Source organism: Camarhynchus parvulus, chromosome 3 (genome assembly GCF_901933205.1).
Source record: "Camarhynchus parvulus chromosome 3, STF_HiC, whole genome shotgun sequence".
NCBI lineage: Eukaryota > Metazoa > Chordata > Aves > Passeriformes > Thraupidae > Camarhynchus > Camarhynchus parvulus.
Window position 1 is genome coordinate 29,382,983 of NC_044573.1, and position 126,091 is coordinate 29,509,073.

The window sequence follows — 126,091 nt, forward strand, 5'->3', positions numbered from 1 at the left end:
TGAAGCTTTCTGACCACAACAAATTCCCAGAGGGAAGATTTTTTAAACATAGCAACCACAAAATGACAGAAAGTAGGGATTTTCTAGTCTGCATTTTAAAGAACTCTCCAGAAGTTAATGGTCACATTTAAAACTAATGTTATTGGAAATGACTAAATATTGTATGCATGAGCTTGGATGAATGTAAAGACTTGTTTGGAAGATGTTGAAGAAAAATGGATGTTCCGTGGTGTGAAGTTGGGTTAATACCGGAGAATTACTTCAATGTATCTATCAAATGACAGGTTATTTGTTCATTTGTTTTTACTTTTATTGGAATTTTGTGATGCTCTAGTGAGAGGTACGTGGACTGCTACAAGATCTTCTAAAAAATTCTGATGTTCACCTGATGGAGGTGGGCTAGGATGCTGCGAGAATTATGCAGCATCTGCAATTAAGCTGTGATCTAAAATCTTTCTCTTGTGGCTGTCTTGTCATTCCCCCATTCTGCAAAATGAAAGCAATTTTATATAATTCCCCATTTTGTAAGGGACTTTGATTCAGGGAAATCACCACATAGGACTTGCCTTTCCTTAACAGCAATTTTAGAATTGCTTTGCCCACTGTGATAAATTATGTGTCTCTGCAGAGATATGAAGGCACAGGAGTGTGGAGTGAAACAGCTGTACAAAGTCACTCCAACAAGCCTGGCTTCCTTTTCTGTGTGGTAACAATTCTGCATATATCACAAACCTAAACATATTTTAAACAACCTGTAGATCCCATAGGCTGCAGGTGAAATATCTTTGGGTCAGTGGTGAATTAATTTTTTAATTTTATTTTTATGGTCCTCTGGGGTTTCTCTACTTTTCAGGGAGGCTTTGGTGTTGCTTGTTGTTGCTGTTGTTCCTATTTGGCTTTTTTTTTTTTTTGTCTTTATCCCCCTCCTCCATAGTACCTCTCCTTCCTTAACAGAAAAAACAAGACTGTTTACTAAATGCACTGATTTCTCCTCATGACAACTCTTATTATTCTTTTAAATCACTTGGAACATTCTCAAACTAGATCAGACAATATATTAGACAAAATTCAGGATAGGTAGCGCTCTTGCACTTTTCCAAAAGAAAATAACTAGATGGAATTGAGGTACTTTGTGAAGCTTGATAAAAGTGGTGTGTATACATACCAAATGCATCCCAGTAGGGTTGCAAAGTAGTAAAAAGGAGGCTGAAGGCAGCTGCTTCAGAAGGGTATGCATGCATTTTTAAAAGAGACAAACTGGACTTCTGTTCTGCCAGAAAAATCAGCAGCTGAAATTATTTTCGTCTCTTGTCCTGAACTTTTCAGCTGTATTCTGAGTCTTTTCACTGTCTCTTTCTTGAGCATGGCATTTTTTGTTCCTGCTTTCTTTCTATTCAAGTCCAAGCAATCTGTACTCCAGGCCACATCTGTATTAGCAACTTTCATGAGGACTCACATTTAATGAGAAATGACCCAATGCAGGGTAGAAGTGGTAAAAATGTTTTAATTCCCTGATTCTTATACGGTGCTATTCCTGGAGCTCTGGCTAATGGATGGTATGGAAACACCTCGTATTTGTAGACTACTATTCTTAGCTGACTTTTGGAATATGAGTTTATTTTAAAATAAACTTTCAGCTAAGCACATGTGCCTATTACAACAGGACAGAGCAAGATAACCTTGCATGGAGTTGCTATGTCACCCTGCTCTTAAGCTGTAAATTCTTTTGATATGATCAGTTATTTCTCCCAGTCATCATGAGGACTTATTTATTAATGGTATTTCCTAATAGGAGTTATTTATGTGTGATACTGTGGATTGAGAATAAATAATTGCATCTTTTCCAAATATCTCAATTTATTTCTGGTGTGAGATTAACAATTTCAAGGCACATTCAAAGGTTACAGAGCAGTTCTTGGCTTTACAAGAACAAAATGTCATGGAAATGCCACCGCTCAGCTCCCTCTCCATCAGCAGTAGCAAATATTTGATCAGTGTGTACTTTCCATTCAGCTCAGCATCCTTGGGCTGGTTTGGCACATCTGCTCTTTTGGAGAAGTCTTACATTTGTGATAACATGATCACAGAAGGGTCAAGGGGACCCTCCCTTCGTATTTCAGTGAGATTGGTTTAGATAACAAACCAAGGGGAAGACATGGGTAGACTTTAATGGAGCACATAAAGACAAGAGGCCATTGTTATTTAATAGAAGTTAAAATAAGTATTTTTAAAGAAGTTTTTTACAGTGAGAGTGGGAAAACATTGGAACAGGTTGCCCAGAGAGGTGGTGGATGCCCCATCCCTGGACACATCCAAGGCCAGGCCTTGAAGATGTCCCTGGTCACTGCAGGGAGGCTGAACAAGATGACCTTCAAGTGTCCTGTCAAACTCTATAGTTGTCTTGACTCACCCCGCCCTAAGGTGGGGGAAGTCATCCTTGCTTTCTGTGATTTCTTCTGGATTTGTATAAAAATACAAAATGAGTCCTGATCCTCATTTTCCCCCATGTTTTTAAATCACTTTATCTTTGGAGCAGCCAAGCCACAGCTCTTTAGTAATGTTGGTGCTGTCCTCACGTCGGTGCTCTGGCATCTGACCAGCCAAGAGGTGCCAGAGGGCTGCAGAGGGCTGTAGGCTCTGCAGGTCCTCAGCTGTGAGGTATGGCTCAGCAAGAACCACTGGACCTGAATTTGCCCATTTGCTCTTGCACACAGCTGTTCAAGACCCACCAGGAAACCCCATCACCTTCTGCCTCTGAACTACCCTGAGCTCCCTTCCACCAGCTCCCAAAGATACAGGGCATGCATCTAATGGCTCCCCACTCAAACCTGCACAGAAGAAAAAGAGAAGAAAAAATACTTTGTGGGAGGCCTTCTGTAAGAGTTCTGCAGACTCTTCTTGCACGAAAGCCAAAGGAAACCAAAGAATAAGCGAAAATTAAGCCAGTTGCTGTTCACCCCAAATATGGGCAAAAAGTAGGAGCAGCTATATTACATGCTACTGCCGTGAAGGAAGAGAAAAAGACTTATTCTTTTAAATCTGTGCAGAGAAACTGAATTCCAGGGGGAAAGCACTGATAACAATCTGCTACAAATCCAAGATTAGAGTCCAGACAAAGTAGACTTGTTCTGTAACAAGAAATTTATTATCTCACACAGCCCATTCAAAAGAGCTTCTGACCAGGTAATTAGAGTCCAAAATTCCACTTTCAAGGTTTTGTCATATATTACTCCCTGTTTGTTTTTTATCGTGCAAGCTCAGACACTCCAGTGATAAACTGTTTGCTCTGTGGCCTTGCTGTGGTACATGGAAAACTTTCCATGACTGTATTGCTGTGGAACAGAAATAGCTAGGCATGTCTCAAGCAGCTTTTGAAACCCAGTTTGGATCCTGATGAAAAGAGGGATTGTTCAGAGGCTCATCACTGTCCCATACAACTTATTTGTTTCTCTTCAAATGTGTTATGTGAAAGAGCATGAAACACTGGGAAACGATTTTATTTTGTGTTCTCTCCATAGCTTTTAGAGGTGCAGAAAGCTGTGCATTTCTTGAAAAACATTCCTTTCAGAATTTTTCTTTTTTTTTTCCCAATGCAGTACTGTACTGGGCAGAGATATCTTCCTCATTTTTCAGGAATTATATTAATATTTCTCCATTAATTTTACCCTTATGTAGTAAGAAATTGAGTGTTTAACTGGTTTTCCTTCTGGAGTTTCCTACAGGCAAAACTTTCTGCTGGTCCATAGTGAGTCTGGGTGCTGGTATTTCAGATACAGACAGATGAGAGGAGAAATCACTATTTCTGCCTCAGTTGCTAGTGTCGTAATGATCTGACTTTATTCTTTCCCTTCTGTTCAAAATTTCTCACTGCTTCATGCTTCTTTTCCTTCTTTGAAGGACTCCTTCAATTTCCACCATATGCCCTTTTTTTTCACTGGGACATGACCTGTAGTGCTAAAAAAATAACAAGTGGCTACAGCTAATGGATAGCTGACTCTATGAGACTTGTTTGAGATTGTATAAGGTTATGTTAGGTTGCCTTGTTCTCCAGGCAACTAAAATTGGCACTAAAATAGTTATTCTTGTGGGTTTTATCTTTAAGAAATAATCCTTTGTGTTTTATATGGGAGGGCAAGAACAATCATTACTTAAATTGTCTTCTTCCAGATCATGTTGAAATTTCTCAGGCCTTTCTTGTCATTTTAAAAGGCTTAATAATCTTTCTTATTGGGCTGATTAATCCTAGCTGGGCCACTAAGCCATACAGGAAATTCTGCTTAGCTTTGGAAGATTTTTCTAAAGGGTTTTGTTTGATTGATTATTAAAGTTAGCAACTTAATTTTTTTCCCCCCCTACAGATGCATCTTAGTGAGTTTAAAGAAAATATTCATTTTAGAAATGAACTGTAGTCACTAAAAGGGCTTGGGGGAAAAACTGAACCATTCTGTGGTTGGTGAGAAAATATGGAAATTTGCACCTTCAAGGAGTGGTCACAAAAATCCTGCTGGATTTGGGTTTCCACATGAGCTAGATGCTACTTTTGTAGTAAATCTACTAATAGAAATATGGTCCCCACCAGCAGCCTCAGTAGGTACAAGACTGTTTAGACAACAGATGCCAGACAGTAGAAACTTCCTTCCCTGCAGATGACTTCACACAGAAGCATTTGCAGAAATTGTCTGCATTGTGGTTCAAGATTACTGTCAGATAAATTTGAAGGCTTGAAATTTGAATCCTTAGGTCTATCCAGATCACTTCAGCATTATTCTTCTACCACTCCTGTTGTCTGTAACATCATAGAGATGTAAGAACATTGAATTCCATTGGTCAAACAGAAAAAAGCTGAACATAGGATATTCCTTTATAAGGGACCTCTTCCATGCATTCATGCGTATGGCTGTGTCCTCTGCTGTGATGGACATCTTTTTCACATAGATTGTCTTCTCTTATTCTGCTGTGCATGCACAAGTAATGCCTTTATCTATTCCCTTACTTAGGCCTGGATGTATCTCTCATCCAATTTGGGCTATTTACCTGTATTTCATACAGTTCTGAAGCTCGTAGGCACCTCACAGCAATGTAACCTGCCTTCAGGGCTGGCAGGACTCTACCTCAGCTTCTGGCTCTGTGCTTTTCCAACACAGTGCTCTCACAGTCAGAATTTCCAGAGATACCCTATCAATAGCTCAGTACCAAATCCTACTCACAATGAACCATGGAAAGCCGTCCTCAGCTAATACCCTTAGGGGGAAAAATACTTGAGTTCTCCAGAGCTTTTGAATTGGAAACTTGAAGGTCTTGTTATGATGGATTCAAGGTTTCCAGCTGTGACACTGTGACCCGCTCTTTCATTTTAGTGATGTCACTTCATAGGATATAAGCAACTTAAAAAGTTTCCCAGGACATCATTACGCTGTTTAATAAACAAATGAACTCTGTCTTAAGATTGTGGCTCTGAAGTCAGAACAGTTAAAATTATTTTAACTGTGTACATATCCTGGTTCTGTGAGCCCCTCAGTCAAATCTGAGAAAACATGAGGATACTGGTCAGGTATCTTCCTCACTAGCTCCTGTGGGCTTTACCAGATGGTTAGAGAAGACAAATCTGGGTATTCAAAGAAAGCATTGAAGTTTGTCAGTAGTTGAAGCAGATTTGGGGACATCAGAGAGAAAAATGTACTGGAGGATACAAGGCCTCTGCAAGGATGAGGAGAAAATCTTGCCAGACAGATTCCAATAGAACTTCGGAGTTCTGCTTTTGGCAAACACTTTCCCTGCATAGGAGTTGCAGACACAAGTCTCCCTTTGAATCTGGTTGTACCCAATATAGATAAATGAAGTAAAGCAGGAAATGGAGTGGATTTGAGATTGAAATAAGCTTTATGTACAGCTCTTGCCCTTGTCCAGAGGACATGTTGCTTTTTGGAAGGTGGAGGGATTCCTAGGAAACCCAGGCAGGTGTGTCTCTGCACAGGGTTCAGTCAATGGCATTGGTGCTCCCTCAGGAGCTACTGGCTATTGTTGTGCAGGTGTTTGGAATTAATGTAAACAGTACAGGTAGATGGCAATGATACCCAAGGTCATCTGTATACCCACAAATCTTTGCTGTTAGGACAGTAGTTAGGCTTGTTTTGAGTTTGTTTCATCCACCTGTGCCCATGGTCATGCAGCTGATAGTAACATTCCATGGTCCAGCAGAGAAGCTGTGCTGAAGGAGAGAGGAAAGTGGGGCTGGCAAGAGATAGTGGTGTACGGATTGGATGGGAAGAAAGACCTGAAATGGGGTGGGTTTGCTTTGCTTTCTTAAGAGCAAGTTGCATTTTCTAGAGCATGCTAAAGGCTGGTGGGGGAAGAGAAAGGCAAGGATGGGGAGGACAAGGCTGCATGGTGAGAGCCTCTGTCAACAATTGCCTTTCACTTATTTCACCATGTTTTATAAAATATTTTTCTTTTGCTCCCTACATGCAATCAAAGGCAGTGATTTTTGAGAAGAATTCAGCTGAATATGAAAAAATACTAGTGGGGGAAAGAGTGCTATTTTAATAACTTATTAATAACTAGCTTCCTTGAAACAAATGAAGCAAACAGGTAGGGTTTATTTTCAGACATGACTTCCTCTGAGGAGGGCAGAGTTTTAAGCATGGTGCATCATGGAGAAATGGATTGTCTGCTTAGAAAATCCTGATCCATGTAGCCAAGACACCTGACAACCATCAGAGACTGTGTAGCACAGAGAGTGGAAAATCACCAGCGTGTTCCAGAGCAAGACCAGGTTTGGGGTGAGGAGGGGTGAGGGATGTTAGTTAACCTTGGATGAAATTATAACTGAATGTGCTGGAGACTTTCTGCAACAGAAACTGATTGTATCTTGTGTATAGATAAAGGGGGATGGTCAGAAATGTTTCTCTTCTGCTGAAGTTTTTGCCTGGAGCTGTAATTTACTGCAAATCAGGGGAGTAGTTTTTTTTTCTTTCCTTGCTAAAAATGTAAGAAGAAATACAGAGACGTTTTTATTGTAGGACAAATTTCCAGGGCTAACCATGGAGTCGTGTGCTCTGGTGCTGTCATGATTACAATTTTCACTGCTGTCAGAAAGCACATTGTACTCTGGCAATGTATTTCTCCTGACACTATTCCCTCTTTTAGGGATTTCTGCTTTGGTTCTCTGGCACATTCATATGCTGAAAACCAGCTGGAGCATCCTGCAGGAAAATGTTCTGTATAAGGGTTTTTTTAAGGCCTGCTGTGACCACAGCTCATTGTGGAAAGAAAAAGTGATACCAGAAGAGACATCATAAATAATATGAACAAAAATTTGGAGAGGTAATACACTTCATACTGCAGGATTTATACCAATCCCTAGAAGCTAGAGATTGGATTATGATTTAAAGTATGTGGGATAAGAGGTGAAGTTCTCTCATACTTGCATACTGTCAGTTTTATTTTTTTTTTTTTTTTAATTTATTAATCCATAAAATGAATTCCTAAAGGAGGAGGATTTTCTTTTCCAACACTTTAAAATGCCTTTTGATTCTCTGCTCTGTTCTTAAAGATTCTCTGCTGTGAGATCCAGACAATGCTTTTGTTGATCCAGTTTGACGTTTAATTTTGTTTTTAAATTCAGTGAAACAATAGATATGACCCAGATACAGGCCTGTCTAAATGTGAACAAAACTTGGCCCATAAACTGCAAAATCTGCTACATTTATTTTCAGCTGCCTGTATTCTGAGGTACCCTGTATGCAAGCCTGTAGATGTATCAGCAAGCAAATGTGTCCTTTTCTGAGAAAGTGAATGTCTCTCAGTGAATGGATTCACATTCTTGCTTACAAAGCTCCTTTGCTGGAGTTGCTGTGAAAGGGTTGCTGAACTGAAAAAAACATAATTGCCCAGACTTTTATTTACTGATTGTCAGCTGATAGAATGCAGCTCATTCAATCCCAGGCTAATCAAGTCCTGAAGAAACACTGCTATGAACAAGTTCTGACCCAAGTGTTTTCTCATTTCATTTAAGCTTTTATAAAATCCTGTTCAAAGGACATTCTAATGGAAATAAAGCTTAATCCCTAGTGGAAGTTACCCAAACAAAACATTTAGTAGAAGCAGACATTTCAAACTGCTTTCACTGACGGGCCAAGATCAGAGAATTTTTCAGTATTTCAGTTTCTCTTCACCCTGGGAATAACATTTTCTGATATTTAAAACAAAATGTACTATAATAAAAGCACAACAACTAGAAACACTCTGCAAATAGAAGGAAATGCTTTTTCCTCCCTAATACTATTTCAGGGTAAATTCACCTGTGTTTTCCTTCCTGGCTTTCATGTAGAGTGAAAGGGCTTCTTCCAATCATCATGTTTTGTAATTCCTAATGAGGCAGCAATCACTGTTATGCTGGCAGAGGCCTGCAGGGTGGATGAGAGCCCCTTTTGGCTCTCCATGACCATTTTGTAAGACGCAGTCAGTAAATTCAATTAAAAGTAGCACTGGAATTGCAGAAGCGTCCAGTTACTGAAAATACTATAACATCTCCTGACTGCAGATCAAGTTTTCTGTTTGTAAGCACATTTTACTGTGGTGATTCGTTCAGACAAACAGCTGAGTTTTTATTTCCATGTAACATTTTTGCATTTGTCGGAGGTTGTGGGGCTTCTTTTGGTATTTATGGGTTTGGAAGAGCCTGGCCTCTTCTCCTGGTACTTGGCAGTACTGCCAAGGTTTACACTCAGTCTCATTCCTTATGCCTCGTCCTGAGTGAAGAAGGATTGTGGCTGAAGTGGGTGATGCTGATGTGTTTGTTCTTTCAGAAAATACCAGCTTGCACCATCAAAACCTCAAATTACATTTAGGCTCTCCTAACATTGGCCATTGCCCTTTGTTATACCTTACTGATCTAACTGCAGACTGTAAAAAGCTTTCAGCTGGAGCAACCTTGGCTTTAAAGAAGAAGATCTGTGAGTCCACAGCTGACGCATACAGCTTGGTCTGGAAGGTTCCTAAGAAAGATTTTCTCTTTTTGCATTTTTTCTTTTGTGATGTTTAGTGGTAATGAAAGTAACAATACAAGATGCTGTGATAGTCTAGGGTTTTAGCTGCATATTTTAGGGTTTCTTGAATAGATTTAATTTCTAGAAGTTTCTCTCTAAAAAACTGGGTTGGTTTCTTTTAGTCCTGAAGTCTTCAGGACATTATGAAGAGATATTTCTTATTTAAACTTTTACATAGAAATTGTTTATATATAAAAGTTAGTCTTTTTATATTGCTGGAGTTCAAACCTAATTTGTGTGTCCATCAATCATTCTATTCCAAAAAATAACTGTGCTTTTCATTTGATCTGAATTTCTGGGTGACTGGGTTTTTTCTGAGGCTGACTCTCTGAGTACAGGATGCTATCATCTCACAGTGTATTATTCCACAGAAAGCTTGGGATGGAATTAAATGTTATGTTGGTCACTGAATTAACCAAGCTTTTCCCAACAATTATTTTCTTCCCCTGGTAATCACTAGTGACTTTAAAAAAACAAACTATGTTTGGATTCAAAAGACCAGCTCTCAGAGGAGTTAATGTAATGGCTGTGTTGTAGAAGGCCAAGTGTTCTTTCCTAGTTTAGTCCTTGCTTAAATGCTTTCTTCAAAGCTGAGTATGCTTGGACGTATTCTTTGGTATTTGAATGTTAGGAAATGGAAAATTAAAAATAATAATAGAGGAAATTCCCATCTGGGAAATCTGCTGTGTACTCAAAGCACCTTTAGTTGCAAGCTTGCACTTTGTGGCCTTGACACATATTGTACCTAAAGATCAAGCTTGGATTTGAGCTTTCCCAAGGTTTTTAGTGAGGGGGTGGGAGGCCTGGGAGAGGATTAATTCAGCTTTGCCTAATTCCATTGCTCTCAGCATTCCTGGTGCCTGGTGCATGGCCCTTTTCAAAAGATGTTCCCTTTTCAAAGGAACACAGAGCTTGTCTTGGCTCTAGATTCAGGCCCAAGACCACGACTGTCCCTTTGACTCCTGTGCAGAAATTAACATAGCACTGAGCAAAGGTGCAAAAGGGGTGGTCCTCTGCCTTTTCTCCAAGAGCATCGGAAATGCTCAGTGTCTGGGCCAGGGAATGTGCAGTCTGTGGAAAAAGCAGCGGTAGAAGAGTTTGGTGAAACTTTCACAACAAGTGTAAGAAAGTTATTTGTTTCTCTTCTGGCACAGATAAAATAATAATCTTCATTGTTTAAAGTGCAAGTCTTACAGAAATCTCGATGTTGTGAGCTGTGTAGGCAGGATTTATGAGTAGCCAAACAAAACCCAAAGATCATGATGATCTTCCTGTGGAAGTGTGGGTCTGGGAGAGCAGCAGCCAAGGGAAGTTTGCAGAAACATCACACAGATTTATTTTGAAGCATGAGGCTAAGAGGGAGAAGGAGCTCTCAGGGCTCAGCTACTGGCTGGAGGGAGACTTGGCATCATGCGCAAAGGAAGTGCTTCCTTGAACACTCAGTAGCGCTTTGCTTATGTATTCTGTAAATAAATGCAAATGTCAGAAAGAGAGGAAATCAGTAGTTGATATAAAGTTTGTAAACTTGTACTTTTCCCTGAGACCGCTGTGAGCGTGTGCATGCGTTTGAAGCTAATTAACTAATTAAAATGTTGTACAGAAAACATGTAATTTCAATCTCATGTGTATGAAACTTAAAAAGCAAATGGTGCAATTGGTCTTGTTCTTGCACCTGTAGTGTTGATAATGGCTATGAAATGATAGATTCACAGTTTCTTTCTGGTGGCATTCAGCAGCCACAAAAGGGCAGTGCAGCTGGAAGGCCAATTTGCAATACAAGTGCTTTGCTCTTTATTGCTCATTCACTTGTGCTGCATTTGGCACTTGTAAACATCTTTTTTGGAAAATGCTCCTAGAGTTTTGCTTTCACATTTCTGTAAATTCCTGTGACACTTGGTGTTACGGATTCTCCTGCTTTTCAAGTGCTCAATTGCTCTGAGAATTGACTCAGTGCAGCATATCTCTGCCATGCCGAGAGCTCCGGAGCTGGACTCAGCACTCCAGGTGGGGGCTCATTTATCTGTATGCAAAAGTTACACCCTGCGGGCTATTCTGCATTAAAAACTACATGATTTTTTTTCCTTCTCAGTTTATATGTAACCAGAAGTATCTGTTAATGTAGGAATATTGAGAAAGTTAATTCCTTATTGCAGAGGAGAACTCTATTTCTGCAATACCTAAATCTTGCAAAATAATCCATATGCCTTGTGTGCTAATCCTGCCACTGATTTAAGTGGCCCAGAATACAACATGTATTCCACAAACCCTGTGGCAGGGCAGAAGCAGCACAGCAGCCACCTCTGAAGTGAACTGTCTTCATTGTTCTTGCTGCTGGGTCTTTGAAACAAATAGAAGGAAAAAAAAACTAGAAGAATATGATAGTTAATAGAATTTGTGGGTGTCTATGAGCAACCAGTGTGAAGCAGAAGTAAAAACCATAATGTACTTTTTGGGCACGCTAAGCAGGGTGGTTTTGTAGAGATACCTATGCCATTGTAAGTGCCCATGATAAAGTTTTTTGTACAGCTGAGATCACCTAGCTTTAACAAAGCCTAATTTGAATTTAGACAGGTAGCAACAAGGATTAGTAGGTTGGTTAGAAGAATGGGATGGATTAAACATTTCCCTGTTATTCTTTACAAAGAGATAAAAATATCTTGATTTCTATAGCCTGGTTGGCAAATGGTTATAAGGGGATAAGACAACTATTGTAAATGGATTGAAGGGTTATGTACCAGGGAGAAAAAAAAAAATATATAAAAGGCTAATATTAATCCCAGATTGAGTGTTTATTATGTAGTTAATTTAGGTCAGACACTGGAAAGTTCCTGAGCACTCATAGAGTGAAGCTCTAAATAGGACTGGAAGGAAAGAGGAGTTTAAATTGTTGGGAGATGGAGCATGATAAGCCCAGTGGAAGGGATCGTGTAACTAATTTGGAGAATTCCTGATGATAAGAATCCATGTGTAACAGCTATGTTCAAAAGGAAACCAGATCAGTACTTGCACTGTATTTATTTTTTGGTAATCCTGTGCTAAGACTTCTGCCCCTTTCTTGTAGGGATCAGCAGAGATTTGTCCCCCTAAACTATGTAACAAGCTTTGTTAAAAAGTTTTCCTGCTTATTGGAGGGATCTAGGACAGCAGCAGTGCCTTCAGTCTTTCTTTTGCTGCCTTTTGTCTAAGGCTGTTTTGTCTACAGCTGTTTCTTAGCTCCTTATTTGGTTATCAATATTGGGTGGGTATTGTGTGGAAAGTGGGCACCTGGGCATCTGCTGTGTGATCTCCTGGGGCTGCAGGAAGCCTTGCTGCAGGATCTGTATCCCAGTTCTCCGTTCCTGCCAAAGAGAGAGTTGCTGATTTCTTTTTCTATCAAAAGGTGTTGGTACTCGAGCAGTGTTCCCCCATCCTCTGTTTATACAGACACTTGGTGTCTTTAAAGGCTATTTATTTTTTTGTTTTGAACATTTCACAGGCACATTGCTGTTTACTCAAGCAAAGGCCTGGAGTACAACTGAGTACTTGTAATGCTGTACTGATTGAATCCAAGTTTGTTTTCTCCCTGTTATTCCTTTTCTGGTGCATAAAAAATGTCATGGGAGACACATGCACTTTCTGGATTCCTTGAATATTCCTTGGCTGCTGTGTTATGGCAGAGCTCTGTATGCAAGAGACATGACAGCAGGAGAGATCCTCCTGCTTAGGTTGTCTAGAAGTGCTATTTACTTTTTGCCCTGATGGCTTTGGCACAGGTAAAACAGCAATGAAATTTCAGAGGGTAGCAGTCATACATTTATCTATCAGTTTACCTTGCTCAACAGTGCATAGCTAATTCCTTTTTTTTCCTGTAGATTGCTGTTTGAAAGCACTCACTGTGTAGCCAGCTACTGTTTGTGCTTTAAGCTGAGAAATAAAAACATGCTGCCAGCTACAAGGTCTTGTTGCTGTACTTTTCCTTGTGACCTTTAACAAATTCAAACCATTCTTATTGTGCACAGAATCCAGCAAGGCTATAATCACCATTAAAGAGGGTGGTTGGTTTATGTTTACTTTGGGTTTCACTATTTTTGGGCAGAAGGGAAAAATATTTATGGTGGGGGGTTTTTTTGGATTTTTTGTTGTTTTTGTTTTTGGTTTGGTTTTTTTTTAGGACAGAAATAATCTTTTCTGTTTACATTTGTGGAGTGAGCACAGCCAGGTCCATGCAGCAACTGGGACCTCCTGTGCCACAGTACATGACTATTGTGTACTTTCTCATCCCACATCCAATTGACCAGTGGATCAGTGGATAAACAGGTTCCATCTGATTGAGTGAGATGTCTAAACAGTTGGTAACTATTGCCATAGAAAAAAAATAATTTTTCTTCTGAACTGCAGAAAGACTTCTAGTTCACTCACATCTCGCACACTACATCCCAACTTTCTGCTAGTAAAAATAAATATATAAAATAAATTTTAAAAAACCTCTCCAGATTTAACACTTGCATCTTTTCTGAGGCCTCCACCAGTAGTTCCCCCGCTTTTTGCTGTTTCCTGCCTTTATTTGCCCAGCATACACTGTCATCTTCCTGCAAACTTGTGCATGGGCAAAAGGCATTGTGTGGGATGCCCAGTTCTGAGCACTGTGTCCTCCAAGACCCAACTCAGCAAAGAGTTCCTGAATCCCTGTCACAGCCTTTGCCTTCACAGGGAAATTTCCTGGTGTCTTCTATTACCATGCAAATCTTGCTCTGTAGGAATTTCAAACCCCAACCCATCTGTCAAATGTGGCCAAAACTGCTCATTGTGTTTGCAAACCGTGAGGAAATGCAAAACTGGACAGACCTACAGCACAACTGCATAAAGCCCATTTAATTAGCAAAGTAGCCTAAGAAGACTGAATTTTCAATTGTAATGCATACAGGCAGGTATGTATTCATACGCAGCTCATAGAACATTAGCTCTGAAGATGTGCTGTTACATGCATTCTGCAAATAGATAATTGGAGGGGAAGAGGGAAGAAGGAGAGGGATGTTTGTATCATTGTAACCATGTCATTCATACCACACCTGGGTGTTTCTGACTGTGTTTCTCACACAAGTGCTAATGAAATATTTTGTGGTTTTAAAAAAAAGAAAAAAGAAAAAAGAAAAAAAGAGCTTGGAAACCCAGTATCCAAAGGGTTTCAAAACTTTATTGTATGTGCCAAATATTTCCAGCTGTTATTGCCTTCCACTTATTTCCCACAGCATCTTGGCCTGGGTCTGCTAGTGATCTTTCTTCGCTGATGGCATGAGATGTTAGCTGAGCCAATGTTTATGCTGCTCAGAAAGATATTCCTCAAGCCTTACTTCATTAATGATTTTAAAGCTTGTTAACCTGTTTATCTTCAAAGGATAGAAGCTTTTAATGCTAAATAAAGTGGAAGGCATTTATATGGATTTTGATAATGAGTACAATTGGATATCAGACTCCAGTCTGTGTTATAGACTAGAAGCCATCACACATTCTTCAGTTGCTTCTCCCTGAGAGGAGGGAGATTAGACTACAAACATGGGTGTCTGAAGCAGCATTACATCTGCTCACTCCAACCCATTGAGAATTTTTAATGTACAGCTCCTTCAAAAGAAAACAGTTGCCAAGATATTCAGTAGTGGAGAATTTAGTGATGGCTTGCTATATCTTCTATGATCATTCATGGATTTCCTTGTGGCATAGCATAATTTTGTGAGTGGCTTAATTTAATTAAATCTAGATCAGCAAGGGATATCTTGGATATTGTGGAATCAGCTGCTTTCTATCATGAGATTTTAGAAAGTCTTATAGGTAAAGCAGTTGCAAAATCTGTTTAAATTTTCTTATATATCAGCCTACTGTGCTTTCTGAAAGACTTGATGTCAAGTTACTTAGATTACTCAAAACCACTGCCTGGTTGATTGACTGCTCTTTGTTGTTTTGGCTTTGAATCATTCATTAGAATGGAAGGAAGTTTTTCCACCATTCACATTGATGCTGCTTGCATTTTATATTTCTTTCTGTTTTGGTGATGAAAGCATCCTGCTGGTTAATTGTTGTAAACATTTACCTAGCACTTTGCAGTCGCTAATGAATTAATCTCTGTAATGCTGGGTAAGTGTTATGTGTATTTTAGAGCTCAAGAGTGTTGATGAGACATACCTAAGGTCCTAAAATGTGTCAGTAGTGTAGATGAGGATTTAATTTGAGAACATTACTGTGACTCACTGTAGTTAATGTGCATAGAAGTGTCAGTCTGTGGGTTTGTGTATGAGCCAGGATTTGCAGTATTACAGAGATTACATCGTTCTTATTGTTCTAAAGCAGCTCTTTCAGGTTGTGTTCATTTTCATTTGAGAAAGGAATATTTTTAAAATTCTTGCTTCTATATCACAGAAATGTTAAGTTTAATTGAAAGAAAGTTTGATTTGCAGCTAAAGCAAACCATTAACTGTTTCAGTATCAATCCTAGAAGTTAGACTCCAAAAGGTGAAAATCCTCTCTCCTCCCAACGATGGGACACAGAGAGACAACCTGTTCTCTTTCTCACTTCCCTGTCTGCAGGGACCTCCAGAACCAATATGTGCTGCTGAGCCTCAGAGGGACTCCCCAGTCTCACACAGCAGAGCTACCAGAGCTATGGGTAGCACTGCCAGGAGGAATCCCACATCCCATCCTGTGTGTGATAAAGAGAGTGAATGGACCAGGGGCTGAGCAGCATAGGCAGATTCTGCCCTAAAGGCCTCTTTGCACTCTAACTCACAAAGGTATCACCCCACTTTTTCTGGAAAGATGAGAAAAACATCCTTGTTTTATTCCATGACTGACAGATCACCATGCAGAAAAGCTGGCACTTGCTTTGTTAGCAGCAGCTCAGAGCACAAGGCACCGCCAAAAGCTCTGGTGTAGCAGAAAGAGCAGCTCATGGGATATAAAGTTCTTTCATTTCATGCTTGCATTCAACAGTGGTGTTTCTGTTATTTAAGCTTCCTGACCCAGGGATACTACTGGGTCTACACTCACAGCCTGGACTGTACCAGCTTAGTGTGCATGACTATATGGCTGTGGTTGGGTTTGGGTATTTTTCCCTCCACAGATACACTTTATATTGCTTCACTCTTTCAGAATTTAAGGTAGAACTAAACATTTGCTGAAAGAGAAACACAGGGTGGGGAAGGGGAAATAATTTTCCAATCACATATTACTTGTTCCTTCCCTTTTCCCTCATCACCATGTCCAGATGTTGCAAAATGAAACTTAGAGCTCAAAAATGTGGACGTCAGGGTTTGTAGCTCAACACCTCGTTTAAAGGCTATTTATTTGAGTGAAGTAACAATGCCAACTAGTGGTCAGATCCCTCACTGAGAAGAGATTTGGTACTCTAGCAAAGAAAAAAATAGTAAAAATGCATGTAAATCACAACAGCTTTTGTGACAATCGCACTACTCAGCTAAGGAAAAGACTGCAAGTATTGATTTTTGTTTAATAGGACATTTCAATTAGTAACATAACAAGTGTATAATTAGGTTAATGACATGCTGTCCTTGGACAATGTGCTAATACACTGTTATGCTTTTCATTTTTTCAAAACTAAATTCTTCCCACTCATAATTTGATCATCTGTGCAAATGACACCAAAACCAAAGACAGGAGTATGTATTCTCTCTGTCTTGTTTCACAATAGTATCTGGGTTCTTCTTTTCTAAAACATAAATGTGCATTTGGGCTTGAATAACCCACTCTGGGTTTGAAAGTCCTTCTAATAACAAGGGATAACCTTCCAACATCACTGAAGGCTTTTTTCTTTCTCTTCTTCAGTCTTAAGTGTATATCAACATATCAACGTTGACGAGGCGCTCTGCCAGAGCTGCTGCTTATTTTTGTTGTTTCTTAAGGGCTCCTTTTGCATCAAGATAATTAGGTTTTGGGATACATATGTAAATGTCACTAACTGTAATCTGGATGCCAATATTTAAAGTAAGTTATCATCTTTATATATTAAAGACATAAAACAGTAAAGCAGCTATTTGGAATTTTCATTTCTTTTAGGTTTTTGGGGTGGTTGTTTGCCTGGGTTTTTTTCTCCTTTTAAAATTATGTCCTTCCTATAGTGTTCACTTAGCCCTCAATTGTTTTAGAAAACTCATGTGGGAATTGACAGGACTTCAGTAGATGATGCAGGGAAAGGCACCAATTAGGAAGGCAGATCTCTGGGTTCTACACAGTGGTTAAAATGACAGTACATTTTTACTCTGCCTTAGATAGATATTTTCAGAGTCTGCAGTATGCAGGTGCTGTGTCTTCAGAATCTCCATCCTGCACATCTCTTGATGTGTCTGATGTTGAGTTGCACTATTCTTTCAATGTGCAGTGTTCTTTTTGACATTCCCTGGAGTTTCTCCTAGAAATTGGCATGACTACCTACCTACCTGACTTTTGAAAAGCTGGATTTGCATGTGTTTTCAGGTACTTATAATTATTAATTTTGCATTCACAACATTTTTGAGCATACTTATGCCATTCATCCTGTTTCATGGTTTCTTCAGATAGTAGTTACCTTGTATGTTCAGTGAAGTCAGCCAGTTTTTGCATAGTTCTTAATCTCTTTAATACAACACCTGTATTTCATTTTATCCAAAGGCAAGCCAGGTTCATTTCTCTGATGCTTAGTGAACTTTGGATGGATTCCTTGATCTCATGTGTCTCACTGCAATGCTGAGATTAGGAGCTCTGATTCAATTTGAGCTGCAGAAAAGTGTGGGTCACACTTAAAGGAAATATTTGGGGGGCTAGTTTTGGTTTGTGCTAGAGCTCCAAATCTTTCTTCCCCTTCTGGCAGGCTTGTGTATGCACTGTCCCCTTTCACCATGGAATAAGCCAGGCAGAAAGCTTCCTTCTCCTTCCTGCAGCATCAGGAGTTGAAGCCTGCTGCCTTTGTCTGTGACATTGTCCAGTGCCTGTTTATGGCACTGCTGAGTGTCAGATTTGTATGAGCATCCTTATCCAACATGGTACTTCACCTCTGCTTTCACCTTTGATCTTCAGAGCACCATATACTCCAAGGCAATTCCAAAGTTTCCCATTTTTTTTGGAGGAGTGTGAGGATAAATCCCATTTTCTGGCTCCTCTGTATCCCTACAGGGGTTTTGAGTTTCTCAGTCACTGTTCTGGCTCCAGACCCTGGGGTCTTGATTTTTCTCCTCCTACCTTGCTTGCTCAGTGCTGGCAAACCCAGAGGGCACACATATAAGCCAAAGTTTGTTCATTTATTTTTTCATCTGGGACTGCTTCGAAGATCATTTACTAACAAGCTTTGCAGAAACAGCTTTCTAGCACTACTGCTGAATTTGGAAGTCCTTCATGTTACTCAGTTATCTCAGACCTGTTTTTTTGCTTTTTCTCCATTTGACTCCAAGCTCCATGGTTTGCATATTGCTTTTATTTGCCACTTCAATTTTATTTAATTTCAGCTCAGAGACATCAAACACTGGCTGCATTTCTAGATATATGTATTTCCTGCTTTCTTGCCCTTTGTAGCCTGAAGGCAGCCTAAGTTCATAATTGAACTACAGGCGAGATGGGAAAAGAGAACTGTTTGTTCCATGAACTCAGCAGCATTAACCATTAACTATGCCTCTGTTTATTTTTAATGAAGGAAGAAGTGGAAAAAGTAATAGCGTCTGTCTCTCACCTGTATTGATACGTGGCTTTTAAGGAGGTGGGAAGCTTGAGAAGAGAGACAGAAAGAGGCAAGCATTGCTTTATGTGATCTTTTCCACTTCTACTCCTGGAGAAAGGATTTCAAAATCTATTTCCCCCACCCCAGTTTTTGTCTCTTTCTTTCTTCCCTTTCCCATTACCTTGAATTACTAGCAAGTTTTAAAAGAAGAGGAGGGAATAGAAAGATGAAGCAGTGTTCAATCCACCATTCTGCTCCCCGCTGCAGCCTTTCCTCTTCCCTTCCTGGCAGAAGAATGCTGCTTTCTTGCTTTTGGGGTTTTTCAGTTGCTAGGAATTCAAAATATTTGTGGCTTTTTTGAAAAATAATTTTGGAAATTGCGTCAGTGCTGAGGCCCTGGGGCTGGAAATGCCAAGTGTTACCTAAGTGGAATAGTTGGCAGCCCAGCGTGGCACTGTGTGATAGGAGATGAACCTGGGGCAAGAGGAGCCAAGCACCGAGGGTAGAAGGCCCCCAGCTGTTTCTGAGTCACAGTCGGGCAGAGGAGCAGTGCCCTGATTGCAGAGGGCAGCTGGCTGAGCATGAGAAGCAGCCCACACACAGATCTTGGTGGCAGAGGGAAACCAGGCACTAAATGGAGAGGTAAGCAGAGGAGGACCAGAAACATTTGACTGGCAGGAAGCAATGGGTTTTCTGAAGAGGGACCAAAATTCAAGGAGACCCAACCAGCCTTAACCTGTCATGCTTCCTCCTTCCAAATCTGCTGCTTGCCACAGGAGTCTGGGCAAATGGAATTACTTTTTTCCCCCCACCCTGTACAAAACTGTCTTACCTGGTGGATTCAAAAATGAATGATGAGCAAAGTCAGGAAACAAGAGGACTTGTCACAGGAATCTGGAGAAAAAGAGCTCCTCAGGGTGAAGTTAGTGGAAAAAACCAGAGCAGACACCCCTCCCTCCCGCTGGCATAACATGCAGTTCTGTGGAGTAACACACAAACCAAGGGAATCCTGCCATCTCTAGGGAAGGCTTTAAGATGTTAAAATTCCCGTTTTCCTTGGCATGTGAGGAAATGTTGTTTGTTGTTTTAAAATGAATATTTCAGTAGTTCCAGCAGAAGAATTTAAAAATCTCATGTACAATAATGAGGAGGGTAATGTCTATGCAAGTGACATCTATGAAAAAGAATCTGGAGCATTCAAATATGTCCAGTTTGCTGGAAAAAGTTGAGTTTGATAGTGTAGTGCTCTTTACAATATCTTTATGTATTTAAATATACAAAATATTTTATATATGTAAATATGTAATATATAATTTATAATATATTTGGCTGGTTTTTTTCTTATTCAAAATTTGGAAGCCTATTATCAGTAGAAATGACCCTTCTTCCTTGAAAAGGCCCTCTGTTCTCTAAGAAAATAACTTTATATTGTCAAGAAATTTTACTCAAGCAGAAGAGAAACTGGGTTTTTAAATCTTTTTCTCCTGTGCCAGGTGTCCTTGCTAACAGCTTCACTGCAGTTCGTGCGATGGTCTGGTTGCTTTGCTCTTTGGCACTGCCTGACATTCATAAACTTTTGGTAAATCTGCACATGATTAGTCAATTCCAGGGTGAAAATATGTTCAAGAGTATACTCATAAATATTGCTCAGTGCCATTTTGCAACAATATATATAAAGGAATTCTCCAGTTGCCATTATAATGTCCTACAACAAGCACTAGGCTACTGCAGTGCAGTTGTTCATGCTTACCTCTGGGGAAATTTTTATGGCCTGTGCTGCGAACTTTTCAAAATCCAAACCAGAAATGTCCCCTTTTGGTTCAGTTAGGTCCCCAATGGCTTGCTTCATTCTGTTTCCAAGGGTTTTGGGGTCCAGGGCCCCATTTCCTTCTGTTCAGAGATGGAACTAAAATGTGATGCACACAGGACAGTTGGTCTGTGTTTTTCCAGATGCCTTGGAGAAAAGAAGTGTAAGGCAGACTTGAGGGAGATGGGAGATGTACTGCTCTGACCCCCTTCTACCTTTCCAGGGATTTGCAGAGGGGAATGCAGACCTGGCTAAAATTTTCTGCCCTATTTCTTCTTCTTGGCAAATTCCCTTCTCCACTCTTCTCCTATGATGAATTAGAGACAGATATCTGGACTGCAGAGACTTTGATGGATAAATGTGGCTATCCATACTATGTGGCTGCATACTATTCCTCTACTATATTGCTATTTTCTTTTGACAACACTTTTCTTGTTGACATCTGGTAAGTGCAGACTGAACTTTTGAAATCCTGGATAAAGGAGCAGCTCTGATTCTTTCCTTTTATCCTGCAAGGACAGCCAAGAATAGAGAAGACTTTGGCTGACCACCCAGCTACAGGGAAGGAATATGGCCGATGGGAATATCACCAGAGCAGAGCAGGTAGAGCTAAAAAGGCACATCAGATTTGGTGATCTGAGGCAAGGTGGGAAAGGTTTGCAGGTAGTGAATGCTCAAAGTAGGGGTCCTGAGAGCCCTAGAAAAACACATCATGACATCATATTCCTAAGCTCCTGAGAAACACCTATCTGGATCTTTTGGGATAGTGGGTAGAAGTGAAAACCTGCATCACTAAGGTAATAAATATCTCTGGTCTAGTGAGAAATGTGGATTGGGAAAAAACTTCACTTCTTTTCATAATTCTATTTTTAAGGGTTTTTTTCAAAGTAACACATGAAAAAGTGGAAGCTTTTGATGCCAAATTCTGTCCTGTTATGCACAAACATGACTTTTGTTGACCTTTTGAGGGAGGGCTATGGACTTCACTGAGTACAGAAGAGAATTGCGTAGGCTTGGACTGGGAATGACAAGTAACTATGAGGGATTTCAACAAATTTTTTACCAAGCCAAAAGTACCTGATGAGCGAAAAATGATGAGCTATCTCAAGGTTGGGGTGTGGAATAAATAAAGACACAGTAAAAATATAAATCACTAGGATCAACAAAACATCCCAGAGCCAAAGAAATAGCAAAATGCTGGGGAAAAAGTCAACAAAACCAGAAACAAAGTGAGAAGGGCAACAAAAGGTGCGAGAAAAAAAGGGTTGAAGATTGTGAAGTCAGAGTAGGACATTTATAATTATGTCAGGGACAAAAGGTCTGTCAGAGACTGCTTTAGCCAAGGGGAAGTTGTTCGTGGATGCCCTAGATAGTGCTGGGAAACACTGCCGTTTCTTCACCTCAGCAGGCACCAGGAAGAAGAGACCTGCCAGGGCCAAAGGACTGTTTTGTCCAAAAAATGGAAAATTTCTGAATACTGTGTCTAGAGCAGCTGACAGAAAAGTATAATGGCTCACCAGGGCAGTGCCAGGGCAGCTGGAATCCTCCTTTACTTTCCCAAAAAGGCAAAGGTGGGAAGCAACAAGAGGAGGACTGGCGAGAGCCAACCGCAATATCTTTATTATCCCAGCACAGCATGGGTCAGGGCAGCTCTTTCTCCCCTGTCTCTATGCATAGTGTGCATGAGTTCTGGAGTTTTGGTTTTGTATCTTTTTAATGTAAGTGAATTTAATTTTGTGTGTGTGTGTGTAAAACCTTTAGATTTGAGTCCTGCTTCTGCTTGCTCTTCTTATGGTCTCTCCTTTGTTTAGGATGATTACCTGCTCTTAGTAAGGTAGCACAGAGTGCTCAGAAAATGCTGAACTTTATGCTCAGCCCCAGCATCCCCACTTGTTCAAGCTCTGTGTTTACCCAAAATCTCTGGGGCTCAAATAAACAAGGTGATATTATATTTATAAATAAAACTGTGCATGACTAACTTATGCATCTGATGGCAGAAAATAAGGTGACATTTGAGGTTGCAAAGCTCATAAGCACAAAATGAGAAAGGTTAATGAAATTGCACAGGGCAAGAGGGTTCATTACTACTGCCTCTCCTGGACTATCATCCGTAAAGAAAATGATAACAGAATACTCTGTTTAACCATGGGATAGGTATGGTTCAGGCATGCAAAAAGGAAACCTGTATTTTTTCTGCTTGTACACAAGCCCTGGTTTGGGAAAAGCACTGGTAGGCACCAAACAGACATCAGGTGTGCTGGGGATGCTGCTGTCACCAGACCCTTCTTTATGGTGGAGGGAAAGCAAAGGCATTAAAGCTTCCATTAGCATGGCATGTACAGCACAAGCTTCTGCTCACTGGATACCCTCTCTCTGACCCTGAAGTCTCCTAAATCTGTAAGATACTTAATTGCATGACTTACTGAGAATGTCCACTTTATTTCATAACTGAGCTAGTCTAACTTTATTTTCTGATTATTAACTCTTCAGTGGGCAAGGCCAGTCTCAGAAGAAAGGGACTTCTGTGCTTTCTGAACATCTTTTCCCTGGAAATGACATCAAGATTCTTCAAGTCTTGCAATCTAAATTGCTGCTCTTTGACACTTGTTTGGCAATTGAGAAGGGTAGGATTCAAAACAGCATCTTAGAGGTGAAAGGCTACATATCCTGTTAGTGGGAAAAATCATCTACAAAAGCAATGGTATTTGTCAAGAGCCTAGAGAAGATCTGACATCAGGAAAAGCCTTTGTGAAGTCCACCACAGTAACAGAAATGTATTCACCTTGATTTAAATCATTCTTTTTACAGTGAAATCTAAAAATGGAGCAAGACAGGGTTATAACTTAAATGCAGGAACTGTGACAAATAACAATTTATATGAGGAAATGGAAGTGCTACAGGGATTGGGTTCCAGGGCAAACTTGTCTTGTGAAAAGGATATGAAGTTAAGTAATGGTCAAATAAACCAGGGCTTTTGTTTTCTTTTGTTTTGTTTTCAATATTGCTTAAAAAAAGAGATAGTGACAGAAACAAGAGCAGAAGTAAAGGTCTGACATTCAAGAAAGGCTTGCTTGTTGTTAATATACCACAGAAATTGCTGAACAGTTTATCCCTGTGAAATTATTTCCTCTGGGATGTTGTTAACATGATGAAAATATGCAAAATATTGATTACTTTGCCTCTGAATCAAACCTGCAGGAATGCAGGAATGAAAAGCTAATATAAATAATCCTGTTTGATGGGGAACATTTTCTGAATTTTTCCTCTTGAACCATTTAACTTTTAATAGTTACTGGCTTTGTTCTGTTTATTTGTTTGTTTTTCTTTCCTTGCTCTGTTTTCTCATACAGAACAATAAGAACTCAATGCAATAAGAACTCAACTAAATTGCACTTTTGTGACGATTTCTCCAAACAAATCTGAACTGTTGCAGCTTAAACACTGAGGAGCTGGAGAAGAGAAGCAAACTGCATCCTTCCCAGTGGTACTTGGTTGGTACCAAATGACTCCACAGTCATTCTGTCACTCTTTTATTAGGCTTCAGCAGCTGGGAAGTTGTATGTGCACAAGAGGTCAGGCTGTTTGCTGAGCTTGCTGGTTTTACTCTGAAATCATGGCCCTCCTGCTCCATTGAACAAAGATGGTCAGGAGTTCCTGGAGCAATTTTCCAAATAAAATATGCTTTTTTTTGTTAGCCAAATATATTGCAAAAATGTTTCCACAGAAGATGTTTCCTGTAGTGTGGTAATTTGGATTAACATGCTAAGAGAGACCTGTAAAGAGGCAGAGTCTGGGTAGGCACAGACTGCATCACCTCATGTCCCATAAGGTGGCCCAGCAGAACTAATACAGAGACCCCCGTCTCTGGTAAAGCTGCCCATTGAAATCAAGGCTTGCCTTGAATCAAGCAGAGCTATGATTTGAATGAGAGATTTTTCTTTGTTTATTTTCTTTCCTTCCACATGTAAGTGCTCCAATTATTTTAAGGCATTTATTTTTTTCTTTTTCTTTTTTTTCCTTCACCAAAAATAATCACATTTTCTATTCAAAAAATACTGAGTTTGTCTCCATACAGAAAATGAAAACTATGAAATCAGAAGTTTCATAATTTTTTACTAAGTTTTAGTGCTAGTTATGTTACAGATGTGGACCAGAAGGAGACCCATGTTTGAGTCTTCAAGCTTCTACCTGAATTTTCATCCCAACAGACAGCTCAGGTAATTTATTAAATGTAGATATTTTTAAATGAAGGAATAATGTCACCAGCATGACATGAACTGCCTTTACCTTGCTGCCCTCTTTGACCTCTAGCACTCTCCCTAGAGATGCCTTTGCTATATGTAGCATATCCTGAGGGAATGAGCTGAACGTGGAAACCTCCACACATTTAACAATGAGTGTGGGGAACAGCAATGCACGGGAACATTCCTTTGCAGGTTTTGGAAGTGCTTTCGAGGAGAAAATCCCCAAGAACTCCCTTCTACCTATTTTGTGGTTTCGACAAAGCAACTTGCCTTCCTTACATCTTCTAGAATTCGAGAAGGATTTACTCTCTATACAACTGAAGGTCTTCAGGGTTTTCCCCACCTGCCCAGCAGCAGGTCTGACTCCGGCTGTGCCCTGCAGATTCCCGGGAGAAGGATGGAGGAGCCCGGCAAACCCCTCCGCTCCCGACAGCGCCTTTTTGCTACCACCTAGTGGGCACGGAGAGCTGTGAGAACGCGGACTCGTACAGAGGGGGATGGCACCAACAGGGAAAGAACGTGGAGAGAGTACAGACAAACATTCCCCCTGACTTCGAGTTCCAGGGCCCTGAGCCTGCACTGAAGAGGCACAGTTATAATGAAGTTATAATGAAGCACCTAATGTTATAATGAAGTTATAATGAAGCACCTAAGCACTGTCAGCTGTAGGTGGCCTCGGAAGCCTTATGGCCCTGCTAAATGCTGAGGAGGGGATGGGAGGACCGAGGCTGTGGCCAGGGAACGTGGATTTCATTTTTCTTCAATCAGCCAAGACTGAAGAACAAGAAAACACAGGACAACAGGAAAAGGAACCAACTCACTTGTGAAGTGAGGCTGAGATGACAACTAAAAACAGACCCAAATTTTGATATGTCTGGAGACAGCATGGGTTCATTTGGCTGTAAATCCTACAGATAGTGACGCACAGAAAATATAACTTTAGTGCAGAGGCCATTCTGTTCAATCTCCTGGGAATTTTTCCGAGAAATAGAGAGACACTGAACTGAGCCAACCATATGAGACTTAGCGTTGAGCCTGTACCTTCCATGAGGAATCCTGGGCCAGATACTTGCTAATGTATGCATGTGCAGCACTAGTGATTTTCATGTACCAGCTGATGCCTACTGAGAACCTGATCAGTTCTGTTCTGTTGATTCCCCATTGGTTTTGTTGGCTTACTGCATGCTAAAAAATCTGGGAAATTACATGAAGCAGAAGTAATGCTGGGATAATGATGTGTTTGTTCTCCCCAACAAAATCCTAGCATTTTATGTACATTATCCGTATTTACATCACATTTCTCTCCTGAAAATCACTTTTACTCAAGAACATGAATGAATGTTTTAAAAACACAGCCTGCAGAACAGTTTCTTTTAATTAATAAAGAAGAAAGAAATTTCCTCTGGAAAGAAAAAGCAGTAGCTGGAAAACCTGAAACTGAAGTCTGAAGTCCATTTAATGAAACAGACCTTACATATAAAGGAAGACTTAATCCCTTTTTGTCTTAATACCTCACATGAAGTTTTAAAGTAAAGGATTTTCTTGGAATTAATCCAGAGCTCCATTTTCAGCATCCCATAGGCTGGACACACACATGCTTTTGTGTAAATCACAATACTAGAAATCCAATATATTTAATTTTCTTCACACGTCTGAAGGAATCAAAAACAACTATCAGATCAGGTATACAGCAAATAAGTTGACTTTCATAAGTACATAAATAAAGTTCCTGAGATTTTACATTTATTTTAGAATTTGTTTAACTCAGAACCAAAACCATATGTCCATCACAGAAGGGAAGTGGGAATTAGAGAGAGAGGGAGTATATATTCATTTCATAGAATTCAAATTTTACCTCAGTCCATAATAATGGAAATAAATCCTTTCAGGTCTCTATAGTCAATCCACTGCTACCTCCTGGGGAGCTCAGTGTCAGAATCACCCGTGTCTGCAGCAGGGAAAAGGGAGATGTAATCCCAATTGTGCAGCTCCCCGATGCCAGCTGTATGAAGTGGAGATTAAACCTGTTGGGCTCTTTGGCTCATCAGTCAGAGAGTGGGTTTTAGAAAACATATATTGAAATTCAGTTTAGATGCGATAAAAACCATGTTTATTGAAAGACAGGGTGTATTTTGAAAGGTGAATCTTATCTCACATAAGCAGAAGTCATAGATTTAAAATTTCAGTTCCTTTTAGATCCCAAAGGACAAATTAGACTGAATCGCAGAATATAACAGTCATTTGCAAAGCAAAAAAATAGAAATAAAGCACAAGGCAGTCACAGTCCTCCTAAAATGAAATATAAATTATGAACCTAAGATTCTGCCAGCTTTTTCCCAGGAAAGATAAAACCAGTGAGATTAACAGATAAATCTTTAAGGTAATAATCTAAAATGACAGCAGAGGGTGCTGTCATTTCTCCTTCGGTTCATGGTGTCAAGTGAATCCGCAGCTCTCTTGCCCCCCAAGCTGCTACTCTAAAGAATCTTAAAAAAAACCAAACAACCTAGTAAATATTGAAATTCAGTGTTATTTTTCTGGAAGGGAATTAAAGACCGTGAATAGAGGAAGAACATATACACTGGTACAGATTTAAGGCCAGAACTGACCTTTTAAATGTGTAGGTTCTCCTGCAAGTATTTTAATTGTACAAAACTGTGAAAATTTTTTGCTGCTGTCTATTTAATTTAGAAACATAAATTTTAGACCTTTTAATCTTTAAATATTTCTCTCTCACGAATTCATGCCTTGTCTGCCGCATATTGTTGTCATTACTGGACTGCTAAAACAGAACTTATAGAATAGTATTGTTAAATGTTTGCAATATCCTGCCTATGAAAGCCACTTAGTCATCCTTTGGAAGAGCTGATAAAAGAATGCACTGCATCGTTTCCTGGCCCCCAAGATAAATAAATGATCTAGAAATGCTCCTCAGTCTTTTTTGCCATCTGAAATTTCTACTTAGCCACTACGTACAAAGCATGCTTTTCTTGGTTTTTTCCCCTTCCTTTCATAGCTTGGTTGCTCAAATCATGGCCTGTGAGGCCACAGTCAAGACAAATACTGAAACTCTGGTCAAGTTTGACTGCAGAGAGAACCTAGGCAGGAGGTTTGATGCTGAACTTGCTGCAATGCTGAGTGTCCCTCAGGGTCAGCCCAAAAATGCTGAAACACAGTTTAAGGTTTCTAAACCTACCAGAGGCAGGATGAACACTCCATATTTCTTACTGTGCTGGAACAGCCAGACCCAGTTCTGAGCTTTACTTGCCATAAATTCAGAGACAGCCCCATTCCAGGTTGTCTTTACAATCTAATATATAAGAAGCTTATCATGCTTAAGTATCAATTGTCCTCCTCATGCAATTTATAGTATTTTAGAAAGCATAAGGTACAAGATTTATGAGGCATGCTTGCAGCATAATAAATAGAATGAATTGGCTAGGTTTGTCACAGTTATAAAAAAAAGTGGCACAGTTTTCGTTGCCGTGTCAGTTTATTTTTAAGGGACATAACATGAAGATCTTTTATATGAGGCCCACATGTCTCATCAAGCAGATAGCAAGGTATGAGCTCAGTTTGATCCATCAGGAATGTAATACCAACCCCAGTATAATCCTGGCAAAGTCCTCACTGACTTCAGTGGGGTCAGGTTTTAACCCTACAGGGTCACATCATTTCAGGAAAACTGAGGATCTGGTTCAGTGTCTCTGTTTCTTTCAGACACACCAGATTGTCTCCAGCCTCACCTCTGCTATTCTCACATGAGTTCTCTTGTTCTTACCTCCTCCCTGTATTCCTCCAGTCCCACCCACTGGGCTTCACATTCCTGATATTGTATCTTGGTCTCTAAGGACAGGAGGCTGCTGCTGACCCTCTGCTTGATGTGGTGCTTGACATGTTTTTTCAGGTCTCACTGTCAGACCCAAGCCAGGAAAGTAAGTTCAAGACAAAGTGGTAACTAGTGGAATACTAGGGATTTTCCACTTTCTGAGGATGTCAGGGGAAGGCATTATGTATTGGATTTTGGAGTATTGAACTTGTGACTTTTTTGCAAGTCAGGGCTGGCAGTGTGTTTAAAACAAAGATTTATTAATCTGTTCCAAAAGGCCAAGTTACCATTTAATATCTTTCAGCAGTTAGCAAAGGCTGTATTTCTGCAAGTCCTTTGTGGATTCAAGACTTTCTTACATCTTTCTTCTCTTCGCTTTTTGTTTTACATAGGTTTTTCTTCCAGATCTTTATTCCATTTATTAGAAAAAATATTGGCCTGAAAAATACTCTCTGTGAATTACAGCCTATTAAATTTAACTTAAAAAGCATGAACATCTGAACTAGTATTGCACTTTTTACACTGTTGTTATCCATTTGGGTTCCCGTGTTTTCTTTACAATCATGAAGATAAATTTGTTGGTATTTCCTTAATAAATTCAAGTCATTATTTGGGGATAAGATCTAAAATAACAGGTAATCACCTATAGCAGAGCTGAAATTTAATTAGACCCTTACACACAGATCAGTTGTAGTCTGGAGTCTGACCCAATTCAAAATTACAGTTATTAGATGCGACATAAATAGAGCAGGTGCAGTCACCTAAACAGGGGTTAGGGACTGGGACAGAATTTAGACTGCATGATTGCCATCCAAGACAGGCACACACAGAATCTTTGCTCTAGGGATTAGTCACTCTTTTTTGGTGGATGCTTCTGTGTGTTACAGAAGTGCTGTCATACTAACTGAGCAGAGAGAGCATCCTCATGTCCTATTTTCTATGAAAGTCATTAGGGGTTCTCAAACCACTCATCCCTAGGGGTGCTAAATTGCTCTGGTACATGGCTGAGATATCTGATAACTCTGGATTTAGCACAGAGCATTAAAAATAATGACCACTTCCATTAAAAATGAATGGGTGCTTGGAGAACTTTCTTCTTGTGGTGATGCCCACACTGTGTGATGCATCACCACAGGTGCACCTCCTCCATGAACACCAGGTTTTTCACAGGTGATTCTGGTGATGCCCCAGCATTATAACAAGAGTGTGATATAAAGTTTACTGCTCCTGCCTGTCTCTCAGGATTCTCAAACCCATAAAAAACCCATTACTGGAAGATGAATTTAGGGATTAAGTTCATTAGCAGTGTACCCACTTTTTATTTATGTGTGCCATCCACTAATTTTCAGGGGTGAGCCCAAGCACAACCTTTGTGTATTACTGAAGGGAGCTTGGAGCTCAAAACCTCTGTTACGAATGACAATCAGTTATTTTCACTATATCAGTTTGGAAAGAAGCACTTGGTATAACGTGTGTTCAAATATCAATCTTGGAAAAGCATTTTTCCCAGTCATGCTGAATAGGTCATTCTCCTGGTGGACTGTCCAGTTTATTCCTATTTTTGAAAGCATTAGGGAAGGCCTTATCCCTAAAGCTTGCCATCTATCACTCCTGGTGGTAAACATCATAAATATTCCAAAATCCAGTGTAGTGTTGAGACAAAAAGGAGATAATGAAGAGGAGAAATTGCCAAAAAGAGCAAACTGATAATATTTCTATACAATCTAACAGCTTGCCAGAGGTAATAGTTTGGACTTCTGTTCTGTAGGTTATATGGAGATATACATAATCAACTATTTTATTCTAGATAAGCTCATTTCTTTGATTTAGAGCCCAGGAGGAAGAGGAATGCAATGATATCTCCCTTCTTCATCTTGTAGACTGCTGAATAATTTGTGGTAATTCAGAAATAGCTCCAAGCCCTTACACCTGGTATACCTATTGCAGGGGCACAGTTAAGTCTCACCCCTACTTGAAACATTTATAGGGAAATATTTATCAGCAAGAGCCTGAGGTTCCAACCAGCTGGCTGGAATGCACACAACTGCAATGACAGAGCAGCTCTTCTGCATGATGATTTGTCCTGTATAGGGCAGAGGCTTGAAGGCATGAGGAGAAAAGGTTGCTGCAACACTTTCTGGGCATTCTGCTCCTCTAAAAATGAAACCTGGCAGTGTTGTTCTGCCTCTTGGTTTTTTGGTGTTGTGTTTTTTGTTTTTTTGTTTTTTTTGTTTTTTTTTTGTAGATGTGGATGTGTAAAACTGACAGCCAATGTGAGCATTAAAGTCTACAGTGCACTCTCAATGAAAGGCTGAGTGTGTATATGTGTAAGGGGGTAATGTAGCCCATTTCTGTCTTCTCACTCTTTATTCACCAGCTAGCATCTAGAATTTTCTATATTTTAAACTGCAGTGGATTAAATGAAATAGATGTGGAACGAGAATTCAGATCTACAATTAGTTTTAAGATCTTGTCTGACATTATTTTCACTTCATATTTCCTGTCTGGGGAAATGCTATTACAGCATCTAGGTACATTTAAGTGCTGTTATGTTTAAGTGCTATACAAAACCAGCATAAAAAAATATTCACACCAAGCCCAAAGAGCTGTATTTTGAACTTCACAAAAGTACTTTGATAATTAAGTTACAATTTTTTTTTCCAAAAAAAGGTTTGAGAAGAGGAGACTGATTAAACCCAGCATTACATTGGCAGACAGGAGAGACAAAACAGGTTTCTTTTCATTTAAGTTATGGGGAATATCAAGTAGCAAATGCCTTTTTTCCCTACCCTAGCTATATGATAAAAATCAAAAGACAGTATTCTGAATTTTTGAAGTTTTGAAACAGTTTCCAAACTTTGACTTTGGAATCAGATCAAAGTTCTGAACATGGCAAAACAATCCTACCAAGAGTGTTCATTGGGTGTTATCTTCCAAAACCAGTAAAATAGCTCATGTCCCTTTTCTATTACAATGATTTCACTAAATATCTGACATTTAACTAGTGAGGGATTTTTTTTCTCTGTTTTCCCTCAAATTGAAGTTACTTGTGAAATGATGAGGAACATTTCAGAGTTGTGACAGAAATATTAATAACTCACCTTTGTCCAATTTTAAATATGTTTGAATATAGAGCACTTCAGCATATAAAGCAGGAACATAAGTGCTAGTGTCTGAGAACTCTTTAGCATGCACTGCTGAATATACAAATGCACAAGTTTCAAAACCACACAGACATGAAAATTTGCAATTGAGAAGCGAAACGAGTTCAATAAAAAGACAGAAAAAAAATTCTTTATGTCTAATGGCAAAGTACTCTGATGCTGCTATTATAGAAAGGAAAATTAATGACCATTTTTTACAAAGGAAGCACTTCTTCTCTGTAGTTTAGAACTGATTAGTAAATGGATATGCAGAAAGCTCTCTATGGAATTAGAGAAATATGAATCTGTGCACTTCAATCTATTTTATACATGTTCTGCATGACCTCAACAACTAGATCTAATGCTCCCTCAGCTCCATTGAACTAATTAAGCTAGGTCATTATATTAATAATGGGTTGCCCTTCTGTCTGCATTTATGGCACTTAGCAAGTCAGTGTGAGCATGAACACTTATCTCATGAAGGAGAGAGCTCCTGACAATGAATTAGATTAATCCATCAAGAGAATTAATGTGACTTGATTACCGTTGATATCTGAAGAAGCTGGCATACACAAACAGGTATCTGCAGCTGTAGGAAGCAAGCAACAACACTGCACACAACTGGGCAAGGCCCCGAGCCTGTACTATTGAGCAAGGACATGGCTGACACCAAGACTGATGTGGCACATGCAAAGGGTGCCACAGGACCTAAATGTTGCTATCAATGCTTTGGTTAACTCAGCTGGGTTGGTATTTTGCCACAAATAGTTCTAATGCCGTCTGTCATGTAAAAATACCTAATCCAATTAGTTTTCACTTTTCTTCCTTTCTTAAGGGGCATGAAAGAGTGAACAAATTTGAAAATTAATTAGGAAAAACTCTGCAGTCGCCACCCCAAAAGTATAAAATCAACTGCATTTTCAGCATGGCTTTGCCAGCTTTCTTGTTCTGTCAATTCTTTCACTTCCCTCAGTTCACTTGCTGAGTGCCATAGACAAAGTTCCTAATGGCTTGGAACCTTAGTTCCTTAAGCTGATGATACTTGGCTGAGAACAGAAAGCAATGATTCTTCTCTGTCATAAATATTAAAAGATAACAAAAAGCTGATTGCTGGGATAGAGGAAAAGGTTTCAAAATCGCTGAAGTGGAAATTTATAAAGAAAAAAGGTTCTCTTCTTGGCAGAGAGAAATATGCATGTGAACTGCTTTATATTATGATTTAGTATGAAACAAGTTAAAAAACAATTAAGTTTTTAAAGTGATCTTAATGCCGCCTCCTAGAAGTTGATGGGCAGTTCCAGAACCTCCTTCATAAAGAATGCAGCTTTAGAGATCTATCAATAGCACCCAACATTTTTGATTCATCATAGGCTGTGGCACAAGCGAAGAAATACTCGACTCGTAGTCTCACGCCTACAAACCCACTATATTCAATCTGTTTTTCTCATAAATAGGGGAAGGCATGAAGTGATTCAAGTCCCACAGAAGTGTTCTTCAGCCTTTCAATGTCCCCTCTGCCCTCCTAACCACAGGCTGAGGATCCAAAGATTAACCTTGGTGAACTGCCAAGATCTTCTGTAGGCACTGGAGTAGGGAACAAATTGTTCATATGGTTTGTTAAACAAACAAACGAAATGTCTATACAATTAAGCTGTTTGTTTCAAACAGGATATATTGAAGTAATTAAAATAAGGACATAAATTTGTTTAGGTATTTATCCACAGTGTAACACACATTTAGAGATGAAGTTACTGGAGTGCTCTTGTGCTTCAAAGGCATAATTCATGGCACTCTTCTATGTTTCCTAACGACACATGGCAATATAGGCAGCCCTATAAAATAGCCATAAAATATCTACTTGGATGCATAATAGCAAATACATACCAAACCCAGTAAATCTTGAGTAAAATCTAACAACATAGGAATCACTGGGTGCAGCTTGCAAAGGTGATATTTTATATATTATTCACATAAAACTATTACTTTGACTAATGAGGTCTATAGAACAAGGAGCTGTTTCCATGAACAAGGGGCAGAAAAACAAAATAAAATAAAATAAAATAAAATAAAATAAAATAAAATAAAATAAAATAAAATAAAATAAAATAAAATAATATCCTGTGCAGGCTATCTTAAAACACTTTTGACTGTTATTTCAAAATCAAATTTCCACAAATAAAGAGAAAAATTTTATTCATTGCGGCACTCTCTGCAAAGTCGGAAGGTTAAAAGAACGTCATTTTGTAACCAAGCATAAAATAGGCATTTGAAAAATTATTTAGCTGAGAAAAAACACATTTTTTTCCACATTAAGATAACTTAAGAACACCCAAATTGATTTTTATTAGACTTCTCATATTCACTTCCGAGCTGACACATGCATGAGACATTCAGCCCCAAAGGTCACTTCTGAGAAGGCTATAAGTAACTGGAAACAGCACTGCAGGATGAAATGATGGCTCATTGCTGACTATTACTGCTGGAGAGTGATAGATATTTTACTCCTGAGGCTAAGAGACAGATTCTGTAAATAAATTTTTATTTCCTGGCAGTGTTGATAGCTGGAACATGATGTGATAGAGCTGGTTTTCCCAATGTTATTATTTGACTCAAAGAGACTGCGCGATGGATGCTGGCAAGGCCCGTGGGCCTGTGTTGGAGGGAACCCACCACAGGCTTTTCTCCAGGGCCAGCAGAGAGGGGCACAGGGCGACCCCAGGCTGCTGGCACCACATGGTGAGGGGCAAAGCCCGGTGCGGCGCTCTCCTCTTCCTGCTCGCTGCCCTGCCCCAGCTGCTCAGTGCTCTGCTAAAACCTCTGCTCCAAAGCCCAACGCAAAGGGCTGTGGACACCAGGTCAGCCTGGCTGTGAGCGCCTCGTTCCTCCTCCCCAGGCTTTGGTCACTCCATGCTTTATTCTCTCCATCCCCTCTTCTTTTTAGTGCCAGCATTAGTCACTGAGGTTGTTCAGCCCAGAGAAAGGGTGGCTGCCGGAGGTTGTAGCCAAGATCAGCCTCTTCTCCCAGGCAACCAGCGACCGGGCAGGAGGGCACAGCCTCAGGCTGCGCCAGAGGAGGTTTAGGTTGGGTGGGAGGAGGAATTTCTTCACAAAGGCTCTGATTAGACGCTGGAATGGCCTGCCCAGGGAGGTGGTGAGATCACCATCTCTAGAGGTGTTCAAGAAATGGCTGGACGTGGCATTTAATGTCATCATCTATTTGATTTGGTGTTTGGACAAGGGTGGACTGTAATTCAGATGCCTTTTCCAACATAATAATTGCGTGAAAGCAAAACACGAGAGGTCTCTGGTGAATTACAGCTTTTCTCCAGAGAGAATCGCCGGCTCTGCTGCCCATCCCGGCCGACGAGGAGGGGCTGGCCAGCTGCCAGAGGCTCCCCACGGCAGGACCGACCCCAGCCCCTTTCGCAGCTCCCCGTTCCCCGGCCCCGCCTCTCCCGGGCCGTCACGGGCCTGGCGCAGGCGCGGCTCGGCCATGGCTGCCAGCGTGGAGCGGCGCCTCGCCGAGTTTCGCGCCGCCCGCGGCAGCGCTGCCGCCACTCCGCGCCCAGCCGAGCCGCCGGGAAAGGCCACGGCTCCGGAGGCCGCCGAGGGACCGCAGGCAGCCGCGGAGGGCCCGGGTGGCGGCGCTCAGGTGAGCGCCGAGGCGGGCGGGGCGGGGGGTGCGGCGGCCGGCCGGTGCCTGACGCCACTCTCCCCGCCGCCTCCACAGGTCCGGCCCGGCGGGGCGGCGGCTCCGGTGTGGGCGCGCCCGCTGCTGCTGAAGGTGCTGCTGTGGGCCGTGCTGCTGGCGCTGTTCGCGGAGCTGGAGCTCGGGCTGCCCTACTTCGTTCTTTCCCTGCTCTACTGGATGTACGCCGCCACCCGCGGCCCCGCCGAGCGGCGACCCGGCGAGCTCAGCGCCTACTCCGTCTTCAACCCCGGCTGTGCCGCCATCGCCGGGACGCTGACGGCCGAGCAGCTGGAGCGGGAGCTGCACTACCGGCCCGCCGCGGGCAGCTAGCGCCGGGCCCGGCCGGGACTGTGCCGGGCTGGGCCGGAACAGCCGCCGCGCCGGGCCGGCCCCGCTGCCGCCGGGGGCTCGGGGGAATGAAAGGGGGTTTGTTCCTATGCAGAAAAGTACCTGAACCTTACTGCTGGCCCCGTGTCCCGCGGCGCCGGCCGGTCCCGAATAAAGCCGTAGCAAAGCCTGCGCTCTGGTCTCGTTTCCTGGGGCCGGGCAGCTGTTTCGGTGCCCCGAGAGGCACGGCCATGTCACAGCTGCGGCTGCCAGCGTGTCACCTGCAGGGCTTCAGCTCCCGAGAGCTTTGCCACAGGTGACAGACACAAAGGCTGGCGTTTGACGACACCTGCAGTAGAAGGGCCTGATGCTGCTCTCCGCTGCACCGGCTGGAAATCTCATGCTGAAGAAACGACGAGAAGCAATAGCCATATACCTAAAATAGACTGCTGCTTGGGTTTGCAGTGGTGTCTTTCACCTGACACAAACATCAGATTATAATTCCCTTTTTGCTTCATATTACAGTTTTCATAATTGTAAGCTGAAAAATACTTATTTCTGGCAGCTGTATTTTTATGATCCACTGATGTTTTTAATATGAAGATCTTTGCATTGAGCCAGATCTGCTCAGCGAAGTGGTAGTCCCCTCTGCTAAAAGCATGGAAAAAACACATGGGTGTGGCATTTGACAACATGTTTTAGTGTTCTAAAACATGCTCTATGGTGGTGATGCTACACAGACAGTTGGACTTGATGATCTTTAAGGTCTTTACCAACCATAACAATTTTATGATTCATTAACTCATCATTTTGAAGAGCAGCTGCTAGAACTTGTGTCTCTTAGGACAGAGTTAAGAAGGAAAGTCACCAATTGGTCTTTCAAGTCCTGTTCCACTATGTCTTTTCTAATTTAACAGTTAAACACATTGTTAAGGTTTGACTCAACACAAGTTTGATCATTGGTTGTAGAAACAAAATAAAGTGGTGTTTTGAATTTAGCTAGACTAATAAGAGAGTAATAGGTTAAAGCACATGTAATATGTTAACACTGATAAGCATCTCTCAGTAGCTCTCCACAGCACTCTCACAGTTTTTATCTTGGGCTGTTGTATAAATTCCAAGTCCTGCTATTTGAAGGCAAAAAAATTGTCATTTGCACATATTCTGTCATCCTCTAGTAACCCCCCACCCTGAGAGTTTTCATTATTCTTACTGATTCCTTTTGACTCTATAACATGCTGCATTTTGTATTTGATTAACATAGGCTCAGCAGGGTCAAACACCTCCAGGTAGTGGACACACAGTTGCACATATAAAGCACTGTTTCCCTGAAAGAACCACAGAATCTTTCCATTCTTAAAAAGTATTCTGGTAACAGGGTAAGAAGTAGTTAGATGATACTCAAAACACCTGTAAGCAATGGAATTTTGTGAGTTGAAACTTTATTCACAGCAATAAAAATAAACATCAGCATAGTGTTTATGGGGAGTTGATAATCTGAGATCTTGTACAGTTCAGTTCTGTGGGTATTTTTTAAAACAAGGAAATACATGCAAATAAATATTAAATATAAGGTAAGATCAATGAAATTATAAAAATTCATAGCAGCAATGCTGGAAATAAAGTTTTCACTTGCTATACACTCTAGCTGCATTATGTCCAGGTGGATTTATAGACTCTTGTATTTAATGCTTCATGAAACAAGTTACCACAATAAGTGAGCATGAAGTCAAAAGGCACAAGAAATAAAAACTGACACAGTTCATCTCTTCCAGTGCTTTGTGTTGGTTTGCTTATTTCATGCTACTCAAATAAATGTACATTACACATTGTGAAATGGAGATGGCATGAAAAACAAAGGCTTGTGAAAGGTCTTGCTGAAGTAGGTAAAGTATGATGGAGAAATTGGCACTGAGGCCTTGCTCAGTCTTTAAATACACAAATACTGTAATTCTGCTTGGTGTTAATTACTTCCACTGAGTTGCTTTGAGAGGGGATTTTAAAAGGTTTGAACTAATGAGAGCTTAATTGGGGGGGGGGGAATTTCCTCTGCAGCCTTCTGCTTGGCTAAGACCTCACTTTGTTACCTTACTTTTCTCTTGTGTTCTAACAAAGCAGAAGTCACCAAGATAACTGGTGTTTTCCTGTGGGCCCAAAGCCCTCAGTTCACAAATGAGTAGGAGGGACAAGAACGGCTTACTAACTCAAAAGCACATCAAGCTGTTGAATCTTGCTTGTGACAGCAACTAAGTACAGGTTTGTTACCACACATGGAAATGCTCTCTATTCCTATGTCTGTCCTCTTTCATTTGTTACACACACTTCTTTGTCCAGCACTGCAGTGAGTTAGAACACTTCTGTAACTTCCTGTTGTCACAGCAAAACTATCATCTTGCCAACAGCTGTGCAAGCAGCAGGAACTTTTTTTCCCAGGTTTGCACACAACTAAGCAGGACCAGCATCCACTCTTGAACATTAATGAGTGAAATTATTCCCACTAGTGTGCATTAAGCCACAGCTGTAAATTGCATCTGTCACCCTGCTGCCTTTTCACCTGCCAGTGACAATCTTTAGTACTTTTTTCCTATTCTTAGCACTTCAGGATAGACATTAGATAGAAACATCAAGCATACTCTGTACATACAGGAAGCTAACTAATTAACTTGCAGGACAGCAGTTAACACCTGCATGTAGTAGACAAGTATCGTACTGATGGTCACACAACACAGAAGCTAGTTATTAAATATACAGAAGAACCTGAAGTGCTTCATTCCAAAGTCAGCTTTGCAACCGATGTTAAGAGAGGGAAGGCCTGGAAGCAGCCTGCAGAGAAGCCAGCATGCTGGAGACACATAAGCCAGCCTGAGAACTGTGGTGGATTTCTGCAAACATGTCTTTCTCCCTGGAGCTCAATTACTAGCATTAGAGCAGAAGGTGGTAACACATCCTCTTTAATTCAATTCTAACCTCATGATTGCAAAACTAATCCATGCTGTTGGCAATTAGGATTCTAATACAATGATTAAATAATCTCATGCAAAGCAATCTAGCTTCAGGCAGGAAATATGCTGAGTTACATCCCAGAATATTCAGTCCACTTTCTTGGTAATAGGGGCTGTGAATGCAAGTGCAAAGAGACTTGAAAGTAGGGAGGGTTATTTCTGCTGAGTCGTTGTAACTGCTTTGCCATGGAAATTACTTATTTATTACAAGAAATCTGTGAGCAGGGAGATTCTCAGAGCTCGTCTTTGGCACTTCGCCTCTTTGTTGTAAAGGGAGCCCAAGTAAGAGTAAAGCTGCGCAAAGCTTGTTATTAAGTGATGCAACCTATCACATCGGGCTTGTAAGGGTACTTCTGCTTGTCCCCAGCAACTCTTGCCAACGTCAGGGAGGGAACACACTACATAGTGCAGATGCAGTCACTGCACAAGCCCTTGTTGTTTTAAACAGACAGAAAAACAGCTCATGGAGTTCAGGATTTTTTGTTTGGAGCTGTTGGTTTTGTTTGGAGGGGTTTTTTTGGAATGCCGCTGATGGGAAGCTGGCAGGCGCTGCAGGATGGCAGCCCACCCCGGGAAGGGGGCCGGAGCTGTCCTTGGTCCTGAACCCGCGCCCTGCGCCAGGGCCACCCCCCACTCCGCGCAAGGGTAGTTTGTGTCACAGGAGAGAAGGACCAAGGCCAGAGAGGAAACAAAAGTGAGCACACACTGCCTACTACCGAATCTTTGCAATGAGGAGAGGTCTGCTGAGACCAGCAGTGGCCGCAAGCTGACTTCCTTCTGTGTGTCTGCACCCACAAGGAGCAGAGTAAAGCTCAGACAAGGAAAGGTTCTCTTGAAACACAAGCCATCACCCCATCCCTGTGAATACCTGTGTGCCCACCAGGTGGGCAGCCTAGCACTGACAATGCACACAGGGCACATTTCCATCCACATCAACAGAAATAATGTGCACCTAATTCCTAGCAGAGGAGGTACCTCACAGATACTGTATTTTTGTTTTGTTTGGGTTTTTATACTTTTTGAAGCAAAGCTTGAAGATAGCATTCAGAAGCGTTCACTACATTACCTGCTGTATATTGACAGACCTTCAGGATGCTGTTCTTCACCTACCCAGAAAACAGATTTGCATATTTTCAACTTTAAATTTGGGAAACCCCTGCTACAAAACTGATTCTTCCCTGAAACACAAGTTGTGTCCCGCTAAATTATTTTTTTCTAAAAATGGCAATGGCACCTTACCCTATCCCCAGAAAAGTCTAAATGTATTTTCTGGCAATAATCATATTCTATATCCTTGTAATTTAATCAGTCGATCACTCAGCTCACCCACTCAACAGTAATAAGCCATTGACCCTGTGGTTTCAGACTGGATCAATGCAATGCTTAAGTTTTGCACCCCCAGAGGCCTTGTGTGCAAATAGGAAAAAACTCTTAACTTACTTTAGACATGACCAATTTTTCCTCTGATGTGTTCATTACATTAGCAGATTGCTTTCCCTAGAAACCTTTGTCCAACAGCCTGCAGGCGATGAGCAGCACATGCTTAAGTTTCTTGCTGGAGATGGCAAACTTAAGCCACTTGCTTGGGTATTTAAGGGTTTTCAGGTAGATTATACAGTTCATTGTTCTCTGTCTGATTCATCTGCAGAAATCTCAGCTGAATGTGGCCTGACAAGTGGCAGCATAGACACTGCTGCCTACTGTGCCCCCACTGCTGATGCTGTTGGCTGGACACTTCAGAGGTTTCATACTGCTGTCTCTCTGGACATACAAGTGTTCCAACTTCCAGCGCTCCCAGCTTTTCCGAAACTCCATCTGAACCTAACAGAAGCAAAGAAAGAAGGAAACAAAAGGAATGAATGTAGAACTAATCAGCTCTTTAAATGACTCCATCAGAAAACAGCAAGGATACCACACTACTGAGAAAAGCTGGGTGTGCTTTAAACCTGCAATATTATTGCTTCCAATTATCCAATTATCTCATTAATCCATTGCAGGCCATTCCACATTTAAAATAATGATGACTTTCATTTTTACTTGTAGAAAAAAAGCTCTTCTATGCACCAGAAAATCTTACCTTCATTATTTTGCTTTAAATGTATTCACCTGCAATACTGATTGGACTCTATGCCCTACCAGTACTAACAATTAAACTGACTTTGCTTATCAGCCCTGAAACAGCTGAAAAGACTGACTTTCTGCTCAATATTGCACAGGTATTCTTAAGAGTTCTAACTTCTGGTTTGATTTAAACATTATTATGTCCTGGATTATTTTTGTTCTTTGAATATTTATGTGGGCTCTTTTTATTTCATACAAAAACCGTATGCCTATTTAGAATTGAAAACAACAATTAAGCAAGTTAGAGACTGAACTTGTTCCCCTTTTAAATAGCAATTACAGTATCTCATTCCAGACACTAGCTTTTCTTGAAGCTATGAAGTATGCTCATCTAGTCACAGGTTCTGGGTCAAACTGTGTAACCTCTGCACAGGTTTGGAAGTTTATCCAGGACTGTGTAACTGCTAAACAAGAACAGAATTAGATCTTCCTGTTCCACAGGCAAAGTTCTTGCCACTTGACTGAAGAACCTCCATTAGCTTTTAACACATAAGGCAGAGGACATAAAATTTCACACTTGTTACTCTAGATAAAGGCAGGAGTGCAACCACAGAAATAAGTTCATTATGGTGTGTACTTCAGCCCAGAAATAAGTTCACTGTAGGTGGGTCACTTAAGGGAGCCTTCTCTGGAAAGATGCTTTTTCTTTTATTTTAGGATCTCATACTGAGTACCAAGAGACTAAGTAGGTTGATGGCAGTTTCAGCACAGGTTTGTCATCATGCCCAGGCTGTTGAAACCTTCATATTCTGAGGGAAACCTCCTAGGGAACCAGCTGCTGTATGTCTGCTTTCTTTGCTTGCAAAAGACTGAATTTGAGAGGTAGTCCTAAAAAAAGAGCAAAGCCTTACAAAACTAATTGTCTTCCCCTGGTGGGTGCCTCTATTGGTGCTTGTCAGCTTTGGTCTACAGCTCTTGTATTGAATGTCCTGGTGGAACCAGCTGCATCTCTGTGTTTCTGACAATCCATTAGAACCCAGAATCTAACCTCCACTATCACAACCAAATGGGTCAGAAGGAAAGATGCTGAGACAGATGCTTGTATTCTACCATGGCAAGGGGGGGTTTCTTGTGTCAAAAGGTACACAAAGACACAAAGAAAGACAGCGTGTCTGGGATAGCTTGGCATAGAACAATGAGGGAGAATGGTCAGACAAAGTCAGAAATGCAGAAACCACAGTGTCTGCAGGAAAAGAATTGAGCATATTACCATTCCAGTACTTGGCATCTTTTGTAGGCAGGGAAGCATAAGGCAGCACTGGGAAAAAGCTGTTGTAGGCATTTACTGGCAAATCCTGAATATCCTGAATGAAAGCATGACTGTAGTGACTGGCTGAGTAAGTCAATGAGCAATAGAAATAGGTACCTTTAGGTCAGTCAAAGGGAGGAAATGAGTCTTTACTCCAGCTGCACATGACAGGCTTGAGCTATGATACAAACAGCCTGCAAAACTGAGATAAAGTGAATGGCAGACCTGAACAAAAGACTGTAGGAATGGGACTATCTTAGGAACAGATATGACTGGCATAATATCAGTTATCAGGATTTTGCTCTCCAGGGGGTAGGAAGAGGGTAGGGAGCAGGTCTGCTGCCTGTGCGGAATTAAGTTTTTGTCTAAATGGCTTTGAATGTATAAGCAAGGGAATTAATTAAGACTGATTTTGCAGAGGCAGTTCCTGAGCAAAGAAGCAGATCTACAGATCTTTCAGCAAAATGCTTATCCTACTAACTTTCCTGCGTTGATAAGATTCCCCAGAAATAAGCCATACAGGAAAATGATATCAAGAACAAAGCTCCCATGATGTGCTGACTTTGGCTGGGGTAGAGTTAATTTTCTTCACAGCAGCTAATATGGGGCTGTGTTTTGTATTTGTGCTGGCAATTATAGAGATGCTTTTGTTATTGCTGAGCTTGCACAGTGCCAAGGCCTTTTCAGCTTCTCATCCCACCCCGACAACAGGCACGCTGGAGGTGTGCAAGAATTTGGGAGGACACCTGCTTGCCAGTGGAAGTAGTAAATTAATTCCACATTTTGCTTTGCTTTACCTATTAAATTGTCTTTATCTTGACCTAGGAGTTTTTTCACTTTTATTCCTTCAGTTATCTTCCCCATCCCACCAAACTGGAGTGAGTGGCTGCACAGTGTGTAGTTGCTAGAGGTTAAATCACGATACGTGAGACAGGGGAAGACAAATTTTTATGTAGGGTATTTTAAAAGAAAAAGGAAAGAGGGGGGACAACCTGAAAAAGATGGTCATGGAGGTTAAAGCTGGAGAAGATCTCTCACAGAGAGCTCTTGATTGAGCTTTATGCAGCTAATGGAGATGGAATTTGACAGTGTAGCAATGAATCTGGAATCTAATTATAAAAAATCCCTAAATTTTGGCAAAAAATATCTCAGCAAGTGATAGTCAAAGGAAAGCAATCTAAAATGGGACGGAACTAAGCTGATGGAAGAGTTTAATTAATAGTCTGTATAGAGAATGAAAAGAAATTAAAAGCAAAAGGGAGGATTGGCCAGTATTTAAAGAACTCAGAAGTCCTGGCACCAGGACAGATTCTTTAAAGTAGAAGAGACTGAATCGTACTTCCACTGTGACAAGAAGGCAAAAAGGAGAAACAAGGCTACAGAGAATGAAATCTGAACCATCTTCAACTAAGTGGTGGAAAAAGGCAACACCTCTGTGGTTTAAAGTATTTCTTATAGAAAGCAGCACTAACAGCAGAAAAATTGGTCATATTAAGCCTAGCTCATTTTGCAAAGAACATTGGTGGTAACAGGCAATCTCTGAAGCCAACAGACCCTACTGTTGGCTTCAGAGCAAGTTCAGAGAAAATCCAGAATCTTTCAGGCAAAATAAGACTGAAATATGAGCAAATTCTATAAATTTTTTTCAGAAGTAGATATTAGAAAAGGACATTAATATCACTTCTATCTTCATTTCTACTATTGATCTGTGCATCAAGACTTGCAAGGAACTTTCATTCTGTATGGTTAAAGAAAAAGGAGTCAATGAGTCACAGACAAAAATAAAATGTAGACCACATTGCAAACAAGGATAGTCTTTGGACACATACAGTGTGTCAGAAAACAGTTTCTCATTCCGCTGAGGAAAAGAATTCTCATCTAGTTTAGAACAGACTTAACCAAACTCTTTGTAAAGATTTTTTTATGGACATTGATGACCAGGCTTCACAAAATCCTACTCCCACTCTTTGAACAAGAGTTGGAACAAGCAAAATAATTCATCCTAGATTGTCAGTGAAGCTGAACTCATCATGTTTAGGCTTTATGAACTACATTACAAAGGCAAGAGAATTATAGTAACAAGAGATTTGGAGCATTTCTTAGAAACATAGGTAAGCTATTACACAGTGAACTCCCTCAAATGAAACAAGAGTGCCTGTTTGAGAGCTTGTAATAAAGTTTGGATTATGATGTAACTTTGCTGTTATTTCATGTGAAGGAAGTTATTGAGCATTACACATGAGAGGCCTGGCTGCAGCTGCACAAGGGATGTGTGAGCAAACACCAAGGTGAATCAAAAGAAATACATGATCCATCAGCAGACGGTGCTGCATCTCAGGATTGAAGTGCACCTGTAAAGCCATACAAGGAATTTGAAACAAATATTCTCTAATTCCTGACATGCAGTAGATGACATTCATTCCCAACAGTGAAGCCTGCTGCTACTCACCTCTGATTTTGGTAAGCAGTACAATTAATAGATTCACTTCAATAAAATCTTACCCACAACCTACAAAAGCAAGCATACTCCTGAAAGGCTTAATTCAGGATGCCTGTTGCTTTTCTGTTGACTCCAGCCTGGCTATACTGATAGAAACAGCACATTTTTCTAATGATTCCTTGATGAGGCCTGTCTCTCAATAAGTGATCTTCAATTACCATGTCAGAGTTAAAAGCAGATTTATTGTGAGTGTAAAACATATTGATGTGCATTTAATTTAATAATGTAGTGACTAAATGAGTAGTGTTTGCTTCCCTTACAAACCTGGCTGCTGAATGAATGAATAATAATCACTTAGAAGGTAACATGAGAGATTCCTGCAATACTGAAACAGAACAATATCCTTTCCCACTAGAGGGCCGGGATTCAGCAGAAACCACAGAAGAAGGTACTTGCAATCAATTAACTCAAAGCTAAAGGTGCACTTCTTCTGGATCTGTGAGTTTACCACTCTGTGAGGTTCAGTTTTAATGCGTTCAGGCAGCTGAGCCATAGGGAAACCAAATGAAACCAAACTGTACAGAGGATTCTCCAACTTCACCAGCAAGCTGAGCTGAGTTCATAGAATAAAATGGGCTCCACTCCCACATTCACAAAAACAAGCAAATAAAAAGCAAGTAAAAGCAAAACAAGCGAATAAAATAAGACAGATTAAGAAGAGTAGCTGTAATTCTTAATTAAAGAATCCACCAGTGCAAACTACACAACTGTAAAAAAGACTTTATGTGAGATTCCACGTCTACAAATTAGGACCGTAAATTATACTGCCTGAATTCCTTCCAAACACATTTGTCTGATGAGTTATCCCACAGAGCTGTGCAGGGAAGGTTCTGTGGAAAAAAAAAAGCCCTGAACAAGGACAATTTAGCAGTTCAAGACCATTTTCAATTTCCTTTTCCTATAGTGTATGCTGATAAGGCAAATTGGAACAAAATAGTATCTCTCTTACCTCATTATTGATGAAACAGTAAAGAATTGCAACCATCAGCCCCTGAAATCAACAAAAATCAGAATAGTGAGCAGAGCAGTTTCCTCACTTTGCCAAACTCAGTTGCAACGAGCTAGAGGCTCCACACTGACATGTCTCTGATAAGACTGAAAGGTGAAGAATCCTTGATCCCTGTCAACTCTGATGGCAGAGCAGAAGTTTGACCAAACTATGTCTCAAAGCACATGATCTTAAGAAAAAGGAGTTGTTGTTTTCCTCAATCTGTTATTTTTGGCTAGTGATTTCCTTCCCCTTCTTCCTTACAAAGCAAAGGTTTCCAGTCTTAAACACTTCATAAGTGAGTAATTCAGTGGCCTTAAATATAGCTCTGTGCTTGATAAACAGGGAATGAGCAAGTGTGCAGGGAAACAGAATAATGATTTCCTTACACAAGGATACTCATTTGAAATGGCTTTACCTAAGGGAACAGTTAAATAAGAATCACAATAAGTCTATGCCCTCTTCACACGCAGTGACAGCTGGAGACAGCTACCTTTCCCAGCACAGATTTTCCAAGGAGCATGTGAAACACTGGAGAAAGCACCAAATGTACTTTCAGCAAGACCACTGTACAATTACAGGAAATCACTGACAATTTTGTTATTGCCCTGAGGTGAACCATAGGAAATAAATATTAATACGTGGACAGGAATACCAGCTTACTGTAGTAAAATTGGCTGTTAAAAATTACTCCTTACACTTTCCCTTCCACTGTCATAATCCCATAACATCCAGTGCTAAACTGAGAAATATAAGGAACTTAAGCATGCAATGAATGAAAGAGAAAGCAGGTCCTCAAACAGCAGTTTAAGAAGATCTTATGCCCATGGGCACACTGTGAGTGCTACCTGGAAGGAAGCAAAGGAGAGTTCAGTAAAAAGCTTCACGAAGCGCAGCATCCCTCTGGCATGCTCATCAGTAATGAAGGCAAAGATGACCTCATGGGTCCCCAGCAGTGGGATCAGAGTCAGTGTAGACTTGGCCAACCTAAGATCACAAAGAAATTAAAGATCTGTCAGTGCCACTGAATAGACCATTGTTGATCCAAATGATTTTAAGTAACTGCACCACTTTGTCATGCAGGATAAAAACCTCCTCAAAATAACCTTATTAAGTTCCAACAAGTTTTAACCTTCCCTACCACTTCACTGCAGACCATTTATTGGTGACAGCAAAGCTCTGTATCCAGCTACTGGCTGTATTTCACCTGGAAAATCTTCCATGTGCTTTCTTGTACCTGTGATATCTTTCCTCTGTATTCTTTTCTCCACCTGTAATTGGGAAAGACAACCAAAACCTACCTTCTTGATGACATGAAAGACATAATCTATCAATAACTGGAATCTTTTAAAAATACCTTGGCAAAGGGAGGAGTACTTGGTATTCCTTCCCACCTCTGTGGGTGTGTTAAATCTTCTAAACATTGTAACTATCTGTAACTGCAGAACACTTTGTCAAAGCAATCAAACTGTCTTAAAATGAGTGATGGCAAGTTCAAAGACAGAGCTAGCAAAGGATGAAAGACAAACCAATCTGAAAGAAATGATTCTTCACTTGTGAGAGAGTTCAAGATACACAACCACAGGGAAAAATTCACAAGAATGATCCTTAACTCTCTTTTGATGGACATACATGCCAGCCACCCAACAGGGTAGTGAAAGATGCCTGGGGATCATGTGGGAGCTTCCTGGGCCACAAAACCCAAAAACCCAGCAACATCTCACAACAACCTGTCTTGAGAAGAGTCAGTAGATGCAAAATCACTCAATCAGCAGGGCTGTCAGACCTATGTAGCTCTTGTGTGCCTGAGGGCTATTGGCTGCTATTCCAAATCATGTAACCATTCAGGTTGAAAAGCACCTTTGGAAGTCTCTAGCCCAACTCCAGTTCACAGCAGGTTACTCAAGGCTGTGTCCAGCCAAGTTTTGAGTATCTCCAAGGTCCTCCAAAGCCCCTCTGGGCCACTCTTTCAGCATCAGACCACTCTGACTGTGAATTTATTTTCACCTGACATGCAAGGGGAATTTCTCTTTCTATAACTTGTGACCTTTGCCCTTGTCCTTTCACTGTGACCCTCTGAAAATACTCCATTTTCTGTACAAGTGGGCTTGGAATCAAAGCCTCCAGCTCAGACAAATCTTCATCTTTGATTTGAACTCTCAAGACACATTAGGATTTCCAAAATTTCATGTGAGGTAAAGAAGGTAGGTAACATACAAGGCAACTTTACACTGGTTAGAAATCACCAAAATATATGCTGTGTCTTGTTTAGAAGACTGCACCATTGAAATACCCAATGTAAAATAGCTAAGTCCAGCGACAGCAGCAGTCCAGCTACCACAGCACGTAGCTCCACACTTCAATAACTAACTTGTTATTCTTACATTATTTTTCAGACTGCAATACAAATATCAAGATGGACAAATGAAGGATGCAACCATGAATCTTAGCAAGGGGATTAAGTAACAGGGTGAATACAGACAGGGACAGACTGACTACAAACCAAAAATTGAATGTATCTGTGATAGCCCTGATATTTCTCTTGAAACACCTCATGCATTCAAGATTGAAAGTTTTCCCAATAACAACTGGCAAGAAGAACAAGAAGCAAAACTCAAAATGATCCCATCTTGTCTTACTTGAAGTGAAAGCTTTTATTTCTATCACCTCATATTTTTATGTTTAAATTAGAATACGAGAGAATATTTCAGTTGGGAGGAACCTATGACAACCACCTGTTCAGAACTTAAAGCAAGTTCTTAAGGGCACTGTCCAAATGCCTCTTAAGCACTGACAGGCTTGGGGCATTGACCACCTCTCTAGGAAACCTGTTCCAGGGTTTGACCATCCTCTCAGTAAAGAAATGTTTTCTGATGTCCAGTCTGAACCTTCCTCAGTGCAGCTGTGAACCATTCCCACATGTCCTATCACTGGATACCCTGGAGAAGAGCTCAGCACCTCCCTCTCTACTTTGACTCCTCAGAGGGTTGTAGAAGGGAACGAGGTCATCCCTCAGAGCCCTTTGCTCCAAACTAGGCAAGTCAGAAGTCCTCAGCCACTCCTCACAGGACATTCCTTCCAGCCCTTACACCAGCTTTGCTGCCCTCCTCTGGGTGATTTCAAGGACTCTAACATTCAGTACTTGCATGTGCTGCAGGTATTTTAAAAATAACTGCTTACTTAATATTCATTCAGTCTAATGGAAGACTGTAGAGCAACAGTCATCTAGCCTTCTGTTTATAGCACAGGTGAAATTCCTGCCCTGGTTTCCCTGAGAATTTTCTGTGGACTGACTGTCCAAGCAGTTACACCAATGCATGACACCATTCCTGTGCATTACTCAAGGGCTGTGGTCTTTAACCACCTTTGTCAACCCACTCCTTCCCCATATGTCCTTGTCTGCTTCTATTCTGATGAGCACGAAAAGCATCAGACCACCTTAAGACATACCTGCATTTTATGTCAGTTTTGCACATCAAATTAGCCTGCAGTTTGGAGATGATGATGCATATAACTCTGATGAAGATGAGAAAATTCACCTGGAGTAATGGAAGAAGAATTTGTATCACCATCAATAAACCCACGTGCATAAGTACTCAAAAATGCTGGTTTGTGTATGCATGTGTAGCTCTCTGTGCATCCTGCTAGGAAGCAGCTGCAGAATTTGCCACAGAACTCGACTCCTTGCCAAGGAATTGTGGTCTAAATGTGAATGCACAAGCCATCCTTGAAAACACAGGTATTTCATTACATAAAGCAGGGGACCCCAGTTACTCTGTGGGTAGTAAAAGTGTGAGTTGGCCTATTCACCTTGTCTGGAGTTCTGAGCCTGACACAGTATTGTGCCTGCAGAACATTTCTACACAATGCCAAACATTTTGCAGCTCTTTTGTAGCCCAGTATTTGAAACAGTATCTTTGGTCTCCCTGAACTACCTTCCACACCTCCTGCTTGCAGGGGAGTTAATGGGACTGCTGCAGCATGCTGCTCTCTTATCGTGTCCTGCCACTACAACATGACAGCTTGTGGCCAAATTAAATAAACAAAATGCTAGTCTGGAATTTCAGTGACAGAAACCAACTTGGCTTCATAAAAACACATTTCTGAATGAAAATGTCAATAGCCTCAATGGTTATTAGCCTTTGGAGATGCACAATGGCCACATGTGCATCTTCGTACCGTATTGTGCTGTTCTCAGGGAAATGTGCCATCTCACAGCACATCTCAGACTCACCCCGATGGCGATGAGAATAGGCAGTCTGATGATCAGCCAGTAATTCATGTTATAGTTTCTGGTCCAGCAACTAGTAGGAGGACAAAAAAAAGGAGATTAAAGAAAAGTTTCAGTACATTACTAAAAATCTTTCTTTTCATTCTGTTCCAGCAATGCAGATGGAAAACAATATTAAGCACTAGATACCAGGAAAGCACATCATGCTGACATGGAAACAGATGCAGCTGCTTCTGAGAAACACTGAATGCTCTGTACTTTTGCAGCTATCATAATCCAGCTGGATACTACTCACCAGCCTTTCTTGCCCACTAATGGCTAGCTCTCCTCCACAATTTGCTATGAATTATCATCCATTAATTGTGAAGATTTACTCCATTAAAACCAAGGTCAAATTTGTCATTTGGCTGAAAGAAGAAGCGGGGAGAAGCTGTTTGAGTCTGGTCTTTCCACTGTCATTCTTAGCTTCCTCATCCTGCACTATTTTTTATTATTCTTCAGTCTCCAATGTCAGATCATCTTATTTAATTGCTTGTTAGTTTTTATCCCATTACTTACCATCATTACTGTCATAACAATATTGAGATCAGTCATCTCTTTTATCTGTCCTTATTTTTGAAAAGGAGTTACTAATTTCAACCATGGGAAAGCAATTGCAGCTGCAAACTCCAGCTCTTTCAGGGCATATGCACAAGGTTTCAGGCCCACTAGGAGTTTTAAAAATGATAAACAAGTAAAATCAAAAATGGGAGCTAACTTTTGCTGGCCTGAGCCCTCTGCCAAGTAAGTAGCCTGCTGCAGCAATATAATACTTCATTTACTGCATGAGTCTCATTTAAGCTTTCAAAATTCCTGTCTCCTTGAGCAATACGGGAGAAAATGACAAGAAAAGTCACGGCAGCCACAGTTTGGGATCACTGGTCTGAAGTGAACCTTAAACTGACGGTTTGTACATTTAGTTCCTTTCCTCTGGCCACAGCCAGCCACCACCACTGCTTGGTGGGCCATGTCTGTGTAGGATGGCCCAGGTGTTAGGCAGTGCTCACATGCCACTTGGCTTGTTGCTGTAGTGACAGCATTCTTAATATTTCTGTGAAATTACTTTGTTAGCCTTCTGCTCAGCATTGCCCAGAAGCAACAGACACCAGTAAAGCCAGCAGTTTACTGAGCTACACAGGCTGGGAAACAAACCAGGAAACAGCACTACATAAAACATAGGTTTCTTCCCAAAAAAAGTTCCTCTTCAGCTCCAAATTGGTTCTGCCAAAACATACATATACACAATTTTCCCTAAGGCTTCTTAACAGACCTGTGAAAGTTCATCTTGGGTGATGCTGGTGGAGCTGAAACCCTCCCCAGCCTTGTAGTGGGACAGTCTAAGAGAAAAGAGCAAACCATGCAGCACTGGGAGGGATCCATGCTACAAGCACACACCCACATGTGCTCACTTACTAGAGAGGAAAGTGCAGCAGCTTGGCTGTGGCAAGTCCACATTCCCTTGCAGGGACTGCAAGTCCAAGAAGGGCCTGGGATATTATTTTTCCTTCAATTTCAGTTTAATGTGTACAAAAAGTGTATTATTGCTACCAGCAGCTCTACAGCCTCCAATTCAATTGCATTTTAGGTATTGGACAAAAAAGGTGTGCAGTCAGTGTACCTGAGCCAGAATCTCAGTTACAGAACTTCTTAATTGGTACATATGAGTGGGAGCCAGCTTCATGGAGCCTTTGAAATTAATTTTATTTGAACACTTCAAGACTGATGGGATAATAGGCATAGCTGGAAGTTGAGTTCTAATTTTCTCACTAGTTGCAGTAGATGTAGAGGTAATTAAAAAAAATTCTTTATAATAACAGAGGCTGAGAAACAATTCTTTACATTAACTCTGCTATGTTTCTGTGTTAATTTGCTTCCTGTGGCACACATCAATTTTAGCTACCTTTAAATTTATACAAAACGTGCAATAAAAAAACCATTACAGGTCAATTAAGGTGCCATGGCTATTGAAGCATCCAGAAAATAAAACTGGTAGATCTCTACATGATTTCTTGCCCATCTGTGCTTTGTGTGATTGCCACACTGATAAATACACCAATATCTATTGTGCTTGGGATCTACTCCTACAGTTTGCTCAGCACCTCTCAGAAGATGCTTGGCAACTAATAGCCTCAGACCTATGAATGGAGAATCTGTCCAATGAAAAAATGCTACTGGGATGTTTCTGCCTTTGCTTACCAATCCAGTATTCTCCTTCTAGAAGTGAAAACGCTGTGTTTTTACCTTGAATTACTACAGGTGAATGGAAAAAAAAAAAAAAGAAAATATTGAAGCCTGACTGTTTTGCTCCCATACTTAATTGTAGAGAGAAGCAAAAATGTGTAAGTATCAGTTTTTTAGGCACAGTCTAACAACTAAGAACAACAGCTTGCCTTTATTGTATTTTTAATCTAGACAAAATAATTTTTTAATAGCTTACTTTTTAAAACACTAATTGTGTTCTAAAGGAGTTTATACTTGCACATGTAAGGAAAGAAGAAGCCAGTGTGCAACCAACCAAGTCTTGCAGGCTTCAGTCCTTTACTCAAATGGCTACATTCACAGGACTGCCTCAGATTCCTAGCCCTGACCACATTTATTTCCTGTTATTCTTCATAGCCAGGGAAGTAGTTAAATCACAAATGAAATTTACAGCTCGCTGCACGGTGACAGAGCTATGGCAAACAGCATGAAAGATATCCCCGGCTAATCCAGCAAATGCCTGCCTAAGGCACAGAAATCTTGCCTTTCAGAGCAGCTGCTGCACGTAGTTATTTATTGCTGTATTTTACAAATATTTAGACAAGATTTAGAAAATTCAATAATGTGCAAAATTGCCCCTTTTAAGGTCTGCTGAAGGCAGTGAGTGACAGTTTTCCTTAATAGAAAATATAAATCAGCTCTGAGCACCACATAATGTGGGAGGCTCAGCATGAGCACTTTGAATACATTTGCTACATCAATGGGAAGATATGCCCATGGAACATCGCCTGTTCAGAGGCTGCATAGTCTCTACACCTATTCTGATAATTTCAACAAAACTTGCAGTACATCAGGGCAGCCACAATCTTGCTACAGAATATCATCACGTCAACACTGAAAAGGAAAGTCAAAAAATCCTAGCATTGCTTAAGCCAGAAAAGGCAAATTTGACTAAACTGGTGCAGTACTATGAGGAACACACACAAAAAAAGCTGGTTCTTAATAATCAGAAACACCAGAAAACAGTTTGGGGGTGGCTCTGACTAAACCAAATTTTTACATTTCAGCAGCTCTCCAACAATAATTGTGTCTGAAAATTAAAAAAAAAAAAAGGAAAAAAGAAAAGGATCCTCTACAAAAGTGTTGGCTGAGTAGTGTGGAAACTAAGTAAGAGGAAAACCCATTAAATTAAAAAAATTAAAATAAAAATGAAAGAGCATAAATTTATTTCTTTTCACAAAGGAAACCACCCAAATATTTGTAGGGAGCCACTATCTCTAAAAAGAAGCCACTTCCCTTGCTTAAAAAAAACAAACCAACAAACAAACAAAATATCCAACAAGCTACAGTGCTATTTGTAAAACAGCTATTTTTTAAGCATATACAAAGGTAATTTTTTCCAGAACAGCCATCATGATAAAAATGCACAAAAAGTATTTTGTGTTTTACAGCAGTCTTGTGTGTGACACAATTGACTTTAGCAAGACTAACGTAAGCAGACAGAGAACATGCCTTTATTTTAGGAAAACCTAAATAATGGGAGCTTAAACAAGAAAAGGCAATCACTTCTCTGCTGCTAGGCATAGGCTAATCACTACAAATTGCAGGCAGAATCCTGTGGGAGGTTGCTGTCTTCTTCTGAAACAACTGTAAAGGCTACTGCCAAAGGCACAGTATCAGGAGTGGTCTTGGTTAGGTAGGATGACTGCTATTGTTGATACTATAAGTACAGAAAAACAAAACATACCTTTTCTTGACCTGAAAAAGAATAGATTTATTCAGACATGCAGAAAATTCTGATCAGAAAAAAACATATTCTCCTTTCTGAAATGTTACGCAAGACCTTCGGACAAAACAGAAGCAATTATGTGAGTTTTCAGCACGCTGCCAAAGCAAACCATGCTGAACAGAAAGCAAACAGTGACCTGCTGGTGCACACATACAGCACAAATGAGATAGCTATAAAAATCAGAAACTAAACCAACCCCTCATCTTCATAAAGGTACTTGACAGTTCCCCAGAGGATAACAAACAGCATTGGCACACCTGAAAAGAGAGGAGACAAGGCTGACATTGACATTGAGACTGGGAAAAAAGTGAGTCTCTCTGCCTCCCCCCATAATGATGAGCAACATAATTAACTGGTGTCAGGGTTGCAGCTCCCATCCAATACAGATTGCCATGAACAGTGAGCTCCCACCTAGCTCTCAACAGGCATGAAAAATGAACAACATAAGTGCCCCGTAACAGGCATTCACCACTTCTTCTGTGGATATCTTCACAGACAGGCCAAGGGAATTAAATTTTTGGAAGCTCTACTAGCCTCTGCACTCATGCTTGAGAAGGGTGCGGTGTGCTCTGACCAAAACCTTTGCATCTAAATTTCTGCTTGTGGGTCACTGTATTCAAGCAGGACCAAGTTCAGGCTGTGTACTGGTGTCGAGGCTGGAGCCACCCAGCCCCACATGCCCCCCATGGCACAGGGAGGGTGGGCACCTCCAGACAGCGTCCTCCCCCACAGAGAAGTGCCAGTTCTGGCTGTGGTACTGGTGTGGACTCGAGTGGCTACAGCAAAGACAGCAGAGGAAGCTGGCAGTGAGGAGAGGCTTGGCCCTGCCCTCACCTGACAGCTCATCTGGGCTGGAAAGGGCAGAGACAAGCCAGGTAGGCTGCACTCATGGCCTGCTTTACAGTATCCAAGGCTCTCTAATGAACTTCTTTCATTTATGAAGAGCCTAAGTCATTAAAAATAATTTTAAAGTGCACCTACCAACCAATACTCAGTACAGAGAATGATAAAAATGCACACAAGGAGGGAAAGCAGGTTGTGACTCAAAAGGCAGGATGAGAAATTTCTGCTTAAGGATAGATCAAGATGGTCTAATTCCTCCTTGGACAGCGTCTGATGCTGCATGTGCATTGTATAGAAAGAGCAACATTTAGCATACTTTGTTACTTTCTTCTTAAGAACCGGTAAAGTCAGGGATGGTAAGAAGATCAGGCTACAGCAGTAAATTCTTCACAGGACAAATCCACAGTTTGTGGCAGCAGAAGTCATAGGGAAATTGGTCATCTCCCACAGTCTGAATACCTCAAGCAGTATCTTCATTGGGTATTTTCAGTAAAAAAGCTTCACTTTTGTTGTACTGTAGAATTTCTCTGCTATCAGAACAGCTAAACACTACAGACACAGAATGATAATATTCTCCTTAATCAGTTACTTAAAAAGAAAAGAGGGAGAACAAAGAACAGCATGGAAAAAATACCAATAATTAGAATAACAGCAAAGATAATGAACTGAATAGAGATTATTTGGGCAAATAGCTATCATGTTCCATGGATTTACTTGATATTGAGAATACACAGTATTTTGGGAGCAAAGTTACCAAAAACTGTATGCTGCCTTGATAGTCATATAGAGAGATTAAGAACAGGCTCACTGCACATGACTTCAAAATTGAATGAGACTTTGATTCACCGACATGAATTATAGTTTGAATTATTTTTTTCTTGACTTTGCTGACCATTAAGACATCTTAATATGAAACTTACAGGATAAGACACAAACACTGAGAGCACAAAGGCTGTATGTCAGAGGATATATCATTTGATAGATCAAGATATAACAATAATGATTTGTGGGTATCTCAGTCTTCTAGATACATCAGAAACCTCTCCATGTTTAATCAAATAACTTGACATTTCAATTGAGAACCTATTATTAATACTATATTTCAAAAGAGTCTAACTAGAGTGAGGCTGATATAACAGAATTGCATCAGCTATGCAAATATTATACAAATTAATAGGCAGCAAGTATAAAGCAACTTGTTCAACATTCTCTGCCCACTCTCACTTGTGATTCACACCACTGGTGTCTCAATATTGCAGCACCATCAGCCACATTATTTTCCATGCTGGCAATGCACATTTTAGTCTGAGACACCAAGACTTAACAGCACACACATGAATTTGCACTGATGTTCAAACCTCACTGCATGGATACTACCTGACATCTACCAAATTCACAAAGCCTTGTCCTGAGAAACTGACTGCTCTAGAACGTGTCTGGGACATGGTCTCAGCAGATGGGAACACATGCACTTTTCCAAAGCCCTAGCGAAGATCTAAAGAGGAGACTGCCCCAAGAACATTCACTGTAGGAGACATTCCATCACAGCAAAAGAGCAAATCTGAAGCATCTCTGCAATAGCTGCAGTTTGCAAGGACCACTGAGACTCTCCAAAGACTAATAACAGTCTTGATATTTAGTCAGCCTGCATTAACTGGCAAAAAACCATATATTATTCTGTTACAGTCAAGAGAACTCTGTCTGGTTTGAGCAGGCAGTAGAAGTAAACTGAATACAACTCACTGAATAAACACCACAGGTGAGTACCTTTCATTAACAGCATCAGTGGTGTATTCCAGTCCTGGGCTTCCAACATAACACTTGATGCATTTGAGTTTCAGTCTCACACTTCTTTCTCCTGCTGCTGCTACTCAAAGCATATCAGATACCCAAGAAAAAAGCTGCACTCATTTACAGTAGGCATTTACTTGAGGTGTTGGCTGAACTCCTTCTGGTTTTGCTTTTTTGTCATACAGAAAGCTCTGAGATGGATCTTTTCTGAGATTAACTGACCAGAGAAAAGTCTCTGAATTCTGGAAATGGCAATGTCTACTTTTTCTTCTGTACTGCATGCATCACTGCTGAAGATGCCAGAAACTGCAACAGCCTGATCACGATAAACTGTGACCTTAATTCTTGCAGGTTGATAGCTGACCCAAAATCTTTGAACGCTACACGGCTATTATGAAATCCGTCAAGTGTACTAGAAAATAAGCCTGCTGACAGCTCAGCTAATAAAGTTCAACTTCAAATGACTGGGCATCTGAATTATAGGCTGCAATAATAACATATATTATAGATGATGAGAAAGTAATGCAACTGCCAAATCATCATCTTAACATCCCACTGCATAAATAAGCAGCACAACCTACTTAATTTCACTCTAGCTTGTATATTCTACACCTGGCCAGGTGCCTGCATAGTAAGAAAAACAAAAAACTTGGAAAAACAGTAATTTTTCAGAATGGCAAAAGGATGAGAATGGCAAAAGGTAAGAGAACAAAATGTCGAGAAAACCTGTACCAGTTGGCATTTTCAGAATGCTCCACTATCCCTAATGAGAGGGGCAAGAAATTCCTGCAGCTGCTAATGGAAAGGATGCTAATGGAAGTTACCATGTCCTGATAGCAGCATGCAAAAATCAGTCTCTTCATTTAACAGGTCTGAGATATTTTGGTAACAAAACAGAAAAGCTCAGGTTTGTTCTGGAACCCAGAACATTACCAAGAGAGGTGTCACCAGGTGGTGCTATTCCATGCCATCATCCTTCCCTTACCTCCACGTGCAAGCAAGTTTCAATTCTTACAGACGCACCGCATTTGTAGCTTTGTATTGTACCTCACTTTACATAGAGGAAATTTCAGGAAAGACATAGGAGCAAGGAGGCTCCCCTCATCTTCACGTGCTGATTCGAGATTCTTCCTGAAGTAGATTTGTCTCTGAAGGACCAGAGCACTGCCTTCCTGCTGAAACCCTTAAAGAAGGACATATTCTGAATACAGCATTTTAGGGCTGTTTTCAGTATTTTAGCTGTAACCTGACATCCCTTGTTTACACGTGTGATAAGTTCAACCTCTGAGAAAATCAGGCATATAAACCAGAAGGACACTACTGCGGTCAGAACAAGTCCATTCTTCTTTCTCTCAGAAAGCATCCAAGATGCTCTGACTTGATCAACTGATTGGTGAAGGAATTAAAGAATGATGTCATGAGGAAGTGAAAGAAATGATAAACAAATATGACTACATGTAAAAAGAGTAAAAGCACTGATGATGTGAGAAGATTTTTTTTTTCTTCCTAAAAAAGGAAAAGCATGAAAAAGTTTAATTTAGAAAACAGAGTGAAGAGGATTAAGAGGAATTCCTGAAATGCATTTCTTACCAAGATCAGCCTGGACACAAAATATATTTTACATCCTTGTCTGAAGCAGAGTTTTCATTTGAAAATAGAAAAGAAGTGGTCAGTGCTATGAATGCATCCTGTTGCTACAGTGAGTTCATACTGGGCTTCTGAAGGAAGGTTTCTTACTGGCTCTGTTCCAGTCATATATTCCTTGCAATCAGGATGTAGATTTTGATGCCCCAGGCAGGATTCCTGCTTTTAATAGCTTCATCCCCTCAAAGTGTTCTTCCTTAGAGCAAGTTTGGATTGCCAAGGCTTGGAAGGAAGCAGATTATTTTTTATGGTGATTTTCCTGCTGCAAGTGCAACGGGGTGTAAAATTACCACAGAAGCTCAGAGAATATCTAGCTGTTTAGTAACATTTTCTTCTTAGCCTTTAGTGCTGAAAATGGTCTCCTGTCTGGTCGTCACTCAGAGTCACAGTGGGATGTTTCTGTTGTTTCCCCATTCTTCCCTCCTCTCTAAGATGTGAACAGGTCCCTTTGCCACTAAAATCTGCTGATACAGCAGCTATATAGTATAAACTGCTCTTCTCCAGAGACTACTCAGTACAGTACTGATAGCTGAAAGTCAGTGTCAGGCTCAGCAACTCCTGCCTTGGGCTCAGACATGATGAACACTGGGTTGGTGTCCTAGACACCGATTCAGACCTGTCTGCACATACTGAGAAACAAACAAAACAAAAGAGTAATGATCTTGATCTCTGTAGTTAGGCTGGATTTTTTTTCACCTCTTTCTTATAAATGTTTTTTCTTCTCTCTAGAAAGTGAGATCCATGGGCAAGGATTTCTCAAGGAAGTACCAGGTACCAGCAGTGCATAGCAACAGATTTTCTTTTCTGCAAGTGCAAATGACTGTGTGAAACAACAGCTGTTGTAGCTGCTGTTGTGCTGACCCCCAGAGGGAAGGAAACCTCTCACCTACCTGCTCTTCCATCTGCCTATTAAAATTTTGGGGTTTTGATGCTGCAAAGTGTTTCTGCCTTCTTTTTCTCCACCAGCATTGAAAATGGAATATACAATCATTTTTGCAGTAAGGTATGTGGAACTTAAGGCTGACATAAATATACGGAATTCTGCTTTGACAAAGAAATAGAAGACATAAGCAAGACATATTCCACATTAAATGAAATAGGAAAAATGTAACATTGCCATCTCAAAGCCTAGTATGACATGAAATCTCAGCAGTGAAGTGGCCATTAGGAATATAGTTGCCTCAAAAGTAGTAGGGAAAGTTTATAGAATCCTATCAATATACATGATGTTAGCATAAATGACTCCCAATTTATCAAACTACATTAGTTTTCATAGGTCTATCAGGATTTTATGACTTTTCTAGGTTTTTCAAAGTACAATAATGCAAGACAGACTTTTCCCTTTATAAATACTTCAACAGCAAAGGACAATTAGTCATTTGAACTGATAATAAATGGACTACTGTTTAATAACTGACTTTAGAACTGGCGTGATGTTATCATATAACAAAAAATTGGAATATCTTGGAACAACTGGTCTACTGTGGGTTGAATCTGACAGAGAAGGGAAAGAAAATCTTTAGTCATAGGCTTGCCAAGCCTGGGAAGAGGGCTTTCAACTGAAGTTACTGGGGAACGGGATCCTTAATCCAACCCCCTCCTACCAGCAGGATGCCAGTGGCAGTACCTGCAGGGCTATGATCTCACTGGCATCACAGAGACAAGGTGGGATGGCTCCTCACTGGAGTGCTGGAACAGAATGCCACAGGCTCTTCAGGAAGGCCAGGCAGGAGAGAGCAGGAGGGGGGGGTCACCCCATCAATGGCAGCTGGAGCGCATGTAGTTCCACGTGGGGATGGGTGAGGAGCTGACTAGGAGCTTATGAATCAGGTTCAAGGGAGGACAGGGACAAGTGACATTACAGGGGAGTCTGCTGTAAGCTGCCTGACCAGGAAGCCCTTCTGTAAACAGGAGCAGCCTCACAGTCACAAACCCTGGTCCTCCTGGGGGCTTCAACCACTCCCATATCTGCTGGAGGGACAGCAGAGCAGAGCATAAGCAATCCAGGAGTTTCCTGGATCACACTGATAGATTCTTTCTCCAAGTGACAGAGGAGCCAATGAGGAGAGGTGCTGTGCTGGACATTGCTCTCACCAACAAGGAGGAGCTAATGGAGAACATGAAGCCCAAGGGCAGCCGTGGCTGCAGTGCCCATGAAATGGTGGAAGTCAAGGACCTTAGGGCAGTGAGAAGGATGCACATCAAGCTCAGTACCTTGGGCTCCAGGAGAGCAAACTCCAGCACATCTGAGAGTGATCACAACCTTCAGTTACAATTGTAAGAAATAACAACATGAAGTGACTATGTTTTTGAGGAATAGAAACATGAACTTTTCATACATAAATATTAATCAAATGATGAGAAATGAAAAAGTTAAAAAGATATCCTGTAAGAGGACAATTCATTAATGGAACAAAGGGTCAGAGAATCAAATTAGCTCTGGCAATCAAATAAATATTTAATTTTTTGTTCCAGCTTTATTTTTACAGCTGATTGACTATTTCAAAGAGCAGGACAACAGTTCAAACAGGAACCTACTGTCTCTCTCTCTGAAGCCTCAGCGTTACACTGAGGCTATCACGCAGCTCAAAAATCAAATTAAATAAAAATCTTCTGAGCATTGCATACAGCAGAAAGTCACCTGGTGAGGGACTTGAGCACCCAAAAAATGGAATCACCAATGAAGAAGCAGAAAGATCAGGAAAAATTATTATATCTTTCCACTGGTTAGAGATGAAACTGTTATCTGGTATAACTAATCTGAGAGCACTGAAATAGCAGATGTTTCTGCATTTGAAGGTGGAGAATCATTGGCAAGGTTTACACATGCAGACATGTGGAAGAGCAAGAAACTGTACAGATAACAATTGAATGGCACAGACAGAGCTTTTCTAGAAAGCTTGGATGAAACCCATGTATCTAGTGCCAAGTTCTTACATTGCTGCTCATTTCCACAAACTCATCTAGAAATTCAACATACAACAGCAAAACAGTTCTTTGTAAAAAAAGAACAAAACCAAAATAACAATCTGTTTTTGCCTTCTGCCTTTGCAGGAGACAAACTCTAAATAGAAGTGATTCAGACCAAAAGCAGCCTAACTCTTTCTAATAAGTTAACACAGTCCCCTTAGGATTTGACTAGATATAATTTTGTTCTAATTTCTTTCCCATTTCCTTTCATGACCTCACTCAGTGCTTCAGGATAGCTCCCCCTCCCCTTTTTTTTAATTAAATTGAGGGTCTAATTAAAACATATAGTTCAAATGTTAAACAAAAAGGTGCTGCTTTTGCTGCATGCCTGACATGAAAGAATATGGAACACAGAGAACTTTAAATAAAACCTTCCTGGAAAACTGCTATTATTTGCATTAATTTATTCCTATCAATATAACAGAAAACCTTTTGTCATTATATATCAAGTTCTTGTAGAATTGGGTAATTCACAATAATATGCCATTTATATGCATTTTCCCAGAGAACTAATTTGCTAAAATATTCACAATTGAAATCCACAGAGAGAGGAGGAGAGTCAAAGCAATTTAAATGTTCAAACTAGCATCTGTGAAAGCACTTGCAGTATTTATTTTTATTTATTTTCATCTTTCCAAAAGTGGCCTGATTCCACCAAAAGGGGAGGGTAGAGAAGAGGGAGGGAGAGAATGCAATAAAAGTGAGAAACATGCAAAGATCACTCTAAAAACAGGATTGATCCCAAACTGTAATGTATTTTCAGGTGAACTGTACAGTGAAAGAATCAAAGCTTTACCCTTTCTTCAGAAGGTGACCCTTAGTCAACCAGTTGATTTCAAGGCATCACAACCGTTGATTTCAAGCACACACAAGCCCATGGCACATGCAACCCTGACCCTTTTTCTTCCAGACAATCCCCATCTGACCTGCTCTGCCCACTTAGCCAAGCTGACACCTCCCTGCCCCTTTGCATCACCCCCTACCATTCTGTCACCATTTCTCTACTGCTGTCCTCACCCAGATGCAAAGCAGCTTTGCTATTTTACACCACAAGCAGTTCACATGTCTTTAAATGCAATGGGAAACTTTCAGGAGATGAAGCAGGGCAGTCTAGAAAAGTCCACATCCAGCTGGAACCATCCACACACAATCTGTCCTGGGAAGCTAATGTCCTGAAGGAGAAGCAATTTGTCACTGGTTTGGTGAGTTTCTACAGTGTCCCACAGCCTCTGTGCCACGAGCATCCAGGAGCTGTGACCACACCCTCCAGCCCAAACAAGGTAAGGGATTGGGAACAAAAAGAGAATGCAGAGTGCAGGACTTGAACTGGGCAGCACTAGTACAGACACACAAGTTCTCCTGTCATCCCCTCTGCCAGTGCAGCCACAGGACAAATGGAAAAACCAACTCACCCCAGCCAATGCAGAGATAGAGGCGGAAAATCCTCTGCTCAGAGAAGACAGAGAGCACCAGTAGCGTGTACAGGTACATGCCTTCCACCAGCAGCCAGTAGTAGTTTGCAGCCACACAATACTGCATCATCACAAAGACCAAACGGCAGCTGAGTGACTCCTGCGATGGAAAAAAGCACAGCCCAAAGTAACCCAACAGGGACTGAGAATAAAAGGATACGAACTCAAAAGACTGGTTCTCTTTACTACTCTTGCTCCTCAAAAAGTGAGCTTGGTAAACTAATCACATATTTTATTGCTGAATGGACAGAAGCCAGGAATAGGTGCTATGCACAGCAGACAGATGCTTTCAACAACACAACTCCTTAAAAAAACTCCTTAAAAACTCCTCCTGTTCTGTATTTTTCCCTCACTAAGCAATTGATTTTATTTTGAAAAGCCTGAAAAAAGATGAAAAGAACAAGTGAAAGGTACTATATCAACCACAGTCAGTGAATCTTTCACTTTCCTGGATACTCCATTTGGCAGTTGAGAATTTCTCTATTAAAAAGAAAAGAGTGGATGGCATAAGGTTGACTATTTGCCAAAGCAAAGGATATTTTCATAGAATACCAATGTTGCCCAGTGCACCCCATTTAAGTGCAAATTCTCTCATAGCTGATAAAATACAGAGATGATTAGTAAGGCTTTAGATAAGTATGATTACCTAATTAATATATCCATCAGACCTGATGAAACCACTATTGAGTAAACTGTGTGTAAAATCATAAAGTCAAGGCTTTTTGGAAAGAAGAAATGACTGACAATCCAATATGAACTTTTCCAAACCATTTAAGACACAATGTTATTTTCTGGTAACTGATAAATTGCAGATGAGAAAAAAAATCAGCCATCACATGAGATTCACTAAATTGTTTTAGCACTTCTGCCTTAGGCAGTGTCAGAAAAGGATAGGCACTAAGGATGCAACAGGAGAGTTTCCCCTTACCACTCCAACCCTGTACTGCAGCAGCAAATGCTGTACTCATGTTTTAGAGTCACAAGAGCTATACAGATAATAAAGCTATTTTCTTTGATGTTTCAAGTACATTTTGCATTCTAAATCCAAACGGGGAAGGGCACTCTTTCATCATTATTTACAAAGGAGTTGTTATAGCCTCTCTCATCAGTTAGAAGTATTTAATTAGCCTATTCCTCCAAAGCTTTTCTAAATGCTTTCAAATTTGCATTTTAATCAGATGCTTTTTTTTTTCCTGTCATCAAGAGATTATATAGAGACGACAAAGAACAACAAACTTAGCTGGTGGACAACCAACTGACCAGATGGACATTTCTATCACAAAAAGTGCTGGCTTAGGAAAATAAATGCCCTCTTGTCACTGTTAGAAAGAAATGAAACTGCAGCATAGAAAGAAGATACGGGCATTGGTGTATACATATATATATACATATATATATATATATGCAAAAAGATCTGCTTCTTGTTCCTCTGTCTTGTGGGGGCAAACTTCCCCCAGGTAGAGAAACATGTAATGCCATCAACTGAAGAATTAAACTACCTGCTGTCACGCAGACACACCACAGTGATGACTCCAATATCCTAGGACTGACCACAGTGTCTGCCCTTACCTGGAAGGCTATAAGTCCTTCCCACTGGTACTCCTGTGTGGCTGTGCTGTACATCCACTTCACCACTGAGTCTTTAATGAAAACAGATATAGCCCGGAGGATAAAAGAGGTGAAGAGGTTCAGGTGAATGTAATTCCTCGTGCAATGCAGATGTCTGTAAAAAGAAAAATCTAGTCACGATCCACTACCCACATAAAAGATGCAACATCAGACACAGGACTGAGAAAGGGAACAACAAGCCCTGTAAGAAATCAGGAGGCACCAGAGGAAACCCCATAACTTGAGAATGGCTGTAGGGATTTCAAACTGCCTTTGGGAAGAAAATACTATCAAGGAAAACACACAATTCAAAATTTTAGCCCTTAGAGCCAATGTTTGGGGAAAGGAAGAAGATAGGTGTGCTAAGGAAAAAAAAATATTTCAAAAGCTTAAAAAGTGTAACAATAAAGTCATTTTCAGAAGCCTAATCTGAAAGGACTGAAAAAGTCAAGTTCCACATAATGCTGAAGCTAATTGCTGTGAATTGACCCCAATGTCACTGCGCAAGTTTACCTTGGCAAAGCTCAGGACTGGTGTGCAGTGCAGCTTCTGGCTGTGCTCAAACCCACCATGAAAAAACATCCACCTGCAAATCACCCTTTGACAACAAGAAAAAAAATCTATATTCAAATTGCCTTCTGGGAGAATTGTAAATACTTTCTGTAGAAGTAAAAGGAACAGATTTTTCACCTCTACATTCAGAATTGAAAACAAAAAAAACAAAGGAAAAATCCTCTTGAGTTTCAGCAGCCTGCTGCAAAGACAATAAAATTGCTACTTGTCAAAAAAAAAAGGTACGGTAAGGGATAGCAAAGAAACTGCAGTCATGTAAATGGCATCCAATTGCAGAGTACTGCCAATATTTTACCAGCCTTATTCACATTTTTCTCCCAGCTCTGCAAGGGTATACACTTTACCAAAAGGAAGTTACACTGGGTATGATTTTTAAGATGCTAAAAGACAGATGTAACATATGGTAATCAGCAATTATTGCAGCAAAACTTCCAGTGAACTTGTACTTCATATGTCTGGTTTTTACAGCTCTATAAATTTTGGTAGAAAAACTGACTTAGTCTGAAAGTTAGAGGTTTGCACTGAAGAACAACTTGTTTGTCATAGGTCAGGTAGAATTTCTGTTCACTTTTAAGTCACAATTTATTTCAAAACTTACCTATTATTAATATTTATGTTCCTTAAACTCAAAATTCATTTGTTGCTACCCTTCAGAACTGCTACACATTGCAATCTGATTGTAAAAATTATGTAAATTAGGCAATTGAAAGAAAATAGGTTGCAAGTAGTTACTGAGTATTTTTGCTACAGGCAAAAAGTTATTCAAATTGTTTCAGTCATGAAGTTATGGGCCTAATTCAGCTTCCACCACTGAAATTAGACTTTCCTTCCATTTTTTCAGAGGATCCAAAATAGGACTCTAGAGAGATATTGTTTCCTCTGCTGTATCACTTTTAAAGACAAATATAAAGGTTATTTTGTAGTCTAAGAACTCCAAGAGGCCCATCAGTATTTGCATGTCATTGAATTAGATTTTGATCCCCATTTGTTGAGGCTGAGCAGCTCCAGGGAAATGAGCAGAGATTCCAGTCAGAACCCAGAAACTGCAATTCGCATAGGGTAGGTCTCATATTTCATGAGATCCAGGACCAAGTTGTCTCCTGGTAACTGAGACAGGAGAACAAAAAATGGATTGATTGCACAGTTTTAACAAGACTCTTGGTATCTCTGATGTCCCAAGAACCTCACTTTCAAAATGAGAAGCACACACTTGCGTACAGTTCTCCAGTCCCTGCTTCATAGTTGAATGAAAAAATGCTAAAGCATCACCCCACAAAAGTCAGGACATCAAAATTCCCTCTCTCCTACCAGTCTTTGGTGATAAACTTGCTCTTTGTTGCCTGCCAGAAAACATCCCTTCTTCCTTCCTTCGAAAAGAACATGGTTGTGCTCTGTGACCTTTACATTTGGGCTGCTGAGATTACTCAAGGAGTGCCACTGATAGGTGAAATGAGGAGAAAACAGTTATCCTGGGAGACATTTGGAGACTTCAAGACCATCTGGTGCTTCTTCAGAAAGGTCCCAAAGTTGCACAGGTACAACACATACAAATCATAATTATCACATGGCACTCACAGAGGGTGAGCATATCTCTGGATTTCTGCAGTCATTTTAAAACTTCCTTGATATTGCCCACCCACGCTTCTCCACTGGAACGAGAAGGGATAATATAGTGCTAAAAAAGCACAGTTCAATGTGAGAAGGTTTGCATCACTTTAGTTTTGGAAATTAGAAGTTAAAAGATATGACTGACCTTTTTAAATACATAAGGGAAGAAAGGAAAGGGACTGCCTTGCTAAAAGCATAGTGCAGGCACCAGAGGAAATGATCAATAACTGGCAATGGTAATTCTTCAGTTGGGGAAGGAGGTTTTTTAAGGATCAGAGGATCACTGAAGATTCCTGACTTGACTTCAAATAAGAGAACCAGGACATGGAACATTATACTTTTTTAGGAGGCAGCCTCATCAGGACATAAGAGGGGTGGGACCTGGCTGTAGGGATCAGCTTCATGACAGAGGGACTTCCTTCCCACAACAGAACAGGATCTCATCTTTGTATCAGTCTCCTGTGCTCAGCACCCCCAAACTGAAGGGAAGTCTGGCTGGAATCAAAACATCTCTTGCATTTACAGAGGGGAAAAAAAAGAAAAAAATATCCCTATTAGAACCCAAAGTTGTGTTTTGGTCTGGTGGAGGTTTTTGGCTTTTATTTATTTTCTAACCAAACACACAAGAGTGTATCTTTGGCACGGGCAACCAAGAGTGTCTAAATTTTTATATGCGCTGTTGAATTTGTAGCTGCAAATCTGGATGAACTCAGTATACTCAGTGACACTGTGGCCAGCTGTCAGCAATTTATTTCAAAAACTTTTCAAGTTTCCAATTAGACTCTCTTCCATATTGTGCAAGAAATAAGAATTCCTGAAAGTCCTCCAAAATTATAAATTTTGTCAAAAATCCATTTCTGCACATCTTGCATGTGAAGACTGGGACACAGGCCAGACTGAGATTTGTGCTCTGGGTAACTCCAAGCAAATGCAAGATGAAAATTTTTCTCCTAAATGTCCTTGCCCATCTCAGACTTGTGCCTCATCTGCAAGGTGAGACCATGAAGGAAAGCTTACATCTCTCTCTTTTACCACCTCTTCCAATGAAAATTCAATTGAAATAAAAACTTGCCTAACAAAATATTCCAATTGATAAAAAGTACCTGTTCTACATGTTCATATGAGTAACTGCAAAAATTTGGCAATTTTACTTGCATTTTGAGAAGGAATGATTTTAGGAAGAAACACAGAAGTGACAAAAGATAAAGAAATAATGAGGCGATGGAAGGAGGGAAAAAAATAATCAAATGTTTCTGTCAAAGTCTGATACTGTCATATAGAAAAACATAAAACCTTTAGTCCACTCTCTTCAAAGCTTTGCCAGTTACCTGAATCCAAGAAGAATGGCAGTTGCTATTACAAGGGCAGAGAAGGAAAGAGCATATCCAATGGTGTATATGATGGACAAATTCAGGAGCTGTTCTTCTGGTGCATCCTGAGAGCATATAAAGAAGAAAAGAAAAACAAAAAAGTGGAGGGGGAAAAGAGAACTCATGGCCTTCAGTTCTTTTCTCCCAGCTACTTTCTAGCTTTCTTAATGATAAACAGGAATCATTCTCCTACTTTCAAGTTTAAATGCACATGTCATATCAGTCTTCCGCTTTCCATATGCTCTAAAGAAATAAAAATTTAATCTTAATTCCTCAGCTGCTCCTAGGTATTCGCTCAAATTGTTGGGTTTTGCAGCCTGGCTAGAAAAATAGATAATGTGACATTATTTCATAATAAAGCTGGAGAGACATAAATTACCACACAAGTAAGTCTTAAAACTGATAGCAGGAAGCACAGACACAACTCAGACCTGCAGTAAAAATGGAAGATTTCACCCTTTCAGACTTGGGCACTTCAAGCAAGTCTCCTTTCTGTGATAATGAGGAGGGTCCTCATCTACACTTCGAAGTGCAACAAGCCAGGTCCTATTTGATGACTTGGAGGCAAGGAGGCAAAGTATGCCTTGCATTCAAATAGCTAAACCCTTTTCTGCCCCCAAATAATCTGTGTTCTGCCTCAACTACATAACCTCCTGGTAACAAACCAGAGCCCAACAGCATCTCATGACCTGGGTGTTACCACACAGTTTGAGAGAGAGCAACCTGCTGCAGACCAGAGCAGTCGTGGCTCTCCTCAGATTCAATGAAAACGTGGTTATTGAGACCCTTGCTTGAAAATTCCAGCCAAAATCCTTATGGAGAAGAGAATTACTTGAAGAGGTACAGGCAGCACTGAATTTTAACACAGTCTTACTTCTCAGCCTCCAAGGCACATTCATATTCACAGTTCCAGTTCATCTCTAAGCACTTATCTTTGTCTAAATAGAGTCAGGGATTTTATTTCCCTTCTTCAAGCTGCTAACTCTGCAATTGACTCCTGAGACCTGCGCTATACAAAGGAATACATTCCTTGTACTTCATAAATTAGGTACAGTTATTCAGATGCATTTTGCACAGCCAGGAGGATTTAAGGCTGTATCTCAGATTTGCTAGCTTAATGCTTTGAAGTGAACACTATGAAAGCTGCCTTTTGAAAAGGAAAATCTCTTCAGTATCAAAGCTTAAGCAAAACAACTGAAACCTAACAATTTAAAACACATACATAAATGAAAATGACATCATACACCTAAATTTATAAAGGTTCACTAACACTTTGGAATTTTAGTTACATTTGTAATATAACACATGACAAACTCATAAAAACAACTTCTTGTTCCCACATGCCAGATGCATAAACCAAAGTTACTACGGGGCTCTATATACATTAGCTGGAAACCAAACATGGCTGTTCACATTTCAGGGAGTGACACCACCTACAAAGGGTTTCAGAATCCAGATCAGTTCATGAAGAATTGGAGGCAGGTGCCAAATGAACAAGTGTTACCATTAGGTATCTCACTCATTGGCACATCCCAACACAGCTCTGGAAGAAATCATAATGGCCAACAAGGAAAAGTCAAACAACCAGTCCTATACAAAGCATTAAGACAATGTGTTCTGCTGGTACAGCACAGAACACAAAAGGGACAAGGAGTCAGGCTGCAAGTCAAAGGAAAAGGTTAAAATCCCCATATGTGGAGAACAGAAACTCTCTCTTTTCCCATCTCCTCCTAGTCTGTAGCCATTTAGTCCTTCTGAAGAATGAGGCACTGAGCAATGGAAACCATCAAGGGCATGGATCCTGCAGCTCTTGGGACTTTCATAAACTCGAACCGTTTTGACTAGGTAATGCACTGGCTCGCAGCACTCTGGGACAGAGAGAGTGCACTCAATTTCTGTGAGGAAAAGCATCACCCTGGGAGGTTCAGAGTAGTAGTGGTATCACGTGTCATGGGAACGCACACAGTGCACTGGCTGACGCCAATGGCTGTCAAAAATCCTCTGAAAATCCCTGCGTTCTCCTTCATTTAGTGCCAGACATCTCAGCTCCCTGCAGAGTAAAAAGCATGAGGGCACGAAAATAACACTGACAAGCCTAATTCCATGGCCCACAGAAAATGAAGGTATAAAGACAAAAGAACCTTAAAAAAAAAAAAAAAGGCAGGTATTGCCCCATGCCCAAAGGTGAAAAAGCAAATATCCTTCAGTTCAGTTCATCTTAATCACTTTAATAGCTGCTAACAAGACAGACAGAACAAATGGTCACTATTACAATGATGTGACAATGGAAAAAAGGCAAAGGAATAACAGTAGGTCACTCCTGCAGTTGAGCTCCTTGCTCAACCTGCACCACAGCTGCGACGACCTGAGTCACTTGGTTCTCACGCACATTTGATAGCGCTCTCATCTGCCCTTCATGTTCCCTTTGTTAAAGGGGAGAGACCTGATGTCCCTCAGCATTAGGCTCACTGAGGTGAGTCAGTCAAGATTATTCTGACGGGAGAAAAACAAGTGGGCATCAACAACTATTTTTTTCCTCTCTTCTGCTTTCTCCTAAACAACAACAGCAAGAGGGGGGGAAATGGGAAAAACTCTTACCTGGTCAGAGGGCTCACACTCAGACAGGTTCCTCCAGGGCAGGGTCGAGTTCTCCTTGAGCAGCCAGGTCCCCTCCGAGGTGCAGAAGCGATACACCTGCCCATGCAGCACTGCCAGGAGCAAAGCCAGCCACAGGGTCAGGGGAAGAGAGCCTACTCAACTGAGGGGCAAGGCTCACAGAGCATCTCCATGCAACCCTCCTTGCTCACCACCCACCACTCTCCTGGCTGGAGGGGGAAACTGCAGCATAGCAGGGGAAGGGCTGTACCCACACCCTGCCTGCCCCCGACACTCTGCTGCTTGTCCTCAGGGCCCCAGAGCAGCTGCCAAGGTATCAGATGGCACTAGGACATGTTCCAGGACCATTCCATCTTTGTGTGGATTTTACAACATGCATAAATTCCAGCTCACTGAAATATTAAGATTCTGAAACATGCAAATTCTATGTTAAGCTTCAGCTACAGATTCTACACGGAAAAGAAAGTGCAAAAAGACTAAATGTGCTTTTTCTTTTCTGAAAGCATGCAGACCCAGAGAAACCTCAGAACAGGTACACTAACACAAGCTTCCCAAAATGTAAATGCTTATACAAACATCTGTGCTACAAAACGTAGCCATAAATCTTCTCCTAAACTACCTATGTACTCTTTCTATTCCCTCTACCTCTCCGAATAACAAAATTAGCAATAAATTAAACACCTTTCTCGAGCAGTAAGCTGCCTGATCTTGTAAAAACAAGTAAATTGCAATGGCTTCTAATAAAATTACGTCAGATAGAAGCACCAAAAGAAAAAGTGCAAAAGGAAAGCAGCACTCAGTCATAGTATAGGAAAAGAAACTCCCTCTCTAGTGTCTGGAGTACTGGGGAAATCTAACAACTTAGACAGCTGTACACACAAGCAACTGGAAGTGTCCTTGTATGAGCTGCTTTGCAAATAAAGTTTCTCACTAATCACATTTTTGACCCAGTAAACCGACCTATTCTGTATAACGAAGCTACTCCTCAAAAAGGAATGCTGGGTCAATCCCTCAACCAGGGTTAGCCTCTACCCAGACAACGTTTGGAAAAATGTACTTACAACATTCTGGGGCATAAGAAGATGAGTTAGGAGGATTCAGTTCTACCTTTGATGTAATAATTCCAGTTAAAGTTTTTGTTCAAACCCAGCCTTTCCTGATGCAACCTCATCCTGTTGTCAGCTCCCTCATTACTGCAAACCAGAATCATTAGAATTTGGCATTTCTGTTCAATGGGAAAATTTTAAAACCTATTTGAAATTCTAACAACCCAGTAGGTTGTTTGCATGTTAGCTGATAACTGGTAATCTGTTTTATAATTGTCAGCAGCAGACAACTAGCAGATACTACATGTAATAAATGTTTTAAAAAATATAGACATTAATATTCTAATAAGCCATTTTAAATGAGTATTCTAAATGGTAGCTGATAATGGTTGTGGTAGGCACAGTCTATTTGGTTTTGTAATTGCTATACTGAATATACCAGTAAGAGGTAATACAAAGATGATATAAAAATTAAGCTATGCTTGTGGAGGTTTTTTCTTACTGTTAAGGGTATCTGTTCTTGTGAAAACAGGAGAGATTAGGTACAGCATCTGCAACACACACATTCACAGCCACTAACTGCACCTGCTCTCATTATCTACTGCCAGTGCCAACCACTTCTTTAGGTCAGCACATTGCTGTGATGTTGCTCAAGGGTAATAAAAATGCTCATTTAGGAGCATCAGAATAAAAGACAGACTAGGGAAAACATGGGTCCTCTCAGGAAGGATAGGGGAGACCTGGCTGCAAAGGACATACAGAGGGCTATGAGGTATTCAATGGCTTTTTTGCTTCAGCCTGGAGGAGAAAAGGCTCCAGGGAAACCTTACAGCAGCCTTACAGTTCCTGAAAGGGGCTACAAGAAAGCTCAAGAGTAAACTTAGATTTTAAGTTAGAAAGAAATTCTTTACTGTAAAGGTGGTGAGTCCCTGCAACAGGTTATGCTGAGAGGCTGAGGACGCAACATCCCTGGAAGTGTTCAAGACCAGGCTGGATGGGACTTTGAGCAACCTGGCCTAGTGGAAGACATTCCAGTCCAGGGCATGGTCATTGGAACTAGATGATCTTTCAGATCCCTCCCAACCATTCCATGATTCTATGAATATATTAAGGATCTCACACATCATTCCCTCTCCCACCCACCACCCTTAGGATTAGTTGTCAGCAACTTAAAGGATGCCATTCAAAACACCTGTGCAAAAGCAGCCCTAGGAGTCAGTAAATATTGTATATTTGGAGCCAATGTTTGTGAAATCCAGGAGGTTTAAGTCCAGAGGAGCATAGGACTAGGAAATTTTGTCTGACTACCATTAGATGAGCTATAATCAAGCATTACAAGACAAAATTATTATGAGGAATAATCCCAGAAAACAAGAAATTTTACTATATTGCTGGAAAAAAACCCCACAAGGATAAAAAAACCCCACCCTGCTAAAGGAGAATTAATTAAAAAACAAGCAAGCAAAAAAACCCCGAACCCCAACATTATTTCACATTTTCTTAAACACTTTGTGAATTCCCCCCTTCTGCCAGTATTTCTTAGTGAAAAGGTCTAATTGGAATAGATGCTTAGCTTCAATATATTTATTTTCTCTCCCAATCATCATGACACACTTTAATTTTTTTTTTATTGATAACACTTTTTGAATAATGAAGAGGAAAATCTAGTGTATCCTGAAGGCTGGCAAGTATTACAGAATTGAAAGGTTTACTGAAAATGAAACATGCAATTTGCTATCAGACAGAAAGACAATGCAATTCATTTAGATATGAAGAAAAAATAATTTAATGCTATCACACTGGACAGAAATATTCCTGCCACACCTAGGGGTCACAAATACTCAGTGAATGGCTCTCACAGACTTCTAGGCGGTGACACGCCAGCTGTGTCAGGTTGTCATAGACTCACTGATTGCCAAAACAGGGGTGACCAGTGCAGGAGTCAGAGGCAACTGAAGACCAGCTGGGCTATCTGTACCCAGGAAGAGCCTCAAAATATAAAAGAATAAATCAAACAAATTCCAAATAGGTGACACTGCACATCACAAAGTGAGAGCCTAAATACCTGGTCTACGGAATAATTTATTAACCAAAATGCTTATGAGATAGCAAAATGTTACAAAAAAGAATGCTTTAATGTTTGCTTTAATGTTTTAAAGAGCATTTATAATGTTATAAAAATTTCCACTTTGAGGCACCATTGAGATGCTAGTTGACACATGGGACAATGCTCATGAAAGAGCTGGGAGAGTGCAGAATGCAGGACATGAAAATAACACGGGGCTGACGCACTGCAGGCAGCCAGTTACTCTCAGAAATGTGCAAACAAGTCTCACTGTTGTGGAAATGGAATGCTTTCGGTAACGCGTCAGACTCCCCATTACCCACACAGCACCACTCTGTGGAGCTGAGAAAGGCTCAGAAATTAATAAACACCACACACATGAGGCCCTGCATGCCTTGCAGCTTGGCCCATCCAGCACCAGCACCACGCAGGGTCTCCCAGGCAAACCCAGCCCAGGGTGTGGCCACCTTCAAGCGCCTGTGATCAGTCAAAGAAGCTGCCCAGAGCCCAGACTTCACTCAGCATTCCCACAGAAAGGTGTGCCTCTGAAACAGAACCCTCCCAAATTGCATCAGCCCACAGTCATTCCCACTTTCTCCATTTCTCAGAAGCAGAAGGCAAACAGCCTCCATCTACTCCTCCTGTAGAAACAGGCTCAGTCACAGACAGCCACCTGCTACTGCCCAAACACAAAAAGGTTGTTAATGACCAACAGCTCAGAAGAGATTCACCTGAGCTGAATGCTCTTCCCCAGTCTTGTCTCAGTGACACGAGGGACAGAATAAAATACCAGCAACTCTACTCTGGTGTTTCTCCAAAATAACTGATAAAACCCTGGAGACTTTAAATCTTTTCATATACAAAATTTGCATCTTTGTTGCAGGTCCAACAAAATTCAAGGAATCCACTAGCTTTTAATCAGGAATGTTTTGACTTGAGAATTGCCAAGCGTCTTACCATTCTTTTTGCTTAGAGGAAAGCATGTGGCTTGCAATAAAACTATCTAAAAATGTTTTAAAACAATTTTTTCACATGTACTTTTTATGACTCTCTCTGCACAGGTGGTCATGGCTTAAGATGGCAGAGATTTTCAACCTTCTAAAACAGATACAGGGATAGTATATGCACACATTCTGTCCTTACTGAGGGCCTGCTCCAAAGCTTACCAGGAACCTAATTTCCTGCAAATTTCATGTGATGCCCTTGCTGAAAAGAAAACCAGTTATTAATAGGCACTGAGACAAACTAACAGTGACATGCTAGAAGGTGGCCTGTATGCCATGACAGAAAGAAGGCACCCACACAGCTTCCCCCAAAGCTGCTGAGCAATTCCAGCTTCTTGCTCACAGGTGGCTTACTCAGAGGCAATTCACGTTTGTCCATGCCTGAATTCTGCAGTGATTCAGGCTCTCTTACCTGTAAAGCACTCAAAACATCAAGTATAAAAGACCAGCAGCAGTTCTAACAGACCAGAATGACAAGCAATATTTTTTTTAAAGGTTCAAGGTGGTTCTTGCCTCCATGCTATCTTGCAATAAATACCTTTTTCCTTCCCGTTACGTTTTCTCTTACCATACAGTCAATGTTGCAAATCATTCCACTATATTCTAGAATTGGCTATCATCCTCTGCAAATAAACAAATCCACACCCAGTGCATAGGGAATCTGATTTTATCTACATTTTAAGTTAAGTGCAAAAAATTGCAAAACCTTTGGAACAGCAGCCTAATGGCACGAGTTTATTTGAACAAAGTCAATCACACCTCATTGGAATTACATGTTAAAACATGGACTGATGCCCAAAACTCCGTTTCTGTAAGCTGATAAAAGGTAGAGAGCTAGCATTGAAGCTAATAACATCTACTGAACCTGTAAATCAAATCAAATCAAATCCCAGAAGCAGCTGGATACTTTTCCATATGGAGAGCATGGGTTAAAAACTCACAAATTTTTCCTTATTAGTCCCACTTTTAGTAGAAATAAAAACAAATTGAGCATCTTCTCTATTTGAAACAGCCAACCTCATCTTCATTTTACAACATCAGGGTGTCAAGGTCAGCGTGACATTACACACCCAACTGTCCCTCAGGATAAACTGGAACATTATTCACTGTAAAAATAAATTACAGCATGTCCTAGCCAATCAATTCTATTCAGGCAGAGAGATGAGAGAACGAGAAGAACAAGAGACTGCAGTTTTGTCTGTCTGCTCTGTGTCAAGTATTATAGACTTGTCCTCTGTTAACATCCATTCTCTACTTCCAGCAGGGAAATTGTTTCGGAAAAGGTAACAATTTTCTTTACAAAGCAGGGACTCTGCAGTATGAGAGCATCACTACAGCCTTCAAGACAGACTGGCTTGTTCCTGAAATGAGGAAACTTCCCTTTGATGGGGACAACAACTTACCAGAATTGAGGAGGCTGCGCCCCCATCAGCAGCTCTGTTCAGCTATCACTTGCTGCGACTTAGGTAATGCTCTCCTGAAAGGAATCACTCTTGGCTGTAAAAGCTGCTGCTAAATGTCACTCAGCCCCAACCCCCGTGCTGCTTTCTGCAAAGACATCCTAATCCCAGGACTCATGCCATGGAGCATGCAGCTAAAAACATGACATAAGGGAACAGCCTGATCCTGAAGCCTCCAGGGAGCTGGAAGAGCCCCAGCCTGCACCACTGTCCAAGCATCACATTTATCAAAGTGCTCCTTTGTGCTGGGCTTACCACCACATCATCTGAAATTATATTACCGCAACAGGCAGTTTAACTACAGGTACTTTATTTAGTATTCTTTCTCACCCTTCCTCTTCCCTCATAATGGATTAGTCATGTCAACTCCTTTGCTTTTGTAATAACAAAAGAAAAAAAACAAGCTTGTGCTTGCTTACTTGCATGCTCCCTTGCACCATGGGGAGGCTGTTAGGTGGGTGCAAGCTCACATCTGTCTCTTGGTAGGAATGTGAATGCATTTACTTCTCTTTTTCCTCTTGTTACTCTTCTTCCTTGCAGTGTTTTGGCTTTTTTAATTGGAAGAGCTGGAGGGATTCTTGGATCTTTCAAGCTAGGAACATTCACAATAGGGATGTTTGAGTCTGTTTCCCCACCTCTCACCCAAACAATACACACTACTGAAAATTATTCTCTTCCTGCAGCAAGAACTTGAAGTGAGTGACCACCTGACATGACCTCTTGCAGACCTTTACACAGCGCAAGGGAAGAGCCAACCCAGCACAGGCCACGCTGCAGGCTGCACAGACACCCCTGCATGTCCTGGAAATTCTCAGTGACAGAATCCTCTGCTGTGCTAGCAAAACCACAAAGTCACAGACACTGCAGATGGAGATGATGTTTGGCATCACACAAGGAATATTGCCTGCATAAAAATTCTTATTTAAAAGCATTCCTTTTGAAATTACATTAACACAATAGCACTAAAGATTCAAGAATTACGAAGTGTTAAGCTAAAGCTACTTAGATGAGTTCTAGTGTCACACAATAACATTGTTTCTACATACACAGTCATACATTTTTTCCCAACAGAATCCAGTTTTATTCAGGACACAGAACAAAGGGAGATAATTTAATATGAAATTACTCATTCTTACTACTGTGAGATGCAAGCCATATTTAAGCAGACTGAATCAAGTCTATACCAAATACTGCATTTTCTTATTTTTGTAGTCCATTCAAAGACCACCAACAATTCAGCTCCCCAATGAACACTAAAGGCTATTAGCTCATATGCATAAAGAGAAGATCAAAAAATAAAGATAATATTTTGGTAACATAATAAAGCCACATTTATACAAAAAGAAAATTATGCAGCCACAAAATTTGTTCTGCATGGGCATATTCAATTCTTAGTGCAGACATCATCCTTGCCAGCTCTGCAATATCTTGCCTCACTCAACGCAACTTCCTCAGTTAATGAGGCAATGATCCTGCAGAGAAGAGCCCCTTTACTGCATCTCACATGCAAATCCATTCTTCATACTGAAGGCATGAGATCTGTGAAAAAGAAAACATCACAGAACATAGCTTCATAATTAAAAACTACTTGCATAATGGTGGCCAATAAAGGTTATGGAAGCAAAGAAGACCATAACAAATCACAAAGTACTCCTTAAGTCACAAATGTATACATCAGTGGGTATGAGTGAGTATCTCAAAAATTAAAACAACTTTCTGGAAAAGAATATTGTTTTTAACAGAGTATTACCCTAAAAGGTGCTACACCCTCCAAGCATTTAATTTGAGGAACTTGTATTAAGAAGAGGCAGCCATTAACTGTGCTAGACAACACTGACACCTAACATAACTTTTTGAAATAAACTTTAAATAAAATCATAAAAGTGCACGCAATGCATGTGGGCATCAGGTTTAATAAAGAATGTTTATGAACTATAAAAGATATGTGAATTAATGCAATAAAAGAAGGCAGCTTATGAAAAACAAGTATTTATGATAATGGCACAGCTTTGTCAACATTTGGTAAGATACCAAAAAATACCATTAGAAGTTTTGTTCAGAATAAATAAAAGTGGATTGCAACAACAAATGTAACTGGAAGTTTAATGCAAAACAAACTTGTAAAAATGCTATTAAGAGGTTTTGTTTTTTAAGTTATTGGATCAGCTAATGTAATTAATAGAAGCCATCCTATTAGAAGATATTAAAATGACGCAAAAAAAAAATCTGCAGTGAAAAGTTCTCTTAAAAGGCTGCAAACCACACAACTAAAGTTGTCTCCAGGGCAGAGAAAGGGATCTATTTTACTACACCCATATTCAAAGGCCTTATAAAAATATGCAAAAAACCTTCAAAACAAGCTAAAAAGAAAGGAAATAACTAGACAAATCTATAGCACAATACTTGCTGAGCTAAAAACAACTTTGAGAAAATACAACAGATAACTAGTATGTTAAATATGCACAGCCAGGAGGGAGAGGGACATACACATGCAAATAAACACTGGTTGGTTCATGCACCTTCTGCACAAAACAAAAAGCTCCAGAACATGGAGGCTAAAACAAATGCCAGATGCTGCAAGCAAACTGCCAGTCCTTGGCAACATGGAAATTAGTGGTATTTGGTTATCCACAAAAACAATGGTATAAAAAACCACTGATTAAATAATCCTAAATTTATCATCTCACAAGACAGGTAAAAAGATAATAAAAAAAAAATCCTAAACAATAGGAAGCTTTCAGAAAATAGATCATAAAAATTATCTCAAACTATCAACCTTCATTTAGAGCTAACTACAATTCCACAAGAATTGGTCACTATCTACACAAAATAAAGAACGTGGATACTTCAAAGCAGAACAAATAAAATAAAGCATCTTGTCCATTTTAAAGACCAAAGACACACCATTCTTCTCTTCCCTAACTGCATTCCTCTCCTTGGTTCTCCTCTTCAGGTTAATTCCTTCAACCCTTCCTCCTGCTGCAATATTTAGTTCTGTGCTGCTGCTCTACCTTTGGGGGAAAAGGGAAAGGGGGCAGGAGGGCACACTATTCTACTTCTCTCTCAGCTGCTACTATTTGCCATTTTCCAAAGCCACCATCTCCTACTCTGCTCCTCCACTGCCATTTCCCAAAGCCACCATAATTAAAACTGCAACCTAACTCCAGCCTCTCACATCTCCTTTCTCGCCAGAGTCTGTTCCTCAGCCTTCCTTATCATACTCCAAGCTCCACCTGCTCCAGCCAAGCAGTGAAGAGGGGCAAAATCAACAAGGAACATCTGCTCTCAGATCTGGATCTACTGCAGCCAACAAGGCCACAAGAAGCCCTGCTCAGCTCATGCACCAAAAGCACATCTGTCCTCAACAGTCACACATTTCAAGAGAAAGGAACACTACTCCACAGTGATATGGCCTCTGGAGATAGTTGCAAACACACATAAGGAATTCACCCCCACAAGCAGCAAGACACATCACCAGTATCACAGGAGCCACATTTCTCTTTCTCATCCACATGATGAAATACAAAGTAAGATTTTGACAAAATATTCTTGGAAAACATCCGCCTTAAAACAGAGTTCTAATTTGTTGAATCTCATCATGCCAAGCGCTACAAATCTGTAAGATACTAAATACAAGCTCTTACAAATAATGGAAAAAAAAAAGAAAGGACCAAGCAATTTTATTATGGAAACCACCATCTTTTCTGTCAATAGTGTCTGGAGGCCACTAAAGCTGCAGGTATACCTGGATTTACCTTTCCTTCACAAAGTCAATCTTTACACCAATCTCAATGACTCATGCCCTTCAACCCAAAGCTGGGACCTATCCCTGATCTAAGAATCAGGATCTCTTACACTCTTATGTGGGCAATTTTCCCCAAGTTCTCAATTTCAATTTAATTTCCATTCAATTTTCATTGCTTGAGAGGTATTTGGATGGACATAAAATCCCTTTGACTTAAACTTTTCTTTTAATGCCAAGGAGCAATCCCTTCCCTTGAATATTCACTGCCAATGATACCTGACATTTAAAAAACCTTAGGCCCGCTGTCATTCATCAGTCACACCAACACAATGTTTTCCACATTTTACCCCGCTTTCATTCTGTTTAACGGAATTGTTGGTGCCCCGCTTCATTAAGTTCCAGCACCATTACCAGGCAGCTTTTGCGTGTGTAAGTCAGTTTTTTGCCTTCAGAGGAAATATGCCATGAAGCACTTGATCCTTTTCTTACCTAATTCATTTCTGCTCATTCCAATTGTCAAAAAGTAAATTAGAACCAGAAAATCATATGAGTCTGACCAGGCATCAACCAGCATTATTTTTGTCATCAAACATGTCATGTACCCAAGTTCTCTCATAAACATTGCCCAGAAAAGCTTTATTCTTATACAAAGAAAAATTAAAGTGATGTATGGGAATCCTAACAGTTAACTTTTGGAGCATGTTTGAGGAGGATTAGACTTTCAAAATTCATAGCAGGAACCTGGGTCTCAGGGAAAATCTAGTCTATGACAGAAAACTCTCAAGGGGAAAGTCACCAATAAAACATGCAAGTTAAAAAGAATAATACTGCTAAACAAATAAAACTGTGTGCATGATTAAGAAGTGTAATCCTTGTAAAGATTAGTGTATTCTCAAGTTAAAGCTGCATATGCAAAATGGCATGAAATGGGAGGATGTTCTATAATTAGACTTGCATTCAGACACCTTTTAAGTCAGTCCACATTTTTTGCAAGACTACCCTGTCAAATGAAAATATTATAAAAATTTCAACCACAGAGCTACTAACTTAAAGAGGCAAAGACTCAGCTACCTTTACCTAAAGCATTTACATACATACATATATATATATACACACACACATTGCATATACGTAGACTGAGCTGTATCTTCACCAAAATTTAACTGAGGATATTAGGAAAAGAAATAAACTTTAAGATCACTAGCACATCAGAAGCACATCTGTTATGTGAGAGGATACACGTAGGCTGGATGTGAGAGGAGTCTTTCCCACCACCCAAGGTGAAGTGCCAGGAATTCCTGAAAAGGGGAGGAAGAAGTGAGCCATATGGGCAAGTTCCTCTCCACCCATGCAGTTTTAAAATCAAGTATTCATATCTTAGTACATCTTCTGGGACTTGGGGGAAAAAAAAATCCAAGCCAATCAGTATTTTACTAATTAGCAACACTTAAGTAAGCTGAAAGTCAACAATCTGTTTTCAGCAAGGCATTTAATTATGTAGCAAACACTATTGCTTATTCAGACCCTTAATTAGTTCACTTTACTCATCCACAGCAATTAAAAACTGCAAGTTCTTAGGTGTAAGTAACCTGAAGAAAGCTTTGAGGTCCCTCTGTTTAAGAGTGCACTGGTACAGAAAACAAATAAATGCAAGTAGATAATAACTTCAGTTATGCAAGTATGTAATGAGAACACAGATGAAGTCTAAGATATCAAACATAACAAACATATTTAGTTATCTGCTAGACTAGCATGGGCAAGGCACAGAGACAGTCCAGCTCTTCCTTGCAGCTGGGTCTACTGATGTTCACTTCTCATTGAAAGGCACTATTCATGGCCTGATCAGCTGTAGGCAATGTCTCAAGCACTCACAAAATTAAGCTCAGCTACGTGTTTTCTGAGGTGTGTCTTGACATCCTTGACAGTGCATTTCAAGGAATTACTTTAAACAAAAACATGATACAGTTATAACTAAAAAATTACTGGAAAACATACAGTCCTGCCAACTGCTCCAACTCCCACAGGCACAGCAAGCTGATATGCTACAGCAGGCTCCTCCAGAAGCGCAAAAAACCATAATTCTTTCTAGAAGGTCTCAGGTGACCAGATCTATACCTGACATATATGTGATGGAAGGATGATATTCATATGTGCATTTCAATGTGTGGCTATGTGCAAATTTTCCTGTTCTATAACACATTTGATATATCTTGGTTGCAGCAGGAGGAGAATCAGAGTAGAGAACTTTTCATTGTCCCTACAGAAAGTCACATCTCAGCCCAGCTGGAAGGTCATATGTCACTGCTCTATTGTATGCACCTCAACCTGAAGTTAAGCAGCAGTTTCTTCAAAAAGCTGTTTCTTTTACTTAAGCAAAATTGATAAAACAGAGAATGGCATTGCCACGTGGCCCAAAATAACTGTATGTTATAACATCTATCTGTTAGTGATTTTAAAAATTATTTCTGCCAACACCCCCTATACCTACCCTTGAGATGAGTAACATATGTTTTGAGTTCTCTAGTATACTACCAGAGGGAGACTGACAAACAGAGGCAGAGGTAAACTTGGAAGACTAAGTTTTTTTTTTATTATTACTTTTATTACTGTAAGCACACTAAAATTGCCAATTAGCTTGAGACAGCTTCTGATGCAAGGAAATATAAATGTTGAATTGCTTACGGGTCAGCAAATGCAAAGAAACATTTTTCACTGAAAAAAGGTCACACCTTTTTCAGCATTATGGAGAACTTTCCGGAAGCTTGGTTTTATTAAAGCAAGGAAGGGAAGAAATTTAATAAATGTCTAATCATCTTCAGAGTATCCAATATTTGAAGTGAAATTTATTTTCTTGCACGCAAAAAGACAAGCAGGTACTTAAACTATACACCCACGAAGACATCTGCTGTCTCGGATTTAAAAGACCATCTCAAACTGCGAAGCTGGATGATTAAACAAAAATTGAGAGAGATTAAACCTGACAAGGTTTAACTTGGTCCTTTGAACCAAATGTTCCTGCCATGCACATAACTTCAAAAACTGTCTGAAGGAAAACTCTCACACAAATGCCTGCTTCCTCCACTGTAGGGTTTTCCACAGAGCCCTCTAGAAAGCAACAGAGTTTCTTTGGTTTGCATTGCACAGGCAACACCAGAGCTTCACCGCCACAGCTCTGCTTCTGTTTCACAAACAAAATCAAACATCTTTTTTTTATGTTTTTGCTTCTTTCTGGCACTATGGTACTCTGTCCCCAAATTCCCTCCCCGAGTTTGAACAGTGTGCAAATGGAACTTAGGGAAAGGGAAGAGGACCAGGACATCGGATCTAATCCTGCAGCACAGCAGATGCCTCAGGAGTTCAGATGCTTGAGCACCAGCCCTGAATGACCATGTCTGATAGCAAGGGGCTGAGAAGGGTACTAAATCACAGTTAAGAAAAGATAAGCTGCAGAAGCTTTTCCAATGGTCCAGGCACCCCAGGAGTAATGACACAAAATCCTGCTGAGGCAGAAGTGTACGTGTGATTCTCACCTGTGTCAGAATACAGCATGACCCAGACACAAAGCACTTGTGGCAGCACCTTGACAAACACAACAAGGTTCTGTTCCCTTTCTCAGCCCTTCTCCTTCTCCCAGCCACAGATAGATTTAGTTTGGGATCAGATGAATTCATTTCGCTTGTGGTTTTCCTGCTTGTGTAGCAGGGAATGGAATCTTCAATATTGCTGTATGTGATACCACTACAATGGTGTAATCGTGCAAGTTCAATTACACTCTTGGGAAAAGAAAGGCACACACAAGAAGGAAGGTATTAATTCATGATTTAAGCAACAGCCAGGACTAACTTAGACACTAATGCTGGGTGGGAACTGTGCAGACAATTTCCATGATCTCTGCTGCACCACAATAAGGTTAGTCTATCTCTCATAACCCTAAGGGAAATTGCTTTAAACAATCATAAATCCTCATGGTTAAACTGCTAACCTCTGGTACTTCAGAGTTCCAAGGTAACACCCCACTCCACCCAAAGCCTCATGCAGAGCCCCTACCTAAAGACAAATCAGGAAAAGAAGTCCTGCCACCGGAGAGAAAATGGAGAGTGCTGGAAGAGGGTCTCAAATGTAGGTTACAGCAGGGGAAAATGAGAAAGATCTGACCTCGATGTATCCTTGTAACTGATGGTACTCTGGAACAGCAACCCAGTCTGATCTCTGCATTTCCACACTCCCACGTGAAGCTCAGCTCATACAATCTCTATGACTGGGCAAAATTATTGTGTGAAGTACAGCTGTGGTGCCAGGTACCTCCACAATTTAATCAGACTGACTCCATTTCTAGCAGCCAGAGGCAGCCACAAGGTTACCATCAGAGGTCATCTGGTATTACTGCTGGGTTAGTCCGCCACCAGAAAGACTTTCAGGTCTCCCACGTCACAGGCTGGAAACCAATGTTGTTTCCAAGGGTCCCCAGGCTGTACTTTACCTGATGATCTGGGAGAACAAAGGAGCAGGTGTCACCACTGCAACACATAACGTAGTAAAGAGAGGGTAATACAGAAAATAAAGTAAATTATAGGAGACAAGTGATTCAAGCAAAAGTGAATGATAACGGAAGTTATTAGGTAAACAAAGAAAACCATTTCAAACTAGGAGAAAGGTAGATCTAGAAAGCATAGGGAACTACAAAGCACTGGAGCCTCATGGACAACATCAGTTAAGGCATACAAGCCACCTGGCCCTTTACCAGGCAAGAGAAACATTACAATTTAATGAGATCTTGGTAGTGCACAAGTCCTCCAAAGGCCCGTGTATGGCTGTAATGGAAGGCTACATAGCAGTACAGCCAAATTGTTAGGTCTTATGCCTCCCTCCAGGACTGAAAAGAATCCAGTGCACTCCTGGGGCACAGCTTCTGGCTTAGTTTCCTCCAAAGAAACAGACACCAAAGCTGCTCGAACTAAATCAGTCTCAGCAAGCAGCACAATCAGGGGCAGCTTCAAAATTCACTACTGTGCCATAGCAAGATACCAACACAGACACAGACTGGCATCAATCTAATTCAGGTGTCAGACCCCTCAAAACTAGAGACAGGTTCTAAGCTGGAACAAAAGCATTCAAAGATTACAGATTTTGAGTGGAGATCTGAGCAACAGCCACATCTGTGTTGATGCAAGTCTGCAGCCAGCCTTGGTGCAGTCCAGTGCATATAGGAGCAACTGATGCAGCTACTGTTCACATAACTCTTGCCTGAAACTAGTACCTCTGGAAGGTTTTTTAATTAAAAAGGATTTAGTGCTATTAAACAATAAAATATCAGAACCCCAGAGGAGGCATAATTGCAAGATGAATTGTGCAGCTTGACAGTTTCCAAATCCACATGGTGTTACTGGCAGCTGGCCTTCAATTATGAGAAGGTAACAAGAAAAAGCACAGAGCCAGTGACAGTGAGGCAAGGTGCCCATTGTCCCTTAAAGGAGCCCCTACTGCTCCCCTCAGAGCTTCTGCACTGATTGGCTTTGAGACAGCTACTGCCCCAGAACCTGTCATAACCTCTCCAACCGCAATGTGGATAGCAAGGTGCGCAAAGTTTACCTGGTGCAACTTCAATGTTATCATAACCTGAGTGGGCTTCACACACAGGAGGCAAAAGCTTTAACTCTGTCAGCCACAAGTATAGAAAATTTGCCTTCAACAAGCTCTGGCTGTGGACCAAGATCTGCACTGGTAACTTTGCAGAACAAATTCATTTAACAATAACCTCCCTCCTGCTACTTCAGCATCTCCCCACAAAGACCTGCCCTCAGTGGGAGTTGCATAAGAACAAATAAAAGCCAAACTAGAGTGAAATAGTCTTCACAGATTTGAGAGACTTCTGTAGTTTGCTTTTTCAAAGATGTATAAACAGGCCAAAAAAAAGCTTTGATTTGGGTTTTTTTGGGGGGGATAGGGAAGCAAGTCATGCCAAAGTTAAGCATGTCCTTGTTTTGATAGTCTATATGTTTCTCTTCATATTTTGAAAGCATTTAAAAATAACACTTGAAAACCAAGAAATCTTCCCAAAGAGAAAATATAAGAATTTCCCTACAGAGCCCTGAACAGAATACTTTGACCAAATGAGATTTCCTTCCATGTTCCAATTGCCTCAAATGATTCTGCTTCTTGCTGTCAAGAAGCAAGAAAGAGCTCCCTCACTACATGCATAAAGCTATTTTATATGGCTCTCAAGGGACACAGATGACTTTATGAACTCCTGCCATGTAGTTGCAGCCCAGCAGCGTCTGGGCTCTTCACTTGCTAGGACACCAACCCCTGTGCTGTGAGACACATCAGCCACCTATTTCTCATTCCAGTGACAATGATTTAACCTGAAGCAGAGGTTACCCTAAACCTCAGCTACTTTGGCTTTAGTGGAATACTGATTACCCAGATAACCATAATATTCTTATTTCACAATTTTATTTTAAGAAAATAATAATAATGACCAATATACTTGAAGCAGATGAATGCTAATATAGCTGCAATCACACTTATCAGGAAACTGATCTACATGAGAGAAGAAAAAATAAAACCAAAACTCAAAGGCATGAGGAGAAATCCCCATATCTCAGTTGGGTGAAATTTCCAATCTAGTTTGCTGCATATCTACTGATGAAAAATGACAGCAGTGCCACTGAAGAAAGAGAAAATAACCCAATATTCAGAACATATCTCAAAAGGGCACCCACAAATGAAAACCCACTATTTCAGCAGAACCTATAATAGTAAACTCCCTGTAAAAATTCAGGTTTAATTTACTCGTCTGTCACAAAAAAAGTCTGTAGCAGTACAGGCATACATGGTTTCAACCATAAAATCTTGGTCTAATGTTGCGATTTTTCTTCTATTCAATTATCATGAACACATTCCCAGCCCTCAGAGTCCATCCTTGCAGACAGCATGCCAATAGTGACTCTTTCAGGGATGCTGACACACCTGTAGGTAACACAACAAAAAAAAAGTCTCAGCCTCAGCGCTTCCAAAGAGATCTGACACGAGTGGGACAGTATTGATTGTCTCTGCTGTACTTTATAGGCTGCCTTTGCAAGCAGCATTTTCAAAAAGGGTTGAAAACAAACGTTGCAATCACAAGGGAAATGATCTTGAAAGGAAAAATCTCGCAAATGCACATATTCCTTAGCACAAAAGGCCTCTAAGCCCATCCTGCACGGATTTGTCTGGCAAAAGGCTGGTCTTGAGTCTCTGTATGCACACAAGTCTGAACAGGCACACAGCACTGGACACCAGATTAACTCAAGTTTCTCAATGAACAGATTCCCATCTCCCTGCAGCTGCTCTTGAGATAAATGCTCAATCCAAAGAACTGGAGAAAGCATTTCTGCTGAACCATGCCCACAATGCAGACAGGGATTCAGAAGCTGCCAAATTAAAGGAACAAGCAGAATGTCACACCTCAGTGAGCAGCTCTGTGGCATCACATAGGGACAAGAACTGACATCATGGGCAGTTGGACTACTCACATACCTGCTGAGCACATAAAAAGTTCCTCATACCACTTTCAGCCTGCCACTCTGCTAGGCAACCTGCTGGGCCACATCTGCTGCTGAGATTTGCAGAAGGGCAGGCTCAAGACTGACAGCCACTAGGATAAGAGTGGTACACAAACAGCAAAAGCTATTAAAGCATAGTTTGCAAAACCTGGAACTCCCCAAGGAGTGCTCCAGATTTCCAAACATTTACCATGCCAATTCTTCTCCCCATCTTGTATTCTGGCTAACACCAACAGAAATTTCTAATATCTGACAATAATTGGTTACCAAGACTTATCTTATAAAAAAAAATAACAGAAGCAGAGAATCACACAGCAGTCAACACTGGGCTGAGACTCTGGATATTTCCAAATACAGCAAGGAACTAGAGCGCTCAGATTCATGTCTAGTCAGGCAATGATCATCTTCTTCAAGGACAGAGACTCCACAACCTCTCTATCTGTCCTAGGTATTTGACAAACCTCACCATAAAGTAATTACGTTTAAAGGAAATTTTCTGTATTTCAATATGTGAGCATACACATTGATAAGATTTTCCCTGAGGCTTCTCTTCTCCAGGCTGAAGAACCGCAGCTTTCTCAGTCTCACCTTGTAAGACAGGCACTCCCATTCCTTAATAAACTTCAGTCATTTGCTGGACCTGCTGAAGTAATTCCATGTCTCTCTCATACTGGGGAGCCCAGAACTGGACAAAGCACCCCAGACGTGTCACCCTCCGGAGCAGAGGGGAAGTATCATCCTTTTGAACTGCCATTAATGCTTTCCTAATACTACCCAGGAAGCCACTGGTGCCCTTTGCCTCAAGGGCACACTGCTGCTCATGATGAGCTTGGTGTCCAGCAGTACCTCCAAGGCCTTTTCTGCAAAGTTGCTTTCCAGCCAGTCAGCACTGATACACTCAATTACTCCTCGCCAGGGGCAGAACCTCACAGGATTCCTGTCAGTCCATTTTTTCAGCCTTTTGTCGAATTCACATTTCATCAGTTTGTCAAGGAGGATGTTATGGGAGCCAGCATCAAAAGTCTTACTAAAGTCAAGATAAACACCTCCATTGCGCTTCCCTTAGCCACCAGGCTAGTCCTCTTATCAGGTTCATCATGCATGATTTCACATTCATAAACCTATGTTGACTACTCCTAATCACCTTCTTGTCCTCTAAGTGCTAGGAAACCATTCCCAAGATTATTTGTTCCGTTACTTGCCTGGGACTGACAGAAAGCCAATCAACTGTAATTCCCCAGATTTGCCTCCTTGCACTTCTTGAAGATAGTGGTGACAATTGCAGGACTCTCCCTCAATTGCCATGACCTTTCAAAGATACTCAAAAGTGACCTCACATCAGTATTAATCAGCTCATTCACCACTCATCAGTACATCTTTCCAATTGCTGTGGACTTGGATATACCACATGAAAGTGTTCCGTATTCTGATCCTCATCCAGTTAGAGTAGTCTTCATTGCTTCCAACTTTATCACTGATCACAGTGGCCTCAGATTGCTGAAGGTGAGTGAGTTTTACCAGTAAAGGCCATGATGAAAGCAGTGAATACTTCAGTCATTTCCCCATTCTTTGTCAAAGATTCTCCCGCTGCACTTAGCAGTAGATACACTTTTTTTTTTCTCATATCTGTTTAGAAGCCCTTTTTGTTGCTCTTCACCTCACTTGACAAGATTCTGGGTGGACTCTGGCTTTCCCAATGCTGTCCTTTAATGACCAGCGTATGCTTCCTGGATTACCTTTCCCTGTTTCCAGCTCTTCTACATTTTTAGACCAAAGTGGTTAAATCATGAAGAGACTCAGACTCAATGCTTCCTCTGTTTCAGTACCCCATGATAAGCAACATTTGGTTTCAAGTGACTCAATTCACTTCCCAGGGGATTTCTGGGGGTATACCCCAGCAAGATTTCTACAAACTTGAAAACCTGACTCCTAGTCAAGAGAGCAGCAGTCTTAAATATTTGAGCACACTTGGCTGAAGCACTTCCTACTTGATGACCTTCCCCAAACATATTTTGAAGATACTTCCCAAACAACATCTCATCTTTACCTCCTCTCCGTTTCCAGGATATGAGATGGAAGCCCTGAACTGCTAGAACCTATTTCAAGTGCCAAGCAGGGGGCTAAGCAAGAACAAGTAATAAACATCCTTTAGTGACCACTGTAAATCACAGGGTGTTCAATTTTCTATTGCTCTAGATCCTCTATTACTAAGACATTACCTCTTCATCACAGCACTGATTAGCATTCACTTTGAACATGACTCCACAAGATGTCATGGAATCCTATCAGGTGATGGTAATTCAGGCTCCTCAATTGCATACCTGGCAGAGATACAAACTTCTTGTTTTATATTGGACAGTAAAAGACCTCCTTGTTCCATTCTTATTCCTTGCTGATAAAACAGAAGTTGAGGTATATGCACAATTTGCTCAAAGGAACAAATCCAAGGGTTTAATGATTTTCTGAAGTGTTTTGCAATTCTCCCTAGCAAGGAGTTTACAAAATGCTGCTCTTCTCACTGAAACAAACACTGTTTTCAGGATAATTAATTTTTAAAAAAACTTATTTCCAAAAGTATGAAAGATATTGCACATTCAAGTAATTTATTAATCTGCAGTATTGCATTAAACCATGGCTTTTTCCAGCAGTGGTTTCAAGAGCAGTTGAAAGTCCAGGGTCTTAAAGACTGAAAATAAACAGGTTTACAGGAAAGAAGTTAAAGTCTGCAAAGAGTTTTAGGTATCCAGACAAAAAAGCATTATTGGAAAAAATTCTGCAATACCCAGTGATTTTATGTTAATTATGAGGTAAATATTAATTTCATACACTTGAAAAAAGCTTGCTAATCCATTCCAAAAGCATAACATCTTTAATAACCTCAGGAGGATCAGCAAACAGCATTTTAACTTCTGAAGTCACTCAGGAAAGCAGGCAAGGCTGGAGATGTAACCAAGGGTGGCCTCTGCAAGGAGAGGCTGAAGCTGCCCCATGCTGGACACGACTGGCTCCAAATATCCACTGCAGGGCACAGCTGAGCCTCTCAGCCAAGATCACAGAATCAGCCAGGTTGGAAAAGACCTTTGAGACCATAGAGTCCAACCTATGAACTAGCACCACCTTATCAACTAGACCATGGCACCTCAGGGAACACATGTGCAAGAAAGAGCCAAACACTGCCTGGCAGTGAGGAGTGAGAAAAGAAGTGTGAGAAACAGCCCTGTGCAGAGCACTACGCTCAGAGATGGAGGTGAGGAGATGCTGCAAGCACCAGGGCAGAGACTTCTTCACAGTCCCTGGGCTTCCTTGGTGGATCAGGTAAACTGACTGGTGGGCTGTCAAACACACCCCTGGCTTCTTTCCCTCCTCAACAGGATGGGGCAGAAAAAGTAGGATGTAATATCTTGCTGGTCAAGATAAGTAAGTAAGCAGGAGAAGTAATGGGAAAAACTGGGACTGGATGTTACCACAGAAGGGAACAACTACAAGGAATCCTTAGTGGTTGTAAAGCAGTGAAGGGCCCGGGGGTGTAGTAGTGTTGTATGCATAAATTTATAACCTTTGTCAGTGTTGTGGTGACATTTTGATTTAAGTGTGAGAATTTACACACACACAGCCAACCCTTCAAGATAATGACAGTTTAATAAGTAAAACAAAAGCTGCACATGCAAGTAAATCAAAATAAGGAATTTATTTACTGCCGCCCATTCACATCCAGTCACTTCTTGGAAAGCAGGGCCTCAGAATGGATAACCACTACATGGGAAGACACCATCATGAATGCCTCTACTCACTTCTCCCTCTTCTTCCCTCTTTCCCTGAGCTTTACTGCCAACCACATCACAGAGCAGGAATATCCCTTTAGTCACATAAGCTCAGCTGTCCCAGTTATGTCCCCTCCCAACCTCAAGCAGACCCCCAGGCTCTCTGGCCTCAGGCAGGGCCTGGAGTAAGTGCTTTGACACTGAGCAAGGGCTGTTGTGAAGAAAGTCATCTCCAACTCAGCTAGACCCAAGATCATCTCCACCCCCCATTTCATGCTATTTGTATTATGCCCAGGTCCCACATTACACATACGATTAAGTAATCTCTGACTATCCCATCCCTTCTCTTCATCATTCCTGATATCCCTCCATACCAACACAACACGTTCTCCATACTTACACCATACACTTTGCACCCATCAATCAGAACTATATATTCTCATTAACTAATATCCTCTGTCCTTTAACAGAGGCCAAAGCCAATTCTCCACATCGTTGGAGCTGGCTAATAAACTGTTTCATTTAGCCTTCAAATAGAAAGGTCTTCACAAAGTACAAGCTGTACAAGTCACTGGTTTGAAAGACAGAATGCTAGACAAACTGATCTAATACACCTTGCCTTCAAGTGTACATGTACATAAGGCTGTAAAATCTAAAGGTGCCATTCAGTCCTTGAGAGAAGTCTTTGCAACCACTGAAAATGCCTTCATCTCACAGTGTTCTGAGAAATGAGTTTATCTCAGGAAGCAGCACAAAACACTCTCACTTCAGACTTTTCCATCTCTATTTTCTAAAGGATGATGTACCAGTTACCTTTGTTACTTTTATCTCAGTTTTCCAACTAAGCCATTATCATTGTTAGACAGCTCTGTGTGCTTGCTGAAGGCTACGTTATTAACAGTCATCACTATCCAAGCAGCAAAACCAGATGAGAACAAAAAATATCCAAACTAAACACAACCTTTAAGAAGTCTGTTCTCTCATTTTCATCTTCTCCTCTAAACAGAGATAAAGAATGTCTCATACTAATACCAGTCCCTGCTTTTATGTTACAGAGAACTGACTGCACTCACAGACATTTAAACCCATCTTGTCCTTGCTAAGACTGGGCAAGGAAAATAGGATTGGTTTAAAGCTGTGCCTATAGGGAAAGGCTCTTACCTGCATTAGCCCAGGGAAGATACCAGGGGCAGCTGACATTCACGTAGGTGCCAGGGAGTCCATCTGGCCAGCAGGCATAATCATCAAATGTTCTGTTGCAGAACTTGCCTTCTGCAGAGAGAGAGAAGGGAGGCTCATGCCACTGCCTTGTACTAATACAGTATGAAGGAAAAGACTGAAGAGCAGAATATAATAGGAGATACAGACACATACATTTAAGCTCTGATGTGGAATTATACAACATTTTTTTATCCAAAAGAGTGAATTTATCTTCACACAGGAAACCATTGTTTCAGGGAGGAACTAAGGAACAGATTAGGGTTTTACACTGACTCAACAGACAAGGAAGCAATGGATTAGTACTAATTTATCTATCTTTTTTCACACCCTTACTTGTCACAGTTTAATTTAAAATAATTTTTGCTATGAACACTAAAGATAATAATTCCTCAGAATAATTCAAATTCATGCAGTTGGAAAGCCTACCCTAATTTATAGGTCCACCAATGAAATACCCACACACAACCATAACTTTGCATTACAGCTTAATCAACATGAGAATACTTCTACTTCAGATTCATTAAACTGTCATTCTTAGAGGGCAGCACTCAACTGCTCAACAGAATAATGCAGCAGCGGGAGATGAATGTGTCCCTGCCATTGTCATCAGCTACTGCTCTCACTCTGACATAATAATGTAGTTGAGACAAGGAATATTAACAGTTTAGAAATAATTCCTCACAGGCACACCTTCAGACACATCTTCAGTGTGTCACAAAAGCACTGAAGCAGAGGAGAGGCTGCATGGTGTCCAACTGTGGGCATTACTGACAAGTCACCACTTGTCCTCTAAACACCACGATGCTGGCACATCACAGATGCTCTCAGCATATTACAGTAGCTCAAACACTAAGACAAGCTACAGTCTCCTTAAGTTACTTGCTGCTATTTCCAAAGCAATTTCAGCATTTTACAAGGCTCAGAATAGCTTATACCAACTTTACAACCAACAAACTCCTAGTTCAATGTGAACAGCATGGTCCCAGATTTCAAAACACCTTGACACCTAAAGAAGTTTCAGGTCTATTACATTAGTGGCTGTTTGATATAGTAGAGCTACCACTTGCCACTGCATAACACTCTGGACCTAAAGACAAACATCTTCACAATGAAATTGCTCCATAAAATGCTTCCCCCAGCAGAGGGAAGAGCCCCACAGAGAGCAGGCAGGAGCAAATGGGATAAAGGAGCAATGAACCAGAAAGAAGTATTTTCAAGTTCATAATTGGTCCCTTGCTACTGCTATCATGCATTTTAAAAATTAATACATCCTATCCCTACCAGATTAGCTTACCTGCCACAATGGGGGGTGTCTCATACAAGTATTTCTGGCACTGGAGCTGATATTCCTTCCATTTCTGCACAACCTCAGAGAGGGATCCATCCGAACTCTGAAAGAGAAATCACAAGTCTCAGACATTGCAGGGATTTAAACTGTAGGGTTCTTCATGCAAAATGAGTGAGTGAGTGTGAAAATGTCTACAAAAAGCCAGAACAGCACTGCTTATCACAAACGGCAGAAGATGATGCTATGTATTTGCCTAATTTCAACCAAAAAACAAAATCCCCTTCTATTTGTACCACAAGGAAACAAAAACTCCACAAACTATACCATGACCTCACCGAAACCCACACTGAGATAGCCCTGCTCTCTTGAACATGCCCCAGTTGTGTGATTTATTATCTCATGAAAAGACAGGGACAGCAGTAAGTCCTTTATTAGTAGAGGGGTTTTTTCCAACAGCAGTATTTCTGCCTTCCCATAAATGAAAACAAGCTAATTCACTGTATTCAGCAGATGTTCCGCAAGCATTCTTCCAAAATGTGGATGAAAGCTTTTCCAGCCTTTTTTTTCTTTTTGATGAACAGCTTTTCCCTGCATCCTGCATATTTTTCCTGCAAATGACAGAAGATGTGGAGCCTCCTTTTTTGCAGATTTTGACAGGCTGCAGGTCCCACCATCAGCTCCCCAAGTAGCGACAGGGCAGGGGAAAAGTATGTACAAACTTGGTCTGAGGACAAAGGAAATTAGCTGTTATTAGAGTGAGCAGCTAACTCAGGGCTGGCTGCTCACTCAACCCTAGCAGATGTCCTACCTGGCTCACAGAGATCCAGCTTTGCTCACTGCATTTGAGTAGAGACATTACTCCTTCTCCCCCCTCTCTGTATTTGTACAAACCAAGTTTAAATATCCGGATTAGGAGGCTGTAAGTGATTAACAATGCAAGTAACTCATCCTTCTTTTTCCAGAGAAAGCCCCATGGATGTCTCAGACATACAATCAGAAGCATGAACCTAATGGTACAACACACTAATGCTGCTGAGTGGAAGGAAGTTCATTTAATCCCAGATGCCAATCAGTTTATTTAGTGAAGCATGAGGGTAAATAATCCTTGCAGTTCTACCCTCCCAGCTTCAATTGCTAATTTTTATTTTCCACTTGTGCTTCTAAACCTTTTCCAGATGGTTAGAATAAAACTAGAGTATGGGAAGAATAATTTTTAAATGAAGAAGTAATTTTAAAACTCTACTGCATTTCAGGAAAGTCAAACTGAATTCTGTCCACTGCAACCAATAAGACTAAAATTTAGACACCAGGGCAATCACCTTGGTATAAAAGAACAGAAAAGACCCCTCAAGTCCTCTTCTTTTATATCCTTCCAATTAAAAACCCATTTGAAAAGAAATAAAACAAGCACCATATGCATAATGCTTCCGCCTGGATTAACCCAGTACATGTAATTATAAATATGGTCTTGCACATGTAATGAAAAACACAGCATTTAGTAAATACCTGTATTGTGTTTCAAGAGTAAGTACCTATAACTTGTAGCTAGGGCCTCATGGCCACAATTTTAGAAGAATTTAGTCAGCTCCCCCTGAAGTCAAAACAAGCACAAGCCTGTGGATCTTGGAAACTCTGACCCTGTTTGCCTGATTTAAATCAGCTTATCTATGCCAATAAATGCTGCAAAGTCTGTCTATTGTAAAACAAATGGATTCTACTGAATGGAAAAACAAACCTGTAGCATAGTGATCTATGCTCAACATACCTGAAGGGGAAAGAAAACATCACCTAAATTAGATCTACAGGTATGTGTAGAGAAACAGATACTCAGTAACTAAATCACCATTTACACATCCCTGTAGGCTGAGTAGCAACAGATGACCTGAATGGAGGGAGACAATCAGTTTTCAAATTTAAGCTTCTGTCAGGCATCTTTACAAAGTGACTTTCAGGTTATATATCTTTTTGAATCAGAGAATCATTTAAAGGTTTTCATTGTACAAGGCTGGTTAATTGAAGTTACACAAGACTATCTCACTATCCTCTCATCACCAGGTTAACACTCTAATAAAGGAATTAAAAGGAAAATTTTCAGTATGAATACTTAAATTAAAATTCAGTATAATTTAAGAAGTTACTAAATGTTGCAGTGTAATGTATTACCTTTTCTCAGTATCCCAGTTCTTTACCCAGGTGTACCAATAACCCCTCCCTTCCCCTCCTTTGCCCCTGCTAAGTGCTGTCCGTCAATCTTCACATTCCAGCAAGGGCATCGTCTGATTGGCAGAGTTCCAAAGATGCCTCTCAGCCCTGGGGACATTGGGCTATTCAGGTGTCATTGGTCCCTTGAGACTTCCCCTCCCTTACCTGGCTGGTGGGACCCCTACCCCTTCCCTCCCCCTCTCCCCGGGGTTAAAAGACACAGCAACCACGCAGTTCTTCGTTCTGCTGGAGCTGTTGCTGCATTCAGTAGCCTGTGTGCCACGAATAAAGCTCTGGATCGAAACCCTCCAGCAGGACCAGTCTCCGTTTTCCTTCACCATCGCCTAAAGCCTTTCCTCCAGAGGCAAACCTGAGCTCCTGCAAGCCTGGACTTGTCCCAGGCGCCCAGCTGCAGCATCCAGCTAGCCAAAGGCATCTCTGAGGTGAAACCACCACAGCTGCCGCCCTTGGTCAAGCAGCAAGAGTCAGACGAGCCCAGGCACGTTCCATCCGGCAACATTGGGATTTAATCCCAATAACTAAACATCACACATCTTCCCAAAAAATAACTATTGATCAAGCATGTTGATGACTACATCAAGTTAATCCAAACTTAGCTTTTAACATCATTACAAGATACAGATGCATACAGAGTTTCATTTAGAAACAAGACTATCTTTTAAATTATCTTGCCAATATCCTAAAAATTGCTTCCACTAAGAAATGGAGTCAGGGAGCTTTTTTGGAGCCAGGGAGCTTTAAAGGAATTTTTCAAAATCAAGCTTTCATCTGTTGCCTACATGAATGAAGGAACAACCAGCTTTAACTACAGCTTAAAAGCAAGCCTCTATTTCATAATATAATGAAAAAGTAAAAGCATTCTACTTATACTGGTTTTTCATAATGTGAGAAGACAACTCTAAGAAGGAGACTAGCAAACTATAAAAGTGAAATATTTAGACATGCTTTCCTGTGGAAATCACTTATTTGCTAGATAGTTTTCTGTTATCTATAGTTAGTTGCAATAAGACAATCAAATTTAAATTTAAGACTACATAATTGGTTCTCTCTGTGCAACAGTTCATTGTGATTTCGCTAAATACTGTGGTTTGTTATCGGACAAATTGACTTCAACTTGATTTTAACATATGCTACTTTCCATTTCTCAGAGCTTATGGCCCACATGACCAAGAATCACAAGTTACACAGTGCCACAGATATACCATGTGAATAGTTATGGAAATGTGAGATGCTGTATTTTCTTGTAAAGTTATTTAAAGCCTTCTGCAAAAAAGCACTAAATGAAAAGTATACAAGGCCAAGGTTCCTGGGTCAGTACCTAAAATTTGGAGCAAATGGAAAATGCATAGCTTTGTTAAACTCAGAACTGTTTTCATTGCTGAAAGTATGTAGTTTTAGGTTTACTCAGAGTTACTGTTTCCCTTTATATTTAACCATGGGTGGAAAAACAGCAGTAGTTTTGCTCTGGTGAAAATATATCACAGAAGGATAGCAGAGGAGAAGATGGAAACACAGCTGACTGGTTAAGGTGGAGAAGCTAAGGAGGTGAGTGATGGTACAGCCTAAGGAACATGAAACAAAGGGAGAAAAATTAGGGCAGTCAAGAGGACAGAGACTGGGAGCCTCTCAGTGTATGTATACAATTAGTGCAATTAATCTCTAGTGAGCACACGCCAAATTAGCACATTCAACAGTCTGAAGTCAGAATTCTTTACAAATCCTTATCATAGGAAAGCCCCTTTCTATAGCCATCATTTGTCTTCACATGTCCTACTGTAAAAGTACCCATTTTAATCACTTTTCAACATCTTTGAAACTATTCCTGCTGAAACAAAAAGCAGCATCCACATAGATCCAAGGTGATCAATGCCACAAAAGCAATATTCAAATACAGTGAAATGTGAGCACGACAGTATAAAGCCTCCAGACAAAATGTACCATGAACTGGAATTAAAGTGGAAAGGAGAGTTCTCAGAGCTTCAGAGGCAATTGATGACCCCTGGGTTTATCTTCTCTCTTCTCCAACCACCACATATAAGGTCTCACATGTAACAGAATGAGAAATTCCTCCTTACATTTATATTTTTTTTGTCTTTGTTTGTCTGTTTTTAAACAGGACCACTTATGCTATAACTTTTTCATGTTTTTAATATTTCTGGATAACAAGCAAGACTTTACCTTGCTGCTAAAGGCTCACATGTAACATTACAACCACTGGAACCTCCAAATTGCTAATCTTAATCTTCAAAAGCAAACAAGAAGGAACCTGGCATTGAACAACAATTTGGTACAGCCTCGGGATTCTTCCCTTGGATAGTAATGCTGGGATATCTACCTCATGAGAAAAGGATTTAGATTATATTTACTGCCTTTTAGCTCAGAAGGGCAGTGGTGAGTTACTTTTAAACTTCACAGCCCTTTTTTGAAAAGCCCAAAGGAAGCCATTATTTCAAGGCTATTCTGCTCAGGATCAGCACAGCAACAAAGTCCAAGATAGGTGAAGACTACACATCACAAGCCTTATGCTTGTTATGACTTGTAACATTTTTTCTGGTAGAATACAACTGTTAAAAAATCATCACTTAGGTAACATAAGCCATAGGTTTGCATCAATACACCAGAGCAGAGTGGGACACTCCCCTCCCTTGCCTGGCTGGTGATGCTGTGCCTGATGCTCCCTGGACATACTTGGCCTTCCTGGCTTCCAGGGCACTCCTGACTCATCTTCAGCTTGCTATCAACCAGGAGCCCCAGGTTCCTTTCTGTGCCACTGCTTTCCAGCATCTCATTCCCCAGTCTGTCCCAAATCCAGGGTTTCCCCATTCCAGGTGCAGAATCTGGCACTTTCCCTTGTTGAACTACACATGGCTGGTGATTGCCCAGCCCTCTGGTTTATCAAGGTCTCTCTGCAGGGCCTCTCTGACTTCAAGTGTGTCAACAGCTCCTCCCAGTTTTGTACTGTCTGCAAACTTGCTTAGTATCCCTTTCCAGTCCTGTGTCCAAGTTGTTTTTGAAATTGTTGAAGAGCCTAAGATAGAGCCCTGCAGAACCTGCTAGTGCCAGGCCCCCAGTTGGATGCCAGCCCCGTTCCCTGTAACCCTTTGTGCCTGACCCATGAACTAGTTGCTCACCCATTGCATGATGTGTTCATCCAGTTGTGAGCTGGACATTTTGTCCAGAAGGATCCCATGAGAGACAGTATCCAAAGCTTTACTGAAATGTACTGTACTGAACTTGGTATTAACAGAGGCCTTTGACTCACTGTTCACCCCATTATAAAACAATCCTGTTGAGGATCAGTCCTTCAAGTGCAATGCTTCTCGAAGACCAAAGACATTCTGGAAGCGTGTTAGTGTGGGAGAAGCTTTATTGCTCAACCGTCACTCTCCCAAAGAGATGATATTCAACCCAATTTTGTAACTACTTAGTTCAACTTCTGTATAATAACTTAATCTAAATCCATTATGTGCAACATCTCACAGTCCAGTTATTCTCCTTTAAGAACTGAAGCTATGCCAAAGGAGGAAAAGGTACATCAAAAAATGATGCCTCTACTATAGATAATTCAAAAGAAGTACCATTAAAGGTATCCTTTCAAAGAGACGATAAATTAGATCATACTTCAGGACTGACATTCCCTAGATTTCTGTATTTATCACATTCTCTTCCCACATTACGTTGCCCAGTGTCAAGTTTAATGTAGTCATTTGACATTATGCAACACTAAGTGACCCTCTGAGATAAAGTCATTACTCTCAGTCCCTTCTGTAGGGCTGCTTGACTGATCAGATGATATAATATTAATTATGCTTCCCAACTCATATTTTACAAGATATTTCATCAGTGGTTGGATCACTCTGTACAAATTCCTCACCCTTCAGAAAAAACAAACAGGATCAAAACAACTTATCTTTGAGAGGGAAGCCAGCTTCTAGGAGCTTTTCCTGTAAATGCTTCTGTTCCTTAGTTACTAATGAACCAATTATTTCAGAAGCTCAGGACCGTCAGAAAAAGAAATCTTTCAGCATCCTCCTTGCTACTGAAAAGCAAAAAAATGAGTTCCCTCAAAGGGAGCTACTGAATTCAGGGAGAAACTCCCTGGTGACACCTGCCAGCTGTTCTTGCCCTTAGGCTGCAGCAGCTTAGTACTTTTAAGTCCTTGAAGAAAAACAAAAAGTCTCAGGACTTCGATAAAGGCAAATCTTGAGAACAGTGTTTCACCATCTGTCCAAGCATGGAAAGCCCTCTGTTCTGTCACTGACTTCTAGTTCCATGACATCAAGCTTTTGAACTCACAGCTGCAAGAGGAAGCACTCATTAGACACACAGATCAACACACAGAAAAGACATTTCTCTGTTTGCCTCTTCAGATCTGCTTAGCCCAGATTTCTTTCTCTTTTGGTGGTGTTTGTTGCTGTTGTTCTTTTTGCTTGTTTTAAACCAGTGGCTGAATCTCAGCATTTCTCTCTCAGATGAAAAAGACCACTGCACCACACAGTGCCTCATCCTGGCCTTCCTGCCTTTTTCTTTTCTCTTTTATATACCTGCACAGCTAAGGAAGGAAGGAAGGAAGGAAGGAAGGTTTTGCTGGGCTCAATCCTACAGCAGCCCATAATAGTACCTATAAGGGCACTTATCACCACCATCCCATCCCCATCTCCCACCCCCTCCATTCTTAAGATCTGTTCTTACTAGATTAAGGAAAAAAGAATAAGCACAGGCATCTCCTAAAGGTCTAGAAATGCAGAATGCTTCTGCACAGAATCACAGATAAGCCGTTGTAAAGAACAAAACCAAAACTGATTTGAGGCAAATTCCTATTTCTTGGTACTTCTGCACAGGGAGCTCCCAGTTCAGCTGACTGATTGTTCCACCAGTCATTCCAAATACAAACTGTCTGAGCAGGCAGGAGAGTTCAGTCCTAACCACAAGGGTTTCCATTCCAGGACCAAACACTCCAGGTCTGTCCTGGGATCTTTCATTCGTGCTTTGAAAATAACCAGTTTTCCCAATCCTGAAAATTTTGTTTTGACAAGGTGCATCTCAATGAGAAAAATATCTCTTGGCCCTGTAATTTTCTGGATCAAGAGAAAGTATTTGGCATTCAGAGACATAGATGTCAAAGCAAACTTTTAAAGACCTAAATCAACTTGCATAGTATATAGTTTCAAAATAAAGTGAATAAAGTAGAGCCTAGTATTTCCAGCATGCTACAAAATTTAGCATCACTTTCTAGAGAAATAAAGAAATAAAATCAAACTCCCGTAGGTCAAGTAAGATAGTCTGAAAATGTGGTGCCAACCTGTGTTTATAGGGTTCAAGTTTCTATTGTTTGTGTCTTCAGTGATGGACAGACCTGGGACAAGAACAGTTACCTGAAGAGCTCTTTTGTCCCATGAAGAACTTCTCAAAGCTGGAAAGATTTTTGTCTTGGGTGACTGTAGGACCCATGAATCCACATGCTCACTGTTGAGGGAGGAACACATTCAGATTGGCAGCAGCTGTTACCAGAAAATGTTATTTTCATTACAATGTCTTTCATCTGTCCTGGTAAGTGCTCCTGTCAAGGATGTATTACATGAGCCACTCAAAAATGCCAGAAGAAAATTACTGAGAAACTATGCAGAGGGACAGAAGAAAAATGCAAAATTCAAAAGCAACTATAACTCTCAAACTCTTGGAGAGAAGAAAGCAATCCAACAATTTTAGTGGGAGACAGCACACAGCACTCATGAGAATTACATTATCATACAAGGAGATTTTACAGTGCATTGCAAATCTGGAAGTGCTCTTTAGCAGAGGACTTTTATTGATGTAGTCATACAACAGAGCAAGCAAACCATAATAGTTTAGCATGTATTTTTAGAAAGATACACAAGATATAGCTTTACAAACATCAAGGAATGAACAAAGGCAGAGTTGAAGATCACTACAGGAGGAGCAGATGCTATAAATTGGAAAATGAGATCAGAACTTCATATATACTCTCACAGATTTAGAAACAGAATTCAGCCTAGGCTACTGGAAGAGCAACTCAGCATTTCATTCATTAGCAACACAGAATCACTAAATGTCTTTCAACCCAAATCATTCTAAGATCATCTAGTTCTAATATCCCTGCTGTGGTCAGGGACATCTTTCACATAGATCAGGCTGCTCAGAGCTCAATCTAACTTGGCCTTGAACACTTCCAGGGATGGGACACACACAACTTCTTCGAGCAACTGTTCCAGTGGTTCACCATATTAACTCTCATACAAAGTAATTTCTTCTTTCTATCTAAAATCATTCTACCCTGCTTTAGTTTAAAACCTTGTCCTATGACACTACAAGCCCTGGTAAAAAGTCTCCCTCCACCTTTCTTATAAGCCCCATTTAAATACTGAAAGGCCAACATAAGATCTCCTCAGAACCTTCTCTCCTCTGGGCTGAACTATCTGAGGGCTCTCAGCCTTTCCTTGTAGAAGTCTCAGATCACTTCCACAGCCCTCTTCCAGACCCAGTCTAACAGGTCCATTTCTTTCATTTTTTGGGGACCCCAGAGCTAGATGCAGCACTCCAGGTGGGATCTCACAAGAACAGCAGGGAGAAAACCCCTTCCCTCACCCTGCTGGCCGTGCTGCTTTGAATGCAGCCCAGGATACAATTGGGTTTCTGGGCTCTGAGCGCACACTGCCAGCTCATGTCCAGCCTCTCATCCACCAGCACCCTCAAGTCCTTATCTGCAAGGCTGCTCTTAATCCATGTTTGCCAAGCCTGTATGGATACTGATGATTTTCTTGATCAGGTGCAGGACCTCACACTTGGCCTTGTTGAACACAGACCCACTTCTCAAGCCTGACAAGGTCCCTCTGGATGGCCCCCCTTCCCTCCAGTGCATCAACTGTTCCACTCAGCTTAGTGCCACCTGCAAACCTGCCAAGGGTGCACTCAATCCCACTACATTCCCTAATAAAGGTATTTAAATTACTGGTCCCAATACAGATCCCTGAAGGACATCACAATCATGCACTGTCAAATGGAATAGAGAAAAAATGAGGGATATATACAACTGGAAAAAGCCAAGGAGGTTTAGAATGGAATTCAGATGCCTGGTCACAGGTACCTATAGTTCCCTTTAACATAGATGCATCCCTCATGTTGTCTCCTGCCACACCTACAGAGAGGTACAGGATTCCCCTATATTCTACATCATATCAATTAGTCCCACACAGGGTCTTGAATACTGTAAAAATTTTGAGCAACTCTAGATGCCTACATTTGGGCAACTGACTCATCTCTAAGCTGCTCAAGCAAAAAAAATTAAAGAACATCTGTCAAAGCTGGACTTCTGGCTCCTCTTGCTGAGGTTTACAATGCAATTAGTTAAGCTGGTTCTTTAGGACATACTGAACCAAGTGCATTTAAAAGGATCTTTATCTTATGCTTATAACAGATTGGTTTTTCTGTACCAGCCAGCAACTGGACAGTCCCAGTGCTGGCTGAGCAGAGGGACAGACTGAGCTGGCAGTTCCACAGAGCCATGGAATTGCAACATTTGAGTTTCCAAGCTAAAAGAAGTTACCACAGAAGAACATATGAACATCACTTCATTGTAAATAATCTGTATTTTCACCAGGAAGGAAAAACTCTAAATCTTTCCACTTTCCGTACCAAAATATCCCAACAGAGTTAAGCTCCCCCAACTTTTCAAATGACTGTTTACCAGTCACCCTTCTCAAAGCGCTATGGCGCAAAGTGTAGCTAGTTTTTCCAAGATCACAAATCCTTTAACACTCTAAGCCTGGCCACCAATTTGTCATCTCATCACAGCAATCAGTTCAACAAAAAGGAAAAAAAAACTCCAACCAAATAAATCAGACACACTAATCTTCACAACCCCTCTTCTCACTGAAAGCATTCCCATCTACACGTTTTTATTTATAAACAGAGTTGTCCAGTTAAAAAAATTACTCAATAGAAAAACAATCACCACAAAGCTATTTAAAAAACAACACCACACACAAACCCACAAACTTCAGTTTACAATTTCATGGGTTCTGCATCTACTATCGTTTAGAGATTGCCAGAGTAGAATGCAATCAAATCTGTATTGCTTTTACCAGTCCTAGTTGAGGGCAGCAGTTTATTTTGGTTTTAACAAATGCAAATTAACTCCCTCAGCAGCTCATTGTCACAGTGGCTCAAGGTTCACTGTCCAAATTATCTGCTGTATGGCTTGTCCCTGCCAAGGCAGTTATATGTAGCACCTTTACAAATGGCCAGTGCTTTCGTCCACAGTTAGGACACATTTGAGAGCAGAGCATACAGAAGTTCCGCCAGCAAAGCTCATTCTCCAGACGTCATCTGTTTGCTTTCCAAATCCTAAAAAAGTAAAAGTACTTGACAAATTCATCCAGAAGAGATTTACTTCTCTTTCCTGCAATCCCTCTGAGCCAGGGAGCTGACTACAGAAGTACAGACAGGTCAAGTTGAATCACAGACTTTCCTTACTCTAGGACTGCAAAGCAACTTATGAACCACCCTATTGCTACAGGAGTCAGCTCAGGTTATTCAGATCAGATTCCTCCAATCTGCTGAATTAACCATGCATACCAAACACTCAAATACTAATATGCAGTCCCTCTTGTGCAGTCAGTGCCAGGATCTCTGGCTACAGCTGAATCAGTAGCAAAGGATCCATGCATTACCTCTGCAAGACAATCCCACAAGCTACAATGATTCTGTCCCCAGACAGCAGCAGAAGAGAGGAACTCGGAGGTAAGACCTAACTTCTATTTTTTCAAAAGTTTATCCCTACCCCATCTTCCGGCCACTTCTAGCACGCTTTCATTTTCATCAATTGGGATCTCATTAGATCATTTTCTCCATACATGGGAAATCAGTATATTCTCTTTGTGCACGATCCTCACCAGTCCTGGGGCTGGATCTTACTTCTTTACTTCAGTCAGTCAGCACAGCCTTCAGTCCAGCAGGTCTGCTGTGGGCAGTAGCCAGCCTGAACGACAGCCATAACTCTCCAAATATATCAGCCTGCCTCCACCTCACTCCTTCTTTCCTTCCCTTACTCTCCCCAAGGTGTATGCAGCTGAAGAGGATTGTGGCTTAAGCTACAAAAGTGAACTTGAATTGTGCTGATGTTAAAGCTGACAGGACTTCCATTTCTTGCCACTTTTCCTTGGGGACACCTTCAAAATAAAGCAGCAGAGGAAGATTGCTGCTAAAGCAGTAAGCACACTGGTTTTCAGAAAGCAAGAGACAGGATAAATCCCAAGGGAGAAGCAACTTGGTAAGGCAAGCAAAGAAAAACATGCAGAGAGCTTCAAGTAAGCTGGACAAATGGAAACACAGAAGAGAGCCACCCCTCCAGTCAAGTCTCCAAATTACTCATTTTTAGGAAGGTGAAGTTGAGCACAAAGCTTCCCCTCCACCCAGCTCCAATTTTAACAGCACTGAGGGAAGCAGTGACCATGCAGTAATAAAGCTGAAAATGGATAGGTCACTAAAAGGAATTAAACTCGTTCCATGTTAGTAGTTTCACAGCTACACATTTCCCCCTCTGACACTAACCTTAAATCAAACAGCACTTGTAGGAACAGAATACATTCACAGAGAAGATGCTAGAGAAAAAACTTAGAAATTCAAATAGCAGAGACTTGGCTCAACATGTATTTTCAGAGGAAAAGTTTTCCCTCTGACTGAACCTGCTCCGCAAGTTATGTTTATGTTTTCATCTCAGTCCACCTTTAAAATGTACTTTTGAAGCACTGGGTCATCTTATAGCATAACTATCAGCATTTAAAGCAGCATAAGCCAGCACTGCTGTTCAAAGCAGTGGTTTCTCTTTGCCCAAACAAAGGTGGTGATTTTCTCTCCCCAGGCCTCCCTCCCCTTGTCTCCTTAGGCCTTATGATTCACTCATACCATCAGCACTGCAAGCCAAACAGCCTTACTCTCAGAGGCAAAATTAAACAGGAAAAATATTTGACAGGCTAAGTGTTGCTCTGAAGCAGAAACAAACGCAGCACAGCTCCCAATGAGACATAAGGACAATCTTAATTATCCATCAACTTAGAAGTGAGTAGAGTAAGTAAAATCCTATATAGCACATAAAATGAATTACCAGTACCAAAATGTTAAGCCAGGAGTCAAGTGTTATTCAAAACAAGCAAAGACTTGAGGACTTCAACAATTGAAGAAATAGCCCCTAAATTTTCCTCATCTACACTCCCTACCATACACCTTGTGATTTTTCACCTTTTGCAACCAAGGTGACCTTGAAGCCAAAGGACTCGTGATAAATTCATCAATTTCCCACATAGCACCTTCTAGAGCCTTCCACCAACTGCTGCATCATCTTACACGTGCCAGCTTGACCAGAAAACACCCTTCAGAAACAGATCTAATATTGACCTGAAGACTCCAAGTGACCAAGAACTCACTGCACTCTTAGGCTAGCTGTTACTGTGGTTCATCACGTGCAGTATCAAATTCTTCACTTCTTTCTGGTCTGAGTTAAATTAACCATACAAATGACTTTGCTTAAAAGTAACTACACCTTGCAAAACATGAAGTATGTCACAATAGTTTTAATTAATAAGATGTACCTGAAGTAATAAAAATTGTATCTGACTCAATTTTCCCAAGATAACAGGTTGGTTAATATTTATGAGGTTAAATAACTTTTCAGTCTTTTCACAAAACAGGTAGATGCATATCAGATTAAACAGTTAAGAGTGACTAGTATAAGCCAACAGAAATTGAATTTTTCATAAACTGCTACCACTACGTACCACCACACTGTTGTGGAGCCCAGCAAAGGAAATTCCAGGCTCCTCCACCCCACTGCCACTAAGTTGGTTTCTGATAAAGGAGCCAGTTTGTCCTTAGCCTCAGATTATGCAGACTTGTTAGACAATTTTATCTTCATTAGCATTTTTGAAACTGTTGGTTTGTACTTGTTGCCATCAGCTTCCTTACCTTTTCCTTATACACAGCTAATGAAGTTATTTTAGCTACCACTTCCATTTCTTACCAGAACAGTTTAAGTTCTGAGAAGACATCTGCAGAGCTGGAGGAATTGGAGACACTATCAGCATCACTACCTCTTCAAAGTTAAAAATACTTGTGCTTTTTATATGATAATGTTTTCCTTTCATGCAATTTTTACTCTTTCAACTTTGCAGCTGCAGATGGTACCTTACATTCTTTTTTCTACTTCTCCAGTTTGAAGGAATTAATTGGGTAAACAAGTCAAAATCTGTAGATGGGAGTGCTGCAGTATCAGGGCTGTAGATCACATTTGCTTTTAGAGATTGGTAAAAGCTTTCATGCCTGAACACCTTGCCCCAAAAAATACATCTGTTCCTTGCAGCTACCAAAGTAGCACATTGCTGTACTGCAGACAACAGGCCCTTTTCAACCTCAGGCATCTTTTTGGCTTTAGCATTGTAGATTATGACAGCAGAAAGTTCACTGAAACACTTAGATTTAAAACAGGTAAATAAGCCTCCGTATGAGAACTTCTGCTCAAACATCACTATATAAGTAAAAACACTTATTACCCAGGTAGAATTAAAAGTACTAAGTAGAAAAGAAAGGAAATGACAGCTCCAAAAACAGGCTGGAAATGGCAGAAACATAGAAAACCTTGTGTTCTAACAACCTGCAGGAACAGCTTCTGTTCAGGTCACTAAGATGCATCCTCCTCCTCTTTGGCAACCAGAATTTATTCAGATGCAGTAACTACTTGTGCATGAAAACCTCCTGCAACATCCTTTGTACAGCAGTCTCCAATTATTGACATGAGCAACAGTGAGGTTAAATCCTTCACAATTCCCGTCTCCAAAATGATAGATCATTCAGATATATAGAGTGTTTAAAAAAGGAGGGGGAAATAGACAAAAGTTTTTTTGGCTTTTCAAAAACAAAAGAAACAAATGCTCATCACTACAATATAGTGAGGCTCCAGGTGATCCCAGAATCTCCGCAGGCTAATCGCTATATAAAAAACTGGTGGGGTGGCAGGAACTTTCCAAAAGTCTCCATCTTAAGTTGTTCAGAAGTATCCATTTCATGGAATTCAAGGGAGGAAACAACACAGCCAAAAAAGGCAGTAACTCACTACATGGAGGACAGGAAGACAACATTGGCCACAGCTGGGACACGCTCCCTAGAGAGGCCCGCTAGATGAGCAGCTTGGGCAAGCAGACAAACACACAGCAGACAGGCCAGCTTGTCTGCTTTGTTTCTACCAGAACTTTTAATGGAAAGGACACTAACCCATAGAACATTTCTCTTGTCAGATTCCTTGGACCAGAAATGGTCAAAAACTTAAGAAGGCGCCAGGGTGGAGGAAAAGACAGATGAGAGGGAAAAGGCAGCTAAAGAGAAAATGATTTAGTCAAGACCAAAGTAGGCTGACACTCTCCATTCCCAACTGTTCAAATAGTTTATTTTCCAATTTGGATCATAAAACTAAATAAAAGATAAGCATTGCAAAATAAGCACGAAGCATTTAGATCTCAATGGGAGTGAAAGCTGAATATTTCCATGTCTGCTGCCTGTCATCCCATACTTGACAGCGCTCCAAGCTTGCTACAAAATTTGCTATGAAATTATCTCCTCATTTCCCAGTGACATAGTCTGCTGCCCATGCTGTCTTTCACATAACACTTTTCTTCTGTGCTGATCCCAGCTGTCCATTGAGCAGGATACAGATACTTTGGACAATATAATAAATCTGTTTTTTCCACAATTTGGTTTTGCTCCAAATATTTCCAGCATGACCAAAAAGAAGAAAGAGGGATGAATAAGAAGAGCTATAAATTAAAAACAAACCAAAAAACTCCAAAGGCCATAAAGTACCATCAACATAAAGATCACCATATCAGATGTAGTTTGGGGGTAAGAGAAAATATTTGGAATTCAATATTTTTATCCAAGTTCTTTCCAGCACACTAACTGGAAATTTAGTTTCTCCTTGATCTATCAATACAAAGCTCTCTCTCCTTCCCCATACAGTACAGGCATACTAATGAATTACTCAAAAATGTGAATTTTCTTTAAGGCTTTAGTTAAGCATTATGCTAAGCAGCTCAGCCATAATGGCAAAGTCACGATTAAAGAGAACTGTAAGTCCTTCTGTTAAAGAAAAACTAAGTAGTATTTTCAAAGACAGAGAAAAAAACACAACTTGGAAAGCTTAAAGCAAAGTTGTGAACTAAGCTGCTGAACCTCAGAACTCCACACACAACAGGCAATACAAAACACAGACGTGAAAGAAACTAATCATTGAAAGCTTGAGCAAGTAGAAAGTTAACCTCATGAACTATAAATGATGTTTACATTAGCTTTGTTCTCCCAATATTACAGCCTTCAAGCTCCCTCAGTAGCATGTGTAGCACCAACTGACAGCTTGGTTTGTTATTAAGTGTCTGGCTCTGAAGACTGTAGGGTTTAATACTACAAACAGTCTCATTGATGAAGATCTCTTCTGCGCAGCTGTAACCCCTTCTCCACCAGTAATCAATTATACAGGAACTGAGAACATTTTCAGACAAACACAGTCCTTCAGCCTCAACTCAATATAAAAAGCAATTTGTCCTCCACTGCTTTCTGTAGCTATTACAGATCCTTCCAAGGCACCCATCATATTAGTATTCAAACACACAGACTTGGTGAATTAAGTGCAGACAGAAGAAAGCACTACTACTCCTTCCCCATAACAGGTATTTGGAAGGGGTCATCTTACCAAAATGGATTATCTTCACACACACACATTTCTAATAGCAGGAGTGACAACAGCTCTTACTTCCTACGCAAAATGTAAGGCAATGCTGTAATCCATTTCCCTACTCAATAATTAATATGTAAAACCACAGAAATGTTACTCACCTGACTCAATCTCCCTAAAATGAAGAGAGCAAGATAATAAGAGTCTGAAACTGTAAATCTTTCCATACAAGATAGTCAAAGAAAAAAGGAAACACTTTCCCAAGGCCCAAATCCAGGCATTTCTCATCATCAGCTACAAGATGTTCCACCAGACTTGATGAGGGACTAAAAAGACACAACACAAATCTTGAGACACCTCTGCTTCTTTTCTCACCTGACTATTCCATTCTCTAGTTCTGGAAGAAAGTCTTTATTTGAAAGCACAAACACTGTATCAGCCAAAAAGAAAACTTATGAGTGAACCCCGGGTTACGGTCAGGCAGATTCCTTGTCACCAATAACCACTGCCTTGGGTGGCACCTCTCCCTTGATTGCTCAGACTAACCACGACTACTACAGCAACAAGATGGACAGCCTGCTCCCCACATTCTCCTCTCATCATGTAAAGAAGTTTGAGTCCTATCCCAAAAAGGGACCCTCAACTGCTTCCTGCAGCTGGAAGCACATACATCCCCCCCATCCTGACACAGGAATTAATTTTCTGTTGAAAAACATTTTATTCTGACTGGGTTTTCAAATGGTTTCCCTAAATACACCACACACAGCCCTCAAGAAAATACAAACAAACAAAAAACCCCCACTCCAAAACCCTTCTCTATCATCCTTCTAGGAAGAGGAAGAGCATCCTGGAAGATCACAGTCAAGGTCTAAAGATGAGACTGCTGTTCACACTTGTAAAGTCCGTGACACCCTTTTGCAAAAACCAAGCAGAAGTCAAAGCTGCACTAACACAAGGCTTCTTTTACAGAAAATTAACAGTCTACTAATATAAGAGCTTCCTTTAGAATTAATATGTAGGGGAAGAGATTAATCTATGTACTCATTTGCCCATCTCCTTACCCAATGTCTAATTGTTGATGTGATCTTGTAAAAGTCTATTTGAGTCCAATCCAATTTAAGTCTACTGGACAGAGACTTATTAGAGCTTTCACCTCAAAAAAAAAAAAAAAGCCTGGATTGGTGAAATACCACAGAAAATTCAGTTTATAGCTAATTAAGATGGATGAATGGTGGCAGAGTGCAAAAGAAGGCAGGAGCAAGGAACAAGACAAAAGCTTCATTCAACCATTATAGGTTGACCCACCAATCATTTAGCATAAGCAACAAGTAGGAAAACAGATCAGGAAATACAGAGCTCTGACAGCTCAGTGACCCATTGGCATTGACGTTACCTTACATAAATAAATAACCAAGTGGCTCTGCTTGAGCAAGAAGGTTGAACCTCCTTCCAACCTCAGCCATTCTATGGTTCCAATGTCATTTAGGTAGCAAAACAAGTAAGAAATCGAGAAACGCAGTTTCCAACTCCAGCTTTGTTTCCTGCAATTTAAAACCATCTCTACTATTGGAAGGCCATTAAGTTAGGAGTTCAAACTATTAAGCTAACATTCCTTTATCGTTACATCTTATTAGTAATAAAATCAGTTTTATTTTACAAAGCTTTAATAGCCTCATTCATTACTACCAGGTGTCTTAATCCCCAAAGAGCAATGAACAAATACAGAGCATACTGAATAGTTATAGAATTATTATTCTACAGTTTTCTTCTAGTACAAGTTTCTCCTCTAAATGTAGTTAATTAAAAGATAAAATTGCTGCCCCTTGGAAGTCCATAGGGAGCAAAGCTGAGTGCAACTGAATGCAGGTTTTTCAAGTTTCCTGTGTCAACTTCACTCAATTCGACTAATAAAGAGGATTGCCAACATCTAGGCTCAAAGCACATCTATCACAACAATAAATGTGTTGGAATTTCACTTTCTGAAATACTGTTTGAACAGGATGTTTCTGACGACCTTTATATCTGAAAGCCATCCATGCCATCTGTGATGCTCTAGTATTTCATTTAGAGAGGTCATACATATTAAGGATTTAGGGCTTTTTGAAAGAAGTCCACTGCAAACGCATCTTAATTTATTTGCTGTGCAATTTATAACAGTGTCACTGTAAACAGCACATAATAGCATCCTGTCTTCTCTTTTTTTTATTTTCTCCAGAGTGTACTCTGCCTGCAGTGTCACTGAGTTTAAAAGGAATGGGATCTTTTTGTTATTCTTAGAGTCATGCATTTCAAATGGTACTTGATGAATTTGTCTTCATTAAGAAACGGTAATGAAAAGGGCAGTATATTAGAGAGCATCACAGCATCTGACAAAAGCAAAGACCAACTGCTATTTCAAATAATTTAGACTAAATACTACACCTTTAATTTTCCCATCCCAAGGGATAAAACCTAAAAGCTTAATTCATTCTGCATAACACACTTTGTATAGTAGAACAATTTTATTTGGGAGGAATAGGACTGAAGGAGGAAGATGGAGACTGACCCAAGTGATTATCACTGATCTAGTGATACACAGCTGTATGTCTTATTTGCAACCCATCCACAGCTCTACCAATATCCTTTTAGAGGTGACTTAGGAAGAAGTGTAAGTGCTTTACAGGGTTTGGCTCCCTCCACAACAGCAGTAGCACCTCTGATGATTTTGGGGCATAGGAGACAGGCTGTTACCCTCCTAGATATTGATGCTTCCCTCACACTTCATGCTTGCCATTCTATTTCACATACTGAAGCAGAGTGAAAAATTCAAGCACTGACACTTATGTTCTCATGCTCTCTGAAAGGCACAAAAAGCAAATTTCTATGTACAGACCTCTTCAGCACGATGATCAGTCTGTAGAGAAATCACAGCCAGCCATAAAGGCAACATGTTTCTGGACTTTGCAAACATGACAGATACTTTGCCACCCTATTCCAGCTCTCAAGCTGCTACTCTGAGCCTGAACAACACAAAGATGATATTGGGTTGAGTAAATGAATAATTTCATAAAGTAGTTGTTGAATAGAACATTCTGTAATCCATAAAGCAAGCCTCTTGAGTTTCCTGGTTTTCCCCCTCCAATTAGACAAAGTAAGACACCTGGTACTTTTCAATGCTTCTGTACACCCAACCCTTTCTACATATCAAGACAACTTACAGCAACTCTTCAGTAGCTTCTGTACAACACTCCAGACATGTCAGAGGAGAAACAAGGTTATCAATTTCCATCCTGAAGAAGATCTACTAAGAGACTACTGCATTTCCAGGAGCCTGTGCATGTCAGGAAATGAATCTTGTGAAAGAGGACTGCAGATACCAGGCACATCAGTCTCTCCCAGATTTCAAAGGTAACAAGAACTACTTTTTACACCACAGCTTAGTAGTTACATTAAGTCCATGCTTCAGAATTTCTACCAGGCACCTGCAGAAGCAACAAACACCCAAAGGCAGAAAGTCTTCTGCCATTACTTTATGTGTAATATATTAGCAGAGAGCAAAAACACCTGCTGGGGTGCTGACAATACACACAGCACACTGCACCTAGGATTTATTATCTGCTCAATGAAAAGCCAGGAAAGAGACAAATATCACAGGAAGATACTAGGCAGAAGTCAAGAGAAAGTTATTCTAACGTCTCCAAGCCTTCCCCAGCATTGGGGCTTTAGAGATGAACTGCAGCACAGAACAAAATATTAAGTCACATCCACCAGGGCTCCTCCTAACATGAACATCATATGTTTTCCTGCATGCTTTGTGTATACATGACCTCAAATGTAACAAGTGAGTTAAAAACAGTCTTCCCATCTAACTGAGTACAAACCGTTTGTCCTTTCTGCTCCCCATAAAAAGCTGACTACGTCATCTTGAAAAACATTAAAGACTTGGTGATAAGATCTTTGCAATTGCAGGGACATACCATACCCTCACCTACTCTCCTCCTAATGCCTTATAGAGCCACAGCAAACTTCAAATTAAAAAAAGTGATGTTCTAGAATCCCTTAGACGTTCAGTTCTATTTTAGAGTGATTTTCAAGTTCACTTTGATTTGTTTGTGTTGTTTTGAAGGTGGTCACAGGTTTTGACACCCACCAGAGGTAATGAAGTAATCCTCTGATTTATTTGCTCTATAAGGTTCTTAGAGAACTGTACCCTCATTGCTGCAGTTGAGAAGTCACCTACTTGCCATCTCTCCTTTATGTCCCCCAGTCCCAGCCTATATTGTCATAAAGTCCAATTACACTCATTTTATAAGGGCTTCTTTCAGATGTCAAGAAAGACTGAATTGCTAAAAGAGATGAGCATATGCAAAATTTGACTCAGTCTGGTTATATAAGAAATAAAGTCTCTGGAACTCAGTTGTAAAGAAGTTGGGCTGCAATTTGACAACTGGAATATGCTTTAAGCAAAAAAAAAAAAATCAGTTTTCACAATCAAATAATACATAAGGATGAATATGACCACAACATGAGCAGTGCTGATACCTACAGAGCAGAATGGGAGTAGGAATATTAGCAAAAGAAAGAACATAGTTGTTTCCTATAATATATAAAAGTTTACTGTTAGCAGAACTCAGAGGAAAATGAAGATTAATACTACATATCATGAAATAACCTGGTTTTAAGAGGTTCAATCCACCCATTTCATTGAAATGACTTTTGTATATCTCTTGAATGCTTGGTAGACATCAGGGTAAGGCCTGACATCCATTCCTCAGCTTGCTTCAGCACATACATGGTGCTCACAGGTAGCTGGACTGCCCTTCAAAGTGCCAGACAAATACCCACCCTAAGCAGAGCCAGAGCAGCTCTTCTGGCAGCTGAACTTCTCACCTGTTTTTGGCTTGTCCACACCTAACAGCAAGTATCAGCCTACTCATACTGCCAAAACCACATGCTGTGGTGTAAGAGGAGAGTTCCATACAATTCTGCCCTGCACCAGAGACACACTCAATGCAAAAGTCTCAGTGGTCACCATTCTTCCCGTTTAGAGAAGGATTTATAGGACAGCACTACTCTCCCTCAGGCTGCTCACACAAGTGTTTTGGTTTACCTGATACCAGGCCTTTCAGTGTGATTCAGCTTCCAGACTGATGTACTGAGCAGCATCAGAACTGCAGATGTCAGAGGAGTTACCAAAGCATCCTAGTCAGAAATGAAAGTCTTAAAAGGAGCAAGACTTCAGAGATTGCCCTGTGCAGATGTGCCCATATACACACCCCACATCTCCCTTCCCGTTTGCCCTAAACTCATTAAATCTAACAAAGAAACGGCTTAATGCAGAGAAGGGAGAGGGGCAGCTGGGGAGGTGGGGGAGAAGGAGAAAAGCAGTGCAGTTTTACAGAAGGGACAGGGAAAAATGAGACTGAACAACAGTAAGATGTGAGCAGATATGCCCCAATTACAACAAAATTTAGATGACAAGCTAACTCATGCTCACTTGTTCTCTAAAGATCCAGAAGAGAGTGGAAAAAGGCAGGACACCACAAGAGTCACAAGCTTCTAAGTTGTGCTCAAAGGATTCATAGTTTCACACATGCAGAATGGTTCTTCTACAAAGGTCCCAACTCTTTAGCTGCTTCCAAGGCACAACAAGAAAGCAGGTCCTTTTTCCTGAACTTGTTGTACAGTGCAGCAGAAAGCACATGGGTAAAACAACTATGCAATAATAATAGAATGCAAGTTTCAAAAATTGACCTGAACTTATCAGAGAAGGCACTGGGAGAGTGGCAGGGCATGTGCACAAGTGGGACAAGGCAAGAACAGAACAGGTGAATGCAGATGAGCTCAATGACCAGACGAGCCTAAGACAAAAATATGGTAATTCTAAAAGGCAGCATAAAACAACTGAGGAGAAAGATGGCGAGAAGGTGAACTAACAATGAAGTTCAATCAATTGCAAGAAAAATAGCGGTCAATACCAGACTACACTAATACAGCAATCTATTAACAATCAGTTATGGTGAAACAGCAATAAAATGTAGTTAATAAAATGACCAGCTGAGGGAAATATTCTTTTTCACGTCTAAACTACAATTTCCTCTACACAGTTACCATATTTTTTGATTGTTCACTCAATTAAATTAAACCCCTGTTTTCTCTATACAATAACTGCAGTATTTATGAGACTATTAAGAAGCTGTATTTGACCTTGGGGCAGGGGCTGCTCACAAGGTTTCACGTAAACATTTGGGAAAGAGCTCTTCATGTTATCACGGCCCCACTTCAGCAACCTGTGTCAATTTATTCAGGTACATCAGAGGCAGTGGCAGTTGTTAGTCTCTCTGGGAAGACAAGACCATAAAGATAAGTGGGGAGGGCAACTGGTAGAAATCTAATCAGGTTCTCCTCCACAAAGATGTGCCACACTCTATCCCTGGAATACTGTCTTAAAGGCTTACTGAAGTCCCAGTCAAATGCAGGGAGTTTCCTTTTGCATGGGTCCATATCTCTGGCAGTAAGAGTAGACCCATTTACATTCCTTCAGCAGTGGAAGCAGTGGGCTTTTCATGTTTATGTTTACAAACAATAGATCGTTATGCCTCTGCAACTTTTTTGGAAGTTTCTTGTCCTTCTGCCTGTGAAGATCAGCACATGTTTCCTAAGCTCCCCCACATTCACACCAAGGCAAGGGATACTGGAATGCAGCAATCATAGCCCAGCGTGGTTGAAATTCATAAATACCAGTTTCCAACACTGAACAAAACAAGGCATCAAAGAACAGTATTCAGCCACCACCACCAAACTTTTTATCCCCCTTCGCAAGTTCAAATTTACTGGATATGAAACTATGACATTTGAAGGGGTTACCTTCTATTTGGCAAACAAGAGATCCCTAGATACTGCTTACCCTATCCCTCTGCTAATGGGAAGCATTGGATGCAAGCAATAAATTCTGTCTTTTTTCAGTAGCAAGGTTAGAAAGTTTTATTTAATGAAATGAATTCCTGCCTGATGTTTTAATTCGAGCTCACAAGAAAACAACATTGTAGGGCTTAAATAAAAGGTCTCTTGTCTACTTGGCTGACAATTTTTTTTTCAAAACTGAGACATACCTGCTATTGTGTACATTCACTTTTGTTAAGACACAAACTAACAGAACTGATGTAGTGTACAAGGAAACTTGAGCAGGTAGCCTTGGTGGCAGTACATACACTGGTTTATCACAGAAACGCAAAAGCTGCTCATGAAAGAAGATATAACAGCCTTCATTTCCCTACAGCACTGCAGAAGGAAACAATCAGTTTTGAAAAGGACTGTTTCCAAGTGAAAAACTAGTGAAGGCCCTGTGATTTCAGAGATAACAGCTCCTGGTGTGTCCTCTCAAGTAACTGGCAATCACTCAATGCGGCAAATTAAAGCCCTATTTACACAGGCTCACAGAAACAGGATATGAGCCAGTACCTTTAAGAATCTGACAGAAGGCAGACAACTGTTTATGTTCTGTATATCAGGCCCAGTTTCACTGAACTTTACCTCAGCTATAGAGCCACAGCTTTTAGAGTGCAGGAGGTTTAGTTTTGCAAAGCTCCATCACTTCCATCTCACTTTGAGAATAGAGCCGTGTGCTTGTGCAGCCATAATATCTGTCCTTCCATGCCCAGCCCTATCTGTCTGCGCTTTTCCTCAAATACTATTGTCCAAACTCTCAGATTGTCTCCTAGGTTGGGGGGGGGCGGGAAAGTGATGGATATAATACAGCTACAGAAATAGGGGGAAGGATTTAAGAGCTGTTTCACTAAACTTTCCTGGAACAGACATCAGAGCTTTCGAACAATGCCAAGAGCCAAGTCACTGTTCTCTTGTGTGAAATACAGTCCTTTCCTTTGGCCCTTGGAGATCACAGAACCATGGGTTGAAGGAGATTTTAAAGACCACCTAGTTCCAGCCCTTCTGCTGTGGGCAGGGACACCTTCTACTAGACCAGGCTGCTCAAAGCTCCATCCAGCTTGGCCTTGAGCACTGACAGGAATGGGGCATCTACAACTTCTCTGGGCCTGTTCCAGCACCTCAATACCCTCACAGTAAAGAATTCCTTCCTACCATCTAACCTAAAACTAGTCTCTTTCAGTCTGAAGCCATTTCCCCTCATCCTGTCACTACATGCCCTTGTCCTAGACTCCTTGAGCCTAAAATGCCATGTGTAATCCCCACTCCCATCCCCCCCCCAATATAGTTATGTTTGGGATATTGTAACAAGTATCTTATTAATTTGTATCATCAGATTTGCTATGTCAGGCCATCTGGATTTACAGCACGCACACTGTAACTTCATCAAGTTTCCAGAAAATTAGAGTTTTCTATACAAAAAAACCTAGAAAATCCCACATTATTTTATGAATACATAAAGGTTTTAGTCACTTGGGATAGCAATTTAATTTGCATTAAATTATATAATACAATAATCTAATTTAAGTTTACACCATGATAATATAGTAATGAACTTAAGCAGCCTACAAATACTAAGTTTTTAACAACTTGGCCATATTCCTGGGAAAGCAGCCCATTACCTAGAGGCTAGCCAAGTATCCTTGAATAATAACTACAGCAAGATGGCCCAGTGTCAGACCTTGTCCACCCTTTCCTCCACTGCTTTCTACACCTCTGCCAGTATGTACTGCTGACACTGGTGTAGCATATTTTGATTTTCAGAGTGCAGGCAACAAAAAAAGATCAAAAAACAGTTCTGTGAAGCTTTTGAGAGCAGAAAATGGAGTAAAGGAGTAACTCAGAACCTCCAGCCAACCAATTAATGGAGGGGTTTTTACCCAGTTGGTGTAAGAATAACCCTTTGGTTATCCAGCTAACCAAGATGCAATCCAACTCACCATCCTCACTTCTGCAAGAGGTCACCAGTTTATAGGTTCACTTCTCTTTCTGTTTCTCAGACAAGCTCTATCTACAGTCATTTTCCCACCCTAATGACTTCTAAAGAACTACGGAGCAGACCTACAGAACAGTGGTAGTCAGGAACCATAGTTCAGTTTTCTCAGCATAAGGACATGTAACAGAAGATAAGAAGTCAAAATAGGCACAGTCCTGCAAGCCTGGGCTGGGGCATGCAGACACTTTGGGGACCTCCATGCCCTCAAGGGCAGAGTACAGCACACTAACAAGGCATTTAAAACCTCCCCCCTCACACTGCATCTTCTCAAAGCTTATCAGGATTCAAAAGTAGCCCTCCTGGAGACAAATATCCAATCCTATACACCCATGGTAAAGAAGCAGATATTGCATGCAGAACTAGAAAGCAGCCACGGCAGGCTTCAGAAGGGTGAGCAATGAGCAGTAACTAACTAAACGTGCTCCTAACACCTGCAACCTAACAAAGCCCTGCTGCTGATCGGGAGAACAGCTCGCTGCTGTATCTAAATAAGCCTCAGTAACAAAACAGTAACTGAGAACACCAGTAGCATACACACACACCCCCACACTCAATGTTGATATTTACCTGCATGCTTTTCTATTCCCATACCAGAGCACTTCAGAAACAAGAGGTAAGGAGAGCAAAGTATCTATAGCATTTCTACTGAATTCATCTGTTCATACTTCTACCCATACTACCTCTGTTATTTCCATTCATCCTCAAAAACAAAAGCAGGGTAGTTTGAAGAACAAGACCTCCCAAATCACAGCGGTGGCACAGCTCTTTCTTACGCTTCACTGACATTTAAACTACTTCTTTGAGATTATCTTATCAAACCTTTGAGCAAAAGTACTACATAGAAAAGCAGGATCTGAAATCCAAATCCAAGAGAAGGCTGGATGGCAGTGAACCAGTGACCAGCTGCCGGTCAGCTCTCTCAGCAGCAGGGCATCACTGCTCAAGGCCAAACAGAGAAAGGACACAAGCTTGTCATCAGTAATGAGATTCTGCAATGCAGCCATGTGCTACCAGCTCTTGGTCATTTCACTACCCTCAATGTTGTAAGGAAGATCCAGACCTAGGAATTACCCATCACCCTGCATTTAAGATGATGGCATATAAGCAGCACCACCTCAGATAAAAACTCCAGACTAAAATTCCTCTTCTTTCTACGTATGTTCTCAGCTTTCCCTTCTTCCCTTCCTCACTTGTTTGAGGGGGAGAAGGGAGAGAAAGTCTAAGTAAAACATTAGTCAGAGCACCAATAAAATTCTTCTTCCCTCAACTCTGTATCACATCGCTCTGCCTTCCCTCTCACACCTGTCTTTCACAGATTCTACTACCTGCTATTGACTGTGCAGTGCTATTTTCAGTTTCCTTTAAATACCACCTTTAACACTATTCTAAACTAAACCTGAGAAAATAATTCAGATAGCCAAAGTCTCATACTTATGACTGAGCAGAGTACTTCATTCAGTTTTTCAGCACACAACAGGCACAATCACTGCTCTAGAGAAGTTGTCAGATAAGACCCTCTAGTGTCAGAAAAGGTTATAAAAGTACTTGTTTTACTGCACGACTGAAGTTATAGTGTTGAGGCCATGGAAGCCTCTTTCTTCTCACCTGCTCCCAGTTCTTCATCCAGGTAAAGAAGGCCCCTTGGTTCAGAAATATACTTCACTTTGATTCTCTAATGCTGGCAGCTCTGTTATTAGTTTTCTCTATGGTCAAAGCTCAAGTAGCTCAGGGATTTAGCCTGTCAAATACCAAATACCTCCACAGATGGAAGCTCCCCAGCCTCTCAGGGGGCCCCTGTTTCAGTGTTTGATCATCTTAACAATGAACTGGAATTTTTCCTACAGCAAATTTTGTCTGTTGCACCTTTAAGGGCCTGAAGTAGACAGCAAGTAAAACAAACTCACCAAGAAAACCCAATGTGTTAGACAACCCTAGAGGCTTATACCCAGTTTAGTATTAAACAGATCCTCTTAGTGCTGTACTGTAGAAACCTGTAACCCCAAAAGCTTTTAGCAACTGGCAAGAAACTGGACAGTGTATTTGGTCCATCATCAGATATGCTGTCCTTTCCTTGACCTCTGCAGCCCACAACGCCAGCTTTGAGCCCGTCCTTGCTCTCGCTATGAAAGAGCCTCCTGCTGTCACCCCAATGCTGTAACCCCCATCCCTCCCCATCAGTCTCTCTTGCCTCGCTGTCCCCAGTTCACCAAACCACAGCCAACCTTCTCCGTCCATCATCCCTTCCCCGGCCCATTCCCTTTTCCCCACTGCCTGCTCTTGCTTTTCACACGGATTATATTTTGCTTTCCCACCCTCAACGCTGTGTCACAGCCGACCCTGCCATCCCCCGCCAGGACCCCGCTCTGGTTTTCCCACGGCACTACGTTTGTTTGCCATTACAGACACGCGTGTTATTTCCTGTGGGTTTATGCCGGGGGGAGCATTACCTCCAGGGCAATACCCTCGCAGCAGCGTCTCCGCTTCCTTCCTCCGCTGCGTTCGCCCCAAGCCCCCGCCCGCCCGCCGAGCCCCCGGCGGTGCCGCCCGTGCGGCTCCTGCACGGGACCCACGCACGGAGAATTCCCCGCGCTCCAGCCCCGCCGGTGCCGCTTGTGCTGCAAGTGTCGGCGGGGGCGCCCGAAAAGTGACGGGTTTGAAACTTCTGACTTCTCTTCGAGGCGTTCCCGGAGCCGCGGGCACGGCGGCACCGCAGCCCCCGCGGGATCCCTGAGGGCGCCCGGCCGGGCCGGGCCGGCACCGCGGGGCAGGGGCCGGCACTCACCCGCCTCACCGAGAGCGACCTTCCCGCGGCCGCCAGCAGCAGGAGAGCGAAGCCGAGCGGCGAGGAGGGCATGTCCAGGGGCGGCCCCCCATGCGCGGGGGCCCGGCGAGGCTTTGCGCCGGGCACAGCGAGCGGCGGCGGCCGCGCTGTCCTCTCCGAGGCCGCTTTTGTAGCGGCGGCGGAGGCGGGGAGGGGCCGGCCCAGGTACAGCCCGGCCCGGCCCGGCCCGGCCCCGCCCGACGGAGATGCGGAGCCGCCGCGGGTGGACGGGCCGGTGTTGGGAGGCGGGAGCGCCGACGGTTGTGTTGGGGAGCAAAAGGGAAAGAAAAAAGTGGAGGCAGCGCCTCTGCGATCCCGTCCCCCACCTTCTCAGCTTCTTATTTTATTTTACTCTGAATCTCTTCAGGCTTGAGCATTTTGGTGACCTTCATGCTGTTCGTGACGTCCAAGTTTTATTAGGTTTAATAATAGTGAATGCAATTATCCATTTATAACCTGAATTTGCGCAGCTGCACGCGGCTCAGATCAGAGCTTGGTTTTTAAGTTGAAGACGGGGCACAGGTCAGTCCCGGCAGAAGTACGATGTGTAAATCTTGAGGATTTATAATACTTATTTTCCTAGCAAAAGAAGGCTCTGGATCTGCTTTGTGCTAGATTCATATTACTGTTCTTCTTTATTCGCTCTGCACTGACTGGTAGAACTAAACCAGCACTAAAGCACCTATATTTGGTGACATTCTACACCAGAACCTGGAAGAAAGCCATCAGAGCTAGAAGGAAAGCTGAAAATTGAACCAGGAAGTGGGAAAAATACTTCACATTGGTCAGTTAGATGCAGCTAGAATATAAACAAGTTAATAGCTTAAATATTAATGATGTGTATTAATTTCAAATACAACACAGCATCAGTCTGATGCTTTGAAAATGTAACTAGTTAGAGCATTGGTGCTGTGAGATCTTGAAACCATGAAATTCCTCAGACTGTGAATTGCCAGGGCAGTGCTTATATCTCAACAGCTAACTCCAGACAGAAAGTATCTGCCATGGTGGTGTGGTTGACTGAAGGCAGAAAATATATTTCCTTCAACTTTTCTAAAATGAAATAAAATTAAAAAAAAAATTACTACCTTAAAGCCAGGCAACAAAAACCTTTAAATAAAGAGAAAGAAACCTCTTCCACCTGGATAGCACCACCAGTCTTAGCATGGTGCACCTATTTCACATGTCAGTCTTTACTGCTCTCTATTGTTTCTGCACCAGGCTTATTAATTAAGTTTTCCAGTTAAGACTTCTGCTCCTGAGATGATTCCCGGCACCTGTGTGCAGCAGAGGGCCAGCTGCTTTTGCCAGACGTCAGTAGACTCATGCCTCCATTGAAAAGGGCTACGACGGTGATGTATATCCTGTTGGAAGCAGGAATTTTATTTTGGAGATTAACTCTGCTATCCCGAAATAATCCCAGGTAGCTGTTCAGGCATGATGACATCATACCAGGGGATGATGACCAAGCAGCCAGGCAGACCATAGCTTAACTATCACAGCCTGGGGTACACTGTGAATCCTGTATGTTATCCTTGTGGATGGAGCTGGGCATGGCTGATACCAAGAAAGGATGAGTTGGCTGAAGGAGGAGGTGCTGTGGAGATTGGATAGTTCTGTTTAGACTCCAAAGAACGCATGGAATAGAGAAAAGTTATACAACAAGAACTCTGAAAGACACCATGGCCAAAACCCCTACTCTTGCCTTAACTGAGGGACATTTAAATATTAACAGGCAAACTCTGCATTTGCTAATAAGCTCAGTGAAGTACATGCTGCTGCATACATGACTACATTACTCAATTCCCCCCTTAGATCATGATATGCAGAAGGAGGAGAAGGGGTACAATTTTATGCCAATCTTATGACTGGGCTGTGTACGAGCAGGGTAGAAATGTCATCTGGTTAGGAAGAAGACAAACCTTTATTGATAAGCCTTTATTGGTAAGCTTCTGCACACAATTATTATTATTGCTAATATTAATATCTCTATTGCATCAAGTGAATTTATCAACCTCAATTCTGAATCTGGATTTTTATTCCTTCACTAAACTACCTTATTTGTGGATCTGTGATTGCACAAGTTCCTATTCACCACAACCAGAAATACAGGGTTGAAACTTCAGTATTTGTGAATCAGTGGCTCATGGAAGTTCCTACTGAACATGACCAGACTTAGGGCCAAGTTGGTTATAATCAGAAATCAATGCCAGCTGCACTCAGACCCTCTGATCTCTGAGGACCTGCTGGAACACAAGGGAGTTTATTTTCTTGACAAATTTCTATACTCTTAACAAAACACATAGACTAGTGTTATCTGTATGAACGGAGGAAAAAGCAAAGTAGATCAGAGTAAACTCTGAAGAGGTGCATTTTCCCTGTAGCCAGTAAGAAGCTATTATGACAAGACTAAGCAAATTCTGTTGACTGAAATGACTATTAAAAGAAGGTCATTTTCCTAGAGATGGAAAAGTATTTATTCAATAAATTCAAATATTTTGGGGGGTAAATACTGTTGAAAGTTGTCTCTCAAATCTGGGTCTGTTGTATTTTTGTTACATTTATTGATGTTTTTAATAATATTAAATTTTAACTTGGTCTTGTGTCAGTGATTATGCAAGAAAAGAACAGCTTGAAAGTAAGTGAATCATTAAAATGACACTATCCAAGTTTGAAAGGAGCTGGGATCCTTTCAGTTTGAAAAATACAATGCAATGAGTTGATGAAGCTTTGCTCAACTTCAGAATTTTGTTTGTTGAGGCAAGCACTTCTTTTCCTGTAGCTGAAGGACTTCAGATGCTATTTAATATGCAGGACTTGTTAACAGCTCTCTTGCTCCCTTACCTTCCATCTGGACCAGCCCTCTCATGCATTAAGCAGGAGCTGCCTTGCAGTTACACTGCAACACAGAGATTATTGTCCTTCTATGACCATTAAAGCATTCTTAACGCAACTATGTTTTGAGGACAAAACTGCATTTTGAAAAAGTCCACTGTCTCTTTCAATAATCTCCCTTGATAATCCCTTTCTGTGGAGATGGCATAAGCATAACTGCAGGCAATACACAAAGCCTTCTCAAGGGTTTGGGCTCTCTGCTATCTGAAATTTATCACCACTGGACTTGTATATTGCAGAAAGTAATACCCTTGTCCCACAAGACTGAATGCTTTGTCTCTGAAACTTTCTGAAAGGAAAAGTCTGTGTCACAGAGAAATTGTGTGCCTCTCCTGTGACATTTGATGAGTAGCAGACATTTTCCCGAGCCATCATGGGGAGTATCCTAAGGAATGTTATCAGTTTTAACTGCAAGTTATGCACTTTGTGCTTCTCCATGACCAGTAACTACTAGCTTCTATAAACATCATCTTTCATAACAACTTTGTTTGGGGTAGAGATATACTCTTGGATCTCAGTTCAAATAGATCTGAACTCTTAGTGGAATTTTATTCCTGTCTACCTTGTACATGTATATATAAAGTTGCAGGGTACAGGGTTGCTGACATATGGAGAATTAAGTGTTTTCTGAGACTTGGGATTTAAATGAAAACTGGAGGGAGTGGCTGTCCTGTACAGTGGCTGTACAAGTGTTGCCCAAGTGCCTGAAAGGCAAGAGCCATTTGCTATTGTGTTTTATACCTGTAGTGTGCTGCAGCAGTAAATGTGCTTGGCTCAATTTTTCTTTACAAAGCTAAGAGGAGCTTTCAGTAAAGATCTTTCCAAGCTGAATAAAAGCTGAAGTGTCTGAGATGAGAACAAGCACCTATGAAGTAACTCAAATAAATCACTTAAAAATTTGAAATATGTGCTTAGAAAAGGAAGAAGAATTTCAGTATTGAATCATTGAATTTGAATGATGTTTGTGGAGTTGTAACTCATATCAATACCTTAACTGAAATAAAAGTTTATCTAAGTGGAATCCTTCTGTGGCCTCCTGGGGAAAGAAAAAAGGTGTCTCTGAGCTGGATTATGCAAAGGAGAGTTACAAACATGTATGCCACAACTGCAATTACAGCACGTTGGTGTTTAAAAAGCACATTTAGTCTTGGAGCTATATATACTTCAGTATCTTTGGAGATAGTAATTTACATTAATTGCACCTTGAAACCTGAACTCTGGGTTAATTTATACTTCTTAGCAAAACTCAAAATTATCTTATTTTGCATCAGAACATGACTACTGAAAATACTTATGTGAGAGATCACTGTAAAAAAGTTCTAAATGTTTTTGAAGGGCATTAGGAAGCAGGAGAATTTCTTCTGGTTGCTGACCATCATGCACATTTTGCATTAAATCTCAGTAATTTTAATTTGTTGCTTTTAAGTACTAATTGTTCTGTTACTTAAATTACCTGCCCACATGTAGGAGAGAATGTGCTCAGTTCATGAAATGTCTCATGGCAGCTCTGCAGGGCTGGAATGCAGGGGTTGAAATCAACCACTTTCCATATTGTAGATGCAGGCTCAGAATGAATGAACATAATCTGTTGCTCACTTGTTTTTCCAGACATAAGGCTGTGGTTGTAAGTAACAGACAAGTCCATTTTCAGCCATCAGACAGTATGTCTTGCACACTTTGGACTATATGTTTCTTGATGACAACAAAGAAATGAGTGCAAATATATATATTTTTTTTAACTTAAGTTTTGTAAACTACATAATGAACTGAAATAGTTGTATCTAATTTTGGAGTCTAGCTGCTTTGTGGAATTTTTCTGTGTAATGATTGTATGGAGGGAATTATTTAGATGGGTATTTAATTTCAATACAATACAGTTCTCTGTTTTATAAAGAAGAAATTGATTTAAATAGTCGCCTTAAAAAGTTGTTGAAGATTTCATATGACTGTGTCAATTTGTGAATATGATCCAATTTTTCCTATATTTAA

General features: G+C 40.8%; 2 protein-coding genes across 2 annotated transcripts; one reads left to right on the top strand and one right to left on the bottom strand.

Moving 5' to 3' along the window:
* The first annotated feature begins 34,368 nt into the window (after positions 1 to 34,368).
* Positions 34,369 to 37,526, top strand: SAYSD1 (SAYSVFN motif domain containing 1). The gene is made up of 3 exons (XM_030944731.1): positions 34,369 to 34,397; positions 35,062 to 35,395; positions 35,474 to 37,526. Exons 1-3 carry the CDS (start codon positions 34,369 to 34,371, stop codon positions 35,762 to 35,764), a joined length of 654 nt encoding a protein of 217 aa, XP_030800591.1. The 3' UTR covers positions 35,765 to 37,526.
* A 2,726-nt stretch (positions 37,527 to 40,252) lies between these two features.
* Positions 40,253 to 121,294, bottom strand: GLP1R (glucagon like peptide 1 receptor). The gene is made up of 14 exons (XM_030945811.1): positions 121,169 to 121,294; positions 93,515 to 93,611; positions 92,161 to 92,268; positions 70,357 to 70,466; positions 68,215 to 68,223; positions 67,717 to 67,823; positions 64,169 to 64,322; positions 62,540 to 62,699; positions 54,076 to 54,136; positions 49,856 to 49,925; positions 49,072 to 49,160; positions 46,470 to 46,608; positions 45,583 to 45,624; positions 40,253 to 40,584 (listed from the first exon to the last, which is right to left on the bottom strand). Exons 1-14 carry the CDS (start codon positions 121,238 to 121,240, stop codon positions 40,417 to 40,419), a joined length of 1,386 nt encoding a protein of 461 aa, XP_030801671.1. The 5' UTR covers positions 121,241 to 121,294; the 3' UTR covers positions 40,253 to 40,416.
* Between the last annotated feature and the right edge of the window lie 4,797 nt (positions 121,295 to 126,091).

What these genes read in the sequence shown, in the direction of transcription:
- SAYSD1 (XM_030944731.1), top strand. Translation starts at nt 34,369, where the DNA reads ATGGATGCTGGCAAGGCCCGTGGGCCTGT. An exon ending in GGCAAGGCCCGTGGGCCTGT is followed by an intron (nt 34,398 to 35,061) that starts GTTGGAGGGAAC and finishes GGTGAATTACAG; the next exon opens with CTTTTCTCCAGAGAGAATCG. An exon ending in GCCCGGGTGGCGGCGCTCAG is followed by an intron (nt 35,396 to 35,473) that starts GTGAGCGCCGAG and finishes CCGCCTCCACAG; the next exon opens with GTCCGGCCCGGCGGGGCGGC.
- GLP1R (XM_030945811.1), bottom strand. Translation starts at nt 121,240, where the DNA reads ATGCCCTCCTCGCCGCTCGGCTTCGCTCTCCTGCTGCTGGCGGCCGCG. An exon ending in GACACCCCCCATTGTGGCAG is followed by an intron (nt 92,269 to 93,514) that starts GTAAGCTAATCT and finishes TCTCTGCAGAAG; the next exon opens with GCAAGTTCTGCAACAGAACA. An exon ending in CTATTCTCATCGCCATCGGG is followed by an intron (nt 49,161 to 49,855) that starts GTGAGTCTGAGA and finishes CCATTACTCCAG; the next exon opens with GTGAATTTTCTCATCTTCAT.